Here is a 121,896-nt window from a genome sequence, read left to right as displayed (position 1 = left end):
GCGCTGTCACCATAGCTGGTGATACTACAGATTATTTTCTGGGAAGTGCTGGACGAGGCCCCTCCTCAGCCTTCTGGGAAACCCAAGTTGTTGATTCCTCTTTCCAGTTTTGTTTCACAAGACTTCTCTTTTGTGGTTGAAGCCTCTCTTTGCCATCCCTGAAACTGATGACAATGTCAACCTGAGATCAGGGGGAGCAGCAGTAGGCTCCAAGCCGGTAAGCTGACATCCCATTATACAGTGCCTCAATCTGTATTCATTAGCTCTGACTGTCTCCTCTGTCAGCAATGATGTATTTTTTTCCCGAGGACCCGGCATCCCTTTAAGCTGCAACACTGGACATACTTTAAACAAGTATCATCGCTGTCATTATGATATGACCCTTCAGCCAAATACCCAGGGCAACCATCAGACTGTCTAGGGCTCCTTCTCTGGAATAAATGAAACTGCGGCTCCGTCTCCATCCCAGACTTCACCCTCTGGGAAGGACAGCTGAAACTTTCCTAGTCATTCAGACAGCTTTCCTCCTACTTCTTACACCTCCCCAGCCCCACAATATGAAGAGCCCGTTTTCAGTTCTTCTCTGCAGCAGCCGGATTTATTAAAAGCATGGGCTGGAATGAATTCTGTTGTTATCACACCTGCTCAGCACACTCTACAAAAGGGCAGACCGAGAAACTCGGAACCAAAAAAAGAGCCTGTGAGCGAGTTTCTGTTCAGACAGACGGACAGACCTGCAGTCTTGCAGAACAAAACCTTTTTCCCTGTCCTCTCAGTCAAACCCAAGCTTCCTCACTCAGCTCAACCCTTTTCTTTTGTACAGTCAGAGTGACCTCTCACCTGGGGCTTGCCTGCCCAATTTGTAAGCCCTTTAATAATGATAATCCATTATCCTACTTTACACATCAAAACGCACACAGGCTCCTCCCAAACAAGAGAACTTGGCAGATGAGCCGTGGGTAAAAAGCACAATTGTTTATACAAATGATGTTGTTCAAGAGTATCATTTCCCTTTTTCCTCAGCAGAAGGAAAAGTTTTCTTCCCCTCCAAATCTTACAGAAGTAGTGTTTATAATTAATCACTGCAGTATGAGGTTTATACAGACACGAGATCACTCTGCTGTGGACATACCATGTACTAAGGATGCAGCTGGCAAAGCCTCGCTGTGTCCCAGTGTCTCTCCAAGACCACTTCAGAGATGGCCTGGAGAGGGGGGCTGGATCAGGCTTTCCCTTGCTGCAACATTGCGTGTGGTTTTCTGCACTGCATCGTAGCCCTTCGTAACTGTCCTAGTTTTTGTCCAGCTCTAAAGGTAACTCGTGCTGTATGTGATTATGGAGCATCTAACACAAGAAGTCTCTAATTTGAGCTGAGGATTAGCTAAGTGTCTGTGGCAACGTCTTCGTGGAGGAAGCAAATTAATCACAATGTGTTCCAGCTTCTCTTAGAGACAACAGCTTCTGGTATCATTTTGGAGTGGGCGGTAGGAAATGATAGTGAATCTGTACACATCGCAGTCCCTCATAAGCCACAAATAATGTATATTAGAGCTCCTTCACATCCTGGGAATGGAAGAGCGGGGGTCCGCCCTCATGCGGACAGTGCATGCAGTGGACATGCCACACTCTGCCAAGAGGTGGAAAGGATTGTCACTGCAAATATGTGGGCTGTTCTGCACGGTCCTTCTTCATTATATCGTGCCACTTCAGTTGACACGGCTCGTCATAGTTGCCATAGCAAACCTATTAGCACCTTTTAGATCTATGAAAATTCTGGTGTTGATGAATTCAGCAGCTTCCCCTTGAAAACCTTTATTGGGTGACTTTCACACTGCCCCCACAGAGCCCTGTTCCTTGAAGTCAATGGGAGATCTGGGTGTGGTGAAACGTCAAGATCAGACCTGTGAATCGGATGATAAAGAGAGGTGAATCAGTAGGAAATGCTCTTGGGGAACAACATATTCCTCTCCCGTCAATTAAAAGCACAGGGAATGGTTCAGGAGTAGCTTCCCTCCGACATGTAAGAGACTATATTTCAACAGCATAATGGTCTAGTAGAGCTTTCTAATAGGTTGAGGACATAAAAGCACGCTTGTGCTAAATAAATTGTTCAGGCCATCTAATAAAATCCATTTCTGAAGAAGGATATGCAAATTTATGTGGTTGCTCCAAGGATGCTTTCAGACCTCTTGTACAGTATTAGCATATCCTGTGGCAGAGCCCAGTCCCCAGCAAATTGACATGCTATGTGCTATGCCCCAAAAATATTTGATGTGGCTATTAGGGCTTCAGGCGCTCAGCCCTAGGGAGCGTATTCTGCTGTGTCCAAATCTCTTAGGTACTCTGAAAGCCTCCCTTACTCACTGACTCCCCCGGAAATATCTGTGGCAGGTCACTGTGGAAATTATGTGCCATTTCTGTCTGTTTGGTTGCTGAGTTTATTTAATTAACGTTATTCCGGCTTTCTTCCTGACTTTCTTCTCCCTTCATTGTTTCATAAGCCAGTGGTACTTAGCCTGTTGTGGGTCATAAGTCATCAAAAGGTTGCCCGTGACATCATTGCAAATAAAATAAAAATGCATAAAAACATGCCCACGCATGCACAGAACCAAAGTGGAGAGACGGAAATAGTAAATGAATGGGCAAGTTTTCACTGACAGCAGTCGCAACATTCCTGGTACTGTTTGCTCATGTGAGCTGCGCTGGCACAAGCTGGTTCTTGGGCTTTGTCCCCAGAAAATGAGGTGGGCTTCCATTAAAAGACAGATTGAGAAATGCCGTTGCCAGCGCTCGACATCACCGCTCACGTTGTCTGTGCTCCTCCCTTAGCCCTGTTACCACGGCTCTGCTTCTGCCACCACCCCATCTTGGGACTTTCTGTATTGCTTATGGCACAGTGTTTGTGGAGCCGAGTGCCTTTTCATGAGCTGTTTCATCATCTTGCTTGAATCACGAACAACAGCGGGGCTAATAAAAGAACCTTTGAATGCTCTGCAGATGGAAGATGTCATACTGGGAAAATCAATCCGCAGATCTGCTCTTTGATGGAATCTAGCTGCAGGCAGATGCTTTCATGTACGGCAGCATCTTCCCAGACAGATTATTTCCTTGCTCACACTGTGTACAGTCGTGCAAGTCCTGGGATAAGCAGCTTTGCACTGTAGCACTTTTATAAACACAACTGGAGTTCCTTTCTCATCCAGGTTGCTTCCCTTCGGGGGTGTTTTGGGATGTATGAGAGGGAGAACAGACTGGCAGTGACCATCTGACTGGGTAAATCTAGTCTCAGGATTAACAAGTAGCGATTCAGCAGGGGATTGCAGGAACGACCCGTTCACTGCGTTGTGAGCTGCGGTCACCTTTCCACCCAGCCCCCAGCACGATACACACTGAGGTGAATGAGATGGTAGAGCAAATACCTAGCCTGTCCAGTTGCTCAGAAGAAAAGGCAGGAAATTGTTTTGTCAGCATTTCCATCTAGTTTCCTCAACATTTTTAAAGTTCAAAAAAAAAAAAAAAGAATAGAGCCACCTCCATTGCTAGGAGTGAAAAGATAAGGATCAGATAGGAGCTCTGTTCAGACAGCTGTGCAGAAATGGTCTGGAGTTCTCATCAGAAGACGAGACACATTGAAACATGTTGTGATACTTTCTTCTATTACTCATTATCGCATTTGCACCTAGAAACAGCATGAAACTCCCAACAGGCCAAGTGTTACACATGCCAACCTCCGGAGAACCTCCATAAACAGAGAAAAGGGCATCCCTTTACACATGCCGATCTCATATCACACACACTGAAACAACAATAAACCCAACCTGTGAACTCATTACATTTTTATGAGCCTACATTTTGGGCAGAAGTTTCTTTTTAGTGAGATTTTGTTTGGTATCCATTTCCAACAGCTAAAACTAAAAATAGTGAATTACCACGTAATCTAATCTAGCCTGACTCAGCTACTTTCTTCCAGGTTTATTTGGTTTTTATCTCAATGTCAATTATTGAACGTTAACAGCCTTCCATAAGAGAACTTCTAGACAGTGCCAGTCCAGGGGAAACATGGGAAACTACAGTGTAGCGTGTGGGTTTGTGAGCTTTGTTAATGAGGACTGAGTCTTGCAGCGGAGATTGCCTCCTAGAGCACCTTCCCACTCCGTTTGCCTTTGTGAGCCCCTTCCTTCCGCCCATAGTTGTCCTAAACACACCTTGTGGCAACATGAAAAGGCATTTGTTTGCATGGAAAAGCAACATTGGGATAGTGCCACTGTGCTCTGTCTTTGGTATGAAAAGCAGGAGGTTTTCGTCCTTCAAAAAGGAGTTGTTTCTTTTTTTTTTAGCTTTTCTTTCTTACTTTACTTCTCATCATAGTTTTTCTCCGTTTTGCAGCCCACAGCCCTGGAAGCTGGTTTCCACCAGGAGGTGCCACTGCGCATTACCCATAGACTGAGCGGCTGGCTCTGCTCCACATCACGCATTAGAGGGACTGTGAAAGAAGAACAGGCAGAGTGAAATTCCTCCCAAGGCGTTTTTATTCAGCCATCCTCAAATTCCCATGTGAGTATTGCTAAAATTCAAACTGGGTATTACTACTTGGCAGCTGCAGCTGTGGGACACAGCACTATATATATATATATAAAATAGTCTGTCTATCTTTTCTACACAGCACTTCAGTGGCTTCCTCATAACAGTTTGGTCTCTCTATTGTTTTGCTGTTTGTTCTTCCAAAGTGCAGAAAGTTTATTTCACTTAAGATCTCAGAGTTAATGGCAGACAAAAGGAAGTGGGTGTGAAGTAGCTTATATAAGCACTGTGAAAACCTGGTGCCCTTTCTATTTATAGCTCTGCTTGAACTTTCATTTATTTAGTTGCTATTTTGGTACGGCAAACATTCCATCTCCTGGGGAAAGTACGTCAGCAGTGCAGGTGAGCAGGAGGGAGAACACATCGGTCATGCAGACAAATATTTAATGGCCTAGAAACCGTTGCCATTCCCAGAAAGCATATATAACCAAAGCGATACTGAAGTGAAGCTTCCCTTGCACGGTCATTCAGCTAATAAGTAGAGCAATGTTTTGAGGTAAACCCAAACCTTTTTACTGACTTCATATCTTTTATTAAATTTTAAATGGAAGGAATTTTTAAAATTTCTGTTCTCAGTGAAATAGGTTTGTCTGATAAAGTGGATACCCTTGATTGCTTGTCCCATGCTCTGCCTTCTGGGTCGAGAGCTGGCTAACAAGCATTAAAAAGCTACAGGTGGGCTTTTTAGTCCTGGCCAAGGGGGTTTCCTTAGCTGTTCAGTTCTCACACCTTTCTGTTGTGGTACAGCCAGGGTCAGCCCAGAGTCCAGATCACTGGACAAGTCCATAGTGATCAGGCAGGTCTGAGGTCGGGCAGGAAGGCAGCCCACAGGTTGGGGTCGGTGCCCAGACCAATGAAGATTGTTTCTTCACTTCTAACATGGCTAAACTGAGGTGGAACAAGTTTAATTCCCATGGGTAACAAGAAGCAGAAAAGCGTGGGTTTCCAGTGGCCCACAGCCTCTTCCCAAGAGAGACACCTGAACAACTTCGTGCCTGGATGGTCTTACCACATTGAGCCAGGAGCGCACATGAGCGTGAGGTGGCTATCTCCAACTGTCCCTGAGTGCTCAGCCCAAATTACCAGGCACCCGTCTGCATCTGTCTGAAATAAGGGCAGTGTTTGTCTTGAAACAAACCTCTGAGTCATTGTTACCCAGACCTACGCTCTAGTAGCCTCTGTGACACTTCTAAAAGTAAGGGATTGTCCCAGTACTGCTTGCTGGCTATGGTGGGACTTCAAAAGAAGGGGGTTGGTTGGAAGTGGGTACTCCAGAGATAAGCTGTCAGCCGTAACTAGATGTCAACTGCATTGCAGTCATGTGTGTTGTGGAAGGTGTGAGAAACTCTGTGAACCCCCTTTGCTAGCAGGTATGAAATTATCTTAGTTAGAAGTGCTGATAAAAGGGATTCAGTCTGTGTGAGACAGGCAAGGCAGATGTCACTCTGGCACAAGCCAGAGCCGTAGCCATATTGCATATGTATGACAGGCGCAGTTGCAATGTAAAAAGGAAGGTCAGAGTTTCACAGCAGATGGGCTGGTGTGAGTCTGTTCTCAGCCCAATATTCTGTGGACTACATCATTAACTGGTGGAAATCCATCTCTGTGCACCTGTGAATTTCTCTGGCCAGAGGTCTAGCATCTTTCAGCAGCTAAATTCTGTTTTAAGTCTGGCTTACTTCTTCAAAGAGAAGACGGATAATTTCAGGTGAAGGCCAAATCCCGCCTTTGCACTATTGCTGCGTACAGTGATTAATGATGACACTGTCCCCGGAGTAGGTGGAGAGTTTGCTTGCTGGATCCGCTATGCTTAAGGATCTCTCTAATTGAGTATGTTGGGACTCCCTGGCCATACTACGGCCATACTTACAATTAACACCTTCCTCCACGTTGTCATTATTTAGCCATCATAGTCATAACGTCTTAGATCATTGCTTTACTCACTCATGAGTTTGGCTAATTGATAGACAATATTTTAAAGGAACCCAGAAGTGTTTGTTCCCACCTCCTTTTCCCTTTCTTATCCAGTAATAGTTGTACGCACCAATACAGACCTTCTTGCATACTCAAATGCCCTCTCACTGAACACCTTTGTGGACTTCATCGATGTCTACCTGCTGAACAGGCAGGGCTTCCTTCAGAGAAACAGCTTGGGGTCATTGGCTTCAATCGAAGCAAATTAATGAGAGAAGTATTCTGGACCTGGTCTCGCTTAGCCCATACTTCAAGGCCTTATGTGAAGCACATATGTGAGCAGGCAGAATGAAGGTTCGTTATGAATTCTGAGTGCTTGGCTTGACAACCTCAATAATACTGCAGAGCAAGCTGGGAGAGGGAACTGTGCATGTGTCGTCTCACTGGGGCTTGAGGCAAGCGTTTCCAGAGAACCGTTTGCTAGTCTATACTGGGCGAATCTGAACCCCGCTGAATTTAGTGAGAAACCAGGAGACTTGGCATGTATCACTTACTGCGTGACAAGTTACATGTACATTTAGGATGAGGACATTAGACAGCCAGGTCCAGGTACTTGAAGATCCTTTTCTTCCACCAAGAATTAAGGGTCTTATTACCAGCTGAGGAGGGGGAGTGATAGAGCGGCTTTGGTGGGCACCTGGCACCCAGCCAGGGTCAACCCACCACAGAGGATCTGGCCCTTCTCCCACAGTTTGGAGACACCCAGACGTGTTCTAATATAACATCATGTCTCAAGTCACAGGAGGCTCCCATGTACTTTTTGTGTGTCAGTTATTGTGGAGCTGTTAGAAAGGCTAAAAAAAACAAAAGAAAAAAAGGAAGGAGGAGTAGAAGACTCCTTTTGTAATTCCTCACCTTTACTGTCTCTTCCTTGGAGCACAGAGAAGTCAGTAGAAAAACATGTGCCTTAGGAATTTCCTGGGTTGGGAATGAAGGGTTTGATTCATTGCTAATAAAGAAAGCCAGCAGTTGCAAGCCAGCTTACCAATTGAGGGACTCCTTAGTGCTTTTGGGACAGGGACTAGCATCTGTCGCAAGCATCTTCCCTTCCTATGGGAGAGGCACCGCTTGCCGCGTTTTTCTCTCATCTAATCCTGCCTACTCATACTCACAGGTCTTTGTTTACCAAAGCTGTCTTTACAGGGTTAGATTAATCACTTCAGTCAATGTTGCAGCCGGGTTAGGAACCTAGTTGTAACAGAAGGCTGCTGCTGAAGGTCTCTCCCTCTCAGGGGAAAAGATTTACTTGAAATGTGAACACCCACCCTGCAACCATTTAAGTGTGGTCCTTACACTCAGGGTTTTGCAGGACATGTGCTGGGGCTGTTGTATTAGTACCAGACTGCTTGGTTTCGTACTCCTTCCAGAACTTCCCCGGGTGTCACTGGCATGAGGATTTAAGTGGCCGCTTCACCTAGCACCTATCCCCAGCTTCTACCCAATATCTATTTTCTTGCATCTCGCTCTTGCAAAATGGTCTCTGCACCTCAGCTGGGACAAGGAGGAATTCACATCAAGCAACTCCCCTCACTCCCTTACCCCTCGTATTTAACCCATGAGTTTGGGCTGCAACTGCCAAAATCTGCTAGTCAGTGAATTAGATGACTACTATTGATACACATCTTTTCTTCTGGTTATGGATGCACAGTAAGAATTCTTGGCCCATTCCTGATAGATACTGAGGACACAGATGCAAAATGGCATTTGCTTCAAGCTGTTCGTTGCTTTATAAAAAGGAAGTTGAATACACTCAGTGATTTTATGACCAAGAGGAGCCTCTTTCTATTTAATGCAGGGATGGTCACGCAGCCATTATATAGGAGACAATATAGTGGAGCCACTCATCTCAGAAGAAAACAGGGAACCCGTTACTTCGACCTCCCTCTAATTGCATGTGAGTTTATCTGAAGAGGTGGAAGGTCTTCCGCTACATGGAATAATAGAAGAGAGAATTTAATTAATCCTTTTCTGCAGTCAGTTTGCAGAAGCAGACAACTTTGCAAGCGTGTTGTTCAACAAGCATCGCGCTTTCTCTCCGTTCTGGGGTTAGGATCTGAGGGCAGAAGCAAACATTGAGAAGAGAGCTGTCCTGTGACTATAAACGAAGATGTGTGTATTGATACTGACATCTCCTATGGCTTGAGCAATCTTGGACATGGGGCGAGGTCATTCACACTTTCATGTGCTAGCCAGCGAGTTGAATTCTCACACCCTTATCTATTATACTGGCTAAGGCGTCGCTGTTTTCTCTTCTATCTGCATAACCAGGTGTTGAGCAACTGGAATGTCATTCCAGAAATTCTGACTGGCTTGGGTGTGTGCTTCTCGCAGGAATTACTTCTGGGAATCACTCAGGAGGGCCAAACAATATGGTTTCCAAAAATTATGTCACTGTACAGCATGCATTTAAATGAATTGTATAATTTAGCCATACATGATCCCTGTATTGTAGAGTAGCAGACTCCTCTGCCTGCTATTTCAGAAGGTGATCCAGCTCCTAGGACCTGTGTGCTATTTACGTGGTTATAATGTTTATTTATAGTGCATATATGTGCCAGCAGGGCATTAGGATTTATTTAATATTTTCCATTGTTTCAAAGTTGCAGCAGCACTCTTCATCCTCCCACAGCCCCGTGTCTTTGTAATTGAGCCCCATCATTCATTTCACTCAGCTACAAGCAGGACACATTCCCAAATGGAAGCAACACTGCAGCAGGCACAGGTGTTGGGAGGGAGCAACTTTCAACACAGTTAAACACTACTTTCCGCGGCTCTGGGCAAAACCCTGGCGTCTAGAGCAAAAGACTGACTGCATCATGGTGAGCAAGTGGGCAGAGCACACAGGAAAGATTGGCGAGCCACGGAGCTGCCTTCCTGCTGAGCCCTGACCTCTCTGGGTACACGTGTGGGGGAATTCCCCGTCAAGGACTGCCGCAGGGCCAGAGACAGAGGGCAGAATGAGCTGCACTTCTCTCCCGGGCACTACGGCGGCATCAGGAGCCCCCCAAACTGGCCCAAACAGGCAGAAGGTTAGGAGCAGCCTTGAACAGCCAGGTCCGTTGTCTGTGTTGTTGCTGCATCACGTGGAGTTGCTCTGGCTTTGCCTGCACCGCATCGGTGTCTGAAGGCTACATCATCTCACTTGTTCATCATCTGTACTGTTTACAAGCTGGCTGGCACTTTGGCTTTCACCTGGAGCAAATCAGCTCACTCTCCAGGGAGGAAAACTCACTCCCCAGAGTGAGAGCTGGTCACACAGAAGCTCCACCCTTACTGGCAGTGTGGCAGTCCTTGGCTGTTGGAGCAGCAAAGCCCAGAGTGAGAACAGCTGCCAGAAGGCACATGGACATAGCTCGGAAAAACATAATGAAGAATTCTGCCCTTTTTCTTCACTTGATGGCTTCCCTTTTTAAGCTTTTTTTCCTGGTACTTTAGGGGAAGCCAAGGGATCTGACAGAGCATAAAGTGGGACTCAAAGGAAAGCAAAGCTGAAAACTCTTTGGGTGCCTGTCGCTGAATTGCAAGGGTCAGTTTGAGTGCTGGCAGCTGAAGGGTCAGGACACGGAGAAACGTCTCCTGAGGGAATTACCCTGCACACTTTTCCTGGCAGGGAGCTGGCAGCGGAGAGCTGTTTGCTCTTCAGTGCAACATAGAAACTAAGGGCTCTGTCTAGCTCGTACATACAGAGCTCCATTGGATGTTATCTGATGGCCCTAGGGTACAGCTGGCCTTGTATTTTAAATATGGTCCAAAGCTTGTTTATCGAAAGACAATTAAGAGCATTTAAATGAGGCTATGTCAAAAGAAGAGAAACAGGGCCTTGAAGAGGGCATAGTTAATGTTCTCTTAGCAAGCCAGCAGGACGAGACAGCTGCGCTGTCATGAGAACTGACCAAATCTGCAGAATATGAAAGAAATTCATTCTGCACTTGTGTGCAACACACCAGGCTTTAGCAATTTTTGTAAAGGTTGAGATTTCCATTTTGCTAGCACGGTTCTGCTTACGCTCGTTGCCAGGGCTAACGTAAGCAAGTGACTGCGCAGCTGCCTAGCTTCAGTGGCTGGCTCACTGCTTGTGTGGCTTCGGAGAGTCCCTCTGAACAGCTAGTCACATCATTGGACCTAGATCTCCCTTTGCTCTCTCCCGCTTTGAATCTCGGTGCTCCCTGAGGGTTAAAGGACAACTTGCCATCTTCGATGCTTGAGCTCCCTGTCAGTTTGGCGCAATGAGTGACCAAGGCCCTTCTGGAGGTCTCCTGAGGTTTTGCTCCTGTGCTTTTGCACAGGGAGAGCAATGACAAGGTGAGCTCATACCTCCTTCCAGACCGTGGCCAAGCGTGCAGCATTTAAGCAGAGGATTATGCTAGAGTGAGTGGCATGACTTCATGATACCTTGAAACATGGCCCCCTTCAGAGCATTTACAATCAAAGATAAATTCAGCTGTAATGGCAAGGAAAGCTACTAATTTAAAAACTTTGGCTGGCAATCGTACCTCATATAGCTGGGATGCGTTCTTAACTTACTGTACAACCACATTTCAGGTGTGTGTTATGCAACTGCTATTAGCATTAATGAGTTACAAGGCTAATATACTGATACGGTTCCTAGAAACAGTCTGCCCGGGAATGCACTCTTTTGAACTAGTTAGGGGAGTTAGATGGAGCAGAGGGGACCTGTGTACTTTGATGCTTTATGGGATACCTGGATCCAAACCCAGACAAGGGTCTGGTCTTCAGCCATGAATTTCAAAAGTGAAAAAAAAAAAAAAAAGCTGCCTCTGTCTGGGGTCAAATTTGGATGCTGGTTAGGAATAATGTCTCTCAAATGCTGATGAGTTTGATATCCAGCCTGATGTGGATCTAGGGCACAAATTTAAAAGCAACCATTTAAAACCTGCTTACTAAAGAGTAAAAGAAAATTCACCCCCAGACCATGAAGATAACCTGCCGTGGAAATTTCATTTAATCCTTATTTTGAGTAAGATGAAAGTAACTGTCTAATATTAACATTTCTAATACTGGTGTACAGAAATTACACTTAGAAGAAGCCTTCTGCCTTAAAAGGAAGATCTACAAGGGCCGTGAGTGTTGCTTTACCCATCTCTAATAGATCACTGCTGTCGAGAAATCGACATTGATTTCCAGTGACTGGAATTCTTGGTTTTGGGCTAGCAAAGTAAACCCCAGTTTTCTGGGGCTGGCAGACATGAAATTGAGGCCTCAGATTTATATTGTCTCTCCAAAGGCTGCACTTGCTCTCACCAAGGACTATTTGCATGTCCAGACTAGGCAGTGGTGCAGCCGTGTACTTAGCTGCACAAACCGGTACTGATTTTGCTTGTGCAAAATGCAAACACCCTCAATTACCTGTAGAAAATCCTCGCCAAGGCCTCAGATTTCTGATCTGCTTGGATGTGGCACTTCCTATCATGTGCCCTGGCAGCTGCACAGGTCTTCATTTGGAGAAGAGCCTGGAGGGAGACAAGGGAGAAGATGGTAGTTTTAGTTGAAAGGCAAATGGATCAAAGGGAGGTGATTAGCATCAGAGCCTCTCGTCAGGACAGGGTGTCTGAGTGCAGCCTTCCCCTGTATCGCACCCCGAGAGACGGGTCACTCCTTTGTTTGCGTGAAAGCGTCTCGGGTAAGGGGCAGCCTGTGCATGGGTCACACATCAAACAAGTGCAGGCAGGAGCCCAGACCAACCACGTGGCTGGGACCAGCAAGATGCAACTGGAGATTCCCAGGACACTCTCAGTCAAACACGAGACCTGAAAGACTGGTGGGAGGCGGGCAGGTAACCAGAGAATAAAAGCTGGGGTTCTTGAGCATGTCAACAATAGAAACCACAAAACAACCACACTTGCTCTGGAAAATGGCACCGCACTTTGGGGCCAAACAGCTGGCCAGATGCTCAGGCTTGAAAGGCAGTGACTCAAACCCAGTACGAGCCTCCGATTCACTGCCTCGTGCCTAAAAGCCACGACATCCTCAAAGCTGTCGCAGAGCGGTGTTGAGGAGAAAAATTGCCCCGTCGTAGCTCTGTTGTCTACTTTCGTGTTGGAGATGCTGCATGACAGGCTGCAGTGCTGAGCCTAATGCTGATCTATGGATATAGATCAGGAAGAGCTTGGCTAAAGTAAACAATTATTCCAGAGTAAACTGGGAACAAGGAAGAAGTCTGCAGACTTCATTCACACGTTCTCACGCTGTTTTGCAAGCCTGAGCAATCCTGTTTTCTGTAGCCAGACTGCAGAAGCGCATTTAGCTGTCTGCACATAACTTGGTCTGCGGCACCCGAGGACCCTGTGCTACTTTGGGATGTTTATAGAGATTTAAGGGCTAAGAGATAGCTGGGGGATTTTCTGAAGCACCAGAGCAGGTTAGGCACTCGGGGCTTAACAAAGGGCTGTCTGCCACATCGGTGCTATAGTAGGTAGTGCTTAGAGGAGACTCCCGGAGTATATCCACTGCTTCTTGCCTATTCCCTTTGGGTTTGGGGAAACATTTTCAAAAAGCCATGCCTTAGGCGTGTCACCCTAGGCCTGCTTTTCCCTAATTACCTCCTTTGGGCCCCACGGGATTATAACCTTTTCCAGGTAGAAATTTAGCTGTTGTTATAAACATGTAGACAGGGTGATCTGGTGTTAGCTGAATTCTGCCACCACTGGTGTCACTGACAGCTCCGCTTTAGTGGGGTCAGAGCTGGACTGCTGCGAGCATGGAGGGAACCCTGCCCTTCATCAGCGTCTTTCCACCTAGCCCCTGTGCTTTCCTAGGGTGCAGTGCCAGGGATCAGGCCAGCCTTTCAGCCATTAGCTCTGCCAGTTTGTATACATTAGCGCGGTCCCCATGGCTGCGTAGCGCACGCCTGGTACCCTGGCATTAGCTGTCAGAAGAGGAGGCATTGGGTCTCCGCTGGTTGTCTGCTGTCAGTCCAAAGGCAGTAGGTTCACCCAGAGGGCACTTCATTGCCCTCATGGTAGTCTGAACTCTGGGAAGATGAGTCTCCCCAAAACAGAGATTGCTGTGTACACAGCGGAGGCCATGGACTTTCCACAAGTACTGTTTTCCTGACGTGTGTAGCATACACAGTTTTACAAGGTACTCATTGTTCACAAGTGTTTATAGTTTGGAAATACTCTGTATTTGAATATTGCAAGGGAAAAAATGAAAGAGGACACTAAAAATGGAGGAAAGTCTTGTGTAGGGCTGGGCACGTACCTTCAGCTCCCATTCTGAATCTCAGCAGCCCTCCATGCTGGGTATGGCTCTGGGAAATATTCCCAGATCTGTATACTTATGCATAGTCAGCGTATACAGAATTACATGTGTATGCCCAGCTCCCACTGTCAGCAAAAAGAACGTATGCTCAATGTTTTCTTGGGATAGACGTGCGCTGAGGCACATGTCTTCAGTCTGAAGTAAGCTACCTCTCTGCAAAAACCTGTCAAAGGAGAGTTTGACTTGTAGATCCCACAGAAAAACCTCCATGTTCAGATGGTTTCATAGGCCCATACAGTTACTGTTCAAAGGACTAGGAGAACCTTCGCTGTTTCCTGTTCTACATTTTAGGGGAATATGATCTCTTCATTATGGAAGTGCTAGTAAACAGTGGCTTATTGGTGGCACCCTCCAAACTTCTTAAAGCAATGCAGCTTATAATTGCAGGATATTTTTTGTAAAATGCTAGGTGCAAAACCAGGCACCTAAAATATAAACTCAGGTCAAACTGTACTAAAAGCAACACATTCACACAAAAATTTAAAAAGATAAAGCAAGACCCTAGGTTTTTCCTTGGGCTGTGGACAAACTGCATTCTAGAAGGTGCTACCTCACACGGTCTTCACCAGCCGTCCCAAGTCCCTGTCTGTCGAAGCTTGCAGCCCCACCAGTTCTGATACCAAAGAGGGAAGGGCCTGTCTCCAGTGTGCGTGCCTTTGCAACCCCTGTGACCAAAAACGTCGAGAATAGTCGATATACTGGGGGATTATCACGGTTGCTACCATTCTGCTACACATCTGTAAAATCATGGAACAGGATGCGTATTCCCCACAGGATACTCTGATAAAAGGGTTGTGCACTGTGCTGAGTCCACTGATGCCCAGAGCTGACTGCAACTGGCAGGGTTTTGCTTGTCTCAGACGGTACCATTTTATGCTTTCAGGCCAGCAGGATGCGGTTTGAAGTCTAGATGTAGGACGGGGAAGCAGTCAATATGTTTGTCTATTGCCATTTTGTTTTCAAACCACTTTTATGACAAGTCAGGCGCATGAGTTTGTACTCTGTGATCCAGCCCTGTTGTTCACGCTACTGGAGACATCAGAAAAATTTAACCGATGATTGCCTGATGAGTAGCAGGAAAGTCGTCTTTCGTGGCAAGGACATAGAAATGGCGCCCAGGTCCTTTGTCATTTAGATGCCTGTGCGATTTAGGTGCCTCTGCCTCAACTGAGTCAAGCACAAACTAAGATGCCGCTCTCTTCGCAACAAAACAACCTGATCTCACTCCTTCACAGCCTGTTTTCCTGGTGTCTCCAGGGACACTTGACCAAACAAGACAAGACTGAAAATGCCCCGTCTGGCACCTGAGAAAGATACACTCCAGCAACTTACTTCTCTCTCTGCTGTGTCAGAAAGCGTTTATTTGCAGGAGTGCTGTGCGACAGCTTCTAACAAGGGGCATCCCTGCTCAAATGATCTCTCAGCCTAAGGCTACAGGGACAAGCAGATGCAGGTGATGGGGGGAGAAGCAGCAGGCAGTCTGTCCATCTGTCAGGGAGTTTGAGCAGACACAGCATGGTTACTTACCACCCTTCCTGCCTTGTTACATCCCCAGGTATCCCTCATGTTCAGAGATACTTTAGGTTGCGGAAGAGTTTACCACAGCGAGCTATTTATTAAAAAAAAAGCCTAACCTTGCAAAAATACATACATGCACTGTCTATATATTCCAGCTCCTGCCTGCCAAGAAGTGCATCGTTTCCCTGTGCAGACTGGCATGTGCTTTTTATAGTGGGACCAAGACCAGCCTGGAAGGAGCAGGTAAGGTCATGGAAATGTATCTTTTTTACGTCATAGAAAGCGTGTGTGATTCTCAAACGAGGTGCCTGCCCTTAAAACACGTACGCTTACGCAACAGGGGGGATGCTCCTTGGAGCCTAAAACCACCCTAAAACCATGCGTCTTCTGCCATTTCGGGGCTGGAGGCGGGAGCACCTGACAGAGCAATGAGGCTGGTGGCTGCCGCAGATGTGAGGGGAGCTGGCTTGGGCAAAGCAGGGTCTGATCTGCCTTGCAGACCGGGACACCGCTCTGCGCACAGATGGCTCCCTTTCCAAGTTGTCTTTGCTTGCTCCGACTGGCCCTCTTCTCATGCACTACAGACAGACTCAGAATGGTGTTTCCCAATCCAAGCAGCAGCAAATAAATCCACTACAATGGTGTGTGTCATATATGCAGAGTAAAGAACAAATCACTGAGAGCAGAATGGGGAAGAGGGGTTCTCCTGAAGCCCAGATGCTTGGTGTTAACACAGTTGCTTTCTTCATCCCGATTAGAGTCTGATGCTATGTACTCTTTTCTATGCCAGTTTTGCAGTCTTGGATGCAGCCTAAAAATAACTTGGAAAGGAATTATTAATTACTTTTTTTCTCAGAGGCACAGGTGAAGCTTTAAAAAATGCTTCCTATGACTGTTTGCCAAACAATCACAAAACAAAACCACCCCCAAACTTACAGGAGAAAGAGACGGCTTTAGCAGAAAGTAAACCTCTCTTGGGTTCTGCCCATCTCTGGTGATAAGCCACTGGCATACTTTTCTCTCGTTCCTTCTGCAGAGTGGCTGCTGATTCTCTACTCTCTAATTAGGCCCACTCCAGCTTTGTGGAGGAGGCGAGAGCCTGCATATGCAAAACGTGTACGCAACAAACGTGCGTCTGCTGTACTGTCACGTTCCAGTCCAGAAAGACAGTGTTCACCTGCACACCTCTGTGTTCTTTGTGGAGCTCCTAGGATATAAAAGCGACTCTCTATGCCAAGTAAGATGCTGCCAGCGAAATGTGCTTAGCTGCGGGAGCTGGTTACAGGGAAGTTTAGCCTATAGGTCCAAGGGATTCAGAGAAGGGGCCACACCGTGCAGCAGGCTACATTATCTGGCTAACAATTCCTCTGCTCTGCTACACTGTCACTGCAGCAGTGACAGTCAGGGGCCTTTCATCAGACAAAATTTCTCAAAAAACTCACATTTCCTGACCTTGGCACATCAAACAAGCAACCCTTACTATGTAATGAGGTCACCTGCCCCGACCAGCATGGGACATGTCCAACATTTGCACAGTTATCAGTATGGATAACAGAAAATCCCCTGTGCCTGCACAGGAAGGGTGTAAAGCTACATTGTCTTATCTGAGGAAGGCCATGGCCAAGCTTTAAATGCAGCAGCTCCTTGGCCATCCGAGCGCCCTGTTTGCATTCCATATGACATCCTTGCACAGCTCCAGACACCAATGACCTTACCGATAATTAAGAATGGAAATTTCATTCCCATGTGCCCTTGCATAACAGGTCAATGTAAAGGAGGTGTTTTCCTTAGCCCGTCAAATACCTGACAGGGTGTTGTAAAGCTGGTTTATTTGTATGGCTGCTGCGCTTGGGATGAACGCTGTTACCTACAACAGAGGGAATGGCCCTCTGTTCCTCTGTCATCGGCCTTTGTGGGACTTTGCATCCGCCTTGCTTGGGTACCATTTTTAAGAGCTCCTGCATGATTTAGGATTTCTCCACATAGTTCAGCAGCCAGGTCCTGTAGTGTGGGTGCAGTCAGGGCTCAGAGGTGCAGAGAGCAAATATACCTCACTGAGCTGACCAGCCTCTGAAAGCAATTCCAAGCATCCATGATCTTCAGGACAAATCTTTCCAAAAACCGCCACTCGGTCCCTGCTCTGTATTAGTGCCTAGCCCCGTCCCTGTAGAGGAAAGTCCATTTTGTTGGCCATGTTGCAGCATTAAGCTAGCCCTCCCCCAGGTGCCTGGCTATGTGTTTTGTCCAAACTGGTATGGACAGGAGTTGGATGGCAGGCATGCTGGTGTCACAGAGCAGCAGCTTGAGGAAGGGCAGAAATAAGACCTTTGCGTGTGAGGCCTTTTGTGGGTGGTGTGTGCACCGATACCTTACCGTTATCCACGAGGCAGGCAAAAGGATGGCATAGTGCTTCCGGGTGGGCCCTGGCATTGAAAAAGCAAATGTTCTCTTTTTTCAATCAGCTTCTCTTCAGAAAGCCTTGAGATACACAGGTGGTGGGGCTTTTGGCCCGGGGATCCATCCAACTGCACGTAAAGGCCATGCAAAGGCCTTCTGTATGAACCACTTCAACCCAGATCTGCTCCTATCACACCATGCTCGGTGCTAGCATCGACATAGCCAGTCTGAGTTGTACATGGCTGCACCCAGACGAACACGTTGGAGCTGTAAGGTGTGTGTTTCCTCAGGCAGTGGGTGATCAAGGAAATACCTGGGTTGTGAGAAAGTGTGCAAGAGCAGGTCTGTGGATTCTCCAGAACCAGCAATCGCTGAAGAAGGAAACAAGCTAGAGGGATTAGCTCTGACGTTCACGTTTTAACTGTACCTTCTCCTCTCAGGGCAAACAACTGACATAGAGATGAAGACAGTGTCATTGTGGATGGAGCAGGCCGTGGAAGATGAAAGATGACAGTAAAGGTAAGTCCCTCCCCGCTTTTATCAAATCTCCCATAATAATCCTCACACCACAGCTGGCTCCCTTTGGAATAAGTGCACTAACGAGACCCTCCCTCTTCTTACAGGAGAATGGCAGCGGGACTCAGAGCAGCGGTTCCCAGACTTGGGGGACGTCAGCTTGAAGCAGGCTGTCTTAGTGGTGGTTTCAGATGGAAGTCTGAATTACCAGAAGGATCAGAATTATCAGAAGGAGCAGGAGAGTCTGCCAGAAAGCACAAGGGCCAGGAAATAGAGCTGGTAGGAGCTGACTGAGAAAGCTTGGGAACTGTTATATGTGACATCACCCCTGTCATTAGTCTTGTTCTGTGGAACTGGGCAGGCCACTAACCTTTTTGCAGGCAAAAGTGGGCAGAGTAGAAGTCTCAACTTCTGGTCTTTTCTGGGCAGTGTGTTTTTCCTCGCAGTCAATGGACTGCTTACAAAAGTCAGCAATGCATTTAGTGAACACCCAGTGATTTCCATATCTAACGCTCAGCCTGCAGAGCCTATTCCGAGCTGCCACTTTGAATTTTGCCATCTATGGTGGCAATATGGTGGTCCCAGGAACATCCTGCCAACCCCCTTACTTCAGGCAGCTTTTCACAGAAGTCTCGTCCCCAAACATTATCCATGTCTAAATTTATAGTCTAGCAGTAACACCACTTTGGGGCCTCGGCAAAGGCCCTTGCATAAATAGCAAATCTCCTGTGACTAAGCAATCATCTGCAATTTTAGAGTGAGGGTGTTTTAAAGATCAGGACATGTTTGACTACGCAGAACAAAAACAAATGTCTCCTCACTCGTGGACTTAGTGTTTGTAGATCTGCATGCGGCAAATTCTTTTGCTTTGTGTCTCTTGTTTTCTCTTTCATGGTAATAGCTGGGCATGAGTTTGTGGGTTTCCTTGTTTGTTTTTAAAGAGAGTGGATGGAGGTGGAAAAGGTTTTCTGCGCAGGAGGTGTGAGCCTATTGGTTTAGCCCTGAATAAGGGGATTATAGAGTCAGAAATCTGGGGAAACCCTGTTCCGGTAGGTCCGGTACACATTCCTTCAAACTGTTTTGGCATCTCTCCAAAAACAATGGTGATTTATGTAAGGTATTGTGAGAGAATGACAGGAGCGTGAGTATAAATCTGCCTCTCGGTAAGGGGAGAAAATATGCTTGCTATTTCGTTCAAGCTTGTTCAGGGCTAGAGAGTAGGGTAGGCAGGCATAATGCTGAGTAGTAAGGTAGGCGTTGCCAGTATCCACTGAGGAAACCAGGATGGTTTCTCACATTAGTAATGGTTCCTCCTCTCATTTTCAGGTGAACAGTTCAAAAAAATTCAGCTTGACAGTGGCTGAAACTTTAAGAGCTTTTGGAAGGGGGTCCAGTATCATAGTTCAAATCAAAACTACAATGCTTAGGAGCACCTTGGGTTTGAAAGGATGTGAAGGCTGAGGCTGGGGTTAGCTAGGCCATTCTAGCTCCAGCTGAACCACGTAAAGAGGCTTCTGCCCCTATCGCTCAGCACGGTCCCACACAGGTAGAGGATGTTGCACACCCCCACACCCCCCTGACTGATCCCTCGGGGCTGGTCCCTGATCTTGGCTCCAGGAGGAGGCAGGCTGAAAGCAGCTATTTCATTCACCAGCAGGAGCCTGTCTTGCCTCCTCTATGGCCAGACCACACCCCACACTTTATTGTTCCACTTTCCTTGAGGAATGAATGTTGACTTGCATGGTGGAAGCGTTTCCCTCTTCATGGGCACGTGAGTTACATCACAGGTAAAGCTCTGCTAGGTTCTGTTTACTCCCCAATCTGTCCCTTTCCCAAAACACAGCTCTCATGGGCTCCATTTTCTTCCCTGTAGCAAATTTCTCCCCAAGAAACTAGGGAAAAACTATACCGCTCCCTCTTCCTGCTTACCACATGAAGGAGCAGTGATTCTGCTGATCCAGACCTCTTCCAAAGTGCCACACCCATTCAGTTTGTCTTTTTAATTGCATTGGTTGTGCATAAGGATCCTTTGGAGTGTACTGGAGTTAAAGATGCTGGCAGTACCTCCTGGGCTGTAAATCTCAGCCAACCCACAAGGCCACTTGCTGTCTGAGAGGTCAGTTATTGGTGCACTTCGTCACCGGGCTCCTCACACGCCGGGGTTAAGTCTCACAGCAGGCTTTGTCCAGGCTCCTCACTTTGTGCCAGGAGAAGGGTGCCTTTGTCCCCCAGTGCTCAGCGATCCCCCAACACCTTCCACAGGGTGACGACTGCTTGCAAAGTCAAGGTGAAGGCTGCCACCTGCTGAGTCACCCGAGCTGCCTCTAGTGACACCTGAGCGTGCCTTTGAGGTTTCTAAGCAGGCAGGCAGGCAGGTACGCACGCCATGGCACAGTGCTGTAGGGAAGGATCTCAGTCAGTGCGGGATTCGGCACTGGATCTGAATTTTTCATAAGCAGCATCAATCTTTTGCACTATGTTTATATTTAGACACATTTCATTTGGAGAGAAGGACTTTGGTATGAGTTTGCTTGGTGCGGTCTTGCTTTTTAAGGAAGAATCATCTTCAAGACCACCCCAAGGATGTTACTCGATGTCACCTGTTCATAACACCGGGCTCCCACAGGAGCTATTAAAAACTGCTGCTGAGGGTTACACCCCAGATGAAATACTGGGGAAGCCAAACGCAGAGTAAATCAGGCAAACACTCCTGAGCCTTAAATGCTGATGTTCTGACTAAAGTGATGCTTGACAGTTTGAAAGGATCAGAAAAGAAGTGCTTTTTTCCCCCTCTCAAAATCTTGAGATTAAAAGCATTTGGTCCCCAGGAACTCTCGTTGATCCCTGTCAGTACACACACATACACAGAGTAATTCCTCTCTCTCCAGCTCTCCCAGATAAGTTTGCAACTCTGTGAGGAATTCATTCTACTTGGAAGGTGCCTCCTCAGAGCTGCATGCTGCCTCGTCTGGTCGTGCAGATCATTAATTGCGTGGCTGCTGGAATTTGCAGATTTCCATTTCTGTCACATACATACTCACAGAATTTTACACCGGTCAGGCAAATAAATGATACTGATGTCCCAACTTGGAGACCTTTTCCTCAGTATTAGGATGAGGCATCCATCAGTCCCCTTGCACTTCTCACATCAAATCTTACACTGAAGCAATCTTCTGTTTATTCTCATACTTGGGTCTCTGCACAGGTAAGGTGGGCTTTATTGTAATCGACTTCAGTAGTCTGTAAGTTAAGCATCTCATGCCTATCCTCCTTTATAGCCAGTAGAAAGAAACATCTCCAGTGGATGATTCGTCTGGATTATTTTAGGTACTACATTTTAAATTAATTTCCCTATAGAAATGCCTTCTCCTTCACTATCTCAAAACAGCTAACTTAAGTTTGGCATCTGTCCTCTCAGTGGATAAATATGGGGTGGGTGAACACAGCATTAGTTTCTACAGGTAATTCAATACTTTATAGCCCACTGAAGTAAAAAAGACCACAAGGGATAGATATTGACTGTGTATAGCAGCAGAGATTTAGCAACTGAAGTCTTTAACATGAGTGGTACTAGAGGCCAGATTTACTAGAGTCATATTCTTAAAGCAATTAAGATCCGATTGTATAATGAATGATTTGGAGATCACCACAAAGCTATGAGTTTCCCACCCTTGTTTCAAGTTGCAAAGACCTGGGCTCATCTCGTTTAAGCATCTGTTGCAGGTACAATTTATTGTGCTGTTGCTCGGAGGATTATGATAAGGGAACAAAGCTGCAGAGTTAATTAATTAATGGAAGTCAGCGGTGGGTGGGGAGCACTATGAGGCTACAGAGTTCTCCGTACCATACCTTTCGCAGGGCTCTCGTTACCCTGGAATGTGCTCATGGCTGCTGCCGTGAGGTCGGATCGACTTTGATCTGCAGACGGTCACAGGCCTGCTTACAGCCAGTGGGTGTGTTAGCACTCTTCTGTCAGGCTTGATGGAAGGAGCAATTAAACCCCGTTTATGTAGGAGATAGATAGCCTCGAAACAAGAGAAGGCAACACCCCAAAAATCACATGACCCGGCCTGCATAAAGCTAGGCCGTATGGGTGGCTGGAAGGGTCTTGCTCTTCAGCTTAAGTTCACCGGGGGAAAACGTACTGTTGCTGTTTCTATTAAGCAAACTTGTTTAGGAAAAGATTGTTTTCCTTGTTTTTCCCAATGCGTGTTTTTAATCGATAATTGAATAAGCCCAGATGGATTTGAGGTTTAGCTGAATGGGACTGTAGTCTGACTACCTGCTGACACGAGGCAAGGCTGAAGAGCTGTGAGTGACAGCACTGGAAAGGGAATGATAGCGAGGTATTGCCTTTAGAAACTTCAAACACATCACTTTATCAAAGGGTGATTCAAGACATCACTCAGCAAGTTGCTACAGACGTAAGTTATGATGTGAATACCAAGCACATTCCAGTAACTGCCTCTGAAATGAGGAGAGTACGTTTCTTACTCAATATTGGTCAATATTGCATCCTTCCCCTTTTGAACAGAAGTGAGAAGAACTTTTTTTCTTAGCAGAGATGATAGGCCTGGGACCCTCTGCAAGTTCTGGGAACTAGGAAAAGCTTCTAGCAAGAAGAGCTCAACATTTTTAGAATGTGCCTAGTTGTTTAGAAAAAGAAACAAAGAATATTTGCAAAAGCTACCGCAGTCCAGTGAGGAGTCTGGACTTTCAGAGGCAGAGAGGAATCACGGGGGCTGCTTCACTACCTGTGCATATGGACTGGTTTACACTCTCCTCTCCCTGCAAGAGCAGTCTCCCCAGTTTCAAACCTGAACGGACCAGAGAGGGAACTGCGGGATGGAAATGCCCTTTGTTTCCCTGCATGGATTATTGTGCAGTGAGTCACAGTGTGAGGAGAAAGCAGCTGTCGAGGGCACAAGGGATGGATAGCCTGCCGGAGGCACAGCTCTATCCTGACCTATGCTGCCCATGCTCTGACCACTGCTGGCTGGGGACGTGATCGTGAAGACCACCCTCACACACCTTCCTCCCGTCTTTGGAGAGAAAGCTCCGTAAAGCTCGTGTGCCAGAGTGCTTTGTGGTACAGAAACCTCATGTTAGTGAAGCCACAGAGGCCTGCCACAATGCTGCAGCACAGCACAGTATCTTCAGCTTATTTTCCTAAGGTGAGTCTTAGCTATTGTGCGACGCGTGTCTCTCTCAGCCCCCCTCCAACAACAGGCCGAATTCAGACGCACATCTGGGATCTCAAGGATATGATGTTTGTGTCTGTGTCGTGAATACAGCTCACTGGAGAAGGAACAAAATCCCCCAGTGCCTCCACCAAGTAGAAACTAGCAGTGCAAGCTCACCTCAAAGAGCCCGCAGGCTCCAGCTCTAGACACCAATCCGGAGGAAACCTGGGATTGCCTGTCTGTGGGGAGCAAGTCCCTTCAACAGGCAGGGACAGACAGAGGAGTGAAGATAAGAAAACAGTGGGAAAAAGCCGTTCTAAAGCTCAAGCCCATGCTTCCTTCATTCTTGCTCTGATCACAGTGTTTATGCAAATAGTTTGATAAGTCTTAAGAAGTTGAACCGGTTGGCTGTTGACTTAAGCAGTTGTCAGCTCACTGGCTGAGGGCACCCACTGGTCCAGCAGGATGAAAGGTCAGTGTGAAACTATGGTCTGGTTTAACACTCCTGACCTGTGTCAGCAACACAAACCAGAGAGAAAGTCGGTAGAACTTTTCCCATCGCCTTTCTCTCTGACACCAAGCCACTGTTTTATTTACAAGGCTCAGGCAGCTCATCTCCTCAGCCGCAAAGCACAGTTGAAAGTGGTCAAAAGAGCATTCAGCTACAGCTGTACATTATAGACCACATCAAGCATGTAAAAAATAAATGACTGTGCTTCATAGCCTTGATACTGCATAGAAACGGAATTATTCTCACAAAAATATGTATTACAGACACTCATAATTGCGAACTGATTTCTCAGCTCATTGAAAGCATTGAAATCATGTTTTGAATATTTTTGTCCACAGCCCTGAGGGAGCGAAACCTGTTTTAAGGAAAAAGATAGATTCATGCCTCATTCAGAAATCCCCATCTTCTGGGGTCTTAAGGAGTGCTCAAAATATTGCCAAACTAGCAAGAACTGGCAATTCTTAGTCTAATACGTCAGAGAAGTTTGCACAGATTGTGCACACGTATAGTTACGCTATGCCAAGCATTTTGTCTCCTGGCCTGCTTGAAATCTACAGATGCCTGGAATAAAGTTGTCGGCTTATCTCAGAGAAGCAGCTGCAAACAAGGCCAGCGAGTCCAGGGCATCCAAGGCCTACGAAGCCCTGACCAAAATCCTCCAGCTCTTGAAAGTAGACTGGTATGAGGCACTTCACCAAGCAACATTAGCTCTTCAGTGCTTGTCTGCAGTGGTCACTGGGGCCTTGTTTGTCTCCTGTAACACGCGTGGAATACCTCGAATTTGGAAAATGGAGCTTGCCACCAGAAATATCAGACAGCCCACATGGAGCTCAGCTTTGAACTACTCATTCATGCAGATCCAGAGGGGATGCCTTTTGGGCTCCGATCCTTGTGATGGTCACAGAAATCTGTAAGAGACAACATGTCTTAGGAGACTGACGCCCTGGGATCAGTGGAGTTGTGTGAACACTACCTTTATCTTTGTTGTTGGGTCCTGCTAGAGATTTGCATACCGCACTGGATTCAAGGTAGTGCAAGCAATGCATGGAGCCAGCAGTAAGCTCAAGCGAGCTGAACTCCGAGTGAGTGGCCCGTGTGGCTGGGGATCTCATTCGCTCAATTCACAAGCAAAGAGCAGGGACAGCGTCTGAGCTGCAAGGGTCCTGGACGATTGTTTAACAAATGCATTTTAGTCAATCCTATTAAACCTGGCAGCCTTACGTATCTCACCAGCAGCCTCCTCCCTCCTCCTCCCAGGGTCTAGTTGCCTTTAAACAGCAGACAAGATTCAAAATAAGATGCATAGGAAAAGCGTACCCCTACTTTCACTAAATGTGCTAAATGGGACTCTATGGAGAGGTCAGAAATGCAACTGTGTGTCCTTTGAAGAGCTTCTCTAGAGCAGATAGCATTTTCTGGATCAAGGCTCTGTCTGTTCTCCTAATTTGTGAGTAGCAGAAAGCTACAGCATCCTAGCTATGCATTGGGTGGGCGTAAAAGAATGACTCATTAGCTTAATGGAGAGTTATCTGGGCAATAAATGCATGAATAATATGTGACAATGAGTCACCGTTGGATTGTATGCCTGGGTGGAACAGATGCAGGTACCATTTTGCTAGGGATTGGTGTAGGGGAGAGTTCAAGATGGGTACAGGGAAGGTCGGATGCTTTTTTTATAGCTTAACTAAAGACCTTTAGCTGTAAGATACAGTTGCCAAGCTTCCCTGGTTTCACTTCACTAGCAGCATCACCCAAATAGGGTCAGTCTTGCCGGATGGAAAGGTCTCAGAGCGGGGTCTCGCAAAGAAAGCCCAGTCTTGTCCAAAGCATGTCCAAAACAGGAACCAGCTCTCAGTATCAGCAGGCTGATTTGGTGCAAGTTGTGCAGAAGTACTGAACCACCAAATAGTCCTGCACAAGCCCTGCATGTTATTGCACTCAGATCGCCTTAGGCTGAGCAGCAAACCCACCCTGGGGCCGCTGAGGCTGTAGGCTGGAGATGGCAGGCTGCCGTGCAGTGTGGCTGCAGTCCCCTGTGTACAACTCAGCGAGCTGGGGAGGTGACCGTCGTGCCCCCCCACCGTGGCAGACTCTCCAGTTTGCTCGTGGCCCCCATTGTGCTTGCACTCCTGATTGCCAGATGGGAAACGTGCACCGAGCTTCTCCTTGCCGGTCTGCTGACAGTCCTGCTTAATCCCCTCAGCCCTACTGATGGTCTCTCGAAACAAATGGAAATACGGAGGCCCTGCAATCCTTCCCTCCTTACCCAACAGGCAGCAGCAGTTCAGCTAATACTTGCCAGTTGCCCACAGCATACAGAACAGCCGCGTGATGCAAGAAGGGAGATAACCTGATAGGAAACACCACGACTGGACTCATTCCTCGCGGGCAAGGAGCCTCAAAGCAGACTCCTGGGACCACAAACACGACTCGGCAGCAGGCCAGTGCCAGCGTAGCGCAGCAGGCGCCTTCCAGGCATCCCCTTGCCATGCTGTTTTTGATGAAACGTAGCATGTGGCAGGACTGCTTTGAGGAAAGCATTTTGAGGTGACATCTGACACCTCCCTGTGAGGTACGTCTGGAGGAAGCTGCAAGAGGAGCATAGGCTTGTACAACTTTCATCAGACCCTCTGTGTTCGACCCTGCCGTGTGTCCACGTTCCCCCTCACGTGTCGGCCAGCTGGTTGCTTGAGATTCAGAGCCTGACACAAGGCTGAGAGTGCTCATGTTTTGGTGTTGCCGTAAGCTTGTCAGCACTGCCAGGGCTTGTGGCCTCTGCCGATGCTGGCGGGTGGCCTTGGGTGTTCCTAAGCTGCTCCCCTCGTGCCTGTGGCACTGCTGCGCCTAAAACTTGTATGCGGTCCCATAGCTGAGGGAAGGATGTGTGTGCTCCCTGAAATCCTGGGCAGGGATCTTCATATGGGGGCTCAGACCTGACATTTTGGTTCAGAAGGAGCTTTTGTGACTCATCTTGGGCAAGTGTTAGCTCCACATAACAGCCTAGGGCTTTTAGAGTGACCCACAGTTTTGACGCCTATTACGAGGAGGAGATGTGGGGAGGAGGATTGTGCATGCCTGCTGAGATACCTCAATATAAATGTTCAGCAGTCATGAGATCCTAAGTCACTAGTTGCTTTTTAAAGCTCTGGCCTGGAATTTCTGATGGATGATAGGTGCCAGAAAGTGAAATTACTCTTGCGATCAAGTGAGTCCTCCCAGTACGTGAGGGAGTTACAAAACTTCATTGGCACCATTACACAACAAACAATCGCAGCTGGTTTTGGGAGAAGAGTCTCCACCCTGAAGTATGCTCTGTACCACCGCTCCGCTCACGTTTTTCCAGGGACTGAACTGGATTTGCAGGTGCTGGTGAAGTTGCTTTATGGGAGGCTGTACAGTAGGCAGGGGCTGCAGCTGACCTGGTTGAGTTTGTGGACCTTCTGATAACCATGAAAAGAGGGCAACCGGACCTGGTGACGCAAACGTGGATGTAGGACTTCACTCCTGTACGGTTATGTGGTATTTCTTGCCTCAAGCTTAAAGCTGACTTCTACGAACTCCTGCGTGGCCAGTACCAGCGGGGCTGGGGTGTCACCTACGCTGTTGGTGTTAGTCCAGAATCACTGTGCTCCCCACGTTAACCCCGTATCGTTTATGGAGATCCTTCCCGTCGTTCTCATCAGTGCAGCGACAGGGAGGTGGTCGTTCCCCTGTACTCGGCACTGGTGAGGCCGCACCTCGAGTCCTGTGTTCAGTTTTGGGCCCCTCACTACAGGAAAGACATTGAGCTGCTTGAGCGTGTCCAGAGAAGGGCAACCAAGTTGGTGAGGGGCCTGGAGCACAAGTCTTATGAGGAGCGGCTGAGGGATCTGGGGTTGTTCAGTCTAGAAAAGAGGAGGCTGAGGGGAGACCTTATCGCTCTCTACAACTACCTGAGAGGGGGTTGTAGTGAGGTGGGTGTTGGTCTCTTCTGTCAGGTGTCTGGAGATAGGACAAGAGGAAATGGCCTCAAGTTGAGGCAAGGGAGATTTAGGTTAGATATTAGGAAAAATTTTTTTACTGAGAGGGTTGTCAGGCATTGGAACAGGCTGCCCAGGGAAGCGGTTGAGTCACCATCCCTGGAGGTATTCAAAAAGCGAGTGGACAGGGTACTCCAGGGCATGGTTTAGGGGGCATGGCTAATGGTTGGACTTGATGATCTTGAAGGTCTTTTCCAACCGAAATGATTCTATGATTCTATGATTCTATCTTCTTAGAGGATCATCTTCCCCCAGCAAGATGAGCCCAAACCCCCGGCCTACCTGAATCCCAGCAGGGAGTAAACAGACAGCACAATCCACATGCGACTCCAAGCGCCGGTGTTTGATGTGGCTCGCTTCCCCAGGGGCAGCCAAATTCCCACCTGCCGCGGCACTCAGGGTAACAGGACAAACAAGCAGTACCAACATGGCAGCGCTGCCAGGTGTTTTGACACTAAGGAGTTGGGGGAGTTCACAGCGGAATAACAAACAAACAGCACCGATGGAAAAAATACTTTCCCCCTCTGTCTAACAACTCTGCAAAAGCCAACAGACAATCAATCCAAAGTGCCACATGCATATTAGAACTTGGTAATTGAATGAAATCATACGGTCTCATGATGACAGGGCACAGAAGTCTATAGGGCATATTGCTCAACCCTCTTAGTGTCTTTCTATATCTGGACTGGCTACTCTTCTAGGGGAGAACTGCCAAGGGTATCTAGCAAGGAAACGGTCAAACTAATATGGCTTGTTGGAGCAAACACCTTCAATCATCCTTAAAATTTAGGTCAACATTTACATACATCACTGCTGCGTGAGTAAATCGTGGTGTTAGTGTAAATATATAATGAGTGAACTTTAAATACAGACAGTCTGATTTTTTTCCCCCGTGCCACATCTGTGGAACATCCACTGAAGTCAGGGGGCACTTTTGTTTAGACGACTTAATACATATTTTAGGCTTTGTGTAGGAATACAGGACTGGAAAGTAACTCCTAGTGCATCAAGTCCAGCCACTGGCGTGGCAAACACACACATTATATAATCCTGTTAATTCATTTATCACGCTCCAGGTTAAACCCACTTAGTTTTCCTGCCCCAGCTTCCCTTACTGAGGGCCACGGCAGAATGTCAGCATGCATGCCTGCTGAGTGTCTGCACATTTCTTACTCTCCATTCGACTGGTTTTAGGCACAAGTTTGGTCTTTAAAACAAACGTTCCACATCCACCTTGCAGATTAATTATGGACTCAGAAACTCACAGGACTTGATGAATCTGAGCTTAAGAGTTTGGAAATCCTTTCTGAAAAAAACCCAGGCCACAACAGCCTGTAAAATTTGACACTCCTATTTATCAGAGACTCAAACCTACTTCTTTGTGCTGGTTTTGTATTAGCCATATACCTAAAAGAAAAATACTCATAGCAAAAATACAAACACTTCATTTCTACAAAGGCAACAGTCAGTGGAGGTGAAAAAATTACTGGCTGTACCAGTGCTTTCCGTATGGCAGCGCTATAAACAGCATTTAGTCTCTGGATGAAAGCAGCCAGCAGCAAGAAACTCAGAAGTAACAATATCAATTAATTTAAAATAAGCTTTTCATTGTTTCCTGGAATTGTATGCCTCAAAGCTTAGTAAATGTGGTGCTGATTTAAAGTTTCATGTGTAAGGTAATGATTCAATTTTAATGGTGCAGTTCTCCTCTCTAGGCTTGATTTTCTAGCTATTTTATGTCTGTCTTCCGTGATGGGCCCTAGTCCCCTTTGTTTGGCAGATCATGAGCAAATTGTCCGTAAGGTGCTTGGTCCATGAAAAACAAAAGGGACATGAAATGCACTTTTTAAAAATTGTTATTATTATTATTATTATTATTATTATTATTATTATTATTAGGGAAGGTGTTGGGTTTTTTTTTAACTTGTCTTTATGTACCACAACAAACCTCGTGGTTTGTCATTGTAGGATCTTGTTCTTTCCAACTACTCAAAGGAACGGTGATAACATCAGTAGACTGCTAGGGAACAACATCATTTGATGTCTGACACTGGGCTGGTTTGTGTGTAAGGGTACAGTCTAGCTCTCCTAAAAAGTCAATACAGAAATTCCTACTCATCTCCGTGAGGATCAGACCGGTATTGCTCAAGACGGTTTTTTGTGTTGTTTTTTAAGACCAGGACCCAGGGACGTTTAATGTGAAGCACAGTCAGTGTATGGGCAAGTCATCTGTTTGTGCGCACAACTGCGAATCAGACATGTGATGGTTGTGGTAATTATGGGTTCAAATCCAGTTGCCATTAAAGTGGGCATTTTCCACTAAGCTTAAGACTTCTCATGTCATCCAACATGAGTCCAGCAGACAGAGTCCTGTCCACAAGCCCATTTCGTTCACCTCTCTGCCTTTTCTCACATGCCAGCGATAAACTACTGGGGCAACGCATGTCTACCAAACAGCTGAATAACTTCTCTGGCACCTGTGAACAGTGGCACTTTCTTACAGCTAAAAGCCATTAACGCTGCCCCTGTGGGAAAAAGGATGTGTGCCTAGAAGGACAATTCATCCAGTTGCTAGTGCAACGAGGAGCAAGGCAGAGACCCCTGTGCCACCACTGTCCATTTGAAGGAGAAAGGGGAGACTGGGAGGACTGAGGAGTGTACTGTCACCCCAGCTGTGAGCTGGAGAGGAGAGGAGAGGAGAGGAGAGGAGAGGAGAGGAGAGGAGAGGAGAGGAGAGGAGAGGAGAGGAGAGGAGAGGAGAGGAGAAAGAGGGGGAGGCCGCTGCTTGTGCCAGGAGCACGTCCCAAAACCCGCAGCTGACCCCAGTAACTTGTGGCTTCTTTGGGCGTCAGTCAGGCCCCTCTCCGATGAGGTCGGTGGGCACGCATCAGCCCTGCAGTAGCAGATGTAAAACAAAAATCAGGGCCTGAGTCTGAGGATCAGGGCCCTTTCCAGAGGAAAAAAACTAAAGAGCTCCTCTCCCAGTGCTACGCCCTTCCTTTCCAACCTCTCCCCTAAATCCAGGTTACCCAATTCCAACATGATTTAGATCACAGCTGCCACTTTGAAATGCTTTCCTCCTGTCACCCTTGTCTGCCCTTCGCTATTTCTTAACCACTCTGTCACATGCCTTGCATCGCATGACTTAATCGTTTGAGACTTTGGACTCAATTTACATATATAAACAAATAAAAAGATACACACCTGCAGTTGCTTTGGCCAGCTGGCAACTGCCTAAGCAGTAGCTGCATTCCTGGATCGTGACATTTAGCAGAGCAACATATGTATGTGACTTACACGAAGTGCTCCTTGGAGATAGCCATTGGCAGCAACCAGTGCCTTTGCTCCCCTTGGCCCTCATCCCATGAAGATGAGGTACAGCGAGAGGAGGGCCCAGAGCACCAAATCCAGCCATCTCTGCTCTTTTTTGTGCAAGCACCTTGCATCTGCTTCAGCATGTGGCCCAGGAAATTCAACCAGTACTGCGGGAGCGGTTGCGAGTCTCCGTGCAGGCATTGAGACGCAGCTGTATCCCAGTCATACACACAGGTAGCAAACACAAGGCACGTTCCTGAAACCTCACTGTCTCCATCTGATAGCTTGCAATGGGAAAGGAGAAGTGGAAGGGTGGGATGAGAGAACAGACACTTTGATGTCAAACCCTGACTTCCTTTAAATAATTAGCAGACCTCCCTTTGCCTTCTGCATATGGGCGAAAACCTCAGCTATGTTGTCTTTATAATCCGAGCCGGCTGGCAGTCATGGCCCAGGGTACCCGCTTTGTCCCTGCCACATAAGCTGTTTGAGTATTTCATCTCACCTGTAAGCTGATATACAGCTTGACAAAAGCACGTTACCACCAAGGGCCACCGTCAAAGCATCCTCATATTTAAGTTTGCTGGGCAAATGTCAAAGCTTGGCTCCTATCTTGAAAATTTTGACAAAAATGGTTCCAGATATTACAGACCCCAACTGAATGTGGCTCAGAGGCAAACAAAAATCTGTGGATAGCTATTGCACTGACAAAATCCAGACATTTCTCTCTGCAAGACTTAAGGAAAAGAAAGATGTAGTTAAAGCCCTGCTTAGTTTCAAGGGCACATTAAGTGCTCATCACTTTCTGATGAGGGATTTTGAGTAGCGCACGTGAGGAACTGAGGTTAATAAACGATCGAACGTGTTTTTAATAGTTAACATTTCTTGGCATTGCGTGAAAAGCATTGGTAGCTCCTGTGGCAGGAATGAGAGTGCCCACATGTTTTAAGTCAGGCATGTGTTTAAACACTTGGAGTCAATTAAAACTCCAGGGCAGTACAAGTTGCATTAATAGTAATCCAGTGTTTCACCACAGGATACTCTTAATTGTTCCTCATCAGGAAGATGTGATCCCAGGGACAGAAAGATTAAGCTTTTAAGAAGCTCAGATGATAACATTCAAAGCGATACCCTAAATGATAACGACTTGCCTGTTCGTCTTGTAGACTTTGATGATAGCAACCAAAACACATGTATGTTGGGCAGCTGGTTTTGGGGACAGAATTCCCCTGGATTACAGCAAATCGCCACATAGCAGCCTATCACGGTTTAAGGAGTACCAGTACATCATGATACTTCGCTTTTCCAGTTCAATTTTCTTAAGACCCTTGGGAGCTTTGCTACCCAATAATTAAGCCTTTCTACCCTACTGAGAAATAAGCGTGTAGGAGCAACACAGCATCTCAGCATAAGCAATGAAAAATCTAGATGATTGATGTGATTTGGGAAGTCCTGTGTGTGGATGGCATCGGTCCCTAGTCCCAGGTGGCAACTCTAAACTTTTCCCAACATGGTTATCCTTCCCCCATGGTAACTGTGCAGAAGGCGCTGGCTATGGAGATGCCTTTGGAAGTAAAACAGCAAATGAAAGCAAGAGAGATCAAGACCATCTCAGGGACATCTGGGGAACGCTTTCTAAGTCAGGATTCATTCTCTCCACCTAACCCTGAGCCATCCTGTCCTTCTCTGCACACTCTGCTGCTTGTGACTCAAACACCTTTAGCCAGGAACTGTGCAGGAAAGATGTCTGGAGCCAGCGTGCAACCACACGAGAGGCCAGTGTGTGGAGTAACTTCTCTCTCTTCGTTGCTCACATTTAGAAAACCTCTCCCTGCCTGCTTTCCACTAACCTCTGTTGGAGAACCAGCCATCCACTACATGCTGCAGCATGAGGTGAGGCACGTGAATATCTGTGGCACAAGCAACAAAGCAAATCGAACTGCTGATCATCACAATCCCTTCTCACCGTGGCCCTAGAAGGCGTTTCGTCCTGTTCCCTGCAGTGACATTTGGGACCAAGCCCCTGGTGGTCGGCCTCTGAGGGGACACAGGCAAGGACAACTAAGGTTCTCGTTAGCAGTCTCACCCAGCAAGTTACTCCTCTGGCAGGATTGTATCCTGTGTTGCGTTTTAAGCTGACACCAAGAATTCTGCTCCTCATGTGCAGAAGGTTGTAGACAAAAGCCATGTTACAAAGACGAAGAACCAAAAAAAAAAAAAGTATTTTATTGCAGTAGTGCGAATGAAAGGGAGCTGAAAGCAAGGCTGTGAAAGTGCTGGGAACCAGACTGACGAGCGGGAGAGTTGCAGTGCATTCAAGGGCTTGGAAAGATCTCCCCAGACGTGTGTGGTGCTGTCCAGAAGTAGGTTGTGCAGAGAGGAGACATCCCAATGGAGCGCTTACAGATCGATGGCACAAAGAGAGCACCTGGTGTAGGTAACGACTGGAGCTTAGCATCGTGGGCAAAGTAATTAACTAATTAGAAAATACAGGATAAACACATGATAGAAGCTGATAGGAGGATACGTGACAGAAAGAAGATGAAGCAGATTCAACCTAGACGAAGGGCGATCATGGGGTATATTCGGAGGGCTGGGCAAACGGTGCCCTCTCCACGTGCCGGTTGGCCACTGGCTGTCGCCTGTGTTACCCTGAATCAAAAAGCCTTCCTGGCAAACCCTCTCTGGAGTCTAGCCTTATGGCTGGGCAAGGCCGAGAGAAGCTGGATCAGAAACCGTCTCTGGAGCACTTGGGCTACGGCCAGCGGAGGAGCAGCTGCCCGCTGGGGTGCTGATAATGGGAGGGGCAGACCCTGGAAGTAGTAACCACCAGCAGCACCTCGGCATGTCAACACAAAGCACCCGGGCACCTGGCTCTGTTGACTCACCGTGACAGCAAACGTGCCCTTCTGCATTGAGAAAAACTGCAGATCAGGCCCCAAAGACAAGCGGCTGCTGTCCCCACGGCTGTTGTGCGAGCCAGCAGCAGCCGTACTGCGCCCAAGGCAAGGAGGTGAGAGTGGAGGAAGCCGGGTGGCTCTCGGGGGTCTGTTCAGACCAGCGTTGCAACAGTGGAAGCTGTTTTCCCAGGGCAGGTTAAAGCCGGACAGAAGTCAGCATTAAAGACAGATCCAGAGATAAAAAAGCTGAGATTTACATAGATTTACTTCGCCACATCATTCGCAAACACACTTTGATCTTGAGTCATCTGTTGCTATAATTACTGAAGGATGGTTGATGCAAACACACTTCCCACTGTGGCTGGGTCACTGCAGCGGGGACTTGCTTGCTCTAGCACTGACCCAAGCCTGCGTTCCCATTCCTTTCTCTGTTCAAAGGGCTTCATGCGGAGGGTTATCCGACAAGTTAACTCTTCTTTGGATATCAAACCTTCTTGACTGACAGACAGTCAGTTAGCCCTTTACCATGTGTATGAAGCAACCGCCATGGAAAGAGGCTCTGGTATGAGGGAGAGCTATAGAGAGAGCTCATCATAGGCAGACAAACTACTAAGCCATGCCTGGGGGTAGCTCAGGATCAGACAGTTGGGGTACTTATCTGTGGATGATCACTGCACCTTTTGATGTTCCCCTGCTGCTGTTTGTTTGGACAAGCCCATTCAGGAGCTGTTCCAGAAAAGCCACTCCACTTTACGGTTTTAGCAGAGTAAGACGGGATCTGATCCTCGATGTAAACACGCCTTCAATAAAACAGGTGCATTTTATCTTCTGCAGCTCCCTACCTCACAGCCTGCCTCCACCAGCGAGGTCAGTCCTGCGTGCCTCCCGCTGCTCCCTCTGCCTGCGAATGGCATTCCGACGGGACAGGCCACAACTTGCCGTCATTTTCTTTGATGCTGCCTGCAGGCTGCGGAGGATATGCCGATGCGGGGAAGAAATTGCTGCTTCGTGAAAAAGGGAGAAGGGAAATCACTGGGAGTAAGGATGACAACAGAAGAAGCCTCCCACCTCTTGGGGACACAAGAGAAAGGAGGTACTAATGCTGTCTCCCTTGAACTGGCATGCAACCATTACTCCAGGCGCTGGTGTTTAGTCTTTATTAAAAAAAGCTGCGGACCCCAAAGCATCTTCACAGAGGAGCCAGCACTGTCGGTTTTTGTCTTGAGATATGGCTGGTGCAAAATGGGTACTGACACAGCCCTTGGAAACAGCCAGCATTAGGACAAACCATCCGCACAAGCACAGCAGCACGGACTGCCGAGAGGCAGATTCGCATCTGTGGAGAGTCTGCAGGGCTGGCGTTGAGACAGAGGCCCATGTGTCCCTAAAGGCTGCCTGAAATAAAGATAGCGTTGCTCATACCAGAGGCAGGACTAGAACAAGATGCAAATGTGTCCGGGTGCAGCAGGGAAGAGACAAAGGGCTGTGGACGTACCGCTCACACGCAGGGCCTTTCTTTAGTAACCACTTGAATGTTAAAATACTGGCCCCAGTTGTTTTCTGTGGGGAGGGAGGAGGAGTTTTAATGAGGAGGTGGTCTGGGAGACCGGACACTGCTGCCTTGCTAGATTTTGGTGTGCGACATCCCACCCATTTTAAGTTAGAAATTGCCCTGGTCCTATCTGAACTCTCTGCTCTTTCTCTCTTTTCGTGTCAACAGCAGGAATGACATCAGAGGCACTGAGTCACGAGCAGATGTGCCTTAGACTGCCACGTTAGCCCAAACACTGTGCCCTCTGGTCTTTTAAAAAAAACCTTCCTAAAGCAGGTCTCTGTCACCCATGTTAAAGGCCAGTTTACCAACGTAGTCCATTGCCAATCAGGAAAGGAGAGGGCTTTTTATTGGTTTTATCAGTTTGCACTTTGCCGTATCACTGGTTTCCGTCTCCACTTGTCCTTCTCGTCCATGCAGTTTCACTTGCTCCTGGGGCAGTTATAGTCAGAGTACGTATGTTAGCAGTTGCCACATGGTGATTTGACTGAAACAAATAATGTAACAAGTAGCACACAGGAAATGAGAGGAGAAAATATTTATGGGAAGTGTAATTTTGGAGAAACAGGCCACTTCTTAGTGAAGTTGTTTGTTTAAGATGCTGTGTTTGGAGGCTCTTTTGCTTATATGTCCCATAATTGCTTAGGCAGGACAAGGGGGAATTCCCCTGCATATGTAACTGTAAGGTTTTTTTCTAATAAAACTACAGAAGAGGCTCAAATAGGAGTACAGACTTTGAAAGGCCAGGATTTCACAAGCGGAAGATCCGTGCTGAAAGTTCCAGGTTAATCCTCACTGTAGCAGTGGCAATACAATCTCTGAGAAGAGCAGTCTTTTCTGGGTTTCTTTTGCCTCGGATCAAAACCTGACTAGCTCTTTCCAGTAAGTCATGGTCCAGAAAGCCTGCAGCTTGTTCCAGGCCTCGATACATCTTTGACATCCTCGAACCTGAGCAACGAAGCCTGGTGTATCTGAGATCTAGAGCTGGATGTGAGTTCCTCCCCTGCTACCCGTGGCTTGAGGGTAAGGGCTCCCTAAATCACTCTGGTGTCGCAGTCCGCCCACCCCAGCGAGGAGGCCGAGGGAACTAAGGGCAGTTGTCGGCAGTCCTCACAAGCAAATCCATAGGGATGTCAATCGAGCAACGCCGTTCACTGTTCCAGCTGCTTGAAATGTGAGTCCCGCTTTGCTCTCTCACCACCCAAGGCAGCTCTGCCCACTAGAAATCAAAACTATTCCTGTAGAAGATCTCAGGAGTTAGGTCCTGAGGGAAGGACTCGACATAGCACTGGCCCTTCACTGCTTCCTGCTCCTCTCCGGCTTCCTTCTGTAGATCTTCAGCTTCTTCGGGGATCCTCGGTCCCCTTCTGCCTGTTTTCCTGCTCCTGTGGTAACAAGACAAGAGGTATCTCTTACAGGCCCTGCCTGCTCCCCCCTGAGACGGCCCTTCCAGCAGAGCAGTTCTCCAGTCCCACCACTCCCTTGTCTCTCACCAGATCTGTTGCCACACACAGGAGTCAAGCCCTTGCTCCCGGGAAGCCAGCTGCGGCTTGTCTTCTGGATAGAAAAGAAAAAAATGACATTTTCTATTCCAGTCTTTACCCCTTGAGACACACAAACACTTCCTCAAAGGCAAAATATTTTCGTGGGGCAGGAAGTTGAGACATAGGCTGCAGTCTGGGATCGAGACTCAATACAGGAGCATGCTCATCTTTCACATCATGGTGCACGTGTGCCCCAGTGGTGACCAGGATGGGTGTATCCGCTTGTCAGCCAGCCTCTTGGCTTCCCGACCGCTCTCTTGTGTGGGGTGTTCTTGCTCTTTCTTCTCGTCAGGTTTCCTTTTCATAGGGACTGCTCCCCTTCCCTTATCCTACCTCCAAAGACTGTAATTTTCATGAATTTCTTTGTTTTACAATTTGCTTTTCGCAGTTATGTTTAATACTGCCCTGGATCTTAAATGCAATATATCATTCCTACCTTTTGACAGACAAATATTTTCACAGTTGTCAAAATGAAACGTACTAATGTTATGGCAACAAAGCAATTGCATTGTCAAAACAGAAAGTTCGTGTTATTTAGGATTCCTGTTCCGTGGGAAATTGCCAGCTCTGGAGTTTTGCTCCTGTCTGAGCATGGGAGATGCCAGAAAGTCACTGCTGAATGAAAAGAGGCTCGAGAGACTTTAATGCTCATGTTTTTCAGACATCTCCAGTGAGTTACTAACACAAATCATTGAATATGTATTATCTAGGTCCATGCCAATTCAACTGCAGGTGCTTTCTGGAGGGAAGGAACACCTGAGATCTCTCATACCTGAAAATAACTCACTTCTTTGCGTTAGCATCGCCATACTGCTGACGTATTCCAAGCCAAATCTGACCTCTGGCTCTGCAAGGATCAGCCTCACTCGCTAAAGCTCATACATGTCGTAACAGCCCGGTTACCAGCTCCCTGGTAGGAAAGCGAGTGGAAAAGTACTGCCAAGACGGACTTCCCTCACCCCCTCATCAAGGGCCGATGACACAACATAGCATGCCTGGTATCCTCCGTTTCTCAAGCATCCTCTGTGCTAGGGAGGGACCTCTTCAAAGTCTGCAATAGATGGAGCTGATAAAGTGTGCCCACAGCAACTATGAGGAGTTGGTAGGTCATATGAGGCATAGCTCAAGACAGCAGCATCAAGAATTATGTCACATTTGGTTGATCCGTATATCACCGCCTCAATTGCAGAAAGGATCAAAGCATCTATAAATAGTTTAAAAGTAACCTGTACCCTCGTGAAGGACTGTAAGGAATACTGGTTTTTAGGTCACGAAACAAGCAATTATGTGCCAAGAGGAAGTTGCCCAAATATTTGCAATGCGTTCTCGCTTTTCTTAATTTCATCTTCATGGTGTGTCAGTTCCAAAGGGTCAATTATGTTTCCAAAAGATACATGTTTCTGTAATTATGCTGGGTCTACAGTTAAACTAAGATGTGCCCTGCAATCTGACACTTGACTATGGCAGATACTGAAGGTATGTGTAAGGCAGGCCAGGTAACCCATGAGCATCCTCACATAATGACTGCCTTTCATTTCATCTAATTGCTGGTCTGCCTTGAGAAGCACCACAGCTTTCTCAGGCTACCAAAGAGCCAAACTTTCTGCCTCTGCTGCATGCCTTGATCATTTTCCAAAGCCCATCAGGCACCCAAGTTTCTGGGGGTGGTGTCAGGAGGCAGCAGAGAAACACGGTGGTGTCCTGAGCCAGGAGTGAATTTCACTGGGAGAATAAGGGAGCATTTTAAATATCCGTAGTGCCAGAAAGAAGGCAAATTGGATCTTATAACTGACACAAGGCATCTCACCTAAAGAGGTGCAATTCCTTTACGTTTGGCGACAGGAAGGAAGTGATTAGCAGGTGGCATTCAGAGCTCCCACTCCTAGCCGGCCCTTCCCCACCAACAGGAAGTGCTCCTGCTTTGAAGTTTATTTGGAAAGCTTTAAAATACTTACTAATTGCCTTGCATAGACCCATTGATATATGAGGAACACTTTGCAATGCAAATATGCTGCCTTGGTACACTGACAACTAGATAACAAGACCAAGCTCATACCTCTTGTAGGAACATAGCTCGTCACCACCTCAGCCTCTGTCTCCAGAAGCCTTGAGTTACTCTTTCCCCTTTATTCATAGTGAGTGGTTTCTGTGCTGAAAAAAATGACGCGTGAAAGTGTGTACGCTTGGTGTCTCTCTGATCGGTTTTATGTCCCGTCTGTAGCACTAGCCAGAGAACTCCGAAGTTCACCCAGCCCAGTCCATCTTTGTCAGCAGACAGTTAAAATGAGTTCCTATTTTCTGACAAAAGCGTACCTGGACAACAAAAGGAGTAACTGGCCGTTGTAGAGACACAGTCCTTCCTCATTCTGTTGCAGGGCCTAACCCGTGGCTGTTGGCGCTGATGCACAGAGCTGGGAGCCATAGCAAAGTCTCCAGGAGGACAGGGAGGTCACGCAATACAACAAACCGTAATGGAGCCAGGTGCCAGATGGGAGAACGTCCATAAACCAGAAAATGTAAGTGATTGATTGTTTCTGCAAGATAAATATGCATAAAGTTAGCTGGAGCCAGTCTGAACCAACAAGGGCATGCTGGGGCAGGGGAGGTGTGTGAATAAGGAAACAAAAAACTTTCTACTAGTAAGAGCGGGTGGATTTCAGAAAAGATGTGTTACTCTAGCGAACATTCAGGCTAGGCGAAATGGGATGCCAGACAGAAAAGTATGGGACTGTTGTCCCAGCTAGCTTCCTCCTTGTGAGTATGGGCCATGTTTACGACTGTTTTGCCTTATCTGTCAAATATGCACCTCTATCTGTTGCCCTGTAATCTCTGTCAGCTTTTGGATCTCTGTGAAGGAATAGTAAAGATGGGAGCAAAGACATTTTATTTAAGCAGCAATCCTTGAAATATCGCAGCCCGGTTCTACATAGAAATTTAGCCTTCCTTGCAGCTCATGGACATAATTCCCTTTCCTTATCTGTCAGCCGGCCCTGAATGCCCTGAGACTGTGACACAGCTGTATAGAGAGATATTGGCTGGCAGAAGTGCTCCTTTTGACACCTGCATCATGATGAAGTGCCATTGACTCAAGGAGATCAGGATCAGGTCTTCAGAGAGGAGAGAACCTACCCGTTAGAGGAAACTGGTCAAGGAAGATAGCAAGGGCTGATTTTTCACTCATTTGATAACATTACTGTAGAACTAAGGGAATGAATGTCACTAATATTCAGTCGATTGCAAATAATTGACCTAAAGTAAACCATCCCAGTTACTTCTCCTTCGGGTGCAGACAACTTCCAGGTCCTGGCTGGGTGGGGGATTTCCTGTCTCCGTTTAGTTTGTACCTCTTCCAAGGCTTGTGGTTTGCCAGGTGGTTCGTGCCTTCTATTAACACCTGCTGGATGTTTAACTCATTTTTAATTTTACGACTGGGGGAGTGAGTCCTGACTTCTGCAACTGGCAGAATTCATCCTGGCAGCTGAGTCTGTGCCGCCTTCTTCTGTCTGCTGTGACTCAGAGGGTTTGCTCAGTTTTGTTTCACTGAAAATTACCTTGATAGTATAGAAATGGAAACCAAATAGATAGAAAGAAAGGGAGCAATGCAGGAGCATAGCTTCCAAGCTATCTTTGTTCATTTGCCAATGGGCTATGCAAAGCCTTGCATTCTTTCTGCGGACTCTGAAAAGCACCCTCCACCCTCCTAAATAGAAAGTAAAACTCATGAAATATTCCTAGTCTACGCATGAAGCTGCCTCAAATGAGGCTGGATCAGTGGCACACTAGGAAGGCTTTTCCTGAGCACAATGGAGGAACCAAAATCTTCCATTTTCCTAAACACCTGTGAGCTGCCAGTATTTATGAGTACCTGTAGTCAGTGTGTATTCTGAATTAATAGGGAGCCAGCTTAACCCTCTTTTTACCCAGCTCCAAATCATGCAAGATTAACAAGATCAGCTACAGCAGCCTTCTCTCTGGAGCAAGCACGCCACAGAAACTCGCTGGCTTTCAGATGCGACCATCTGCTTCACTGAGCAGAACAAGCACTTTGTCTCGGTCCACTTTGGGTTGAGCAGCATTTGCGCCTTGTGGTTTGGTAGAGCTGCATCAACTTAGAAGTGCTGCTTTTATTTTTCAGTTTCTGCTTCACAACCTCACAGGCTGTGAATGGATATATTTAAAATATATCTGCTGTGAGTAGGTGCATTTAAAAAGCTAGGTTGAGGGGCATTTTTGTTAAGGAGGAACCAAAAAGAAATCAAAGAAAATACTATCTTTTGCATCAAACTGAAAGCATGTTTTCAACAAAGTGAAAGGAAGACTCATAAAAACTTTGGTTGGTGTTGACCAAAACATTTCCTTTTTTCAGCATCTAATCCTAGCTATTTTCACCATGAACACATTTAAAAAGGAAAAAATCCAAAGGGTTTCCTTAAAAAGAAATGAAATGATAGGAGAACAAAATGAAAGGAAAATGAAAAATGTCGCCCCCTCCTAGTACTTGACTTGGCCAAACGTATTTGCCAAATCTAATCGATAATCCTTGTTTCCTGAAAGTGTATTTCTTTGAGCTTCTAAATAATCCACCAGATTAAAATAATATTCATGCATCCAGTGGTAGTATTTAAATATATTCTTACCGTAGTTTCTTTTCAAGTTTCACGCCACAGTAAAGATCTTTACGATTTTGACAAATATTAAGCCACAGGCTTCTCAGGTCAATGGGAACTTTTCATCAGCAGCTGTGGGTTTTGCTGTGGCCTGGACGTACTGGTCCCCTGGGGATGTCCTGGGTGCAGTTAACCCCAGCGCTGCAGTATCTTTCCAGATAGGTACTGAAGAGCAACCCCCGCATCAGTACGGAGTTTCTGAGATGACAGGGAGGTAGCCCCTAACCCTGCTGATGCCAGCTAAGATCTTAGCATGGAAGGATCTTTGAGGCACTTGGAGGTATTTTATGTGACCTGCAGCCATTGCAATAAATTTTAATTAGAGTCCCAGGCAGTTTAAAGGTACAGTCATGGATGTGTGTATCCATACTCATGCAAAATCCATCTCCGAGATGCAGTGTTTCCATCACATGCCATAAATCCATCCCCAGGACACACTGCAGTCCTGTATCATAAATATGCCATTGGCATGAATTCAAACGAGGTGCTTTTTAAGCACCACCTTTTCTTGAGCCCCGTTCGAAACTTCATGTGATAGTAACGATAACAAAATGTTTCTCCGAGGCCCCTCTTGTAATGAATTTTCTAGTAGCATAGAGAGGAACTGGAAAGCGTTAGCCGACAGCATCCTAGATACATAAGTCAAAGCTGCCACATCTGATTTGCTTTTGCTAAATCCAGAGCAGCCTCACTTTGGCTAACCTGTGGCTTTTCAGCAGGATGAGCAAGCGTGTGTATATATGTATACACACATACATATATATTATAATATATTTGTGATTGTTTTTGTTGCTTTTTGGAAAACTGTGAAGTCAGGTTTGGGAAAATATATGTTCATTCCAGTTTCCTCACTGATACCAGGTATGACTCTAAGGTTCTGGCATTTCGGTGTTAACAGCCCTCCCCACAGCAGAGCACAGCCCAGATACAATGAAAGTACTCAGCATGACGGCAGAAATCCCCACAGACCAGAAGCACGCCAGAGCTGCAGTTGCCCTGTATGCCATCACGTCTTTAGCGCTGTCAGGTCTGCGACTCCCAGGAGTCTTAGTGCTTTGAGGAAAACAAAAGCCATGATATAGGAGGGCAAAACTGCTTCTTGTACTCTTAATTTATACTCTTCTTTCAGCACGGGGTGTGCAGGACGTCAGTATGAAGCTGTATTACCTGTAAGTCTTTATTCTGCCGTGGCTGGAAGTTTCTAAAGAAGTCCTCCACCCTTTAGGGCTGGGGCAGTGGGAGCACAGTTGAGTCAAAGACCAGCTCTTGGCACTGAGGTCTGCGTGGCGTGTGAAGTATGTCTGGGTGGCTGTACGTGCTCGGCTCATGAAAAGGCAGCGGGAGGGCTGGGATCTGTCCGAGCAGCCAGGGGCTCCCGAGTGCCTTTGTTCACACAAACCGAGCAGCTCCCCGCTGCCAACGGCGATGGGACAAAACCCAGCTCCACACAAAACAAACACCACAGCGGAAGCTGTGATTTTACAGAATACCTCCCGCTGCCAAGATCTCACAGGAGATTGCTCGCCGTTTACTCAGTAGACAGAGCTTGTCTTTGCCCGCTTGGTCTTCTGCCAGGCACGCTCAGGCACTGGCTGCTGCCCGTTGCTCCGACATGCTGACTGTCTTCCGAGATGTAACAAGAACCCAGCTTGCATGGAGCCGGCTCCTTCCTCCCTAATTTGCCTTCTGCTTTGATCCAGAAAACACTGAGCAGGCAGGACCTCTCGTGTTCTCCTCTTGTCCATGTTGGTATTGGAAGGGCTGGGCAGTAAGGGGCCACGCACAGGCCACGCGAATGACATTGTCTTTAGGCCACAACTGCAAGGTGGTCCCCATTTCTCTCCCCATTAGGGTGGCTTTTCCGTCACACCAGCAATCCTCTGTTTCTTGTTCTCTCTTGTCCTTTTGACAAAGAACAGAGAGATGAAGGGTTGAAACTGTTTTGCTCTGTGCTTACCTGTGCCCGAGGGAACTGGACATAAGGGGCCGCTGTGGAAAGCATACCCGTGGCACATGCATGGTTTGAGACCTTTCAAGAGAGAGGCCATTTGAAACGGGGATTTCCTTCCCTCTGATTCTTTCCTGAGGAGGCTAGGACTCAGGTGGGTTTTTGGGGCCTAGGTGGATGCAAGACATACACACAGGCCCGGAAATCTGCCTGGAAAACCACAGAGATGCGGGGAGAAACAGCATGGGCTTCATGTTGCAAGAGCACTCTTCCCTCTGAGCTTGCTTCTTCCTTCCCGGCAGCGCCACAGCCCCTGGCAGGTATGGGTCACAGGCACTATATGTCAGCAGACAGCTGAGGCAGGCCCCAGAGCTTCAGTCAGCTCATGCACGTTGCTGAATGCCGGGCACAACGAGCACTTAGAAGCACATCTTTGCCAGCATCCTCCAAGGAAAGGGGTACTGCTTTCCCCTGCTGGCAGAGAGGACTCAATGTAAGGAGTGGCTTTGGCAGAAAGCAGGGATCCTTTGTGCAGTTCCTGTTCTCATGTTGACTTACAGCTGCTCTCAGTCCTGCCATCTTCTCAGGGATGGAAAGATGTGCTACATCATCAATCCTGTTGCCCTGAGATTTCATTTGGGAGATTCTTCAGGTAAATACAGCACCAAATCTGCAAGTAATGGGTATTTGTAGATAGGTCATTCCTTAAACAGCAGGTACCTGGAAGCAACTGTTTTGACTAATGTCCTGTTGTATACCGTGAAGCAACAGGGAAGAAAGAATAACAGTCACGTTTTCTGCTCAGTCAGAAGTCGGCACAGACCTCTGATGAGGAGCTGGGAGCGTCACCAGGAACATTCAAACAGGAGTTGAAGGCTGAAGAAAAATATCGTATAGCCAGCCCCATTGTAAAAGCTACACTTCAAGGATAAAAGCAGAAATGGTGGGGGAATTTCTCACTTGGTCTTTTCTGCTGTCTGTTGAGGTCAAAGCAGGAGATTTCCAGAGCAAAGGGCAGACGTGACTCAAGCATATATGAAACTTCACCAGGAAATTGTCTCAAGTCCCACAGTAATCACATCAGAGCACTTCCCCCACAGCGCTGGGCCCAGCTCAGACACTCGCACGCTCTCTGTGTGCATAGGAGGAGCACTCGTCTTTAGACGGCCAAGTCAGTGATCTGTACGGATGATGCAACCAGCCTAGGAGTGCACATCTAGAGCATGGCTTTGGATAAATGGCATTTTTTTGAAGTTGTCATTTGTCTGACATAGCCGCTCTAAGTCCAGCTGCTTCTGTGGACTTGCAAAGCACACAATATACAAGTGCAAATTGTGACACTTCTTGTCGTTGGGATAGCCCTTCAAGGCCGCTGACTCAGCCATAGCCAGAAAAACGTAGCACGGCTGGCAGGACCGCTCGGTAGCAGCCGTCATTCAGGGAACAGTAATGCAGAGTCCTCGAGGCTGCACAGAGACAAGAAGCAAGGCCACACGCGCAGTGGCACAGCCACATCTTTGAGCCCACTCGGTCAGTCGGCACAGGCAGGACAACCTGTGGAAATGGGACCTCGCCGCCACAACAGCGCAGTGGTGGCATGTGGCCGTAGCTGATGTACGCTGGCTTCAGCAGCGCACGGCACAGGAGTGTGAGGCCGAGGGTTGGCACATGGTGGCATCAGTGGTATGTCACTCTTCAGCATCCCGGCTTTATTTTAAAAGCAAGCCAAACAAACGGATATCTATACTGTATCCAGCTGCAGCGGTTGTGGTGGAAACACCACCAACACAACACACAGGTGACCAGGGCAAAGCATGGCCTGCCAAGAACTGGGAACAACAGTCCTGAGGGGCCTCGTTTACCCCATTCCTCTTTGGACATGCACTCACATGTGTGGGAACTAGGCAGCCACATGGGCTGGAAATCCCAGAGAAAAGATGCAGCTAGGTCTGGTCTTGGATTAAGAATAAGGTGTTGAAAGTATTGTTGGGAACAAAGGTATAATCTCCCTGCTGAAAGCTTCTAGCCTCTAGATGAAAAGTACTTGTTATTCTTCTGGTACAACTAAGCACAAAAATGGGGGACAGAAGCAGCAGTTGCTCTCGGTCCGTAGCGGTTGCAGGAGGAAGGCAGACCTGCTCGGGCTGCCCAGAAGGTGGCAAAACTCCCAGCGATTCAAGCCCCTCAGACCTCAGTCCAAGCCCCATTACTTCTGGCACAGCAGCTGGTCCTGTGGCCTGCAGCTACGCAAATGTTTAGAAATACTTTGAAAAGCAGGTAGACGTAGAGTGGGCCCTGCCAGGAAGAAGAGTGAGTAATCAGCTACCTGCAGCTGAGGTTGCTCAGAGTGGAAGCTTTGTATCAGTTGCCCAACCATCACCCCCTTCCTTCCCATTGAAGTGCATAGCGTGCAAGATAAAATCAGCTCCAGACAGCTTATGACAAAAAGTTGAGTGTAGGTGTCTGAGAGATTTTGAAAAAATAATAGAGAAAGTTTGTTCTTATCCAAGCGGATTTCCTGGAGTGATGAGTGAGTCTGGCATGTTTCTACTCTACCTTTGGCATGTGCCTGTACATCTGGGCGGGCTGACACAGCCTCGTCCATTTCTACTGAGAAGGGAGCAGTTAGTTACCCTTACAAGTATTCTGTTAGAGCCTACTCTGTCCCCGCCTCTGCTGCACCAGCCACAGCACCAGCCCCTGTGCACGTTCGCTGTGCACCCTCTGGGGCGGCTACGCTGCAGGGAGCAGGGGAGAACTAAACTGCATGGAGAGCATCTTGCTGCTGTCGCCTTGGGGTGCCATACCTGCTGTCTTTGCTTGCTGCTCTGGGCCAAAACCGACTGCCTTCTATCACAGGCAGCTCCGGTAAATCAGACCCTTGGCAGCCTCCCTTATTCCTGCACTCACTTGTGGCCGTGACAGGACGGAGAAGCCCTTTGCTCATTCACCAGGCATCCTAACAGATGCTCCCTTCTCTAGCCACCTGGGAGAACGTTTTTCCCACCAACAGATGTTTGGGAAAACAGCTCCCCCGAAAAGAAACCGAAAAACAATCCTCCCAACAAATAAACGACTTTCTGCATTTAAACCTTTCAGGCAGTCCATTCTGGTTCCTAGTGTTTGTGTGAGCAGAGAGAGACATTGACACATTTTGCACTGAAAAATGTGGACGAGTTAGCATTGGTTTTATTTCCAGATTTTTTTTGCCATTTTGTGCTTTAAAACAGCTCAGAAACCTTTAACAAGGTATCTCAAACACTTTCGCCTGCCACTCACACCCTGTGTGATCTCAAGTGTGCTGGTATTTCCGGTCAGATAAAGCTTTTCATTCAGCCTGGGTGATTTTTTACTAACTACTTCATTTACTGAGACGTAAGTAAACAAGCAGCCCTCTAGTCACCTTGCAGTGAACTCAGGAGCAGCAATTTAACAAAAATGAGCCAGTGAGAGGGGAGGGGAGATGATGGGGAGGGCAGCACAACGCCTGAGCTTGTCCTCAGCCTGGGAGCTAGCTGCGCCTGCCTTCTCACTAGCATTTCCCAGGAGCCCCACAGCCAGAGATGTTGGCTCCATATCCACATACAGCACAACATGCATCACCGAAGTTTGCAAAAGCCCAGGAAAGGAGCTTGCGCGGAGGTCGAGGCAAATCAAGCTGCTCATCTGCAGAGGTCGCCCAGTGGATCAGAGGCAAAACAGGTCTTTTAACTCGGTCCAGCACTCTCCTTCTTAGACAGTTGCTTCTCCATCGAGGAGTGCGAAAGACAGGCTTTCGGGTTTCCACGTGTCACCACAATGCTGAATGTGAGTCTGGAAGGTTTAAACCCAAGTCGACACGGCGCTGGCTTCAGCCTGACAGCTGGAGCATAAACAGGTTTCTTTCTGTTCTGCCTAAGGAGCAGGGACAAGGGGACCGACCACCTCGAAACCGCCAGGCTTGTCCATCTTTACTGGGGAATTCCACAGAAGAGCGTTGTTTGCTGCTTAACAAGTGCACAACAGAAACCCCAGGATTTCAGAGGCTACAGGCCTTCCTGCGGGTGCAGGCTCCCCACGTGCATCCCTGGAGCCGGCACAGCTCTTGCCGTAGAGCCCGATCCTGGCTACGGGAAGCCCAGCCCACGCTGCTGTGCGGGACGGCCCCACTGGCTGCTCTGTCTCAGGAGGGCAACACGCTCTCTGCAGCTAAAGCCCAAACCCAAGTTCCATTACAAGCTCTCGTTTCAGATAAACTTGCATCCTCAAACTGTGCCAGCTGCTAAAACTCGTTTAGGTTGAGAATTACTAGACTTTAGGTAGCAGGAGAGTAAGTTACATGATAGCTGTTTGCCCTACAGCTCTGTTTAAAACCCAAAGCAACCGTCTAGCTAACTTGGTAACCCTTCCACTCGTGTAACCTCCATGGGATGCCACGCTTGGATTTCCAGCCGGCAGCTCAGGGCTGCTCTGGCTGGGTTTCCGTGCCGTGCGTGTGAACACCGTGACCTCTGGTGGCCACGCTGGAGCTCGGCGAGCAGCAGGACGCCTGGTAGCAAAGCATTCCCCAGGATCACTGTGGTAGGCCCAGATGGCTAGAGAGACATGCCTAAGGATAAACAAGGTCTAACTAATTACCTCGGCAGCTTTCTCCCTCCCAGCCACACACACGCCCTCCCGAGACACCAGGAGAAGAATGCAGCCTGCAGCAAACCCGCTGTCCCTTGCATCGTCATTTTTGGGGCCGAAAGCATGTGCATGAGAGTCAGGGGTCCCCCAGGAGGGCAGGTGGAGACACGGCTTGCGACTTTGTGCTGTCATCACCTAACTTGCTTGTGTCATGGGAGATGACATGAAGACAACATTTGGCTGTACTTTGGTCTCAGTTGAGACTGAATCTCATTGTGAGTGTTCAGCAGCAAGAATCTGTCACCAAATGAGGTGCAGGAAGGCTTGTACTGATAGCTTAAACTAGTACATGCCTCAGGATTCCCCTAGCCAGTGGGGAAGCCCCATTTCTCCTTTGCCTTAGGACCGTATGTGTATCCGGGAGCTAAGCTCTTTACCCAGTGAAATGTCCACATCCGTGATGGATTTACTGGCGTAAGTACACACCACGGAGGGAGCCTGTAGAGTTAGAGCTGTGAGCATGCGGCAAACTGGCCTCTCCTCTACCGAGGTGGCAGAGATGCTACCATTTCACACCTATTTCGTGTCTTAAGTTGCAGACAGCAGCTATGCAGACCCTTTGTTCCACTCTGCACTTTATTCTGAAAGAGGAGGTATGAATAGAGGGGACAGGCTAAAACTTGGGGTAAGTCAGATAATACAGCATGAATAAGAAAGGTCTTTCAGGTAAGATCCCTGGAAATATGTTAAGATACAGGCAACGAATCTGTCTGCAGGGGGAGGAGCAGGCGATCGGGAGTTCAAGAAGCAAATTTAGAATCATGCAAGTGCCAGCAAAGCTTCTCCTTAGACTTGTGTGCTTCTGCAAGTTGGCTCCTGCTCTGTTGGAAAGCGGGGCCAGCACAACTGAGAAGTGCGTAGGTACCAGCTCTGTTTTTGGCCCCAACTTGGCCCAGATGGAGAGCCAAGAAGCTGAAGAGCAAGCTGGTTTTGTATTGTGGATGCAGAACTTGCCTTCCTCGGGCTTACCACATGGCTCCTTGGTGTAAGACAGGGTGTTTAGAAATCCCTGCCCTGCCAAGAGCCCTTGCTGCACCAGACAACTCAGCAGCCATCAGGGAAGCTCTGGGAACCCCTTGTTGGTCGTAAAACTTAGATGAGAGCCTTCTCCTCGCTCTCTGGATGTGGGGCGTAGTCCTCCCGCGCTGACTGTATTAGATGCGGGCAGAGCACATCTCCATACTGCCCTGTTGATTTTCTTGGTGGCACTTCCAGGCACTGGCATAAAAGTCAGACTGGTCTTCCCTTGCCTAAATGGAGATGCCGCAACAGAAGAGTCAGAAACGGTTCATTCCTGTAGTTTGGGTCTGATTTTGTGACCTGTGTGCTTGGTGTCAGCCTTGTGAGCTGGGAAGCACCTCTCTCACCCAGTCCATCACATAGCCTCAACACCCCAGGTCAGTAAGGAGATAAGGATCTGGCTGCAACGGTTGTGTCTGCTGACGTGGCTGGGGGGGGTCTCAGCTGTCCTGCACCTCAGGTCTCACTGATGATGGGGGCTAATTCATTTTCCTTGGTGCTGAGCTCATCTGTCGCTTGCTGTCACGGTGGTTGGTCTGAGGCCCCTCTGTAACAGTAACCCCAGAGCACATGCTTTCTCAAGGATCTTCCCGTGTGTAAATGCACCAGACTGAAGAGCAACGGCTCTTCTTGACTGGCACTAGTATCTCCCTCCAATCAAGCAGGCTGTCTGCCCTCTGATTTATTACACTGCTTCTAGTGAAACACGTGCTGCCTGCAAGCAACCGTTAATGACCACTGACTGTGTCCTCTTTGCCCAGCAGTGAATTTTTCAGCTTCAAGGCGCAACACTACGCACCAATGGTATTTTCAGGCTTGGCCTGACCTTCACATCAGCCTCAGGATCCGAGTCCATTGCATCACAGTTTGCTCCCAATAGGATGTCCTTTATGAAGAACAGTGTCATAAGGTTATTGGTTTCTTATATAAGTGGTAGGAAGCGATCACAGGCTTGTCCAGACCCATTTCTTGTTTCTGAAATGTCATTGCAAATAAACGTCATGTTCTGCACCTGCTTCATGGAGCAAAGGAGTCAGATATATATGGAAAAACCTACAGGCTTCACAACAGGGCTATAAAACCAGCAGAGAGCAGTTTTTAAGTGCCACAATTACCTATCTAGTGACATAGATTCACCACTTGCCTCCACAGAGAGAGCGTGTGGTTTTTCAAAAATCAGTTTAGTAGGATCGGCATGCCAGGTGAGCTAGAACGTGTGGCCTGGTGGGGACTCAAGCTGTAGCTGTCACTTCCCAACACCCATTTCTGCAAAGGGTCACTGGCGAGGCTGTTTCATACAGACTGCAAATGCACGCACACAACAGTGCCATGCAGGTAGAAGGTGTGATTTAGAAATGTGCCCAGTGGTACAACAGAGAGAAATAAGTAGTATGACAGAGTCCCACCTTAAATAGCAATTGAGAGAGATAGTGAGCAAATAAAAAATGTCTTTCGCTTCTCTTTTCACAATGGAGTTGTGCTAGAAAAGAAAAGTGCACAACTCAGCCAACCACAGGGACTTCTCTCTTGTTTGATGGCAATTCTCATTTGCAACTGCTGTCCCTTTGCTCATGAATGCACGAGGCTGGGGTAACCCAGTCAGCAATTTATTTAAAGTGGAGATGCTGTTTGGCAAACACTTGGGCACTCAGAAGGAACAGGAAAAAAAGGTCCTGGTTCTCCTCCAGTGTCTCTTGGGGGCTGAAGGAGGAACGACCCTGTGGGACAATGGCAAACCTTGCTCATGGGATGGATCGGTTCAATGAGCAAGGTGGCCAGGGGAGTGCAAAACGGTTAAAAATCCTCTTGATGGAAGGGAGAACGACGCTGCAGGTGGTATGGGGGCACCAGGCCCACCCCGCAAGGTGTCAGGTTTGCCAGCATTAAGTCCCGCTCCCACCGCCGAACACTGACCGCGCTGACAGCTGGCAGAAGGGCTTTAGTGAGCAGCTGTGTTTCACAGACACCCACACCCATCTTACCTGAGCACGGCACAGGCTGGGGAATGTCTTAAGCCTGTATGCGCTGCTGAACACTTTGTTTTGATTTTATTTTCTAGGAAGAACTTCAAACAAATGAAGAGCATTTGGCAATTTTTGAGCGTGCAGAAGACCGGCGGCAGGCAGAGGCTGCGTAACACAGGTAAGGCTGCTTTTGCTTCCCTGAAGTCTGTACTTTGCAAACAACTGATCCAGAAAATGGTGGAGCAGCCGTCTTAAAGAAATTACGAAGAGTTCCCATGTTCAGACCAGGCAGCGCTGGACCTTTACTGAAAACTCTTGCACTGAAAAGGGTGTATATGAAGGGATCCACACTGCCTGGTCTGGACGTGGCACATAAGCACCAGCTCTGGACTCCAAGTAGGTTATGGTATTCTACTGTTAGCATACAGTAATCAGAATTACTTGCTTCGGCTCTTCACTCCTGGTATCTGTTTGGCCTGTTTATCTGTATCGATGTCAGTATGTGCAACAAGCAACCTAGAAATCTATGATGTTATTTCCCTTCTCACTGTCACCAGTTGATTCCTTTGACTATAAAGAAACTACGTGGAAAGGATCCAAACGCTGTGCAGAGTGAGGAAAAACACCCTGCATTCACGATGTCCCAATCATGATGGGACAAGAAAAGATTCCAAAAAATTAAGAATAAATCTAATTTTCATGACACAGCCAAGAATGCACAGTCAAATGAATACCTTCTGGGCAAAGGCCACCCATTTGACAATAATACAGTTATAATCCAGACCCGTCTACTACCAGCAGGAAGATATACTACTAGGATGGTGCAATAAAATAATCAACAAAACAGGTTTTCTAATTGGGAAAGGCACTTTGAACAGGCTTCTTTAAAACCTGTTTGTAACCAGTTTGTCTGTCTCCTGAACTTCCTACCCCACCTAGTTATCTCTTCCTTCATGTTTTGTGACTTCAAACATTTTGAAGTTGCATCCAAAAGGAAGAACTTCCCAAGCGTAACACTGCAGAGAATGGCAAGAAAAAAATGCTGTAGCATACCACCTTTTGGGAGTGGCACTGATGTCTAGGTAAGGTTGCTAGATTAACGGCTCCTCATCGAGATCCGGCCAGACCATCGATCACCTGTCTTGTGCTTTCACGTACTGACTCTGAGTTAATGCTTATTTTTTAGGTGATTCCATCTCATCAGTGTAAGGAAAAGGTTCGTTTATTTTCCCCTGTCTTCCTTTCTCTGTTCCCCTTCCCTTTACTCTAGAGAGGTACGCTTGCCTCCTAGGGCATGACTGCATACTGAAGAACCACTTACATAAATATCTGTTTGTTTCTGCCCACAGCATTTTTAGAGACTTCGCAGAAAGGCACCCAGAAGACAATAAAGTGAAAACATCTGGGGCAACATAAAAGGTGCGTAGAATAGACAAAGAGACTGCAAGGTCACAGATCACCTAGCGGGACAGGGGGAGGGAAGAGCAGTTTTCCCCGCTGGGCCAGCGCTACAGGCCACATCGGCTTTCCGGGCTCTCCGTACATGACAAAGCCATGAGGCTTCCCGACACCACTCCTTCTCCCTTGCCACCTTTGGTCTCTACTGAAGGATCCAACACTTCCAAAGAAAAGCATTGCTTCACAGGACAGCTGACATTGATGGGGGAAGAGGTTCATGCAAATATAAATAAGTAGGTTTGTCTTGTCTAAATAGAGTAGGACAAACTGCCACCAATTCCTTGGGGGTGGTACTGCTGACAGCAGTGAATGGCAATGCCAACGCTCGCAGGACACCTGGGTACTGAAGCCATCACCTCTAACAGGGTTCATAAAAAATGGCATTTTTAAGACTGACTTTCCCAAGGCATACAGAAAGGAGCTCCCATTTCTTCAGGTGATAACACTAGTGACTGAATCAGTGCAAACGTACACTCCTTAAAAAGTGAGCATGCCCTTCCTTTCCATGGGTATAGTTACATGTCTAGCAAGTCCAGCTGTAGCCCTGGTTACATCAGAAGACCTCTCACTGACCTCTAGGAACCCCCACATTCGGTTCTGGGTTGGCGTAAAAAATCTCACTGCGATTCTTACCAATACCATTTATGTAAGAGACGTTGAAACTAGCAGGACAGCTCCAGCCCCAGTCTGGTTACCAGCTTACTCAATTGTATGTTTCAACCACACTGCAATAAGGTCTAGTGGGAATAGTTAACAGGCCTTGAATCTGGTCAGGTGAGGCAGCACATGGTAGCAAGCAAATACAACAGTAAATGAGACCAAAACTACCTAAAGCTTAAATGCACTGAAAAGAAAATCTGAAAGGTACACATAGCTTCCAGCACTCACAAGTAGTTTAGGTTAAGGCTTGCAGAAGACATTGTGATGACAAAATTCAACTTAGGCAAGTCTAACCTAATGTGAGTGTTAGAGGACCCGACAACTAAAATGATCTAGATCATTTTATAAAACCCCTACCATAAAGTCCAGATTTAAATTAATTTTTTTCTTTTAACAAATTACAGGCAGCATGCTTAAAGACTCCCATTGCATTGTGCCTGAAGAACCCTACTCACAAACAGACTCTTCAAGAGATAAAAAATACCAGCCTATATCCATGCACACAGAGAGAGCACAGTACTTGAAATTTTTCAGCTATTTGTAAAAAATCCCATCTTGTGACTGTAATATCTGTAAGGATTGTAGCATACCACTTCAACTTTGTACCAAGTCCCAACACCGAACGCTTAGGCGTTACGTTACGCTAATTATTATTAGTTCCACTGCTAACTTTAAATGTCACATATCACTCAATCACATTTGGCGCAAGAGGTCCGGCACCCCCTTAGCAAAGCAAATAACCTTCACTTCCCCTCTTAGCACTGAAAAATTAAAAAAGCCAAAAACCTTTTTAGCTGTCACTGCTGCTATTGTACCACCTTCCACTTGAACAACGGCCACAAGTTATCTTCTTTATTCTGTTTCACATGAAGAAGAGGGTATAGTCATACTAGGAAGAGAGACTTGTCTAAGTCACTAAAAGGGGCTAAAGTCACACCATGCGTTTTTGACAAGGGTTTGCAAGCAGGAAAGCTGTCAATTCTTTTAGCACTTGTTCACATCACTGAACAAGCAGCAAGAGCACTTCAGGCCTTCCATGCTGGCTTTTCTAGTTGTTGTAGTTTATGTATCTCCTGCCTTAGGGGAAAAAAAAAAGCAAGTACTGCCTCACAATCAAAGTACCCTTATCAATAAATCTGTGTCACACTTGCTCCGTACAAAAACATGGCAAAGACATCTCCAATAGCTTTCTGGGGCCTGCACTCTTCTGCCCTCATTCTTGGATTTTGCATAGAAAAAGTTAAGGTGGACGGGTAACACCTGTGAGCTGTTTGGTCCCAGCTCTTTGTTCACATGCAATGTTCAGCAGAAAGCAAGTCACATCGAAGATAAGAACCACGCATTGTTGTACAGAAGTAAGCTCACACACACACAGAGCATCTTTCAGCTCCTACTCTACCATTGCTTCTCATCCTTGGCTCTTTTCCCTCCCAATTCCAAAAATCTGCTCAAGGATGTTGTGCAAGAGTGGAGCTTATTTAAACTACTCCTTCCAACCATTTCATGTTAAGCACCCACTTTAGTGTATGAGAGCACTTCCGAAAAGTCTTTCTTTACTGGTCTTCCTCAAATTATCATGTACTTAAGGAATGATTTTATTTAGAAAAGTAAAAAAAAAGTCTTAAGGCAGGTAAGCAGCTACCAAAGTCTATATTGTTGAAAAATGCAAAAACTGAACCAGCACTCCCATACACTCGTGTAAGAGTCCCAGCACCTGGTATACTATTAATTTCAACTGCCACCCTAGACTGGTTTTAGACAATTTTACATGTGTATTAAAATACATTTTATTAAAACAGGACAAGAAAATTAAATGAATGAGTACTAAATGGACATACCTATTTTTATTACCAAAAAATGAAATTAAAGCATTTACTGTATTCAGTTTGTTCTTTTAAAATTTTATCTTTTATTCACTCATCAAGAACCAATAAGTTATATAAATCATAATGGTTTTCATTTCCTTACTGAAGTAGTCAACGAGATTTTTACTTATTTTTATGCTGGCTGGGTAGCACACTAGATCTTTAGAAAGAGTGTATTGGTCTTCGTTTTTCCATAGAGATTCTTCTTCAAAATGCTACCTTCCTAGCACAAGTTTCTGTGCAACCTTTTCTATGTTATTCGCATAGCGTTGCGGTTCCCCCCGGGAGGTTCCAAATGCAGCCGTATCAGGTGTCAAGGCACTCGACGCTGTGCAGGTTCATTCACACCTGGAGAACCAGCCCACAAGGCCTGCAGCGTGGCCCCCATACACTGCCTCCGCCCCCACCCTTCCACCTCACCCCTGCTCTTTGAAGGAAGCCACATATTACACTAAAGCTCCATGTTGAAGGCAGGGGCAATGACTCCATTTGACAGATGTTAAACCAAATAGTTTTGTATTTAATTATGTTAAGAGTTCAAGAAGGTTAAAACCATAGACAAATGCACAGAACTTCCGTCCGTGACAATGAACTGAGGCAGCAACATTGTCATCCCCATGCTTTAAACAGTGTCTAAAGCAACTTCTAAGCAAGTACAATTTGGGATACTCATGTAGAACTTTAACAGTGATTTTTGTTTGCTTTACCTAGTATGAAGGGTTTTCAAACACTTCAGTAACTCATAACTAGTCCCACAGTTGCCATTTTCCCATCTGTTTCTCATAAGCAGATGTTTTGCTTTGTATACCAATAATACTTTTTTTCCCCCAATGCAGTCTAGTTTTCATGGTAACACACAAAAGCATTCTAGTCTTGCTCCTCTTCATCCCCATCCTCATCTTCGTCCCCTTGATCTCCAGATTCGATATCATCTTCATCTTCAACCTGAAATGAAGAAAGATCTGTTGTGAGCAGTTATCATCCCTTACTCTAATCCAACCTTTTGAAGGCAAGACAAACACTGAGGGAGTGAAAATCAGCTTTAAGCTAACCTAAAATTACCATGCTGTATCAATTAGAGCTTAATAAAGGCACTTGTTATCTTGTAACATCACACAGTTTAAGTTTTACACTAAGGATGGCTGAGTACTGGGAACAACAGCCGCCATTCAGCACCATCAGTTCTGCCCCATACGTTCAAATAAGCAACTTCATACACACTTCAGTTTCCTGGACAGCTGCATCAACTAAAACCCGCATTCTTCACCAGACAGGCTGAGGAGGAAAACGTGTCCGTCCAGTGCTTTGCAATGCCACGAGTGAAGCTGCTAATGTCTTCCGGGGTACTGTCTCCCTATTTAGTCATTTAAAAGTCAACAGACTCAAAAGATTCCTCAGCTACACTTAGAGAATATACACTCGCTACAAATACTTTTCAAAAGAAATAATGCCTCTGCACACCGCACTCTTTAAAACCTATTCCTGCAGGTGAAGCTAAACCAGATGACTGTTAACAACCAAAATGCAATCCTTCCTTTAAGAAGGACTGCGTAAAAGACAGAACAGTTGTCTCCCAGTAGGAAACCCAGGCTCGAGCCTGGTGTTCAGCCACAGTAACTGCAGCACAACAGCTTGTTGTCCACCTTCCAGTCACACGTCCAGCTGCAAGTCACAAGGGTTCTTCCAAGAAACCCCCCAGAAGACAAGGCTCCCAGAAACTGCCCTGACATTTCACAGTGCTGCTTAAGAAGCAGACTACAGCTTTCTAGCTATCACTTGTCTTATCTGTGGAACAATCCCTTAGGATTGTAACGAGGCCATCACCTGCTTTCTAGTTGGCAGCCAGGATAAACCCTAGCAAGGCCAGGCACATGGTCAGGTATCATTCCAGACACATACATGACACATTCTTTTCCTCACAGGTGTTTGGCAGGTACCCCTCAACATCCCTAAGCTGAAGACTTCTTTCAAGAGGCAGCCATCATCTTTTATTGGTGGCTGCCAATGTAAGTTGAGAAAGCAACCCTGGTAGATTTAACAGCCCTCCATTTATAGGAAGATGCCTCACCAGACTTACTGGATCAAGTATTGCCATACCCAGACTGCTCAGACTTTCCTTGGACCTGAAAACTCATTCAGCCCATTGTTTTGCTTACCGGTACACCAAGATCCTTCAATTTGATCTTCAGTGCAGATAGCTTCTGATCCTGATCAGCCAAAAGCACCAGAAGATCATCCTGTTCTTTCTTTGATTCTGCAACTTCTTGCTGAAGTTTACTTTTCTCATCTTGCAAGATAGCAACTGTACTACTAGATGAATCCAGGTGCTGTTTTAGTGATTCTTTTTCCTCAGAAAGGGCTTTGACTTCACTCTGGCAACAGGAAAAATCCCCCACCAAGTTAGACCATAAGCATAGGAACAGCTGAAGCCTTGTTTCCTACAAACACATTCCATACATTACCTGTACCAGCTCCAACCCCACGAAGTGCCCTGTGGCCTTGCTCCCATGCACTTCCTTACCCAAACTCCCCTTACTACCAACCAGGAATAAGATAGGTAGATGTCTTAACAGTGACTACCTTCCTCCCAGCCCAACTGGACTGTCCATGTCACACTAAAGCGATTTCCTAGACTGTCCTTACCAACTCTTTTAAAGCAGACAAGGCCTACATTTCCCAAGTGAAAAATGGAGGAGACACACCCAGCTTCCCCTACATAGCCTGAAACACTTCAGATGCTGAGGAAACAAACCACTTGAACCCAAAGCCTTCCCTATTGTAAAAGTCCCCCTAACTGATGGCTGAGTATCAAGTGCCTTGGTTTGGTGTTCACCCACTACCAACCTTCAGTTCTTTTATTTCTTGCTCAAGGCGTCCCTCCAATTCAGAGTTATTTGCTGCTCTTGCACTGCTGTCTCCTGACACAGGATCTGCAGTTGTATTCTGTGGACAAGAAATTCAGCATCAGAGCACCGAATGTCTCAAATATAAAGACAACAAGCTAAGACATTATACAATCAGCTGTAGAATTTAAATGCATATTTTCTTCTTACAGCATAGCCAAGGTATGGTAGTTACATACATCCTGCACTGCAAAGCATTAGGAAACAGATCTGTGATTCCTGGGGTCTCAATAAAGACATAACACACATGCACACAGAAAGGAGAACACAAGGGGCAACCCTTATTTCATAGAAGTTGCACTCTAAATATTAGCGACTGTTAGGTTCTTTTTGTCTAGGCAGACCCTGTCTGTTACAGACCACCAGCCTTCATTCAGATGCTTCTTAAGTGCCAAAGATTTTTTTTTTAATTAGGCTAAATATCTGAATCTTCATATGTGACTACTAAAAACAGCAATAGTTTAGTCACAGCCAGCCCTACCCAAAGTTAGTATTTTCAAAACACGGCAACTGTCTTACAGCTGAAACTGCAACATGGCACGCATTCAAGACAATTTCTTCTCCAGTTGTACTACATTTAAGCCAAAGCTCTAGGAAAGGTAGGCAGTCTGTAGGGTGGCAATGAGGTTGTCTTGACAACTGGTGGCAGCACGGAGCACTTAAATGTGCCTTTGCCTCATGGCCACACAGGGCCAACACACATGCAATGGCACCTTGTATCAGAGCAGCTAAGACTTTGACAGCATAAGTGTTAAAAAAAAAAAAAAGCCTTCCTCTCTCAAATGATCTGTACATTGAATTTAACACTTGATATTCTGCCCAGTGTAAGCAGGAAAGCAAGTCTTCAAGATTTAGTTGCCAAAGAGAAAATAAGGAACTTTTTCTCTGGTACCATTACTTGTAGCTTTTGATTCTCCATCTGAAGCTTAGAGATTTCTGCAGACTGTAGTTGTATCTGACTCCTGAGCATTTCTAATTCCTTTGGGAAACAGAGACAAAACATACTTATAAGTTAATTTGATAAAGCAAAGTAGTTATTCACATTAAATTCTTCGTAAGTTAAATGGTACCAGACTAACTGCTTCATACTAGCATACGCAAGAGGAAAACTGCATCTCTGTCTCAGTGAGAGCACAGCAACCATTTCTCAAGACGACAAAACTAGTTCAGCAACATGCACCATTTTCTACCCTGCTCTTACGAACTTTTTTCTCTGGAATGGTCAACCAAGGCACCTGTCTGAGCCACAGTCATGTTTATAAATGTGTTTCACACCACTAGCACTCCCATTAGCATCCTCTACACATTACCATTCTTGGTGCAGAAACTCACTATGACTTAACCAATCTAGGCATTATTACTTGTCTAATCAGAGCAACTCTGCTAGGTATTTTTTGAGCAAGAGCTACCTTACTTTACTGAATCTGCACATATTTAAACACTTACTCTATGCTGTACATCCAATACCTGGAAGCTGTCCTATCAACATTTGAAGGTATGTTTTGCAATGAATAAACATATTTTGCAAGTCTGAAGAGTCAGCTGCAGTGTCTTCTGCTGGCTCAAACTTGCTTAGCGAAAACAACTGATTCATTTTTGGATGCATAATCCTGATGCTCCAAGATTACTACCATCATCACATAAAGGTACGCCATTAAAAACATCAACATGCTGAGGAATCCATGCTCCTCCCTCAAGCTTGGCAAAGCTCCCTTCCCATCCCGAGCTACCACTGTTCACTGCAGCTTTGCTGAAATACCACGAGTTCACCTTTTGTAGTTCATTATTGTGCTCCAAGCCACCAGATTTGCTGGTCTGTGAAGACTGCTGTGTTGTTCCTATTTCCAACTGTGAGGACTTCTGTAATAGCAACAGGAAAATCAGCCGTAGAACCAGACAGACTAAATATAGTCATGCTGTCAGAACACAAAGCAAACTGTGTATTTGCATGATTGAAGTTCCCAGCAGAGAAGGTGCAAACAGGCTAAGAAATGGCACATCATGAAGCTCTCCAGTTACACAAGAGCAGCTGGATGGTCTCCTCTAAGGTGGATGCAAAAGCATCTTTCCCTAAATCAAATGCAGAAAACGTGCGCAAAATAAAAGCAGCCTGCATCATCCTGCATTTTGACAAGCAGGCCATCATGAGGACTTCACAGCTTAAGGCAGGCTACATTTGAAAACAGGAATTGGAAACTGCATCAAGTTCTGCTGAGACAGTTAGCGCTTACCAATTTTTCAATCACAGAATCCTTTTCCCGTAACTGCCCTTGCAGCAGTTCATGCTTGTTTTTCCATTCTTCCAACTCCTCTTTCAATTTGCTCACTTCTTCCGTCTGAATGCCATTCATCTGAAACGTATCACTGTGGGAATTGTGATGCTGAGTGTCCTTTCCTAAAAGACAGAGTTTATAACAAAGGTCACAAACACCAACATCATTTTGAAGTTCGCTTCAAACAGATCAGTCAAAGTATTACTGCCCATCCTTCTACCGCTTCACAGGGCAATACAAGCCATTCTAAACTGAGAACCAAAGCAAAGTATTTTAAGAACTCTCTATCAAAAAAGCTAAATGAAGAGCTCTAATTTGCCATTCCTTCAATTATGTATTTGTAGCTGCACCTGCATGCTGCTCCAGTCATTCAGTTCATCCAAATTAAGTTCACAGACAAATCATTCTGAAGGACAATTGTTTCCTTCTGTATTTTTAATCCTAAATAATCCTGAAGGCAGAATTACTTTTTGAAATCATGTCATACCCAGCTTATCAGGCATCCTGACCTTGGAATAACTTGAATATACTGTCCCGATGTAAGCATTCAGTTAGCAATCTCTCTAGTGGCAGTAATAGGCCCCATCTTGCACATCTGCCATACTGCAGTTCTTCCCTAAATCGTTTCTTCATTCACAGACCCAAACTTCAGCACATACCGTGGCCCATCCTTTCACGTTCTAACTCTGAACAGGCAACAACCTTTTTGGACTAACTTCAGACAACAAAAGTGTAGAAAGCCTCTACCAGCAGCTCTCTAGTAGCCAACAGTTCATACAGCAAGCTTCAGCTCTCGCCCCTCAGCAGGCACACCTGCAGGAAAGCAGCTAGGGTGGCAAGGAAAGGCTTTGCTTTTCATCACAGGCAACCAAAGTGATACCAGGTCAGGTCAGAAGCTATTGCTAACCCCAATATTTCTATGTGTCCACGTAAGTGAACTGTCTGGTCTACAGCGGTCGTCTTCAGGTGCTTGTTTTCCCCATGAGCAGACCTACATGGCAGATAGGCCCTAGCTCAAGTTGTCAAACAGATCTTGCAGAAAACACCAATGTTATTTCAGGAGACCCAAAAGTTAATCACAAAGCAAGAAAAAAATTATACCTCATTCACACTTTCAAGATGTCCTCTCGGTTCTCACTGTGCTTTATTCTGTAAGTTTAAAGGCACTTAAAGCAAAACCTAGTATTTTTAGTAATGGAGCAAATCTGATGCTTAAACCAAAGTGTTTGCAATGCTCAATACCAACTTGAAAAAAGTGTATTTTATCTCTATGGGAAATTTTCATAAGCTGCAGAACATAAAACAGCATGCCTGACGTGATAGAAGGTTGTCTGCTGGAGTTTTTCCATAGCTTGCCATAGATCACAAAACATCTCTGCACTAGCAAGATTATTTATTATTATTCTTTCTGAAGCCTACCTAGTTGTACTTTCAGGAGATTATATTGGTCCTTATGCTGTTGGATCTGTGACACTTGCTGTGTAACTGTTGCTTGGAGCTGTTCATTTTGAGACGTTAAAGTGTTAATTCGTTGTTTTAATTCTTCAAGCTCCTGGTCCTGTGACAGGGGAAGGAAAAAAACGCACTTAGGAGTAATAACAGTTTTGAATACAATACTGCCAGGAAGGCAAATAAAGACAAAAAAAACTCGATCACTACATGTTACTGGTTTGTGATACTGTCAGTGCTACCTGTGACAGGTTAGCAGAAAAGCCTCATGCAAACCTAGATAGCTATTCCTACAAAAAAAGCCTGGGGAAGACAGAAGAGGCCTGTCACACCAGACCAATGCCTTCTGAATATTTTGGAGGAGACCTCCAGCATCCCCACACCAGGGACAGCAGAAGAGAGAAAAAGGAAATATATGGAAGCTGATGACGCTAGTTTTTCTCCATCACACTGAAGCCTGCACGCATTTGATCCACTTCAAGAGTCTTTAAAGAAGTCGTGGTAATTACAGTCATCGCATGTTCAATAAAGCCTCACTGGCAGTTCCAAAGTGCCCCTTAATTCCATATGTACCACTATACTCTGTGTCCCTTCCAGATCCCTAAACTAAAAACACCTGCTTCAGTTCCCTGGTAGCTATTTAAGTTAATTAGCTTTGCTCCTCTACTTCTCAGTCTAAGCTGTGGCAACAAAGCAAGCAAACTACCATTAGAAAAAAATTTTTTGAGAGTCCAGCCACAGCAGATATACCGAAACTTGACTGACAAACTTCATTTCTTCATTCAGCCACATTTCATCCATCATCTTTTCAACAGTAAGAGCACAGAACTAAGAATTACATCCCTTTGCAAAGGGCTGCAAGTTCTCCAGTTACTCATTTGAAAAGAAACACTTAAACACAGGAAAGAGCAAATGTACCCCAGGAAAAGAACTAAACTTCATCAGTATTCTAAACACTGACATTTCAGTTGAACCACAGCTTGGCTTAAGTATTTTTAGAAGTGTTTCTGCATTGCTAGATTCCTTGTTACTTCTTTTAGAACATCAGGTATTGAGCTGCACTGCAGTGCCTCTGAAAGCCAGAACAAACACCTTCTGGAGACACATGTACAGCGCAACTCCCTCTTACCTGCTCTCTAATGACTTTTTTGTAGTGAGTCACAATGTTGTCATGCTGTTCCAATGTCTTCTTGACCTCCTCCTCCTTTTTATCTTCCTCACTAGACTTGTAAATAGCTTTACTTATGACACCTGTCAAAAACAGTTTCTGTCAACTTAAGCCCAGTTCCCATATCTTTTTTGCCCTCACAAGTCTCACAGCCTCACCCAGTTTAAATTAATGGCATTTAGAAATTCAACCTGCACATTAGAAAAAACAATTGTCACAAACAGGTTTAAGAAAATAGGAAATGGCAAATTTTTTATAGCAAGGTTCGCACACTTACTGCTTTACACACTTTCAGAACAGCAAGTGGGTGTTTTGAGTCCTTCCTATCAGAAAAGGTGTGTTTTACTTGCACTGTGGCTCCAGTACAAGTATTGACCAAGTGGTTGTGCAAATAAGTGAAGGACTTAGAACTACAAGGGCAACATGCAGATTGAATGTGATTGGGCAAAACAAACCATCTTTACCGTAGCTGCTTCAAGGTTTTTTCCTTCTCTAGACTGGTTTAAGTTGGGCAACATTAATAAACAGGACTTTATATGTTAAGGATGATGACAACTTGTCTCTTTTGTGATTAACACAAAACACTGAATAAAGTTCCTATCATTTTCTAACGAGCCAGGAAATTCAGCATTCATAATTTTTCTCAATGAATCAGTTCGAAGCAGCAAATACCTAGATTGCATACTTCCATGAATCAACCTTCTATGACTATCGTACATGCTCAATACTTTAGTCTCTATGTGCGCACAGGCAAATACGCCTCTTGGCCCCATTGTGGCAACTCGCAGCATGTTTTAAGAATCATTTCACCTAAGAATAACCAGTTATCCAGTTAGTACAAGCCCTGATTATGGGCTTCTACTGGGAGTATTTTTACTAAATACTTGAACTGCGAGCTTGGGTATATGACTACTTAGAGCTATCATTGTAACATGTTTTTCAGAGTACTCCATTTTAGTAGTATCATCACACTACTTCTAAGAGGGTTACATTCAGCACATTTGTTAGTTCAGTTATCAGTTTTTCACAAAAACTACAGAAATAAGCATAACATCTCACCTTCCAATTCCTTTACAAGCTTGGTAAATTCATGATCAAACATCATGTGGTCTGGGCTAGAAAAACTAGGTTGTGGTTTCTGAGCAGCTCTAGAGTAAAGTTCATGTTTGCTAATGAAGCCAAGCTTCTCAATGAAGTTCTCCCTGCCAATCCTCTTCTCAATCAGCTGTTTCAGCTTCTCTCTAAAGGGAAGAGACAAATCAATCGCAGAGCAACACTGGAAAAGACATGAAGCCATCCTTCCCTCAAGGTCATTTTTGCAGTTACAACTCTTGATTATCTGTGTCAGGTCTTAACCGCACTAGATGCTTCGCATTCAAGATGCAATTTTTCAGTTGCCACTGACATCTGTTCTCAAGCTAGGAATACACAGGTTAGGACCACCTATGCAAAACAACTATCTGCTTTGCCCAGCGAGAGGCGGGTCAGTTACTTTGCATCCCGTAAGGAATATGCATAGAAAACATTCAACCAAATGTTCTCGACCGCACCGCCTCAGTTAAAAGCCTCTTAAATCACCATCTGCCAGTCACAGAACCTTTCCCTATAGTCCTCTTATTTCTACATCATACTTACTTCCTATAGTTTTCAAGGGAATTGTCATTGTAGTAGATGGAAATGCCAAGCAAGAGTGCACACAGGCCTTGGACGAGCTGCTCCTCTTCTCCAAGGTTTTCAGCTATCTGCCCTGTGAGCTAGAGCTCTTGTTAAGGGTATTTGAAGTATTTCATAAGCACAAAACATGTAACATACTTCTCCCTGTATCAATTCCACTTAACATTATTTTCACATGTAAAACCAAGCTTCATTATGAAGTACGCAAAATAGCTGATGAAACCCTCGCAAAGCTAGCTCCTGTTTTGAAGGACTTGGGTAGTCGGTGGTTTCCCTGAAATTTCTTTTCTCAGTAACTGTCTGCTTAACCAAAGAGATTTAGTTGTTCCAAAACAGACTGTTGGTTTACATAGGGTGACAGTTTAGCCGTATGTACTTTAGTCAGATTGTTTTCCTGAAAAGCAAGCATAGAAATAAGCTTCAAGTAGGAAGCATTCTTCCTACCTCTTCGGTATAAGCGTAAGCCACACTAACAATATCAATGGGCTTGTCGCAATAAAAAAAATACACTTTGCTGGCAGAATGACGTAGCTTTCTACTGTACGTTAATTTACATGCACACCTTATAGACAGGTCAGCATAGACAGAGCACTGTCAACAAAAGGCTGGTCGTATCTCTTGCCCCAGTGCTTTTTCTTTTATGTCATGCACTATCCCTGCAAACTGATCTAGATAAACTTTTAACTTGAACCTGAATAATCCAAGTAATTTCTAGACAAGCGGTTCTACTCTGCAAGCAAGTCAAGGATACAAAAGGTACATTGGCTGGATTGTGAAGGAAGTGGGTGACAGCAATCGAGCAGTTGCTTAGCCAAGTGCAAAGCAACATCAGTAGTCCAACCCTGGTCTGTACTTTGCTGCCCTGAAAGAATAAAACCTCCCATTGTTATCGTTCCACAGCGAAGGACTAAAACACCAGAAAAAGCTGTACTGACTCAGAACTCACCCGCTTTCACCTCATCATTTTAAAAACAAGTCACATCTTTCAAAACACCCATTAGTTAGTTATACTGAACAAAGCTTTAGTGCTTTGATGAAACAAGCATTAAACCATTCATATTTAACTGTTTTCAGAGCAAAACAACAAGCGACACAGGTGTGAAATAGGACTCAATGCAAATTAGCATCAATGTAAAATCATAACAAATTAGTTCTGCATTTAAAATTAATACTAGGGTAAAACTAAGGAACATACACACAACCCCTGTAAAGAAGGAACAAGGTGTAAATTAAGTCAGGTGAGGATTCCCTGTAGGAAGACATGTATCACTAAGACTTCCCCTGCTGACTAAAAATTGCCATGTGTTCCTAGTATTATTTTCTAAGCAAGGAAGGATAATACTGGAGTGGTTTTTCATTCAGATAATACGTACATTAAGCCAGCAAGAGGAATGCTAACTGCAGGATTTAGTTTTGTTAACTAGGAAAAATTCATTTTCATCTGCAAATTGACTGTCTTCTCAATTCTGTCCCCTTTGTCTTTGCTGCAGATATTGTGGTCACACCAGTATTACGACAAGCACACCTTTCTTCAGTAATCAACATTCAGAAGGCAACCAAGAAAAATGTTCCCTGCATGGACAACTAAGCTTCACGCAAGCACCTAATAAAGTGGGTAAAGTGACCGGAAGATAAAGTTGAGTCTCAAAGGCAAGGTGAGGCATATAGAGCTGCTGGGATATCTTCAAAAGGGGGCAAGAAAATACACTGGAACGAGTGGTCACAGGGATCAAGACAGTAGCAAGAGAGAAGTATTCATCAACAACAGAGTCTGTGCCTGAGAGTTATCTGCGCCTGAGACACTAAACCTCCATCCTTGTATCTGATAATACCTATGCTTTAGAGCTGAAGGCAGTGTTGTTTTTAACTTTAGCTAAGCATTTAAAAAAAAAAAAAAGCAGCCCCCCCCCCCCAAGGTCTTTGAATAAACCAGTTTGCCCATCGAAACAGCCAGTGAGCAGCAGTCTGGCAAGAAGCTCTTCTGTAGCAGGCTCCCAGCTACCCAACTGCCACTGCAGACCACAAGACAGGCAGGAATTAAGACTAGCAACTCTGGAAGAAAATACCAAGCTCTGAAGAGACTGCCTTCAAGGACTTCCTTCTGAGATGCTGTGATTTGCTCCAGTATATCACCATCACTAAGATAAAACCATCTTCTTAAAGGAGGAGAACACAGATTACAGATACTGAGACTGTGGCACCCATCCCTAATGCTGCACACATGGGAAAAGAAGTGTCTGGCCCTTTTTCATCATTATCATTGTCACCGCTTCCAGAGACCCAGTGAGTACTACATGCCCTACTAGCGATCATTCTTTAGTCTTTGCTGTAGGTTGGTCTGTAGCTTTTTTGTCACCCTGTCATGCTGTTGCATTAACACACATACCATCCTTGCTGCTACCCTTCTAGCTGAATGCCACAACTGGTTTCCACTGACCTAGGCCTCGCTAGTTGCCTAGTCCCCACAAAACTCTGTTGTCCTTTACTCTGGACTGGCTCATCTACCTTTCCCCATCACCATTGTGCATTTCCCCTACCTACCTTGTACTTGGTAATTAGTTAATGACTTCCATGCAGCACAACACTTGAAAATTTCTGCTCATGAAGTGACATTTATTTCCAAAACAGTCTGATGACAAGACATGTTTAAGAGATACTCACTAGCATATAGCAGGTTTACCCACAGAGGCAAGACAGGATGCCCAAAAAGCTGTCTCACCACTTTTCATTACCCACTTGGTAAGGCTAAGAACTGTGTTCACACTCCAGTCATCAACTGAAGCACGAATTAAGACACAAAGTGACAAATAGTAGGTCTTAAAACATCACACAGAAAATCATCTATGACCCTCCCTATGCTCACCCTTAGTCTCTAGGATCAGGCCGCTTGGCTTGACCAACTCCACCAAGCTCCGATTTCTACAAATACCTGACTTTGCTACACTTAACCAGTTTAATTGCTGACAGTCTACATTTAATCCCCCAGTAACCACCCACGCAACACTGCTTTTACCCTTCTGGGATAGACAAAAGTTACTTGGAGCAACCAGTATCAGTCCAAGTTAAAAGTTCAGACTCAATAATTACTGACAAAACTGCTATGGCACCCATTATCTGCACAAAGACATCAGTCATGCCAAGTTACTCCTTGTCAAAAGATCGAGTCAGTTGTCCCCTAACTGAACAAAAAAAAAAAAGCTTGCTTCAAACAGAACAAACAAGCAACACCGGAAACCCTTTTCCCCACACTTACATTTACAAATAGTGGCTCTTACTGTCCCAACACTATTAGCCAGTTCATACGCACTGGGAATAACAGCTGTAACTGGCAGCCTTGCCCTACAAGCACATTGGCACACCTCATGCTTCTTAAAAGAACACCAGTAGAAGTGTCCCTTATCTTGTTAGAAACCCAAAGTCACTTTTGCTGTGCAACCCAACATTTACAGCACACCTTATCTGCTGGAAGCAGTGGCAAACCACACTTACTCGCAAGTGCTGCATGCTATTCTGAGGCCAAATGAATATGTTCTGCCTAAGGTTTTCCACACGGTCCAGAACACGCTCTCTAACAAAAAAAAGCCCACACCGCTATTTTCTAGACACACCATGGTAACACCTACTGGAATAGATGACAGCTCTCCATGGCTACTGTTCCACAATTCAGGGCTGGTAACAATACAACCCCACCCCTCAGGACAACTGTGATCAATGTGGTAAATAAAGCAGACAACTCCACAGCAACAATATTTCAAAATTGTTTTTTCTGCCGCTGATAACCAACTTAGCAGTGCTTTAAGTAACACAGCCTGAAAGTCAAACAACTCACGTCACAGGTCATACGCTAGTAATGAGATCCCTGCTTTTCACAACCAGTAGCTCCGAGGTTAAAACTTCTGCTAGGAAGTAGAACGTACAAAGCGGCCAGAAGGCAAATTAAACACAGTTTTTCTTTTAGCAGTCGGGAAATCAGCAGTATGTTCCCACTTAACATTGTGCCAGCTGTTTGCTACAGGGCAGTCTGAGAAAACAGCATTTCTAACAGTTTTAACTTTTCTTACAAGAAAGCGCATCCATTAGGTGAGCAGATGGCGAATGAGTCCGCCCCACTGGAAAGAAAGCACCCATGCTACCCAAGATCTTTATCCCATAGTTTTGTGGAGCACCCCCAGAGAATCCCCTGGAGACACAGAAAGAGCTTATTATGCTAGGAAAATCCCAAACCCAACTGCATCACAAAGCTGTAAGTGGAAACACATCAAAAAGCAGTTAAAGAAAACCTCCCCAGCAAAACCCAAGACAAAAGGAAAAGGCCTGCTTTTGGCAAGGAATTGCCGAAGCTGTGCCAAAACATACATACCCGTCTGTCGATCTTATCGCCCTGCAAGTTACACACATATTACTTGAGAACCTTGAAGTGGAACACATTTCAGAAACATCTCCCCAAAGTTTGAGTCCCTTGTATCATTTAAGGCTAAAGAGCCACAAGCAGTTCTACTGACTTAAATTTACCTTAGACAAAAATGCCAGGAAAAGGATAAAAAAGAGAACCATCCATTTTCAAGTAAAGCAGGTAAAAAAAGTCACATGAACAAAATTAAAATTCCAGCATTCTACCATTATTCTCAATTGCAGGAAAGTCTAACTGCTGCTAGAGCTAACTAGCTCCTTATTACTACAGCCGTTTGGGAAAAAAGTATGCATAACAGAAGCGAACATCACAAGGAAGTGTGGGCTAGGAGGTGAAGTTCACTCGTCAATTGCAGAGCCAGATGTTAACACATTGAGCATATTCTAAAAAGCTTTTAGCTTTGAATAGCAAAAGGAAAAATAATAAATACACAAAAGCCTGGTATTTCCAAGATATTTCAAGGTAGCAGTTACAGGTTAAATACTAACTAGGTGCTGCTTCAGCAACAAAACATGACTGGGGATCCTGCCCGTTTGCCTAGTCTTTTAAACTAAGTTTAAGGTCTAGATGCTTTAGGACCCTCTGCCTACTGAGAGTAGGCAACATCAAGCAGCAATCGCTGATGAAAAAGCAAGATTTGCTGCTTTTCTCCTCCCCCTGAAGCGTAGAGTGCTTTCAGCAAAGCTTAAAAACCATCTGCAAGAGAGAGATAATGCTCCTTCTCATTAAGTCAGCACTTACATCTTCCTGTGATGCACCTGCGCAAGAGCAGCATTCTCACTGGATACCCAGAGTTTTAACCCAAAGCGGGGGGCAGTCGGTGCCGTACCTGCGAGAGGATGTTGGTGCACTGTTGCAGCAGCGACACTGGTGGGTTGCCAATGCTCGTCGCTAGCTGAACTCTCAGGAGCTGTTCTTTCAGAGTGGCATTTTCCTGTAATGCGTGGGCCAGGGCCACAGCAGCACACCAGTTGGAGAGAGAGTCCGTGGAAAAGAGGCCCCCACAGAGCAGCTGACCAGCTGACACAGAGTTACCTGTAGCTACCAGAATGGCCAAGAGGTACAAGTGAGATTAAAACAAGCCACAAAACTGGCAAATTATTTAAGACGTCAAAATACAGTTAAAACCTGGAAAAGGAAAACTAGCGACATTTCAGACAAATTGTAAGCCTAATCATCTTGCTTGGATCAGACACGTAGTAGCATGTAAATGATTTTGCAAAAGACATCAGCTGATGCATTAAACATTTGTGCTAACTCACAACTCACTGCAGACTTCAGCTTTGCATACCGTCAATAGTAGATGGCAGAAGCGTTGAAACAATTTCTCCTTGTCCTTTTTGGTTTTTGTATAAAAAGCACTGGAAACAATAGAGAACAGCACAACGTAGCACAAAAGGCTGCCTTTCGTTTACCATGGACATGAGGAGTACTACAATTGCAGGCCTGTTTGAAAAGGAAAAAGAAAACCTGTTAGGACAAAGTTGTGAATGAAGACAGCTGCAAATAGACAATGTGGAGTGTATTCTCCAGGTAAGGAAAGAGACTTTTGCCTACTCCATCTATTACCATTTCAAACATCGAAGTAAAACCTTTCATTTTAATACCAAAGTTTTTCAGTTAGTTAAAACACAAAACAGTAGATTCATTACACGTGACTGCAATGAGCTAGCATTCCTCTGCAATATTTTTATTTCACATAGACTCCCCTGCTGCTCCCTGCTAGCTTCCATAATATTGGAAAAGATGCCTCATAAGGCCGCTAACAACTTGTAATACAGAATGCTTTTTCTACCCTTATACTCAAATGTTAAGATTAAGATCTCATTAAGTTAACACTTGCTGTTCCCCAGTCTGAGTAAATATCAATTGCCTATTTTCCTAGCCTCTAAATCGTTTTGTAGGCTGTCCTCTGGCTGACAGTGGCAGCTTGTCCCAGTCTAGGAATTTCTCAGCTATTGCTCATTCACTTTTCAGGTACCACAAATAAAATCAGTTCTAGGCCTCATCTCTGTGGAAACACACCCAACACCTTCACGCTGTTTCTCATAGACCCAATGTGAACTTGAAGCTGTTCCTCTGTATCATAATTACAAACTCTGAATTTAAACAATCCTTTGGATTAGACTGCCATTGCCCATACCAATACATCATTACCTAACACAGTTAAACACTTTTCTTCCTCTACCTTGGTGGATTAGAAGGTGCATTTACAGAGGCAAAGTAGTCTTGATTCATCTGGCATCCTCGAATGACTTCTGATACAGTATTAATGGTCTAGAGAAAAGGCAGAGAAAAAAACTAAATGGATAATTAAATGTGAGCCATAATTTCCTACCTAGATTGCTCAAAATTATTCAAGATAACGCTGACAGCTCTGTATCAAAAAACACATACCAAGTCTCAGCACAGAGATTTTTTGAATAAAACCATTTCAAATAAAAAACAACTAACAGCTGTGAAGCATATTGAGCAAAAGTTAAGGGACAGAAAGCTCAGACAGCTCTATCGTACCCAGTTACCTCCAACTTCATTTTCTATGTCAGATGAGTTTTGCTATGGCAGCCAGTTAAAAAGGACATGTTAAAGAAGTTGAAAGGTGAACCTTTTAAGAGATAAAAAAACTGGAATGGAGGCCAACGCCAAAGGAACCAGTCTACACTTAAAGCACATCATTTTATCAGGGGAAAAAACACCTCCTCCTACACTGCTGACAGGGCTTTCTAAGCAGCTTGTAATCCCTCATCATTGGAAACATGCCGAGTCAGAATACTTCTAGACTCTCTCAAAAGAAAATAAACAACAACAAAAAAACCCACCCCCAGAACAGGGAAAAACATGAATCAATTCAGCCACTCTGGGATATGCTGAAATCCAACATGAAAAAAAAAAAGCAAATCTGAATACTTTCTGGTTGCAGAATATAATGTAAACATCTACCTTACATTTATGCTGCCCACGCAAGAACCTCACACCTCTGACATCTGAAATACTTGCTTAGCAAATACTATAATTTCAGGTTGTCTCTGCAGGAACGGTTATCGCTGTAGACGCCTGCTTTCACCCATTTAGTTGCCCTCATTCCTACATCTATTAGCTCCCTCTTACTTCTGTCAGGATATCAGCAGGAACTCCAGTTGCCATCAGGATTGTGCAGAGCTGCTGTAACAACCCACAGTGAAACATTGCCTTCTGACAACTGCTGGTAGCACCAGGAGGATTTGTGGGAGACACAAGTACCCGCACAAGCTAGAAAAAAAAAAGAAACATTTCTATGTGAAGAGAGCCTGAGACCTTCTCAAATGCAAAACAAAAGGAATTTACCCATTTGAAGTGTAGCCATGAAAAAGAATTGCTCCTAAAAATGGAGATAAAAGGGAATAATTAAACAGCATGTTCATCGCATTACTACATATGGCCATTTGATTTTGAGTTAGGTGAGACCCTCTACAATCTTGAAATATCTGACTCCATTGCAAATTTTGCAACTAAGTGATGAGAACTCAAGCTGTAACTATTCTATTATTTGACTCGCCATTTGTCAGAACTACATTTCAGAAAGTGAGAAACTACCTTTATCATTATTGTTCAGATTCCACACGAAGTGCCACTGAACAGGAAAACCTTATTACATTTTTTTGGAGGGGTGAGCAGAAGGGAAGATGCCCAACAATTGATAATTATGAATCCATAGTAAAGGCAGCTGTTGGAACTCAGTTAATGCACCACAGCCATACATGAATTCATACAGGAGGATCTTTATATAGAACACCCCTAATAACATATTTGGCCCAAATCATTGTTGCATCTTAAGTTACACGAAATGAAGTTAGACGATATGCCAGCCATTACAAAGTCACAGTGTGGCAACAGTATTTGTGCTCAAAGCAGTAAATCTTGTGAAGGTTGGTAGCCAGTTCTGACCTAAAGACAACACAGGGATTTCGCAGTTAACTGTTACATTACACTTACTTTTCATTGCAAGACTGCTGAAAAAGCTTTGACATTGGTACTTAGGAGTTAGATGAAGTGTTTTACCTGCAACATTAGATGAAGATTAGTTACTTTCTGTGCAGACCACCCGCAATTGTCATCTCCAACTTCAAACCAAGGCTTCATACGCTGAATATATGAACCTTCTTTGAAGAAATTCTGATTGGAATTATTATTCTTCAACAAGTTTTGTAATAAGAGGAGACAATCTTCCACTACTATTCCTGGTGAGACCAAAAACCCAAAAGATTAATCAAAAGACGACACACAGAAAACTAACTAGCTTCACCATGCACTAAGTATGTTCTAGATGGAACAGAGCACACGCTTCTGAACTCTTCTTTCTTAACAAACATTAGATTTGGATCCAGAACTGTGAACCTCATGCATGAAAAAAAATAATCAAAGATCACTCTAAATTAAGATCATCGATGTTGATCCAGCGTATTTCCAAGGAAACCATAATTCCGTTCATTCCACAAGTCTGAAACAAAAACGTTATTTCCAAAGAAAATACAGTCTGTATGAGTTGGGTAGGAATGGGAAGAACTTCAAACAAAGCCCCACAACCACTTTCTGTCTTGACATATACCTACTTCAGAGTCAGGCTACACTACTGTCTCTTTGTATTGTAAGCACTAAAATGAAGTTCCTCTTGAACCGCATCACGATGCAAAAGCAGCAATTCTTACTGGATTACACGTTCATTCTCTTTAATCGCTGGCTACATCTTCAGCTCGTTTCAAAGGTACTTTGGGGGTTATTTTGGTGGAGAAGCAATTCTTTGAAATAGCCCTTACAATGAGCCAATTCAAACTCAACTCCTTAGAGTTGCAGCAGCTTCGCCCCCAGGTTTTACCTATACTGAAAAAGTACTACAGATGCTAATCAACTATGTACTCTGTGAAGAGAAAATGAGACAACACGAATAAAGGCATCCTGCTTCTGGTACTGCTGGGATGCCTCCAAATTTGGACTCAACAGAAAGGGTAAAGACTTACTCCTTGCACTTGTGAAAACACACAGGCAGTGCCTGACTTGGGAGTGGGAGAACAAAGACAGACCAGCTGTCACATTCCCCCCTTCCCACTCCTGCTGCAGAGCCACAGCTGGTAATCCAGTCCTTGGCAAGGCTGCAGACAGGAGGAACGGACATGTAGGAGGGGGGAGGCAGAGAACTCTTTGCACTTAGGAATTTACATACCAAGTCTCCTAAAATTATTAACTGCCTAAAAATAGCAGCTTTGAATCAAAGGTTTGCTTAATCCTTCCATGCCAACATACCTGGAATAATTTAGACGGGAGAGAAGCATTAACTGCTCCTGCAGCCCACAGAAAGGTCATGGAACAGCAACCTGTCTTGTTACTGAAATAGATCCTGTAGCAAATTACAACTGGTGGTAAGCTCATAATGTGTTGCTAATTTAAAAAAAAAAAAAAAAAAAAACAAAAAACAAACAGAGAGCACCTACATGTTGCATCATTTTTGCTCATTTTTTTAATCTCTTTTTTCCCCCACGACAGGTAAATGATTTGGCAAGGAGCTGACCAGAAAACTGAAGTTACTAGTGAGGCTGAAGAAACTCAACAAGCTGTTACTTCCAGCCACTCCAAGCATCCAAGGATCTTGCAGGAGGAATGCAGACGCTTAATTCCGTAAGTGACAAATGCAGCATACACATATCTGACACTGCTATTTTAAGCATATGCATTCACAGACCTAAGCCAAACAGGAACACAGAAACTCATGTACACATGCTCAGAGAACCTAACTAATATTTTAACTAAGTACCTCAAGACTAGTTTTCAAAAGATGCTGAAACCCCACCCACTTGCTCAGTCTTTTTTTGCTTGTTTTGTTACAACCAGGCAGTATGTTTTGATCCTTCTACCCAGTGACCTAGCTTCCATGTACATACTAACATCAGACCGTAAACACTGTCACCTAAGAGCTTGTGCAGAAGCACAAGATTATGAGTAAGTCTTAGACTTAACTGTACCTCCATCACTGTTTCCTTCTTCCGTTATGATATCCAGAAGTCTCTCAAAGGCATTTTCAAAGGCAACAATCTTTTGTATGGCTGCATTACTTTTTGTCAATTGCTGTAACAGCAAGACTCCCTTGACAGGCAGAGGAGAGAAGAAATTAAACTTAGTTTTACTAGAACTACATTGCTTTTCACAAGTCGCAGCTCTTGGAAGGATGCTGCATCAGCAGCATAATCCTTGGCCAGAATCACAGGACAGAACTCCATGCCCTGCTACTCAGCACATCTAACAAAACCCACCATAACCACCACCAATAGTTCCCTCACGCCTCACTGCACTTCAAAATAGAAGCACAGTACCATTAAAAAAAAAACGCTAAGTGGCTATACAGAATAAAGAGGGAACTTGTAAAGCACCTCATCTCTTCTGTAGTAAGTAATTAGAGCATTTTGGCATCTGATGAGTAAAGAGGAAGAGTGGAAGTGAACCTGACCGAAGGCCAAGAGAAAGATCAGCTAACATACTAGGAAAACCCTACACAAGGGTCAAAGTTTGCATTAAATACACAGTAACAGTTTGCCTTTGTTACATGAATCCTGGCAAGACATCCAAAAGCCACCCAACTCAACTGAAGAATGAAACATTCCCTATTAGCAACCACAATGATTTCTTCACATGCATTTAACTGGATCCAAATTCTGCACAAGTACTAAGCAATTCAATTGACAGTTACTATTTATTAAGAGGATGAACTGCCTTTGTTCTATACTTACATCATTTCGTATAACCTCCCTAGAGTCTGCTAGTAAATCCATCAGTCTGGAAACACCTGCAAGAAAAACATTAAATTAAAGACCATAAAAAAAAAGGTGGAGCTTTTTCATGCTGGAGGCCTTTAAAACACCTTGACCCACACTCCTATAGCCCTCTGCACTGATGTTTGCTGAGCTTCCAGCTTCAAGTTTATCAGCAATAACTCAACCACTTACCCATAGGGCTGACAAGAATTATCTGCTGCACTTGAGGTCCTTGCTGCTTTAAAAGAGATGTAAGTAGTTTTACTCCAGGCCAACGAACATGGAAATCAAATTCCTGCAAAGATGGAGAGGATTACATTAAGTAATAAATTCCTCAGTACTCAACTTTGTTCCAGACACCAGTTATGAATAGACACCAAACGGATAAGGAATTTCATCTCCTGTCCATTTCTTTCTTTGTCCATCTTATTACAGCAGGTGGCCAGCAAGGCAAAATCTATTCTATTCCGTGCTTCTTTCTATTTTCTTATCAGCAATGTGAACTCCCAGCAGCTTCCTTTCCTCCCTCTCCTCTGGGGCAGCTTTCCTAGCTATTTCTTCTTTCTAAAAACCAGTCAGTCTGATCCTCCAAAGCTCAGCCCATATTACCCAGAAATCCAAAAGGGAAAGAAAAGCAATGCCTTCTGTATCTTCTTCCCATTCCCAAACAGTTAACAGCAGCTTCTCTGTTGAAATTGGGTCTTGTCAGCAAGAGAAAGCTCAAGAACTAACGAGTCCATGGACAGAGTTGACCAACCACAACAAACCTTTGGGCCCCCCGGGTCAGCTCAAACTCATTCAACAGCTGACACCTGGACCCACATCTCAACTGAGTCACCTTACAGAGCTTTCTGTACTTCTAATCCTGCTGGTTTTAAAGCATCACCTTGAAGTAAGCCAGTAGGCCACTAATTTGGCCAAGCAGTCTTATTTTAACCCTGTTCCTAGTTACAAGTGAAAACTGAGTGTGCATCGTCCTTCCCTCAGCACGCTGCCTATCCCAGGCACTGGCCAAGATAAACATCTCCACTCGACTTGCTGCATAAGAGACATGGTAGCTAATCCATTTCCTAACCATCTCACCAAGCAAGCTAGACAGTTTATAAAGCTTTTTCTAAAACTGACTCTTGTACAGGACAAACCTTGAATGGCATGATATTGCTAGCAAAAAGGATGCTGAACTAAGGCATCTGCAGAGAAAAAGAACAAATAACTTAGCCATTGCAAGCTTCCAGCTCTGCACAATGCTATATACGTTTTTATCAAATGACACTTCTGTGGGCAATTGCACACCAAGCTAGTTTCAACAGTCACACAGCTCCACCTATAGGTTTCACCTAACGTTGGGACAAGTGCTTGCTGTTTTGAACTTGCAGATCTCAGATTAGGATCAATACAATCAACAGAACTCTGCTGCAGAGTAAGGCCCTAGTCTAACACGTAACAGATAGATCAATCAAGTATATTCTGGATTTTCCTAAAATACCCAAGGCATTTATGCATCTCAGGATTATATTTATAAGGCAACCTTTCACCACTCACTAGGTAGGTCTATAGGACTGTCAGGCACAAACAGAAGTTTCAGAAAGATAATTTTACTAACTCACTAACCATAGTCTACAAAACTGTGCTCCTGATTTGCACTTCCATCTACTGAGGCCAAAACTCCACACTCAGGGATTAAGCCTCAGATATACTAACAAACGTTTCATGCTGCTAAAAGCATGACTTAAGTTCCATAACGGAAGAGCAGAAAGTCATCTTTTTACTGAAGATGGACTATGAAGAAAAAGAAAAAAAAAAAAAAAAGAGATTCATGTTGCTCTTCTTCTCTCAAGCACAATCATATTCTTGGTTTGGAAACACGAATAAAGAGGCGGTCCTTGAGGATAAAACCATTGGAAAATGAGTTAAACACATCATGCTGATGGAAAGCAGTCACCCTTTCTAGTTGAACTACATCTCAACAAACATTACTCTCTCATCATCATTTAATTATCATCTGGAAAATTATCCTTGCACAAGTGACTAGAGTTGCTGTTCGTAGAGCAACACTGTTTACTGTTTCTAATCAAATATCTAAAACCCTTTCGATGCTACTCTGCTTTAAAAGCTGCACTAACGGTGTTCATCCAGTTCATAGTATTCACTCAACTCCAACCCCGCATTCACTACGTCTAAAAATACCTCACATTTGACATAGGCCGCACTACAAAGACAAAAGCATAGCTTTACCCATTAAGATAACCTCCCTGTGCAGCACTACATAACCCTCAGTATTCCAAGTATGATACTGCTACTCACCTCCACAAGAGTCAACAAGAGTGTGACATTTTCTTGCTGTTTAATGAAAATCTCTGTGAACTGACTTCCCAAATCATCAACTTGCTTTGGTAAGTTTTCTTCTGTAATAGTAAAAAACCAATTTATTAGAACACATGATTGGAAGAACTTCAGGTAGTTGTGATTTTTATTCTTACTAAAATAGGGCCATGAGTGACAAGAAGTTTTAGAGTCACTACTATACTGTTAATTCTTACCAAAAAAAACACTGACACAAGCTTTGCACAAAAGACAAAAGCTACATTATTCTAAACAGAACTTATCTTGAGAGGTATTTCGTTTTCAAAACAGCAGGGAACCAAAAAAATCTACTAAAACTCATTTCAGCATTAAAAGAAAAAAAAATCCTATTTCAATGTATCATATCCAACAAGATTCACAGTTCTCACCCGCACAGTTGCCTGTTACAGATATAACCAAGCACACGCTTAAGTCAGCAGAGAATTCAGAGAGAAGAGAACCCTCCCAGCAGAGGAGGAGCAGAAAGCCTCAAAGTGGCTATGTTCACATGCAGCTGAACTGATCCAGTAGAGCAGTTGCTCGTAAGGACCATTCACTAATGTGCAAAAGCAAAGCACATTCCATACCAACAGGCGTGAAGCAAGCGGTGGGGAATATAAACTATCTAAAGCTAAATGATTCAAACACCTCATTTATTTATTTTGGTTTAACAACAGAAAACACCTAAACATCAGGAGAGTAAGTTTGAAACATGAGCATCAAAACCTCTCAGTCTTGGAATCTGAATTGATTTCGCAAGGGAAATCACGCGCCATTCTGTTATTTACTCTTCACCCGTGTAGAATTGGGGTAGCATATGAATTTCATCTTACACAGTTATTTCATGCATCATCATTGCACAAACAAAACACAAATGCAGAAGTATCCCACAAAACAGAAAAGACGCAAACTGCATCTCAGCACTACTGCTATTTTTATAGGCCGAGTGACAATTTACAAAGCTATTTCACAAAATAATCATATGTAGGTGCTACTCGTTGGCATAGTTAAGCAATTTCAGTTGCAAAATTGAGGAAGCACAATTCTAATTCAAAGGAAGTTTTTTATTCTACTTTCATTTTGGACACGAAGAGAAGACATTTCATTCAAGTCCAGTATGATTTCTGAGACCTCCGCTTTTCAAGTGCTTAGCAGTAGTTCAAATCCAGTCCCACTCAATCGGGGTAGGAATTCAGTTGCACATGACAGCAGTGGCCACCCCATATGAAAAGAGGCTTACCGAGTTTAAAAAATAGGTTGGTTCTCTGCTTGGTTGTGTTTACACAAGGCTTCTCACAACAGCACAGAAAGCCAGTGAACACAAATTAACTGTTAGGGGAGCAATACGCAGGACACATCCACTCATAGCAGCTCCAGCCAAACACCCTTCTCCCTATAAAACTTCTTCTCCCCACACATCCCCTAACAACTTGCTGCTTTTCTGCTTTCTCTCTCCATAACCTCCAAGCCCCTCCCGTCCCACAGAGCATGCTGCCACCTGCCCGGGCTGTATTCTTTGTTTTACACAGTTCAGACAGTCCAACGCTTCATTGAAGAGGCACAGCAAAGGAACTGCTGCTCATCTTCTAAATCAGGCTGCCCTACAAATCACGCAGATGTACATTCAGCACTGCAACACCGTCCCTGACGTGCTACCTGATGAAACCACAGGCACAGGAACAGCTTGAAGCATAAAAGACAAAAAACCCGTGGTAAAACCACAGAATTTCTGACCAAATTCAAAAGTCTGATTTGGTTAAGTGAAGGCAAAACAAGTATTTTTCCTCCTGCTGAAACTGCAGGATCTATAGCCTTATCAAGGAGTCACTAACAAACCATTAACAACTGAGCAGCTATAAAAAGGGCCAAAGACCAGACAATCTTCAAACTCTGTAACTTGTTAGGGGTATGGCAAAACAGAGAAATCAGAGGACTCTACCATAAAAATTTGGTGCCAAGAAAACAATTTTAATGCAACCAACCCAATTCAAACTGTTGGCTATGGTGATTTGCTGCAAGCTATCAGTTTATAAGATCTAATTTTTAAGGATTTCCAATACAGGAAAGAGGTTTTTGTTCGGCCTTTCAGACATCAGAGAGTAGCTGACCATTTCTCTAATGCCATATAGCAGTATTTCTCCCTTGAAGCAGGCTTATCGGTAGGTAGCTTACAAGAGGGAGAGAGAAGAAGCAGCACCAGTCTGCTGTAAATTTTTAGCTGCAGAAACTAGGAAATACTAACAAAAGATGACAAAAGGGAGGACGGACTGCATGCAAAAGTGACTCTAGCCCAGGCTTGTAGCATCTAGCAGAATACAAGTTGGATAGTGAGCTCTCTGAAACCGAGGGGCTTATCAAGTCTGGGTCACTCATGGTCTATATAAATGAAAATAAACCAGCTAAGCCAACTCCACAGAAGTTCAGTTGCTGCACTTGCTACTGTAGAATAAGAGGCAACTCAGCTGAGAATCATACACAGATTGCATGCGCTGTAGCTTGCTGCCAACCAAGGAAAGCCCACAGACCTAAACTCCTCTTCTTTTAAATAGATGCTTAAGTCAAAATATTTCACTTTGAATTTTCCACGAGCTATGAGCAAACATCTTGTGCTTTACCCAAACTCAGCTACAAATAGCGTGTGTTTGAACTATGGATTCCTCCTAATTCCAACTCTCATCCTTGTGCAACTTCTGGGTGCTTCGGCAAAACCTGAGCAGTATACACAACTTACAAAGCTCCTTGTAAGTTTGCTGTAGTTTTTCTTTATTCCAAAAGCATGACTCCAGTTCAGGATATTTTGGATTCTTCTATACAAGGGACAAATAAAAGTTGTCGCCCTCCCAACTCTGGCTTTTTCTTATCAGTATTTCTTCTACTAAAAATTTTTTTAAAAGGGAGAGAGGAGCCAGACAGAAAGAAACAAGCAAAGTGAAACTGCATCTTCTACTTGCATGGATACACCACCTATCTTGGAATCAGACTTCTACCCATAATCGCTCTTTAAATCCACACATACACAGGGTTCAAATAAAGAGAATGACTTCCATCTATTAAGATTAGCTCCTCGCGATTCACTAACAAGCAGCACCGCAAACTAGAATTTAATCTTAAAATAAACAGATGAAGTGCATTTTGATAAAACCAGTTTAAAAACAGAGAACATGCATAGTGTTAGTGGTAACTTACAGGAGAAGCGAACGCTGTATTTGAACATGCATTGCTTAAAAGAGACACTGTGAAGGATGCTTACGTGCAGTGCATGCATTTGTGTCAAAGTTCAGGGCTTCTTGAAAACAGAAATTCTGTTCACAAACTTTTGACCATTAAAATCCTACCAGTTCTGAAGCTGCACGCTTTCATGACATCCTAAACAAGAATTTATCATTACTACAATCTTTGGAGATCTGCAGGCAATCATCATGCCCAAATCACATGAGAAATAAAATTGGGAAGACAGTTCAGCTCCAAAGAACATGTATAAAGCAGAACGCAAAAAGCTTTCACAAAGCTCCGGTGCAAGTCTTTACAGTGTCCTTTTTAAACAGCAGCGAGTGTTACGGGTGTAAGTAGCAACTAGTCCTAAAACAAAGTGCCGTATTTATATAAGGAAAGGTTCTTTTACCTTCAGAATCATCTGTCAACGCAGATAAAAGAAAAAGAAACAAGAGAAAGGTTTACAAGGTGAATAGATTTCCAAACAGCACAACCAATAGCAGCATAAGCTCAGGTTTTCAAAGCAGCCATCCTAGCTTTCTATGGCAGCAATTACTCCTTCAGGTATTTCTTATGGAAGTGGCCAAACTGAACAACCCCGTACTCTTAGAACACTGGTGATCGCACATGCGTAACTCAAGTTTGTCAATTCTTCGCTCTTCATAGGAGACAGCTAATAACATTCTTGTCAAGTCCGTAATCAAGGCCACTACCATGAACATGGATTCACCAGCACTGTAAAACTCTGATCTTGTTCAAAACCTCTTTCATCAAGATCAGGCAACTGGATGAACAGGGAAAAGAAGGGCAAGTAAGCAAAGCGACAATTTGAGAGATGGTTAAGAATAACGTATCACAGAAGGATTGCTGCTTGCAACTCACTTGCATCTATGCAAGACGAGACAGTTCGTTGCAGAAGACACTGTGAAAGGACATACTGCACAACATAATGCCAACATACTGGCAAAATTTACTCATATTGGAGAAATGTCACCTACTTTCCATAAGGTTATTTATCACTTAAAGAGACTTTGAAGAAGTACCTTGGGGTAGATACTACAGACAAGAGACTTAAACTCTAACGGCAGTATCACCTCATATTTTGCCCATTCGAAGGAGCCTTCGCACTCCACTACATGTAATGGAAACTAAAAAATGAGATACAAGTACTGTCAGGACTAGAAAGACTCTTGAGGTCTGTGGCAAATGCAGGACATAATGAACCCACAGATATTTAGCCACCTTAAATGTAGTCTTCTGCTCACACTGTATTCATGCTTGCCCAAGGCCTCTGTTTTTTTATTTTTGGACAAGCTGATGTGATGGATTTTCATGTTCATTCAACCAAAAGCAGAATGGATATCCTACAAGCCTTTTTATTTGTTGTCAATGTTTTTCTCTTAAAGCCTTGGAAAGCAAGTCTACAGCCATTTGGCTTGGATTACTAGTATAAACAGGGATCAGGCCAGGACCTGATTGGCAAATACAAGCAGAAATGGTTTCCCAAGTAACACCTGCAACAAGGCACAAGTGAAATGTCAGAAATATCAGCTGAATCCCCCAGTGGGCTCTACTACACAACCTGCTTCAGTTTAACAGCTAAGTGACCTTTCTGGCAGAGCCACCTACTTGGCAGTCACCTGCGTGACTGCAACTAGTGCCTGGTCTCCATTCTCCCCAGGGATGGTGGTGAGAGCAAGGGCACACAAGCTCAGCACCTGACAAGCTTCCCTCTCTGATTGAGGCCTCCTCTCAAGCTAGAACTCACACAGCCCTCAACCAGATCCCATCCTCATTCTCTAGGCACACCCTTTGTGCTAAAAACAGGGAAACTCAGGTTGTTCTGCCTTCCACACCATTCACCCAAGAGCCTGAAATGGTTATGCTCCACAGCTGTTTTACTTGTCAGAAGCATCTGGCTCTTCTTCAGTCTGGGCAGTCATGGCTCCTATTCATGTACTTAGCTTTAAGAACATTCTTCTAGCCCAAGCCTAACTTGGGTTACTGCTGTCACCTTCTTCAGTGTCCTGATGTTTCTGTGAAATATGGGGTTGTTTTTAAGAGCTGCGACCATTTCACTGGCCTTTGAGGCCAGTTCTGATGGCCTAGCAACAAAGGCCTTCGAAAATGAAAGGCAGGAGGGGCAGGGAGTTTCACAGCCTCGCTGTATAGTACCTACTTCTACATCTAACTACCTTGGGAAGGACAGAGTCTCTTTCTAAAGGCCACAGCAGGGCTGAAAAAGAAGGTTTTTCACACTTACATAGAGCCACCTTATCATAGGTACCCGAGATTTTCATCTCTCAACATCCTTGTTAAATCATCAGATAGCAGTGTCCCATTTGACAGTAACAGCAAGAACTGTCCTTTCGCAATAGCAAAGAATGACTCGATTCTTTATTTACGAACTAGAAAAAACAACAAATTATCCCATTCCAACCTGGCTGCTGTTCACAGAACATAGTTTTGAAAATTAATAAGCAAGAGATCCAATATTACTTTAATGCAAGCTGCATACAACAACATTTTTACTGTTGTTGTAACACCTACACAATAATAAAGCAAGTCTCCGCATTAGTAAATCACAGAGTATTACAGTTTATAATTTGAACAAAACCACCAAGGAGAGCACCCCCACAGTTAATACAACTATTACTACCAAGCACTTACCTTGCTCCTCCTCTTCTAGGTCATTCGATATTACATTGTAGAGTGTGTCCAAGGCATAGCCAATTATTTCAGAATCTGAACTGCAAATGAAAGAACCACTTTTCTTTAATGACTTATTTCCAGCTACTCTCACAACATAGCTTCTCTGCACAAGCATCTCCCTTTGCAGCGTTAGATCAAGTGAGAAGGACTGATGTTGACAGACATTTTGTAATACCATGTAGCCATGAGCTGTCCGGTCCCCGAATGGAGTCTAACTCCTTTTCCCAGTTTCATTCCCTCAGGTGGCCACATCCAGAAAGTCTGGTGACACACGATGACCACAGAAAGCTTCACTGTAATCGTCTCTTCCATTTCTTGAGTCACTCCTTCCAACCTGCTTCTCAAGCATACCAGGAGAAATCTCTGGGAAGGATTCGGACCCCCTCCCAGAAAGTCACCCAAGGAAGCTGCAGACAAGCTTCAGCACCATCCCGGGAAAGACCCTTCCCGCTACCCCAACAGCAAGAACCAGGGGCCAAAAGCTTGCGCTCCACGTGAATGCAATGACAACAGCTGCAGATTCTCCCAAAGAGGCCAGCCTCCATGTCACCAACTAGGACTACACCCAGTTATTATGGGTTTTTGATCTCCAAGCATCCCCAGGAAGCTGCTGGGCAGCCAATCTAACCCCAAAGCATTAGTTCACCTGCTTACACCAAGACTCTTCTCTTAAAAAGCTCTGCTTTACAACAGACCTATTTCTTCTGTGTTACAAAGGCTGAACAATCCGTAAACCCTATGCTACAAAAAAGACCCAGTGCAAGAGTTTTTTGGGGGAGTGTAACCATTTTTGCTACTTGCTTTGTTGCTTATAAACCACAAAAGTATGAAAGCACAGCTGGTCAAAAAACAAAGGAAAATAAAACATAACATCACAAAGGAAGGCACCTCAGAGTGCAGGAGGACACACCTCAGAGCTATTTTCATGTCTTGCCCAAGCATCAGAAGAGCATGCTGTCAAAAGAAGACCTCTCATTCAACCTTTTCACTATTTGCTTTCACTGATGTCCAAGGCATACACAGTAAGGCCTCCACACCAAAGATAAATTTGCATTTTAAGAAACTACTAGGTCAGTTCAGAGCAGAGGGCTAAAAAAACCAACCTAACTAGCAATCTTAAAAGCCACACCTTAATTGAGGCCAGCTATCTCTGCTAGACCACTAATTAAAGACAACAGACCTACAGCAGTTGTTGCAACCAAGAAAAGTAGATATGCTTCAAGGTGATCCACTAGCTTTGAGAAGACAGATGGAGCAATCTGTAGCTACATTTCTTGTATCACTACAGCAAGGGCTTTAGCAGGCTGTCAAAGTGACACCTCACCTCCCTTTTTACAACACTCACACTAAATCAAAAGGTAGAAATAATCAGGTGTCAGTGTAGTTTGTTCTTTCACATGGGTTTTGAATTGAATCCTGGTCCTGCTGATGTCCTCCCAGGACACATGCATTTTTCCTCAGTGTGTCACTCAACTCGTACCAATTGCTTTTAAGCTGGGCTGTTGTGGAAACCAAAGGGGAAGAAAATTATCTCCTCCTCTGCCAAACTGTTAGTCAAGGCACATAAAGGAAGCTTTTAGTCCATGTAAATGGTCTCATCCAGCAGGTATGCTCAGATTTCCAGCCTGCTTATGTTTTCCCTTTATTGTAATTTTAGTTCTTCAGCACAACACTACAAAGCCTATGGTTTCCTTTTCATGTAATTGAGACAATTCCACATGTGAAAAACATATAGAAATTATTTCCTGGAGACAAAAAAAAAAAAAAAGCTGCAGCCTTGCTTTTCCTTTCCCTTGCTAATGAAATCACAGCAGCTACAAAAGAATAAGCAAATTTGATGTAGATGTGGTAAAAGCAGGTCTTTTTTCTCTTGTCTAAAGAGGAACACATCACAAAATGAGGAGCAGCATCCTATCTTTGCTGTTCACTGCCTTGCTACCATCTGCTGTTTGCCACATACAACATTTTATTGATTATTCTGTTCAGACTGAAGCTGTGCAGCTTTTGCTCTGTAGTGAAAAATCAGTAAATAAATAGACTTCCAGTCTGTCACGCATCCATAAAAGATGCGGCCTTTATGCAATGCAACAATCCAGCACAAGCCACCTCCAGCATCTTCCCTCTGCTAGTTGTGCTTTTATGTGGCACTCGACCAAGATGTCAGTGCAGCGCTCCGTGAGTTCACAAACAATAGCAGAGAAGTATCATATGAAAGTGAAGGCACCCATGTATTGTCCTGCCCAGGTAGGTGCCCGAAAAATGCTTTTTTACCCATTCTTTTAAAATTATGGCATTGCACTGTCAGAATAGAGACAAGCATCATCTATACTGTCAAGAAAAGCATGGAAAAGCAGGGTGTTTCCATCATGTCATCAATCACAGCATGCCTGGAAAGGAAGGCATTTTGTTCCCCGTAAAAACTCAAGTCATGGATAAGCTATCAAAGGGATAATGGCATTTATACAACCTCTTCCAAGAGTTTTAATGAGAAGCATATTACAATTCAAAAATAAGAGAACTCTTTCTCTTAGGTTCATGTTAGGTTTCAAACTATTCTAATTGTCACGCTGAAATTTAAAAATCTCTTTACGTAAGTAGAACCAAAGCAGTTAAAGATCAAGTTGAGTTCTCGCTCTGGTGCCTTCTCCCACACCAACAGTTGAGTGCTAGTAGCCTGTTCTGAAGTCAATGCCAAATTTTTTTCCAAAATAATCCCTCGTGGGATGTGGCAACATCTAGACAGCAAGTCAGGCAAAGTCCTCTATTAGATCACAGTTCCTAATTCATATTACAAAATAAACATATGGCATAAAAACACTGATGTGTGTAAGAGTCTGGAACATTTAAAAGCTGACTCGGGAGTGTTACCAGGCTCCAGGATGGCTGATGTGCGTAGCTGAAAAACTAGTGAAAGAAGTCAGTTTTCTATAGAACCGGTTTTAAGTACTTAGGCAGGAGATAGAGCTTAAGGCAATCTACACGTAAACTGTATAACAAGTGGAACAACATGTTCATTTCACAAACAGAAGCAGTGTATTTCTGTTCCAGGATAAAAGCTGTAAATAATTCGAAGCAACAGTATAAGATCTGAGGACAAAAACAAGAACAAGACACAAGAAGCGCTCAGCATTTCAGTGCAGGCAGGCAAACCAGGCCTCTTCCCTACTAGAGTTAGGAGATGAAGCTATAAATGCTTCTCACCTTGTACTAACAACTTCAGATTTAAGGAAATACCAGCATGCCTTATAACACAAAGAGCTAAAGAAAAGCACAATTCACTGCAAGGAATGTAAATGATTAACACAGCAACAAGGCTGCAGATGGAAGGAAGGAAAGAACTAGTACTGCTGCTACAGAGCTGATACCGTACTTGTGCTTATCACTTCATATTCCAAAAGAAGGAACAATTGATTCACCAAAATCAGGGGAGACACCAGAGATGGAAGACACATGCTTTTTTACTCAAGGGTACATGAATAGTAGTTAACATAATTCTCAGAAAAGAGCTGTGCTATCATACTTGGCTGAGGTCTTAAAGCCAAATGACTTTTCGATTAGATACTGATTTCACAATGAGGTTATTTGCATTAGGAAATAGTCCTCTCTTACCAGCAAAGTTGCTTCAATTTTTCATATTGCTATTATGCATTCCAGCAAGACAAATGCTGCTGAAGATCGAACAGTTGCGCATCTTGAACTGTTCCATTAATTTTTGGTAAATACGTAATAGGAAGGCGTGTTTGCACTTGTCACTGTTCTCACATTACAGTACTCTGTACGCCAGCGATCCATTCCACACACGCATCCTGGCTCTGCAATTCAGAGACCCATGCCTGCTGCTGGCCCCTCCCCTGTAATTCTTTCCACCCAAACACCCCATTCCTGAAAAAAAGGCTGGAGAGCAGATTAAGCCTCACCTGATACAGTCCAACCAAGCCCTGCTTTTACTCAACTGGGAACTAAGACAGGAATCCCATGGATTACATTCACATTCTGAAGCACGCAGAACACAGCAACTACAGGCGTACATCCCAGACAACAGGCAGATAGGTGTGCAACATCTCCTGTCAGTAAGATAACAACTAACAGCAGCTTCGGGGCCAAAAAGCTTCACCTCAGGAGCTCAGTCACCCATCTTCAGGCCAACCTAATAATCACTAAAGAACCATACTTCCCTAAAGCTAAGCTACAGAGGAAAACAGAAGTCACGATTTTGACTTCAGCATACTGTTTTCCTGGTCCTTTCACATTTCTAATCAAATTAGACCTTCTGTAATCTTAAACTTCACAGCCACGCAGTCCATGTACAGGACCAGCGCACATGAGTCACTCACATGAATACAGCGACATGTGAGAAGACAAATTGAGTCAGTCATTGACTTCTGTTTTCTCTGAAGTTGCATTGTTGCTGCTGCTGCTTAAAAATAATCTTAAGCAGCTGCAACACAAAAAAAAATAGGGGAGGAGGAAATGAGCATTTTCCACTTCTGCAGAAAGCTTCAGGGCACCTCAGGTGGACACTGCGAAGGTCCAAAGATCACACCTACGGGCACACACTGAAACAGCGATGACAGCACAACAGCACTGTCCTCCGTCACACCACCATCCTCTCAGTTTGATGTGCCAGTCACACTGGGCACCGGGAACAGCTGAGCCTGCGACTCATTTATCAACCAATAATTCAGATGAGCTGGCTTTGCTTTGTATTCCTACAAGTGAAAAAGTCCCCAAAGCCTCACCTCTGCAATCACTGACACCAAACAGCACACTCGCACCACCTGTAACACATACCTGAACTTATCAGACACAGGTGCTACAACTAGACCTCTCTCAAATGAACCACAGCATACAACATGTAGGCCAGCTGATGTGCTGGTCCACCGTAAAACATGCAGTAGGTAATCTGACTATAAGCATTTTCTCAGCTGAAAGCCCCAAATGCACAACTACATATTTGCTGGTTTTTGAACTCAAAATTTGTCACACAAGACATCTGCACAGAGCCCCAGCACACAAAAACTCCCAAGGAACAACTGGAGCCCAAAAAGCACAGAAAAGCTCTCAAGTTCCTGCCCTGAAGGGTTTGGGTTAGCATCTGAAAGGCGAGGAGACCAGCAGAGCCCCGCCTCCCTTCTCAAAGTTCAAATCTGGCCTCATGAGCAGATAAGTGGATGAAAGCAGGCTCCTTGACCTAATTTTTTGAAGGGCTTCCCCTTCGCATCAGTGACACTTACTCCCATAACCTTCCCTTTTACTGTCTGCATCCTACAAGTTGCATGCAGGCCAGACATTCATTTTTAACTACCCAGCCAACAGAATGGCAATAATGCCTCCTTCTAGACACTGAACTGCTACTTTCCCCGTTCTCCTTTGGCTTGGCATTAGAAGATGCTTCCCACGTACACACATGCAAGCAGTCCATACATGCCCTTATGACTGTGGGTTTTTTTTTACATGTTTACCAGCTTTATGTTCAAATCCAGACTGAAAGGCTGTCACAACATACTTGCCTACCTAAGCACCAGGACTGTGCAATATTTGAAGCTCAAATCACAGCACTGCAAACAGGTTCCAAGTTACAACAAGTGGGTACTGTCAAGTACAGCAACACCATCAGTTGCAGGAAGAGATGGATAGCAAAGATATTTTAAATGCTGGACTGCAGAAATATTACTTTCTAGTCCCCATAAAGTATTTAGACTAGTGTCATCTGCCTTAACAGCAGCCATGGAGTCCAGCTCTCCTATTTACTTCAACCCTTCCATAGAAAAACCTGCATTATTCCCCATGACAGAATTATTCCAATTCATTTGATGACACACACCTGAGAAGACACACATTTGCTGACTTCATTTCCTCTTAATTGTGTCTAGTTCACCTTTTGCCCAATAACAGGTTGATTTCAGTTATTTCCAATACCACATTTAATTAACATTATAAGTTGGGATTTACCTTTCCACAGTAGTGGAAACTGACCACCAAGAAGCATTAAGATGCACTTCGGTGCCACCTTTACTCTAGAACTGGTCTTTCCGTCCCTCAGCCAAGTTCCTGGAATTCTGTTCTTTTCACCTCTGAATACGCTCTGATTAAGTTTGCCATCATAAAAAGCCACTGTGGCAGAAGAGCTGTTAGAAACCCAGCTCCCCTCCTAGCTTTACTGGCACAGAGAACTGACCCTGCACATGTGCGTTTCAGCAGCAGGGAAGGGCCGGGTTATCAGCTGGAGGTGGCTGCCCAAAGTCAGCAACACACTTACCGGTCTGTCTGAAGAACGTGGATGAGATGTTCCATAGCCTGTATGCCTACCTCCAGGCGGTATTTCTGTTTGGAGACACATGGAACAATAGTTAACGGTCTAACCCAAACTCCAAGCAAAACGTTTTAAGCAATACGTCGCTAAACTATTAAAAACCCACACGGCTCCTGAAGAAGCTAGATGCTTACCTTGGAGAGTGATTTAAGAGCACGTACAGCATCCCTCCGGTCATCCAACAACGTGGAGGAAGCTACTCGGTCACACAGCTTCTGAATCTGTTAACGCACAAGACACGCGGGATAAAAGACAACGTGCCACGACCGCGCGACAGATTCCGGAGCGCTCCGCGAAAAACACCCTCGTTTCAGCCACAGCACGGGAGCGCTGCTACCTCCCCACACGCAGACGACGGCTTCCATCTCTCCCCGCACAACGAGGCACCGGACCGACCCCGACAAACCCCAGCCTGCGGCCGCGCACCGCGGAAGGCGCACCGAGTCCCGGAGCCGCCCCGGCGAGGAGCCGGCCGGCCTGCCGGCCGCGCTGTCCGCAGACCGGGCCCGGTGGAGAGGAGCCGTCGTCCGACCCGCGGGGACGCCCCACCGCCGGCCCCGCACGCTGCCCTGCGGGAGAGCGGCCCGGGCGGCGCCCCGCCGTCCAGCCCAGCTCCCGGCGCGGCCCCGCCACCCCAGCCCAGCCGGCGGCGGCGGCTAGGCCCGGCCGGGCCGCGGCGCAGCCCCGCTCACCGTCTCGGCGCCGGACGGCTGCGGCCCGGCGCTGGGGCCGCCCATGACGCCCCGCAAGAAGTTCATGGCGGCTCGGCTCGGCGCGGACAACGGAGCTCGCCCCGCGCCCCCGCCGCCGCCGTACCGCGTCCGCCGCCCCCGGGACGGAAGCAACCGCCGCGCGTGCGCCGCGACGTGGCACCGACGTGGCCGGGGCGGAGGGGGCGGGAGGGGCGGGAGTCCCGAGGCCGCGCCCACCGGGGGGCGGCGCCGGCGGCCACGGTCTCGTCACGGAGGGGGCGGAGCTCGGCCGGGCCGGCGCGGGTAACGCGGGCCGGCAGCGCGGCGGGACCCGGCTGGGTGCTAGCCCCGTCCCTCACCGCCTGCGTTTTTCGCGTTTTTCACGTTTTTCACCCGGAAAAAAAAAAAAAAAAAAAAAAACAAGAAGCGAGAAGAGCGCTGGACACCACGTCAGTCAGCAGAAGGTCTTGTTGCTCAGAAGGAAAAACCGACCCGCGGGGGCTGCGGGCATTAACCGGCCAGAAAACTCAACCCGGGACACCCCAGTAACCCAGTTTCCCCCCGGCGTTCCCGGGGTCTGTCCGTGAGTCCGGGAGAACCCCGAGGCAAACCCTTCGGCCTGCGATTCAGAAATTGCGGTTGTTCGTAGCGGGAAAGGAAAACACGATACCAACTCCTAACTAGAAGAAGAAAATGACTGTGTTACATTTCTAGAACGGAACCGGCCCGGTGAGAAACAGAACCGTGGCCGGATACCAGTGGCGCTTTGGTCTAAGAGAAGAGCACTAGGTAGTTAATTTTCTTTCAGATGCTGAACTTCCCCTCATTGGATGCTACTGCAGCACTTTCCGTATTCCTGCTGAGGAACAGCAGCCAAGAACCAGGGCTCCAAACCCTTCAGGCACTGCATCTGCACATCGGCCTGACACAGCGCTCCCAAGGGTTACCGATATGAGTTTTGGCTTGGCAGTATTTGGGTTTTTCTGTGTATCAAGTTACAGCAAATTCTATAGGAACGATAGCGAATTAACACAGAAAGGAACCGATCATCTTGCTTGGGACTAAAACTAGTTCATTTCATTCCAGGGAGAGAACCTCTCTCGCACTGCAATTTAAATTAAGAGCTTTGGGGAGTTTATTTTCCCCATCAACTGAAGTACGAAATCAACATTTTAAAAAACGTAATTGAAACTAAACATTTACTCTTTCCATATTTTAAAACGAATAGCTTCCTCCCCTATCTAAAGACAGACACCAAAAACCAATGCATTTGTCTAAAAAGGCGAAATGCCACACCACTCGTTACAAAACAGGCTTTTGCCAAGCAGTTTTGTTGATGTGTAACTGCATTTCCCCTAACATCAAAAACGAAGCCCTGAGCACCTCCAGCCCTTGAGAAGCCCCCTAGGCTTTGGGGTGCAGCAAACCCCTCAGCCTAGTAAAAAGAAGATGCAGAGCAATTGCCTCTCATTTCTGCAATACTTGACACAGAGCTGCCATTCACCTCTCGCCTGCCCTGAATTCTCCCACTTGGAGGTAATCACCTTCTGTAAGCAACTGCCTTTTCCCCAGTGTCATCTTCCATAACGGGCGAGAAAACCCAAACTTCCTCTGAAACTGCCCAAACCTCCGGGCTGGCCACGGTTTTCCTTTTCCACCGACCCTGTTGTTTCCCCGCACAGACACCACCTGGCATGAGGAGCGGAGGATTTCTGCCTCGCCGGGCAGCAAAGAAACCTTCTCCGAGTTTTACTCGCCAAGTAACCAGGTGCGTTGCAGCAGACATGCACCAAGCACCAGAACTCGCCAGAAACCCTCGCGTTGGGCATAAGGAGATTCCGGCCCTCACCAAGAAAAAAAAAACCAACCAAACCCAGGTTCTCCTACAAAACACGAGTTCTTTATTTCGAAGTTTTCCATCCTTACATATACAAACTCAGGGAAAGAAAGCGATTTGCTTCCGAGGAGGACGTTTGACACATCCCGACGCCTCGGCCAGTTCTTAGCAAGTCAAGGGGACAAGCCAGAGCCCTCCGGGACGGGGAGCCTGCAGGCGTAGCACACGCCAGGCGCCGGGACGTCATCATTTGGTATTTGACCTACGCTCATGGATGATTTCTGATCTCGGCCTAGCTCTAATAATATTTCTGTTGCAGAGAGGAGCTCCGAACTTTTGCGAGGGGTGGAAAAGCTCGTTTTAAACAAGGCTGATCGCGCCCCGTGACTTTTAAGGCCGCTGGCCTTACTCCCGCCCAGCAGAAGCCGAGCTGGAGAGGCGCCGGCCTCTTACCGGCTGGCGGCGGGGTGAAAACCGGCCACTCGAACCCGCCTTGCGCGGTGCTGAAAGCGGAAGGAGACTCCGGTAAAGCAGGACCGCGGAGCCCCACCGCCCGGCGGGAAACGGCCGCTCGCGCGGAGCGTCCGCGGGCGGAAAGGCGGCGGGGATTGGCGGAGAGCGCCCAAGAGGAAGCTCCGCCCCCGCCCCGCCCCGCCCCGCCCCTCGCGGGCAGAGCGCAGGCAATACGGGCGGCGCAGGCGCGCTACCCCCCCCCGCCCCCTCGCTTCCCCGCGCGGCCCCGCCCGCCCCCTTACTCCGCGCAGGCGCGCACGCACGCACAGGCACGCGCGCACGCGAGCCCCGGCCGCCCCTCCCTCCCTCCTTCCCTCCCTCCCCCGCCCGGCCGTGACATCGCCGCCGCCGCCGCCGCCGCCCCGCTCGCCTCCGTCCTGCACCCCGCTGCGGGACACCTTCGCCGCGCCCGAACACCGAGCAGGTCCTAGGGGGGTGTGTGTAAGGGGGGGGGGGGTGGGTATTGTCCCGGCTCCGCGCACCGAGACTTTTTCCTTAGGTGAGCGATGGGGGGGGGGGGGGGGGGCGATCGGGGGTAGGCCCCGCCGCAGTGGCTGTGGGGAGGTTGGCCGTTTAACGGTCGCGGCGCGCGCGCGCCGGGCTGTGAGGCGGGGTGGGGAGCGGCGCGCGCCAAACGGCAGCGCCCCCGGGGCCCGGCTTTGCCCTTCGCCGCCCGCCTCGCCTCGTCCCGCCTCGCGCTCGGCCGGGCCCGGGTGCTGGCTCCGGGCCCGGCTTCTCGACCGGTGTGGCGAGGGGGCGTCCGGACCAGGGGGCGGGAGGTGGCTTTTGTTCGCCGTCACCTTGGCGGCGTGTGGCCTGCCGGCGATCGCTCTTCCGCCTCGCCCCGGGCGGCGGGGGGAGAAGCGGCCCCTCGCCCGCCGCCTGCGGGCGTACCGCCCCGGGCCCTGCGTGACTGGGTGCTGCGGCGTTCGGCCCCGCGCTCGCCTTCCCGGCTCGCCTGACGCGTTGCCTTCCAGGGGCCTCCAGGGGTGTCTGGGCTTCGGCGTGTGCGGGATGGCGGTTCCTCGGCCCCGTCTGTACTGCGGGAGCAAGCTTAGCTTTCCACCCTCGGTTCAGCGAGCTCTCCTTTTCCCTTACGAATCGGTACCGCGATGGCATCGCCGACTGCAAGATCTCTCCCAGTTCTGCAGACCTCGCCTTTCTCTGCTTCCTCTTTCCCCAATCACAACGCGAGCTTCTCGGTTTTTCACACGTAATATGGCTGAAGTTGTTGCGAGCACCTTTTATTCTGCAGATCTGGATGCCTTGGGTAGATTTTCTCCGAGCTTCTCTCGTTTGCCTTCTGAGCTGGGCTCGGTGTGTTCTCCAGCTTTTGCTCCCCTTAACCGCGGAGGGCTAAAGTAGAGGTCATTGCAGTTCCGGTGTTGGTGTGCAGGAGCATCCCCACGGCAAAGCTTTTTAAATCCCTCGGTTAGTTGGCTGACCCTGGATCTTGAGCTTGGTGCCAAGCACCACTGCAGAAGAGCTAACACAGTAGCAAGTGAGGGAATACGAGATTATTGCTTGATTTCAACCATAATGACTTAGTCAGTCATGTAGGGTTTTTTTATTGTGGCCTTCCATGTTGGTTTGGCAGTTCCCGAGCTCTCTATGTTCTAGGCATTTCAAGTCCAGCGTGCAAGTGTTCTGCTTTGCTACAGAAAGAAGCATAAAGATACCCATGGTATTTTTCAACTGTTGAGAAATAGGGTAAGTTTTATTTTGTTCCTTGCTCGGTTCTTGTGCAGGTAGACTACTTGTATGCAACCTATGTGTTTAAAGCCAGCACGCTATCCTTTGGTCTGAACGGGTTGATGGAGCGTGAGGGGAAAGATACACTCTCTTAGTAGGCATTCATCTTCTGTGTAAAGCACTCTCTGCTGTCTCAGATATTTCAGGGTGGTGTGGTTTGGTTTTTGTTTTTTTTTTTTTTTTCATTTCTCTTATGGACGCTTTTAATTAGGGAGTGGTAGCAGAATGAAGATCAGTGACCAGCTTAATAGAAATGGCCGCTCTGCAGCATAGGTTATGCCGACCTACTCCGTGCTATGTGGTAGACTTCACATGAAGTAATGTGGAGCAAGAACTGCAATGTATACCCAAGTTCCTGCAGGTACTATAGCTGTATTATCGTAGTGCTGCGAGTGGGTATCGGCTTTGTCAACTTGCGTTCTGAGCCAGCAGGGTGTTGGTACTAACAAACCGGTATTGCCTTAGCTTCTGGAGTTAATTTATCATTAACAACACTTTCTGTGTTCATCGTGATTGTAAGTATGCCTACAGGGCCATACCTGCCCTAGGAAAGCTTTTCCATTCTTAAGGATTCCTTCTTCTTGTGGACTGTGGTAGCTTGGGTGCAAAAGACATGATCTTGGTTTACCATTTGAAATGTTCTTGCAATGTTCTAATTGGCAGATGCGGGCTCACCCTGTGGAATTATGATCGGTATCATATGATTTTTTCATTAGCAGAATACAGTCTTCTCTGTGATAGCTAGCTTAAACTGAAGAGAAAACAGAATGAGCTGACCATCCAGTCTACTTATCCACCGGTATCCTTATGAATAAAATGTTTTCCTTTATGGAACTGAGATTTCAAATTATACATCTACTGTCACACTTAAAGAATATTTTACAGTGCTGAAAATAGGCTGAGGAAACACAGCATCTTAACGCACAGTGGTGAATTTGAGTCTTCCTTCTTGCTGTAGCAGTTGTGACACTGGATGTCATTTCTTTTGAGAGTATTTGACAAATGAAGAACTGCGTTGCAACTCAAGGAACATGTGAAAAGATTAATATGTCAGACTAATAGGTATATCTGATGAGATAACAGAAGAAAGGCACTGAACCTGGCATTGGATGATGACACATGCAGCGAGAGAGATGCAGTGGCTTCCCCAGAAAGGGTGGTGCCATTGGCTACAGTTGCTGTTGTTATTGCTATTGGGGGGGGGGGGGGGGGGGTTAGCTCTTTTGGATAGTGCAGCTTAACTGCCCAGAAGATGGTCCCCTATAGTACTCATGTGCCTAAAATACAGGGTGCTATTAGCTCCTCTCAAAAAAAAACCCCCAAAACAAAACAAATCCGCCCCCCCCCCCAAAAAAAAAACCCACCACACAAAACAGCCCTGCAGGCCAGCTTGATTTGAAAGAACTGCATGCTGTGCCTTGGGGCTCAGCCAATTCAGATTGTAGCGGATTAGGTAAAGGAGATCATAAAGTAAAGGGATTCTGGTAGATTATTCAGGTTTGCTGGCCCTTACTGCAGAGGGAGGATGATCTGAGCACTTACCTCGCAGGGCATGAAAGAGAGAATGTGGTTTCAGTACTGAACTGGGTTGTTTGGGACTTTTGATTGCTCTTTCAGTAGTTTTTCATTTCGGTTGATGCTTATTTTACTTTACCATGGAGTAACCACGAGCCTTTGCAGGGCTGTATTACAGACGCCCTGGCTGGTGCCAGCTGGACTGTCAGTGGCCAGTTTTTTTAGCTTTATTCAAGGTGTGGCTGCTCACACAATGTGTTGCAGTAGTGGGATCTCAGAGTCACGCTTATGGTTTGCGGTAGCAGGCACACTCTTTCAGGCATTATCTGCTTGTCTGCAGTAGGAAACGCAGTTTAAAAGTGGTAATCTGGATTTAGGAGAAACCCGTCCAAGAATGTGAAAGCTGCTGTCCCCTTGCCTTCTGTTTTCCCTCAGCTCCTGTGGTGTGGGAAGCGGCACGATGTCCCTCGTGGGTTTGTTTTGTCTGCTTGCTGTGTGGGGGGCATCCTTCTGATTTGCAAGAACGTTTTGCCCAATTTTATTTTCAGTTTAAGTGGTATATTCAAATCTGATCAGCGAGTTGGACACAAGTTACAGACTTGCGGATTTAAGAACAGGCGACGCTGTTGCAGATTTCTGTAAAGCTATAGCTCGATGTCTGTGTGCCTTTAGTCATGGACGAATTCTTCTATGGACGAACTGTTCAGGGGATGAAATTTGCTTATCAGTAAAACAAAATATTTTACTTGCTCATAGTTTTTCAGTAAAACAAATGGTGAGGCCTGCATCTCCCTCCCACAGCTTAAAAGTTTGTCTTAGTGGAGGTTACCTTCAAGTTCAGATGATGTTTTGTTGAGCTCCTGTCACAACTCAGATCAGGTTTTTGTTGGGTTTTTTTTTTTAAGTTGAATTGGTGAAGCATCCAGGCAGCGTCACTGCCGTTGGTCTGTCTTGAAACAGGACGGAGGTGGCTTTGAACTACCTCTTTCGGCACGACCAAAGACTTTGTGCCGAAGTTTATTCGCAGGATACCTCAATTTGGGCATGTCCGCCGCCATTCTGTACCTCGGTCATTGCCTCAGGCAACTTAATGCCTTGCCACAGGTGACTAGTCACACTTCTTTTTTCTACAGGGTAAGGGTAATAATAATGAGACGGCTTACCTATATTTTAGAAAACAAAGGCTTTTCTAGTGTAAGAGCTGCTTATTGAGCAAGATGCATGCCAGTGAACGTTTTGACTACTCAGTGCATAGTGGTCCTCAGTACTTCTTCAGAAACAAATTGCTGCTGCCCTTTTGTGCGAACTGATGGGTGATAGTTTGGGTGGCTTTTTTTGTTATGCAGTTGAAGAAGTGACAAACACAGTTTTATAAATAAAATTTTACATATAAAGATGATTACAGGCTGAATGAATCTGCACGCTATTAATGCAGTGTGGACTTGAGACATTATCGTAGCAGTTGGTTCCCAAGAACTTCAGTACGATTGCCCTAACGTGAGCTACATCTCATCCTTTTAGCCCTTCACAGTTTCATCTCCTTGCAAAGGCTAACTTCTTCCTTTATTTGTCACGTCTGGTGTTTGTTATCCCGGGCCATGGAAAGGTGGTTTTTGCAGAGCTGAGGAAAGTCTGTAATAACCCCGTACCTGATCTAACAGAATGGAGCTGGGATGTTGTCGCAAAGTTAAATGAATGTTACTATTTATTTCAGCACTACTCTGCAGTTGCACTTGGTGTTGCACTCCCGAGGAAAATATCCTTTCTGCTTTTGTTCATTTGCTTATCTTTGCATGCAAATAACAAATAATTCCTTTCCGTGCTAACTCTCCCATTGTTTTTCTTTTCTTGAAAGAAGTGACCATGGAAATAACTCAAGATAGGAACTCGGTTGTTTGAGGTCACGGTGACAAGCTTATCCAGGCCCACTTGTAGGCGTAAGTTGTTGTTAGGAACTTGAGTCATGCCAGTTGAAGCTGCAACAAGAAGTATTGCATTGGTGCGTGTGCATGTTCTTCCAGTTCTGGAGTCCCGTCCCTCGGGTGGGTGGCTCCGGGTCCCTTACCTCTGAGCTTTGTCTGGAAAAGAATGTTCATTTAGTCCTCCAGCTTGCGAGTCTGTTACAAAATATATCGCGTGGCTGCCGGTTTTCCTTGGTTGAAGAATGCACTGCAAATCCAGCGTGCCTTCCTGGTAGCACAGGAAACGGAAGTACTGAATAGGGTAGAAGTTAAATCTTGTCGCTAAATCGTTACGTCAGCTTGACGTAGGCAGGATTACCTGTGGATGCGCAGCGGTTGCATGGGTGTTCGCGTTACGCTGTCTGTGTAGCTTACGGCTTTTTTCGGTGTGTGTGATGGAGGGGGGGTTCTTTAACAGTACGGTTGCACCGTAAAGAAACTAGCAGATAAACTTACTTGATTTCTGGTGTTTGCCATCTCAGTTTCAGTATTTAGTTTCTGGCTAGTATGTACGCGAGTGCCTCGAGCGGTAAGTTCTCGTTAAGACACTTTCCCAATGGCTGCTCAGGCTGATCTAAGAATGTGGCTCATTTTATTCAAGGGAGAAGAGCGCTCAGATTGTTCTTCCTTCGCTGTTATTCCTTGGCTCTTGAGCATGTGCCGATGAAAACTGGAAAAGTAGCTTTTACAGAGGATACGTATCCACGAGGCTTCCATTAGTGCCTGGTAAAACATGGAGATGCTGTTCTTTGTAAGCTTGGACTATTTAAATTGTTGATGCCTATGCCTTGGGTTTTGGCTTAAATTTCACTGGTGCTTTTACCTCCAAACCCCTCGGGCCTGCTAAGACTTGGGTCCTTGACTTTAAGGAGGTGCTATACTAATTGGGACACACGAAAATATTAATCTTTCTAAAACTTGGTTTCATGGCACCCATGTTGATAGCAAGAAGTAGCTGCATTTTTGTTTTACTGCCTTTTAATGACTTGGAAACCTGAACAGTTCACTGAGCCTCTGCTACCACTGTAGAGATCTCTGAAGAGATAATGAAAGGAAATAATACTGAGACAGGTGAAGAATTGTACGGAGACATCCTGTAAAATACTGTGATTCTGTGATATAAATCAATAGTGCTGTCACTTGAAATACAGACAGAGGTGGATGGTACTCATCTCTGAGCATGTAAACCAACTTCCGTTTCAAGTCGTTAGGGAAGAATTGGCTGCGTGCAATCGTTGCGTACTTGCCTTTCTCAGATTTTCTGAAAGGTTTCGGCGGCCTTTCCTGAAATAGCGCAGCTTCCAGTGACGAAAGTATCTAGTGTGATACAGATCTGATGTAGTGTAATGACTTGTCACAGATTATTATGATTTGTACCCAGAGGCATTTTCAGTTTTCCTTGTGGTATGCCAGAAATTTGTTAACATGTGTACTTTGTTTATTGCTGTATTCATAAGAATGTGTTCTGACTGATCTGCTTTTTAATAGGTTCTTTGGAAAAAAAAAAAAAAATCTGTGATGAAGCTCCATCCTTGTGTATTCTCCCAAGCGCTCGTGGTGAAGATCGTATCACCAATTTTGTGTTCATCATCTGCTTGTGAGGCAGGGGAGCAAAAAAAAATAGTCTCACCTGTAGAATTTGAGGTCCTTGTTCTTTTAAGGTTGGTTTCTAAGTAAAATTCCCACACGTGTGCCATTGCTGTAGCATGAGTCATGTTAGGAGGGCTCCCAAATTGCTCAGATTTTGTTTCTTTGGAGGTTCCCACTTTGAACATGCACAGGGCTCAAGCCTTTGATGTCCCTTAGTATTCTTAACATTTGGTTTTGGGTCTGATTGTCAAAATGACTTCCCCTAGGGCTTCCCATCAGTCACAACTAACAGCGTGTTTCAGCGTCTCGGAAGGTCATAATAAAAATCCTGGATAATCCTAAAATAAGTTTTCCGACTTCTTATATCCAAGTTCAAAACTTGTATTTCGGGCTTTGGCTGCTGCCTTGCCCACAAGTTTTTGAGACCGTTGCTTCAAGCGAGATTCCTGGCTAACTGTATTTGGGAACAGTTCTTGGTATTGTCTTGTGGCTTGGGTTGCTGGGTTGGGATTATTTTGACAGTCCATTAAGTGTGAACTATTTGAGCTAAGTACTTGGGCTTTTTTTCTTCGGAGCTTGTTTTTGATGCAGGATCTGACACGTTTGTGGCACTGTTCCTGTGTACTTTCTACCTTTATTACAGGCCCATCTTGAGCTGAGGTTAATCTCTCAATTTCACCTCATGGGCTTTATGTCCTGTCCAGCTGTAATTGCGAATAACCCTTCGCGTTGGCTCCTGGCTTGGATTAACGGGTTGAGGTTACATTGGTAAGAAAACAAACGTCTTATTCTAGGATTATCTCCCAAGTTGGCAACTTGGGGTTTTGAGTTGGTCGTCTTTGCCTGCTGCCTTGCCTACACATTCTTTTTTTGAGAGAGTAAGTAGATCAAGCTTTCTTTAAGGAACTGGAGGGAATCTCATGATTGCAGATGCTGGTATTCATGAGCAAGTTCAGCCTTCCTGACATGAGCTGGAAAAAGCAACGTCGGGTGCTGGCAAGCCATCAAAAAGACTTCCAGAGTACTGAAGATCATTTTATGATGCAGATGATCTGTGAGACGGTATGGATGGGTAGGAGCATGGCAAGTAAAACTTAAGAACCGTTCGAGGTGGGGGGGAAGTGGGGGAATTATAGATTGGCCGCCTTCTCCTTGATCCCTGGGAAGGCTTGTAAAGCCGGTCCTCCTGGGAGCTGTGTTCAGATCCATGAAGGACAAGAAGGTGTTTGGAACAGCCGGCGTGGATTCACCAAGGGCAGGTTATAACTGACCAACTAGCTTGCCTTCGGCGACGACACGAATGGGTCAGTGGGTGAGCAAAGTGCAATAGATGTGGTTTACCTTGATTTCAGTAAGGCCTTGGTTTTCTGTACTATTCTTGGAGACAAACTGGACAGATAGCATATGAGGTGGGTGGGAAACTGTCTGGACAGCCAGCATCAGAAGGTTGTGGTGAGCAATTCTAAGTCCAACTGGTAGCTGGCTGCTTGCGAAGTTTCTCTAGGGGCAGTGCTGGGGCTGATGCTGTTTAACACCTTTCCCCTGACCTGGTTGATGGGCTAAAGTGTTCTGCAGCAAGTTTCTGGAGGGATAGGCTGGAGAAATGGGCCGACAGGAACATCACAGAGTGCAATAAAGGCAAATTACCAAGTTCTGCATGTGCGTGGAAAAACTGCATGCAAAAGTAAAGGCTGGGAAACACCTGGATACAAAGCAGCTTTGCACAAACAGACCTTAGCGTCCTGGCAGAAAAGTTGAACTTGAGTCAGCACTGTACCTTTGCAGTGATGAAGGGCGGTTGTGTTCTGGGCTGCGTAAGCAGGAGTGTAGCGAGCAGAAGTGATGCTTCCTTTCGATTTGGACTCCTTTGACACCCAGACCCAGAGTATTGCTCCCAGTTTTAACTCCTCAGTACAAGAAAGAAACCAACATGCTGGAATGGGTCTGGTGTAGGGTCACCAGGATCGTTAGAGGATTGGAGTGCCCAGAGAGAGGAGACTTTGAGAAGGCTGGGCTGGTTCAGCCTGGAGAACAGAGGACCCAAGTCGGGGGATGAACTGTCACTGCTACCTTCAACTACCGGGTGGGAGAGTGTGGATCCGTATTTCTCCAAGATGCACCACGTTGAATTGACAGCTGACAGGCACAAATTGCAAATGGGAGTTCTGTTTACATGTTAGCGAATAACCTTATTCAGAACTTGTTTTAATGAGCAACATGTTAGAAACTGGTCATAGTTTGCACCCGGGGTTGAACGAGGTGACCCCCAGAAGTCCTTTCCAACCTAAGTTATTCTACAACGAATGTGAAATGCAGTTAGGTTGGACAAGTAGTACCTAAGGCTTTGGTCATCTCTGAGGCGTAAAGGTTTCCCTTCCCAGCCTTCAGGGAATGTGAATCCAGCCGCGTAATTACTTCAGAATATTGGTGCTACCGTCTTTGTGTTACAGGTGTGACAGTAGCCTTTTGAAGCGGATGTGCTTTGAGATAAAGGAATGTTACCGGCTGACTTAAGAAAGTGTATTCCTGTTTGTTTTGCATTGCTGTTTAACTTGGATTTTTAATCGTTTGTCAGTTTATTGCCAAAGGGTTAAATAAACGGGGCTACGCGTTTTTAATAGGGTTTTTGGTTGGTTGGTTGGGGGTTTTTGTTGTTTTGTTTTTTAAAGCACCTGTTCTGTAAGGGACTTTGTTTCTACACATGAATTGACTGAAATCTTTTTATTTACTCAAAGGAGGTGGGGGAGGGTGTCCTGAATTAGTGGATTAGTTCTGTGTGAATTAAGTTCCTGTTCACATAATTGTTTCAATTCTTATATCATTATGCTTATCCCTTTTATGGGGAAGTTGTGATATATAGGGCTGTCTTCAAACTAACGTGAATATTTTTAATTACAGCATTTGACACTGTGTACCAAAGAAATGGTGATGGAGAAGCCAAGTCCCCTGCTCGTAGGGCGGGAGTTCGTGAGACAGTACTACACTCTGCTAAATAAAGCTCCTGACTTCTTGCACAGGTAACGCTTTCACACACACAGTGACTAATGTTTTTGAACAGAAGTGTGTCCTGTTCATAATAAATCAGATAAACATTAATTTCTGAGTACAGGAGGAAATGGATGTGGCTAACTTTTGGTCTCTTGGAAAACTATTTCATCTTACTGAAGACTCCTTAGGCACTAGAACCACGTCTGATCATATGGATGTATGGCATGTTATCATGGTATTTCCTGTGTGGAAAAATGAGCTGCTTCTCAGCTGATAAAATGGCAATGTGTACGTATTCCGGAAATACTTTTCTGAAAAGAAAAGGAAATAAAATGGCAGAGGAAGCACTTGCATGTAGTACTCAGGACAAGCGTGCTAATTATTTCAGGTTACTATATTTTGCATTGCCTCTGAGAAGTTTTTATCTGGACTATGATTGGAGATTTAAGTATAAATGTCATAGCCTGGACAAGATAGGTGGGAAATACAGTAGGTTTTTTTTTTACTTGTTGTGGCAGTACATCCCACCCCCCCATCCTGCCAGCAGGAAACAAAACTTCTCCAGGAAGGGAGAAGGGGAAGGAAACCCTGGAGGCTGCAGGTTGAAATTTGAACTGGCCAGTCGAGATGCGCCAGGTACACCGAGGTGACCCTCCTGGCCAATAGAATTAAATGACCACAGGTCAGATTCGACAGGGGTATAAACGGGGTCCCGCCGGAGGACACGTTGGCAGTCCTCCTCGGAGCAGCGGGTGTGCAGTCGGGGACTCCCCCTCGGGCTAGGGCACCGCCCGAGGTAACTCCTCGAGGGAGAGAGCCCTCAGCTTTTAGGTGAGTGATACGCGCGTTTTGAGCCATCACTTTAAATCTTGGGAATTCTTAAGTCAGCCGTGTAGTATTAATTCTCTTTACATCATTGAGCCTGTGATTTTATAGAATGTTATCGGACTTCTAACTAACTTTTGCTGAAGAATAAATCTGAGTTTTAACACCTGTTGGATTTGGTTAGTCGTGCATCCGTAACACTTGTGTCCACTATTTAAGTGGTACTCTGAGTGTGTTTCTTCCCTTTTTTTTTGTTTTTTCTTCCTTCTTTTTCTGGTTTTGATTGGCTACATAGAGCTTGTCGCTTAAGATTTTGCATTTCCACATTTGGACTTAGAGCAGCATGGACTTGTAATAAATAAAGGTGAATGTAGCTTTGCCAGACTATAAAAATCAAAAAAGCAGTCACTGCTTGGGTTGGTCTTGTCTCAGAACTTAACATAAGGTTGACGCTGAAAAATCGGGCTGTTTGAGCACAAGTTAGAGCTCTCGGGTGGCTTACTTAAGAATTCAGCCTTTTGAATAATGCCTCTTTTCAACTATAGCTTTGAGGTAGGGAAAATGAATGGTATTTTTACTTAAATTACTGAACTGTGGTGGAGCCATGTTGTTTTCTGTGTTTAAATCTATTTTTAAGGTGTCTGAGCAGTGTATTCCAGGCTTTCCTAACCTATGTTTAGTAATCTAACTGAAATTAAAAGCAGGAGTTATAGCAAATGCAGAATTCTTCCTCACCCTCAAAACTTCAACAAATGAGTCAGATCAACAACTGCACGAGTATGTCCATGTAACACATCGATACCTGATGTAGAGACAGCGCTCTCTGACCCCAGAACTGTGTTCTTCAGGTGCGTATCACACCTGGGTGTTTTCCCCAGGAGGCCTGGGAAAGGACCTCTTGATTTGGACATAGCTTTGGAGGCACATCTTAGGCAAGTCTGTCAGCAGTTAGCATCTTGTCGATATCTGTAACTATTGATTGCCCGTAAAGGTCAGGCAGTTGAAATTCTTTTAAGAGACTTAGAAAGGGTGTGACTGTACCTTTTTCAAGGCAACAATTACGTTGTGAGCAAAGGACGCAGTGGAAATCCTGATATCGGAACAGCAGGGTCATTTTTGAATGACAGAAGAGCCCAAGTTGGTAAGACAAGTTTCTTGTCCAGTGTGCTGTCATTTTGCTCTGAAACCCAGAAATTGCTTGCATAAACAAAGAGACAGATACAAGGGATGATTAGGCCACGCTTCACAGCTTAATACCAAAGGCAGAGGGAGAACTGTATCGGTTCTACAGTGAGATTGCCTTTTCCTTCTGCAACATTTATTTTCAATGGCAGTTAAACTGTATATGGGGGTAAATCACCCATGCCTCAGACTTGGTGTTGAAAATAGTCTTTGATTTTGCTCATAAGAGCATTTACCTGTAATGATAGTGACTGTACCTTTGGCAGGATTTGGGGGGGGGGGGTATGGGGTGTGTGTTTAAGCAAGAATACTGTCGGTATGTTTTTCTTCCCTAACTGCTTCAGTCAAGGAAGAGCAGCCAGCTGTTCCAGGTTTGCCGTCCCTCCTGCTTTCCCTTAGTATGGCAACATTACTTCCGTTCCATCAGTATTAACACATGCTATGGGAGCATTATGGAGCTGGTGTTCCTGGGACATATGGGATGTAGAATGATGTTTCCAGGTTGGGGTGATATGAAATTGGCAGAAGTGTACATCTGAGGAAAAATGGTGTCTGCGGAGACATTTAGCCTGTTGAAGACAACTTTGGTGCTTTATAGGAGGTGCTAGATATTATTCCCACACCTTTAAATCTCAAGCTTTACTTGAAGAACTCTGAAATGCACCTTTCCAAATTATGCTGTATGCGTGGTATGTTGAGTGGGAATGGGGAGTTTTCTGTAGACTTAACCTTCTTGCAGGAACTGTGTTTTCGTCAAAGGTTCTAGTCCAAAAACTTCACAGAATTTTTCTTCGTCTATGAAGTGGAGGGGCTGTCGGTGACCGGTTGGTTAACTGTCTCCTGGAATGGCCCTGCTGAGGCCAGGGGAGCTGGGTAGACACTCACGAGGCAAGCTCACCTGGTGCAGGTGATACTCTGTGCTCACGAATATTCTCTGTCCGCTGGAAAGGTGGCACATGCATCACTAACAATAGCATCTGTGAAATTTCTCTTAAATACCTCTGCACAGAAGTGTCCTGGAGGTTTTGATATGGTTTGGTTGAATCATAGCTGATTCTTGAGCTGCTTGTGTGAAATGTCTTCTAGCCAGTTTTAATCTCTGCCACTGCTCTCCCTTTTTTTGGGCTGCAGAGGTAGCTGCTTTTTTCTAGTCAGGCTCAGATATGGAGGACATTTGCCTCTCTGTTCTTTGGCCCCACCTTGTTTATGAGTGATGTTCTTCTGAGAGGGCATCTTATCTTCCCTCTTTCTCTTGCTGTTAGTCTGAACAATAGCTGGCTCACTGCCACAGAAGGATTTTGGTTTTCGGGGCTTCCTGATGCTCAATGTGCTCTTTCTCGCAGCAATAAGGGAGTCGGGACAGCAAGTGTTAAAGTTGCTTGTTCATCCTACTAAAAGCTTGAGAAGAGCACTGAGTATCCCATCGCTAGTCATTATCCAAAGCTTATCCGAAAGGTTACGGGTAAGCAGAGATCAGTTTCCGTCTAAACGGATGTTACTCCGTGTAGTTTGCATGCGTGTTGTACTTTAGGTGAATTTATATGGCTTTACTGGCCCCTTAACTGAAAATCTGTAATTACATGTAACTGGGGACTTAACATTTACTCCTTTCCTGATCTGCAGTTCCCACTTGTTAGGTTTTCTGCCTACCAAAGAGTTCAAACAGTTCCTTAAAGGCAAGCTCAAACTCTTGGTCCCCCTGTGAAAGCACTTAGTAAGATATGCTGACTCTCAGAGTGCTTACTTTGGAATTTAGAGAGTGAAAAGATGTTTTCCTATCTGCTCGTGCACTGCTTCAGCGGAACTTCTGTTTTTCCTTGCTGTTAGGAAGTGCTGGACCATGCTCAAAAACATGGTTATGCAGTTGGTAGCAAAGAAAACAATCTAATATTTCCCAGACTTTTTTCTGGACATAGTCAAGGGAGTTAAAATCTTGGGCTGGTGTTTTCGGGAAAGTAGAACTGGAAAGAGTTTCTAGGTTTAGTAGGATAAACCGAGAAATGGCAACTGTGGAAGTTCTAGCGTTTAATTCTGAATCTTAACGCTGACCCTCTGCATTGGCTTGTTTAACCAGAGGGAAATGTTCTGTATCCCTGCTAATCTGTGGGACAGCGAGTTTACAGAAGTACTTAATGAGAATTTTATTTCATATATACAGTACAAGAGTGGATAATAATGGTATCTTGTAGAGTTAGGACAAATGTTAGCATTCATACCCCATGGTAGGTGTGATATGATGGTTTTGTCTTTTCTATTAATTTAAACGTACGGAAAATATTAAGCATTTGTCACATGCTTTATAAGCTGGCAGTAAATATCGAAAACAAAACTTAGAATATTTTAGGCTCCAAATTTAGAAGTGAAATGAAAGTACAAAAAGATCTCCGACATGTAAGAAAAATATTGGAAGCCAGTGTACGTATATTACATATAGAAAATATGGGCTATTGAAATCCAGTCCAGAAGCTAGGTCAAGAAAGGGTCTCAGGGTTTGTTTTTCTTGGAGCGGTGCAGAGGTTTGTGCTGCTTGCAAGACCAAAACCACAACTGCTACTTGTTGGGTAGCATAAATATGGAATGTTAGTTTTGCATCGAGTTATACAGTGGAGGCTGCTGTAAGTGGTGATACAATTATTGTACACAATGATGCAATTAATGCAAATAAAATACTGTTCACTGTCTAACTGTAAGAAGCGTAGAGAGAGTGCTGCTTTTGGGCTACATCTAGTACTGAATTTATCCCTCGGTGTGGCAGCGGTAAGATGCAGTTTTGTTTGGCCTTCTTTCATTTGCTGGTGTTTTACACTTGATTTCAGACAGCATTTATTCTGGGGGCTTTGTGTTCAGCTGTGGTGCTTGAGAGGAATGTGGTCTTTTCTAATAACTTCGGAGTTTTGTAATGAGCTCTTTGGCCATTGCTCCCGAGAAAGCTGAAGTGCGAAATAACAGCCACGTAGAGCAGAGAGACGGGATAGATGGGGAGGTGGGTTGGCTGGTCAGACAAGTCTGAATCCGAGGCAGAACCCCTCGCTGCTGCCCGAAGCTTTGAAGAGAAGGGGGATTCAGAGGAGAGGCAGGCGGGTTGTTCCTCCCTAGGCTAACGCCTTGGCTGGGTAGCGCGGCTTTAACGTGGGCAGATGATTTTGACGTTGGGGAACCGTCAAGACAAAATGGCCACCTTGCTTAAAGGAAGCAAGTCAAAGGCTGAGCTTGATTTAGGAGCTTGCTACATATCTTGGGCAAACTGGAATACCAGCTACGACAACAATAATGTTTGTTCCTGTATTCTTGGAGCCTCGCAAGTGGAAAATATGTCTTGAATTGCTGTTTGTGCTGAAATTCCTGATGCATTTAGCTCCACAACCTATGGGTAAAATATTTGTTGGATTTGGTTCTTATGCTTTCGCTGCTATGACCTTTATATCTCTTCACTTGCAGGTTTTATGGCAGGAATTCTTCTTACGTCCATGGAGGACTGGATGCCAGTGGGAAACCGCAGGAAGCAGTGTATGGTCAAGCTGTGCGTATCCAAATCAGTCCTGTAGTCCTCATTAATGTTCAGAACTTAGTTGTATAAATCAGTCTTTTTTGTTTGCCAATTACTTTGATTTTCTTATCTGGTAAATAATGTATTGTGATACTGCCTCCTGTTCAGAGACATATAGGAATTTGTTGGATTGAATTTTTTTGTTTGATTGTTGCTGCTTTTATTGCGGGTTGTGTTTGGTTCATCGGCTTTGCATCTGGACTGCAGAAAATGTATTTAGGATGGGAAACAAAATCAAGGGGACCTGTTAGACTTGTGCTATTGATGTATCATATTTCAGTAAGAAGTGGTTCCTTAGGAAGGGGACTTTGATCACTGCCAGTTGCATGGAATTGCGTACGTTACCAAATTCCTCTGTGAGTGGAGTTTCCAGAATAACGTTTGTCACCTAGGGGCATGTTCATGTGGTAGCCACATCTTTGAGCAATGTGGCTTCTAGCCGAGGGCAGGTTTGGTTTCTTCTCCTTTCACCAGCAGAACCTGATTTGGCAGCACAAAAGTCTTGGTGGCAGTGCAGATGTTACCCCTTCCTGTGACGTTCCGGTACTTTGTGGATGCATAGAGGGTTGGGTTTTTTTGTTTTGGGGGGTGGTGGTTTGGTTTTTTCCAAAACACAAGGTAAATCCTGTCCCTCTCACAAGCCCTTTAAACAAGTGAATTCTTAAAATACATTATATGTCGTAATACAGCTGGAAGAATTGGATAGCAAGTTGTACGCTATTTGACCACCGTGAGAAGTACTTGAATCCTGGTGGAAACTTCAGAATAAAAGTTAGATGAGCTCAGGCAGACTGTCCTCAGTGAAAGACGCTTCTTGGTTCCTGTATTTACCTTTTGAGCTTCCGTGGAGTGGGGTTTTTTTTGTTAGTTCAGACTCAGGTATTTAAAAGGTCTAAAGCTCTGTGCAAAACTAAGTGCAGGTAAAATGTAACTTTCTGTTTCTAGGAGATACACAAGAAAGTGATGTCATTACAGTTCAGCGAATGCCACACCAAGATTCGTCATGTGGATGCTCATGCTACTCTGAGCGATGGGGTGGTTGTGCAAGTAATGGGAGAGCTGTCAAACAACGGGCAACCAATGAGGAAGTTCATGCAGACTTTTGTGCTTGCTCCAGAAGTAAGTATATGTAAGATTGTCTTTTAACTTCAAATAAGGATGACGGAAACCTGACCTGTAGCTACAATTTGTCATATTGGGGCAAAAGATATGATCTGGCTTTCAGAGCTAGGCCCAGGGGCTATCATTAAATGTGTCACAGTATGGGATTGCAGAGAAATGAGTATATTGGACCCATCCTGAGCTGTTTTATTTTCTTAGACTTGAAGTATTGGAGCAGTAATACAAAGGAAATTGGAGCTTGCATTTGGGAGCTGCCATTGGCACAAATAAATAAAAAGCATAATGTTCCGCTCTGCAGACCAAGTCTCTAGTGTAGTTCTGTCCTTTCTTCAAGTTTGCTGGCAAATGTGAGTATGGGTTGATGCTGTGCAAGTTACTGCTCAAAATTAGCTCTTAGTGAGAGCAGAGCTGTGTCAGGGTAAAGGGTGTCCTGTCTTCTTTCTACTTCTTTCCCCCACTTCATCACAAACTGTTGTGTGGTTAGTGGTTAATGCTTTAATTTCTTGAATTTCTTCCCTGTTTCCCTACACAATGCTATAAGCGTACAGTCACCCTGTGAAAGTTCATTCTGGTTTTTTATTGTAAAGTTTTTGTAATAGGGAAAACTCAAATTCCCCAATGAAACTGAGGGACTTAATCTTTAGTTAGAACCTGTGATTGCTGTGACTTGGCAAAATTGTTTTTCTTCTGCTTGAAACGTCCTTTTGCAGTTGGGCGGAAGTTACCGTTCAAATTTTGCTTAGAGAAGAGGTACCGCTTGGAAAACGGCTTTAGTGAAATAGTCCTATTCCAAGCTGTTGGCGTGTACCCAAAGCTTACATCTCTAATCCGTTCTTCTTGTTGGCTACTAATATACCATATATGCAAAAAAATGCATGTTGCTCTTTTACAGGGTTCTGTTCCAAACAAGTTCTATGTCCATAATGATATCTTCAGATATGAAGATGAAGTATTTGGGGATTCAGAAGGAGAACTTGATGAAGGTGAGAAGAACTGTACAGGTAGAGTTTGCCTTTTTCTCGTTCCTCTAGCATGTGTTCTGGAGAGCTTTCTGAAGTGTCTAGAGGACATGGAAAGACACGAACTGTATTGCATTCTCATGGAGCGTAGTAATTTGGGAGGGGGCTGAGGCGGGGAGTATAAGTTATGTTGCTGGAACTATCTGCTGGTCCAAAATGTTCTGTAAAATGACGGTCCCATAGTAGTACCTTATTCCTTGAAGGGCTGGATTGGCTCGGGGTGGATGAGGCTTGGCAGAGAATGAAAATCATGAGCAATAGTACTTTTGCTGGCCCTAGTTTCATCAGGCAGACTTGATTTCTCTGATCAGTTGAACTTTACCTAAAAGTGATTTGAAGAAAAAAATCTAATTGGCTTTTCAAATATGACATGTAATTCACTTTCATGTCATCGTCACATTCAGTAACTCATCTCTGTTCAGGGGCTGAACTTGACCTGGGTGTTTTTTTCCCCCCTTATGTTCGCTGAGGCAAAGCAAATCAGACTACAACCAGAATGCATGTACATGGGTTCACTGGATAAATTCTGGAATTTTTTCATCTCCGTTCTGTGGAACAAAGCATCTTAGGCAATCATCCTCGTATTTGAGGTTCATCTTTTTAGTTTTAGGTACTGGGATTTATGAGCTAATAGTGCAGTCTTTCTCCTTCACTGCCACTGTATGAAAAGCATCTGCTGCTTTAAAAGACCCTCAAACCCTCTTCCCAGAAATTTCTAGCAGCAATATGTCTCTAGTTTCTCCTTTTTGTGAAAATGGTAAGAAACAAAGCCTCTTGAACAAGTGGAAGGGTCTTCTATCTTATCTTGCAGCTGAGTTTGCCTTATTTTGTTGATGAAGCTTTATTTTGATTACTGCTAGTTTAATGTGGTTTTATTTTAAGTCCGGCTTGTGTACGCTTGCAGAGATGTTTAAGGAAGTTTTTCTTCTTGTGTCAGAGTCTGAGGAAGAGGTGGAAGAGGAGCAGGAGGAAAGACAACCATCACCTGAACCTGTGCAAGAGAATGCAAGCAGTACTTACTATGAAAACCATCCTGTAACGTAAGAAGCCCATTCTATTGTATGAAGTTGCTTTTTTAATGAAAATGACAGAATTGCTTTGGCTTTAGATTCTGGATGTGATTTAACAGGTAGTTTAGGAAACCACACTTAACTTGATATGGATCTGTGTTATGTTAAGGTTATATTATTTTGAAACATTGCTTCTTGAATGGAGAGAGGAAGTGGGGGCTGTTGTTATGTTTCTTAGTTATTTTCTCTTCTGGTTTCAAATATGAGGTGAAAAGGTAGCAACTATGTTTATGTACACGCTTAATGGAGTCTTTGTTATGTAAATTTATAACAGTGAGTTGATATGATGTAATTTATGTGAACAGATGGGTTAACAAAGGGGTGGTTAATGATATGTTACTCCTCAGATTTGGGTAGCACTTGAAGCTGAGAGGAAGGTCTGCTTTTTGAGAAGCTGCTGTACAGCTCTATTGGAAGAATAGATCTCTGTCCTGAGTGTCTTAACATCTAAACAAGATGAAAGAAAAAGGTTTCTTCATGTTTTGTAAGAAAAATAGATTTTAATTAAAAAAAACCCAACACACACACACACCCCCCCAACACAAAGAAACAAACACCACCAAAACCCTTTGCTTTTTTGAAACATAGGAATGCTTTTTAAAGGGCCAGAAGTGACTTCGTGGTTTTCTTGTTAAAAAAAAACATACGTGACATCACTAGATGATGTCTGTTAAGTGCATCAGTGATGACGCTAAACGCTGGTCACATAATGCTTTTCATGAGAAATCTTACATAAGAGGGGAGTTTGCTGGAATTCTGGCGGTGACTTGCTCAAGATATTGCAGGAATTTTTTGATGCCTAAAAGCATTAAGTCAGGTCTTGGTTTTGGGTTACTCTGCCAATTGGAAAGAAGTTGCAAAGGCAACGTTCACCAGATAGTCACTTAGGCATATGCTAAGCTGTGGCAGGAGCTGCATAGGCAGAAGTATTTGCTATCAGTAAGCTTCTGAGACGGCTGAAGAGAGACGTGAAGAACCTCAGGGCTCTTACATTTGGAACACACAGAGTAGAGAAGAAGTTGCCTGCGATTTTCAGTAAAGAAGACTCACAGCTCCTTTCGTAAGGACTTGTATGGGATTTTTGTAAATAAGCTGCGGGTTTCATTCCAAAATTGGCTTCATTTATGTGTATAGCTTAGTCTTCCATTGGTCTCTCACTGTGCTTCTATTCTGTTAGGAGCAGCAGTTCTTCAGTTTAGCACCTATTCCTTAAAAGGTTTATACGTCTGTGTGATTTTCACATTCTCTGCAGAGAATTGTAAAACATGTCTTTGCTTCAGCAGGAGTAAAATCTGGCTTTGTAGACAACTCCAGGGGTATAGCTTAACTTCTCACAGCACTGGATATATAGGTACCATATGGTAGCAACTGGAAACAGAATGATCTTTTTAACACCAGCCTTTACCATAGCATAGCTTATAAAAAGTCATAAAATACAAAGCAATTGATAAGCTGCATAAAATGCATTTGATTATTGTAGCAATGGGATAGAGGAGGCGCTAGAAGAATCGTCTCATGAACCTGAGCCAGAACTGGAATCTGAAACAAAAACCGAGGAGCTGAAAGCTGAAGTAGAAGAAAAGACCCTTGAGGAGCTGGGAGAGAAGTCTCCATCTCCGCCTCCTGTAGAACCTGTTTCACTACCACAAGAACCACCAAAGGTTAGTTGAAAGACATATCTGTGCTTCTAGGTGCAGATGGTAAACCAGAGGATTTGGTTTTGAACTTAGCCTTTTTGAGTGGCCAAACTGGTACCTGTTTTCAGTGTCATGCTGTATGAACAGCTAGACTTGAACCTTGAACTTGTGAAAATGCGAAGTTTCACTAAAAAAGGAAATAATGTTATTTTTAAGTGCTGCTCAAGTCACCTATCGTAAATTTAATGCTCTGCTTGTAAAGTGTGTGTGTGTGGTTTTATGCATGTGTAAACCTTTTTAAATGTAGAGTTAACATATGCTAAGAAAACACCTCAGGCTACCACCAACAAAAATCTCATACAATGGGAACCACTGCTCTTCCTTGAAAAAACCATAATGCCTTGACGCTTGCAAAATTGCTGGCCGTATAGGTTCAAAATCACTATGGGGGCACTGACTGTCTCCTTTAGAGGCAGGATGCCTAATCTTAAAAAACCACCGGGCACACCGTGCGTCATCTGGTATGGTTACACTGAGGTAGTTTGAAAGAGATGGGAGGAACCGGTGAAAGCTGGAGAGAGGTCATTTTCTAGCTCCAGCGTGTCTCCCGTTTGTTTTTTTTCCAATCCTTTTTCTCTTTTCCGTTTTTACTTCGAACTTCTGGCATCCTCTTTCTTTCTTTGTGCGAAGACACTTAACACTACAGGGTTTTCAGTCCTAGGTTTGGTTACATCATGGAAAGCAGTGATCCGGGGATGCTGAGGGAACTGGGCTCACTCAAGTAGCGGTAGTGGGCACGGTACGCACTTGCTCCACACCGTTGGAGGCCACAGATGGCTAGAACTGCAAACCCTTCTGTATCTTCGTTGTAATGCTTGCACAACAGTTATTTAATAGTCAGATATGAACCAAAAGTGTATATTCAGCAGACGAGTTTCCCTGTAGGAATGTCAGTGGTTTGCCATGATTAGTAGCCTAGGTTTGTTGCATTTCCTGCAGGCTTTCTCTTGGGCTTCAGTGACCAGTAAAAACCTGCCTCCTAGTGGTACTGTTTCTTCCTCTGGAATTCCACCCCATGTTAAAGCACCAGTCTCACAGGTAACCCATCTGTGAACACCTTGGATTGTCTCATTACTTCTGCAAACTGCTTCAGTTTTTAAATTAACAGATCAATTTGTTTGACTTAAATTGCACAAATTAATTGTGTCTTAAATGTTAATGCACTCACCTTCTTGTCGCAAGCAAAGGCACGTACACGTAACAGGTGGAACTTTGGGTGATGGTGATGTTAAAATCTGTTTGTATGGAAACAGGAAATTACTACGGAAATTTTTTTGACCTTTCTTAATGGGGTATGGTTTGGTTTACAAGGGAAAATAAAAAACAAAACAAAACAAAAAAACAACTCCCCACAAAATGGTAGTTTTCTAAAGTTTGTTTGAAAGGGGTATTTCATTGGTGGACGTGCCCCAGCAGTAAAAAGGGACAGCACCGTTTCTGAGAAGGTGCAAGATTGCCTTCTAAGGCTAATGTCTACAGAAGTACGCTGGATTTCATTATCCATTTATAATGAATTTGTCACAGAACCCTGTACCAACTTATGACTGTGGGAGGAATGGAAGGATTCACATTTCCTTGCCAGGACAATGCTATCTTCCCATTCCTAGGTTGACTCGGTGAGGAGGGGAAAGAAAGTTTGACCGGGTGATAGCTCATGTCCTGCACTGCCAAGCTGGTGTGAGACGGTCTGAGACTCTCAATTCAGCTGCCTTCATCTATATAAAAATCCTCAAAATAGAAAATGTGTGCTTTAACCTCTTCTACTGATGCTGTGTACCAAAGCACTGTATGTTGTGGTAGCTCAAGTCCAACCTTTTTAAAAGACTGCAATTTTCAGTAGGGTGGCTGGGTTATTGCAGCTGTTGTTTTTGCACTGATTTCTTCTCCATTTTTTACTGACAGAGAGGAACCTGTCTAGGATTGCCTTTCAGCCAAATGCATGTTAAAAAAGAAAAACAAACAAACAAACTAAAACAACAACAAAAAAACCTAAAACCAACACCTTGTATGGTGTTGCTTTTGGTCTGAGAGGGCTGTCATGGAAATCAGGTAGTGGCTATGTAACGGGAAGCCTGTCTTCATCAGCTTCGACGGGGCTTTTGAGCATTTAGATGTTATTTGAGCTGTAAAAACTGTGTTTTTTCTAGTACAGCGTAAATATTCCTTATGCAAAACCAAAATTGGTTTTGGTTTATTTGCAGTAGAGAGCGCAGATTTTTGTAATATGACTGCAAAAATGATGTAAAATTATCCGTACAAGAGAGCCGAATATAGCTTATAGATGTCCCCTTGAACTCTTTCGTGTTGCCTCTGCAGCTTGTCATGCTTTCTGCCTTTTAGATTACTTTTGCTGTGACTTCATGTTTAAGTGGTTCTGTGTGGAAGTTTCTGAACAATACTGAAGTGGCAAGAATTTCAACTCTCAGCTCTTCTGGAGACAGAATTAGTCACTTCTTAGCTCCTTTTCTTGCACGCTTTTCAGACGTGGTATACAGAAAGGTGGTAGAAAAGGCACCTGAACAGTTTGTACAAGGGCTTACAGATCAGTAGCAGCTCTTTCCTGTTCTCTTGGATGCACTGATGCCAGATTACCGTGCATGTAAACGGGGACAGTAGATTGCACTAGTGGGTGGGTAGCTCCTTTGGGAAGCTGTTCTAGCCAGCATCAGTGATGTTACAAAGCAGCTGTTAACCATCCTTCTCATTCCTTTCTGTGCGTCACTCCAGTTTTTCCCCCATCGTTTATCAAGTTAAAAATACAGCTTCTGTAGTATGAACTCAGAACCCCTCCGAGGACCGTACATGTACTGTTTTGGATCTACACCAGTTCAGCTCCTGTTTACTTACCGCTGTGGAGTTAAACAAGTCAGCGTTTCTTGCTCTTTTTCTTCTTGTGGGCAATTAGAAATCAACCTGCCTACGCTGATAAACTGGGCCTTCTCTTTATAGCATTTTCAGATATTCTGACCTCCCATTTGTGTTAACACATCAGCTGTCGTAGGCGTGCCGGAGGGGCGGAGGCAGGCAGGGTGCTCCCTGACTCTTGTCTTCTGGCTCGGAAGTGGCGAGTTCAGGGAGAGGTCTGTTTATAGACGCTGCATTCTCTCACCACCTTCAATCTGTTCGGACTCTGGATAGACTCTTCTGTAATCTATAGCGCCTTTGTGGAAGTGATGGATGAGTGCCTTTAGTAAGTTGTGTGGTCCACATTTACCTCAGAGACAGTGTGGTAGCTATCTGAGGTATGCATCTAACCTAGCTGCTGGAGTTCTGGTGAGATGACGAGGGGTTTTTTTTCTTTTGTTTCATGTGAAGTGTGGTTTCTCGTTTGTTTGCTTGGCTAGTTGGTTCTTCGGATGCATTTTGATTATGGCAGTCATCGCACTCTAGAGAAATTTTTAAGCCTTTTAAGATTTAAAAAATAGAATTGTACCAGCCTTTGGAGCCACCTCTTCTCTTGCACTTTCTGTCCCATCCTTCTCTGTTTCAGGAGGGTATTCAGTTCCAAAGTTGGTGAATAAAGGCTGGCTTGTGGCTGGTTTTGCTGTCATTTGCCAGTAGCATTGCCGTAGCAGAAGGAGGTCCCTTTCCCTCCCGGTGTGAGCCCCTGAAAAGAAGGGACAATGTCACCTTTTCCTTAATTGTTCTCAAAGCTCCATTAGGCTGAGGTTTGTGGCACACTCGGCTCCTGGGCTGAGTGCTCCTTTAGTCGTTGTGTGTTGAAATGCGTACTCTGTGCCTTTCAGTCCACTTTGAGTGCTCTCTGTGAAATGAGAGTTGCAGTTAGCTGCTGCTTGGGTTGTAAATGGCAGCCCTTAATAGGCATCTCGTGATGCTGCTATTAACTGCGGTGTTTTGGGGGAGCGCAGTTTTGCGCAAGTGCTTTCCTCTTTAGGCAGTGCCAGAGAGCACTGAGGGGGTCTTACTCGGTCAAAAGGGATGGTACTGATTAGAAAGCAGCTAATGAGATTAGCTGTTTGTTGCTTGTGTGATAGATGAGAAGTTCAGCGAAATGCAAAGCAAGCGGGTGTAAGTTAACTGTTCTTTGGGGTTTAACAGAAGGACTTAAGCGATTTAGCAAGTCTTTGAGTGTTTAGGCCTGATAGCCATAAGTATCTAAGAAATGGGGGTCTGCATCTATTGAGTTTCGCTTTCGAGGTACAATTTAAAATGCAGTAAAAGATTTGTGAGTAAAAGATGGCAGGGGAGCTCCAGTGACCCACAAGGAGGTATAATGAAAAGACGTTTAACAGGAAGGCTGATTTTTCTAGCTTATTCTTGGAATTGAAAAAATGATCCTAGAAACGTTGGAAGGACAAGCTAATGCCTAGCTGGGTAGAACACGAGTGATCGGGGGGCTGAAACATTTATTTGGTGCGTAATACCTGCATGTGTCATGTAAAATACAGTCTTCTTACCCCTGTGAGGTGCTCTCTGGCTGGAACTGTCAGCTCTCTTGAGACCTTAAAGGAAAATAAGGGAGATGTTTAACATAAACTACTTCTCTGCAGCAGTCTGGGCTTATAGCCGTTGTCCTTGTGTTTAATCTTCCTTGGAGCATAGTGTTCTTCTTTGTGCTCCTAAGGATAAATTTGTTTTTCTAAGATAAGAACTCAGCACAGCAGCAGCTGCTGGACCGTTGTACAGAAAACGGAATTTAAAAAATGTTGGAAATCGCTTCAGTAACCAACAGGCCGCGTAGAAATATTTTTAATTGTTCTGTCTCTCTTTCTCAAATTATCCTTAAAAGCATTTTTTGCTTGCAAAACATGGAATAGGTGTTCTAGTTCCTGAGAATACAAAGGGTGTACTTTGAGCATCACAGTCTTGACAACAGGAAAGTTGCAGAATATCCTCAGCAGGTAGTCTGTAGAAATTGTCATTTCAGGCGGCTTTACTGTATCGGAAATACTTACTCCACTTCTGAGGGCTTTTGTTTTGTTCTCCTCGTTCTTTTTGGTACTTTCCTTATAGTTGCTCTGCACTCAAGGAAATGAACCCCTCAGGGACTCGGATGGAAAAATGTGATTTGCCCATCTGTTCCTGTTCATCTTGGACTGCCCCTGAATCCGTGAAGTTTGAGCTTGGCCTGAGGAAGCTTTATTTCATCTATGCGGGGTTTTTAGTCAGGTTGAGGGATTCTTGAATAACGGAGCGTTGGGGTCTCAATGCCTGGTCAAACATGGAAAATTCACCTTAGCCATGTTTTGGGGAGACGCTCCGATTGAGAGATGTTTGCTTTGCACCTTTTAGCAGAGGTAACTGAACACTGCAGTCCTGGATTGGTACAGAGGAATTTATAGAGGTGAAAAAAATGTATTCCCAAACACATTGACATGGTTGTATATCTTCTGGAGTTCGTTTTGTGCATGCCACTTACCTGTGTCTTTTGTTGTGGGTTTTTTTTTATTTTGGTGAGTTTTGGGGGTTTGGGTATTTTCACTGAGCAGGTGTTTAATAATGCATGTTCTCCTCCTGTTTTAGCCAAGAGTTGAAACTAAACCTGAAGCTCAGTCTCAACCTCCTCGTGTACGTGAACAGCGTCCCAGGGAAAGACCGGGTTTTCCACCCCGAGGACCTCGACCAGGTAATGTGGATCAGCTTGTGTGTCTGCTTGGGACTAGTTAATGAGAGGTGCCTCCGCAATGGGTCTTGTCTGTACCTGTATTATGTTGAGCTGGTAATGAACTGTCTGTTCCTACTGCCTTCAGCTAGAAATGGGGGAATATAATTTGGAGGCCAAGCTGGTGATGAGTTGTTGCAAAAGATCAGGCATTATTTCCAAGCTTCTGTGTTGTTGAAATGTTTTTTAATAGGCCACTCGCTTATATGCTTGAGTACTTTTCCTGTGGCTTGATGCAGTTCTGAAAAGCTGCTATGGAAATCTGATGGTTTCGGTTCCCCCCCCCCGCCATGTCCTTTAATTTTGCTGAACCTTGGAAGTGAGAGCTCTTAAGTGCCTGTGGCTTCTTTGTTTTGGAAGAAAACCTTCCCACTGTGTCAACCTCAGTCAGTTAATAATCTTATACATGTTTTTCCACCTTGTGTAATTGTCTAAAATACTGTTTTCAGTTTGGCTGCCTCATGTTTATCTTAGTGGATGAGCAGCCAGGTCTCTGCATTTTCTTACTCCTGCAGAGTATCTAAAACTGTAGGATGGTCTGGCTAGAAAACGTGCACGTTACTTGACAGTCGTCAGAAGTGGTGTTGAGAGGTGAAAGCCTTCTGAGTTGCATTCATCAGTCCGGCTTCGTCGCTTGGCAAACTTCTGCGCAGCACTGGGCAAAAGCTATCTAGTCAAAGGCCCAGAGTTACGGGATGTTGATCAGTTCATCGTCTTCCCTAAGTGTGAAAATAAGTCACGAGTTCTAAGGGGAGGGGTGGTATTTGCGGTGATCCTGAAGTGGTAGTGTAAAGCTGGCAGGAGCTGGCAGAGCGCTGCCTGCAGAAATGGTTAAGTCTCAGCGGCTGTCAGCGCCACCACCAACTCTAGCTAAAATTGGTTCTAAGGAAGGTTTTCAGTAAGTGCATACCAATCGGTGGTACGGATTGGGATTAAAAGTGCTTTTGGCTTTGATCGGTGCAAGTATATTTTCACCCGGGGTCAACGCTGAAACTGAAAGGATTTAAGGCACTGAGAAAGAACTGTGACATCTGTTACAGGTTAACATTTCTTGGGTTTTTTAACATGTTATCTGCAGCAGGGAGCAAAAGCTGCAACTTGTGGCTAAATCAAGCTGCAAATCTGCATTTCTGCTACTCTTGGGTGTAATAGAAGTCATGCAGAAAACGTGTAACAAAGCCCGAGTCTTTTAATTTCTGATCTTAGTCTGGGGGGTAACAGAGGCAGGTCAGAAAAAGCTGAAATCTCAGTGGACCAAATGGTAGAACTTCAGCCCTACGGTCTTATTTTCAAAGGAGGTCAGCAAACTGTTTTATCTGTTTAAGGAAACCTTTCAAACGTGCTAGCAAGGTTGCTGTAAATGGGCTTGTAGGGGAAGCAGAGGAGAGAAAGGGGTACATACCTACAGAGTAATACTTCAGGTACAAAAGGGCTAACAGTGCGCTACTGTCATGCTGCAAGGCAGGTAAGGATTTAGTAAGGTTGATACTGGGAAGGATTTTATCTTGCATGCTGCTAAGCGTACTAATACTTCGGCTGAGCTGGAGAGAACATAAGGAACTCTCACTTGTATCTGGGGCAAAATGGTGGAAGATGAAAGCCGGAAGAGGTGACTGGCAAACATCGTTCTTAATACGAGTGCCAAAGTAAGGATACTGTTATTGTGCTACGGAATTGATGAAGAGCTGACTTAAATCCAAATCTTTTTAAAAGTACGATTTAATAGGTAGTGAGCTCCTCTTCAGTATGATGATTTAAGATATAACAAGAACCTCTTGAACAAACTTCCCCAGTATGCTAGATGTTTTAGTTAACGTGGATTTATTTAACCTAACCAGGAAACCACACGAAAAGAAAAAAAAAATACTTTGTGGTATTACTACAGAATTGTCAGGACTATGTAAAGAGGGAGATAGTATCCTCCCTGCTGTGTCACCTATGGTAAACATAAGCTCAAGAGTGGAAGGTATAGAATTTTTTGAGTGCACGTGCTTGGTGCCATTTGTAGATGTGTTCATCCGAATCTACACACATCTTCTAACCTCAGTGGCTCTGCCTTCTTCTTTCTGTTGACGACAGGGAGGGGGGACATGGAACAGAATGAGTCGGATAATCGTCGAATAATTCGCTATCCAGACAGCCACCAGCTCTTTGTTGGGAACTTGCCGCATGATATCGATGAGA

The 121,896-nt window shown here is 45.1% G+C and overlaps 2 protein-coding genes and 1 long non-coding RNA gene across 10 annotated transcripts in view; 2 read left to right on the top strand and 1 right to left on the bottom strand.

Annotated features, from left to right (window-relative positions):
• Positions 1–4,396: 4,396 nt before the first annotated feature.
• On the top strand, positions 4,397–54,445 carry LOC128152946 (uncharacterized). The gene is made up of 8 exons (XR_008238795.1): positions 4,397–4,554; positions 15,510–15,597; positions 16,391–16,591; positions 18,192–18,270; positions 39,667–39,807; positions 51,654–51,736; positions 52,745–52,774; positions 52,908–54,445. It is a non-coding gene; the product is annotated as an uncharacterized LOC128152946 (long non-coding RNA).
• A 1,595-nt stretch (positions 54,446–56,040) lies between these two features.
• Positions 56,041–91,632, bottom strand: USO1 (USO1 vesicle transport factor). 7 transcript variants are annotated; one of them, XM_052811655.1, is made up of 26 exons: positions 91,472–91,632; positions 90,914–91,000; positions 90,726–90,790; positions 84,425–84,504; positions 82,164–82,175; positions 78,503–78,603; positions 76,391–76,493; positions 76,175–76,230; positions 75,413–75,533; positions 73,458–73,636; positions 72,528–72,668; positions 71,608–71,696; positions 70,711–70,865; positions 70,249–70,460; positions 69,369–69,389; positions 65,760–65,870; positions 64,970–65,088; positions 64,394–64,575; positions 63,296–63,417; positions 62,137–62,275; positions 60,676–60,839; positions 60,215–60,304; positions 59,337–59,423; positions 58,386–58,484; positions 57,698–57,913; positions 56,041–56,486 (listed from the first exon to the last, which is right to left on the bottom strand). In XM_052811655.1, exons 1-26 carry the CDS (start codon positions 91,535–91,537, stop codon positions 56,409–56,411), a joined length of 2,895 nt encoding a protein of 964 aa, XP_052667615.1. In that variant the 5' UTR covers positions 91,538–91,632; the 3' UTR covers positions 56,041–56,408. The 7 variants fall into 7 exon arrangements, with proteins under 7 accessions (XP_052667615.1, XP_052667623.1, XP_052667642.1 ...); XM_052811663.1 differs by having other exon boundaries at positions 70,249–70,454; XM_052811682.1 differs by lacking the exon at positions 69,369–69,389.
• Positions 91,633–103,537: 11,905 nt separating this feature from the next.
• Positions 103,538–121,896, top strand: part of G3BP2 (G3BP stress granule assembly factor 2) — a 22,210-nt gene continuing 3,851 nt past the window's right edge. The window contains exons 1-9 of one of the 2 annotated variants that reach the window (XM_052811634.1): positions 103,538–103,656; positions 109,073–109,154; positions 110,127–110,300; positions 111,196–111,286; positions 112,260–112,362; positions 113,873–114,053; positions 115,029–115,127; positions 119,574–119,676; positions 121,792–121,896. The exon at positions 121,792–121,896 is cut by the window's right edge and continues 24 nt beyond it. In XM_052811634.1, the coding sequence (XP_052667594.1) occupies positions 103,562–103,656; positions 109,073–109,154; positions 110,127–110,300; positions 111,196–111,286; positions 112,260–112,362; positions 113,873–114,053; positions 115,029–115,127; positions 119,574–119,676; positions 121,792–121,896 (1,033 nt within the window). In that variant the 5' untranslated portion in view covers positions 103,538–103,561. The remainder of the gene's footprint in view (positions 103,657–109,072; positions 109,155–110,126; positions 110,301–111,195; positions 111,287–112,259; positions 112,363–113,872; positions 114,054–115,028; positions 115,128–119,573; positions 119,677–121,791) is intronic. The other variant, XM_052811643.1, reaches the window with a different exon arrangement.

The sequence above is a fragment of the Harpia harpyja genome, chromosome 2 (assembly GCF_026419915.1).
Source record: "Harpia harpyja isolate bHarHar1 chromosome 2, bHarHar1 primary haplotype, whole genome shotgun sequence".
Lineage (NCBI taxonomy): Eukaryota > Metazoa > Chordata > Aves > Accipitriformes > Accipitridae > Harpia > Harpia harpyja.
This window is presented reverse-complemented; position numbering and strand designations above follow the sequence as displayed.

Bases quoted from the DNA above. Each gene is read 5' to 3' on its own strand.
- USO1 (XM_052811655.1), bottom strand. From the start codon at position 91,537: ATGAACTTCTTGCGGGGCGTCATGGGCGGCCCCAGCGCCGGGCCGCAG. The intron at 76,231-76,390 runs GTAAGTGGTTGA...TTTTTCTTGCAG, and splicing joins AATTCTTGTCAGCCCTATGG to GTGTTTCCAGACTGATGGAT. The intron at 60,305-60,675 runs GTAAGCGCTAAC...TTGCTATTACAG, and splicing joins ATTCTGTGATTGAAAAATTG to AAGTCCTCACAGTTGGAAAT.